Source organism: Pteronotus mesoamericanus, unplaced genomic scaffold, assembly GCF_021234165.1.
Source record: "Pteronotus mesoamericanus isolate MK-2021 breed Mesoamerican mustached bat unplaced genomic scaffold, CSHL_Meso_final scaffold_651, whole genome shotgun sequence".
Lineage (NCBI taxonomy): Eukaryota > Metazoa > Chordata > Mammalia > Chiroptera > Mormoopidae > Pteronotus > Pteronotus mesoamericanus.
This window is the reverse complement of record NW_026555325.1, coordinates 23681513-23825691: the sequence shown is the minus strand read 5'-3', so window position 1 is coordinate 23825691 and position 144179 is coordinate 23681513. Positions and strand designations below refer to the sequence as shown.

The following is a 144179-nucleotide window of genomic DNA, read 5'->3' as shown; positions in this document are numbered from 1 at the left end:
CCTCTCTGAGTCCAACTTGTTTGGGACTCTGTGCTCCCTGGACTTATACATCTATTTCTTTCACCAAATTGGGGAAGTTTCCTTTCATTATTTTTTTCAAATAAGTTTTCAATTTCTTGCTCTTCCTCTTCTCCATCTGCCATCCCTATGATTCAGATGTTGGCACATTTGGAGATGACCTTGAGTCTTCTTATTAGCTCCTCATTTTTTTAAATTATTGTTTCTTCATTCTGTACTAGTTGAGTGTTTATTTTTTCCTTATGTTCCAAATCATTGATTTGAACCCCAACTTTCTTCCCTTCACTTTTGGTTCCCTGTGGATATTTCTTTATTTCCCTTAGTGTAGCCTTCATTTCTTCCCTTAGGTATTTGCTGTAGTCCATGAGATCTCTAGCTATCCTTATCACCAGTGTTTTGAACTCTGCATCTGATAGGTGGACTATCTCCATTTTGCTCCATTCTTTTTATGGAGCTTTGATCTGTTCTTTCATTTGGGCCATATTTCCTTGTCTCCTCAATTTGGCAGGCTCCTTGTGTTTGCTTCTATGTATTGAGTAGAGCTGCTCTGACGCTCCTCGCACAGCCATCTGCGTGAATATTTCTTCTTTAAATCCTTGGTTGTTGGACTTCCATACAGTTATATTTCCTAGCAGTTCTGGTTATATTTTTTTCTTTGAGATTAGTTGTGATCCTTCTTATGGTTGTGCAAGGAAATGAAGCATGTCTACCTATGCCTCCATCTTGGCTGGAAGTCCTAGTATCTTATTTTTCAAGGAGGAAGGTTTTAAGCAAAAAAAAAAAAAAAACAAAACAAAATACCTTATAGACACAGACAACAGTATGGTGACTAAAAAAGAGAAAAGAGTTGGGAGGACAATAGACAAGGGTAAAGGGAGTATAAATGGTGATAGGAAGACACTTGACTTTGGGTGGGGAACACGCAATATAATATATAGATGAGGTATTATAGAATTGTACATTTGAAACCTACATAATGTAATTAACCAATGTTACCCCAATAAATTCAATATAAATTTTTAAAAGATCCTGACAAGTACTGTACAGTACCGTAATACAGGAAAAGTAGTAAAAAGCAAACGGTTTATAAAGGTAGAAGTAAAATGCATTTTTGCCACTACAATCATGTACATAGAAAATACTAAGTTATCTTTTTTAAAAAAGGGGGCCACTGGAGCTAATGAGTGAATTTAGAAAGACTGTAAAATACAAGGTTACTGATTGCAAGGTTCTATCTGCTAGGTATAAATGATCAGAAAATGAAATTGTAAAATCAATACCATTTGCAATAGAAACAAATACAGATAAATCCAGAAAAATATGTAGAAGATGTCCACTCTGAAAACTCAAAACACTTGTGATAGAAATTAAAGGAGGCTAATAAATATAGACATATACCATCATTGTGGATTAAAAGATTCAATATTGATATATAAATTTATATTGGTCCATAAACCATGGCAGGTATTTCTATAGAAAGTGACAAGCTGGAAATATAAATGACTTAGAAGAGCTAACAATCTTGAAAGAGAACAAATCTAGAGAACTATCACTCGTGATTTCAAGACTAAATAACAGCTACGTATCAAAAGATTGTGGAATTGATGTAAAAAGAGAAATTTTTAAGATAGAGAATAGAGAGGAGTTCTGGTCAAGATGGAGGCAAAGGTAGACACGTCTCGCCTCATTGCATAACCATAAGAAGGAACACAGCTAACTTAAAAACAAAAAACACCAAGAACTGTCAGAAAAATGCACAGAAAAACACCTAGAACCATATGGAAGTCTAACAACCAAGGATTTAAAGAAGCAACATTCATCCAGAAGAGTAGGAGGGGCTGAGATAGGGGTCAGGGTGGAGAGGACTCAGTGTGGCATCAGAGATCCAGGAGCAGAGAGGCAGAGAGGCAGTGAGGATGCGAGGCGGCAGCAGCAGCAGCTGTGGGAACAGCAGGCCCACATTCACATGTGGTGAATAAAAATCAGGGAAACACCTGTGAGCAAGCGAGCCCAATCACAGGCCAGACCGTGCAGTGCCTATAAAAAGAAAGCTTCATAACTTCTGGCTGTAAACCCAGTGGGGGTTGGGGCAGTGCAAGAAATTGCTGGTTTCTCAGGCAAGTGGGGATGCATGCAAACCCACCCACCCTGGGAACCTCACACAGGACAGCAGCGAGAGGGGTGCCAGTTGCACACGGGAAGTGGGTGAAGTGACTGGAAATGGGGCAAGGGCCAGAAGTCAACCAGCAGTCCCCCTCTTCAATCCATCCCCTACATACAGAGCCACAGTTGCCCCGCGCCAGGTGACTACCAAAAGCTCTGCCCCACACAACTTCATAGGTGTGCTAAAATGGAATCAAAGCAGCTGTACCTAGTACATAGACACACAGAGGTGGTCAAAATCAGGAGACAAAGAAATAAGGCCCAAATGAAGAAACCAAACCCAGGAAAAGAACTAAGCAACGCAGAGATAGCCAACCTATAAGATGCAGAGTTAAAAATGCTGGTGGTCAGGATATTCAAAGATCTCACTGAATATGGCAAAAGCATAGAGAAGAAATGAAGGCTCTACTATGGGAAATAAGAAAAACCACAGGAAACCAACAGTGAAGGGAAGGATGCCAGGAATCAAATCAATGATTTGGAACACAAGAAAGAAATAAACATTCAACCAGAACAAAATGAAGAAATAAGAATTTTAAAAAAAAAGAAAAGAAAAGTTTAAGACTCTGGGACATCTCCAAAAAGGCCAACATCCGAATCATAGGGGTGCCAGAAGGAGAAGAGGAAGATCAAGAAATTGAAAACTTATTTGAAAAAAATAATGAAAAACAACTTTCCCAATTTGGCACAGGAAATAGACATAGAAGTCCAGGAAGCACAGAGAGTCCCAAACAAGCTGGACCTAAAGAGGAACACACCAGGACACGTCATAATTAAAATCCAAGAGATTAAAGATAAAGAGAAATTCAAAAAGCAGCAAGAGAAAAGCAGAGAGGTATTGACAAAGGAGTTCCCACAAGACTGTCAGGTAAGTTCTCAAAAGAAACTTTGCAGGCTAGAAAGGATTGGCAACAAGTATTCAAAGTGATCAAAAGCAAGGACCTGAAACCTAGATTACTCTATCCAGCAAAGCTATCATATAGAATGGAAGGGCAGATAAAGTGCTTCCCAGACACTTCCCAGACAAGGTAAAGTTAAAGGAGTTCATCATCACCAAGCCATTATTACATGAAATGTTAAAGGGACTTATTTAAGTAAAAGAAGATCAAAACTATGAACATTAAAATCATAACAAAGTCACAGCTACCAACAACTTAATCTAAAAAAACAAAAACAAACTAAGCGAACAACTAGGACAAAAATAGAATCATAGATATGGAGACCATTTGGAGCATTATCAGCTTGGAGAGGAAGGGGAAGAATGGGGGAGAAGGTATAGGGATTTAGAAGCATAATTGGGTAGGTACAGAATAGACATGAGGATGTTAAAAACAGTATAGGCAATGGAGAAGCCAAAAAACTTACAAGCACAACCCATGGAAATGAACCAAAGCAGAGGGGATTGCTGGAGGGAAGGGAAGTACTGAGTGGAGGGGGGCAAAGGGGTATAAATTGGGACAACTGTATTACCATAATCAATAAAATATACTTAAAAATAGAGAATAGATTAATGAAACAAAATAGTGACTTCTGAAATAGACCCATGATGATATGATCAATTGATTTTTCAATAAAGTTGCCAAAGCAATTTCCAAAATGGTTGTACCATCTTATATTCCCATTAACTACTTTGGAAATTGGTCTGGCAGGTTTTCATATAGTTAAATATGTGCTTACCCTATGACTTAGCAATTCTACTTTTACATATTTAACCAGCAGAAATGAAAACATATGTATACATAGGGACAAAGAAAATATACCTAGGCATATCTTAGCAAAAGTCACAAATTTCAAGGATATAAAATAACTCTACAACGAGCATCACAGCTAAAGAAGTTATTCATAAAGGAAAAAAATCAAACTGGCATCATCAACATCAGGAAATAGAAAGAATACAACATCGACAGAATTCTGAAAGGAAATGCAATTCAAACATCCTATACCTAGCCAAGATATCATTCAAAAACAAATTATTTACAATGGAAGAAGATTCTATCTTTCACTTGTCAAGCATAATACAAATGCTTGCAGATACATAAGAATGCAGACATAAGCCATCCAAGGAAAAAAATACTCAAGATAGTGCTCTAAGAAAACGATATATGCATCAGAATAATGACCTTTAAACATAAGAAAGCAATCTCCAGTAGACAGGCAATGGCATTGTCCCCTCTCTAAACCCCTACACAGAGCCACAAAGTGATGAAACTGGTTACCCACCCTGACAACTACCTAAGGTGCCACCCCATACATTTTACAGGTGCCTTTTCTACAATACGCCACACTACTAAGGTAGGTAGTCAAAACAGCTCTACCTAATACACGGGGAAGGTGGGGGGGGGGGGGGGGGAACGGACACACAGGGAGGCTGCCAAATTGAGGAGACAAAGAAATATGGCCCAAATGAAAGAACAGAATAAAACCCCAGGAAAAGAACTAAATGAAATTGAGATAAGCAACCCATCAGATGCGGAATTCAAAACACTAGCAATCAGGATGCTCAAAGAAATCACTGCAACAGCATAAAAAAGACCCAGGCAAAAATGAAGGTTGCATTAAGTGAAATAGAGAAAAATATATAGGGAACCAACAGTGGAGGGGATGAAGCTGAGATTCAAATAAACCATTTGGAACATGAGGAAGAAAAAAAGAATTCAATCAGAATAACAAGAAGAAACAAGAATTCAAAAAAAAATGAGGATAGAATAAGGAGCCTCTGGGACATCTCCAAACACATCAACATCTGAATCATCGGTGTGCCAGAAGGAGAAGAAAAAGAGCAAGAAATTGAAAACTTATTTGAAAAAATAAAGAAAGAAAACATACCTAATTTGGTGAAGGGAACAGACAAACAAGCTGGACCTAAAGAGGAACACACCAGGACACGTCATAATTATAATGCCATAGGTTAAAGATAAAAAGAGAATCTTAAAAGTAGCAGGAGAAAAGCAAGAGAGTCACCTACAAAGGAGTTCCCATGAGAGTGTCAGCTGATTTCTCAAAAGAAACTTTGCAGGCTAGAAGGGAGTGGCAACAAGTATTCAAAGTGATGAAAAGCAAGGGCCTACAACCTAGATTACTCTGTCCAGCAAAGCTATCATTTAGAATGGAAGGGCAGATAAAGTGTTTGCCGGAAAAGGTAAAGCTAAAGGAGTTCATCATCACCAAGCCATTATTACATGAAATGTTAAAGGGATTTATTTAAGAAAAAGATTATGTTCAGAAAAAACTATGAACATTAAAGTGGCAACAAATTCACAACTATCAACAACTGAAAATAAACTAAGCCAACAAACAGAACAGGAACAGAATCACAGATATGGAGATCACATGGAGGGTTATCAGCTGGGAGGGGGAAGGAAGAGAATGGGGCAAAGGTGCAGGGATTAAGACGTACCGATTGGTAGGTACAAAATAGACATGAGGATGTTAAGAACAGTATAGGAAATGGAGAAGCCAAGGAACTCATATGCATGACCCATGGACATGAACTAAGGAAGGGGAATGCTGGAGGGAATGGAGGTACCAAGCAGACAAGGGCAAAGGGGAATTAATTGGGACAACTGTAATAGCATAATCAATAAAATATAGTTTAAGAAAGATAAAAGATTTTGGTGAAAATAGAAGAGTAGAATTAATAATGAAATGTGGTATAGCTTTTTATACCACATTTGAGAAGGAACATATACAAAAATCAGTAACTCCTCTTCATACTGCCATAACCATCAAGAAACAAAAATGTAAAACAGTTATTTACAATTATGACAATAAAACAAAATATTTAGAAGCACATTTAACAAGGACTACATAGGACCTGCATGAAGAAAATTTTAAGATCTTGCTAAAGGACAAAAGCAGATTTAATGTAAAACTAAGAAAAGCCTCCTAGTTTCAGGGCTCTGCACTTGCCCTGCGTTAGGCTGAATAATGGCCCCCAAAGCTGTTCGTGTCCAATCCCCAAAACTATGGATATGTTAACTACACTACCTTTCATAGTAAAAGAGACTTTTTCTATCTAATTAAAATAAGGATTTTGAGACGGTAAATTACCTTGGGGTGGGGTGTAATCACAAAGACCCTTATAAAAGGGAAGCAGGAGTATGAGAACCAAAAAGAAAGACTTGATGCTATTTCACTGACTTAGAAAACGGGAGCAGGAATCAAGCATGCAGACAGCCTCCAGACCCCAAAACGGCAAAGAAAGAGAGTCTCCCATTGAGCCTCCAGAAGAAATGCAATCCAGCTGACACCTTGATTCTAGCCCAGTGAAACGCATTTCAAAATTCCGACCTCCAGAGCTGTAAGAAAATAAATTTGTGCTTGTTTAAGCAATCAATTTTGTGGTAATTTGCTACTGCTGCAATAGGAAACATACAAACCTTTTCCAAATTTCTGGAAGAGGTTTTAGCAACAGGTTCGCATAATAATATGACTGTATAAAATTTGCAGAAGTAATACACTTCAACCACAATCGATTAAGACCACTGTCTGTTTTCACTCCAGTCTTCTCATGTGGGATAGTGCTAGAATGGCTGCAGGCATGTGGAGGGCCCTGCGAAGGGGAAGCTGCAACAAGGGCGCACCCTTTTGTTTCCGTCGCACACAGAGGTGGTCAGCTTTGTGAGCTGTTGCTAGCCATCCCACTAGGAGTGGGTTTCGGAAACACTTCTGCTCCCCACTGGTCTGACTCACCCTGTGAAGGCACAAAGGCAGAGGCCACATTGTATAATAAATGTGGCCTATAGCACGCACAGTGAAAACAGCTAGGAATATTGAAGGAGAGTGTCTGAAGCCATATATGGACCCCGATGCTAGTCCAATGAAAATCTGTAAAACTTCAAGGGGATAATTCAGTATCCACTGTTACTGTCAAAACTACCAATAATTTTTTTAATGTCCTATTAACCATACTAAAAATAAGAGTCAGATGACTTCTTCTGATAAACAATCCTCCCTTGTACCATTATAAGCATGCTTCATAGAAATTTTGCAAATGTATCATTACATGTCATTGCAACAGGCCTTTACTTACCAGACCAATGTATTCTAGTTATGGAAAAACAATACCATATATTGTCACTGGACCTTTCTTCCTTCAAAGCCAGTAAGAGTGTGTTGATTTCTTCTCATATTGTATCACTCCAACCTATTCCACTCCATGGGCTTTTAAGGGTCCTTGTGATTACACTGGACCCACCTGGATAATCCAGGAAAAGTCTCCCTATCTCAAGTCCTTAACTTAATCATATCTGCAAACTCTCTTTTGACATGTAAGGTAACATATTCGTAAGTCCCATAGTTTAGGACGTGGACATGTTAAGGAGGCCATTTTCCTCCCTACCGTGCCATTTGATAGTACAGCCACTAAGAAGGTACATCTACACAACTTCAAAACACAGTGATTTCACTGTACATCCTTAATGGGGTATATCCTAAGTAGGAAAAAAATTGTAAAAAAATTTTAAACTGTTTTCAGTGACCATATTGTTGGTAATACTATTGGTGTTTTTATTGTGAGACTCTTGTGAGTATATTATGCGGGGGAAGAAAATAATTACATTACTGAGGTAGGAAACAGATTTTCAGCATGAGAAGAAATAGATACTTTCAGCATAAGAGAAATCCATTATGAATTTAAGACTGAAGATGGTTAAATAAAAACTCTAGAGTCTTGCACTGGAATTGGAAATAATAGGACAAACCCGTGATGTATTTTACTTTATGATCTTATTACATGTACGTGTGTATAAAATTCCCAGCTGCAATGAGCACCTTTGGCATCCACACTGTGGTTTCTAATTTCCATTTCACACTAAAATGAACTAGAGCTCCTTGGAGAATTAATTGGTTCCATATAATGAATGGGAAATGGAAGTTAGATGAATCATTTAGAATTGAAGACGAGGCTAAAATATATTGTTATACAAAAAAGGAAAAGATGTTATCAAGGGCTACATATAGGAGTCCTGTCAAAAGGACTCAGGATTTATGCTGAATAGGCCATCATGAGCCAAATATAGAGCAAATTGATAACTACAAATGGATTATAACACATGAAATACGTTTATATCCATGCATTCTTAATGATAAAATAAATTAACTCATTGATCACCTATAGAAAATACTGGGAAGCCAACTTAATATTTTGAAAACTGGCAAATAAAGGAAAAGGATTAATTTATCTTATAACCAAATAGGGAAGGTAATACTTTACATAAGTATTCTAGGTAATGAAAGAAAGAATGATAGAATTTTTAAACCCCATTTTGCAAACACTAACGAGTTAATAGTTCTAGGTTAATCTCTTGGCTAATAAAGAGACACAAAAGTGACATTTTTTTGGCTGACAAAAAAGGAGACATGTTATAAAAGGATACAATATCACATTTCAAGTAATCTTACCATGAAACACACACTTAAATCTAACAAAGCCCCTAGATCTATCAATGGATGAGTAAATGGGAATTCATTATACTATTATAAAATATTGAAACTTTCTATAGTAAAAAGATTTTTTAATTTTTAGAATACTTTCTAAAAGGAGAGGGAAGAAGGCAAAAAGTAAAATATTTCATAATCAACTAATGTATTATTCTCTCTTTTTAGACCTTTTGGGGTTGTTTAAACTACTTTTTTTTTACCATATAAGAAAGGTTCCCATAAAATCTCTAAAATAAGATTTGCCACACAGTTTCAAACAGAACAACCATACTAGATAAAGTACTGGAGCAGCCTCCCTGTCTGCCAGAAAAATCACGAGTTCAAAGCAGGACCTTTGTTTTCAGTTTACCATTCTGATTCCCCTGCTGTATGGATCTTCAGGATTGGAAAAGAAAAACGTGTATTTCCGTAGGCAGAGGAGGAAGCAGACCTGACTGACTACAATTAATGAAGTAACAAAGTAAGCATGGGAGCATACTTAAAAATTTCTAGTTTCTAACACTTTGCCATAACTTACAAAAATGAAAACTAGAGTTATCTAGCTCTTCTGACACATTGTCTGGACAAAAGTTCTCTAGCACCCTTCACCCTTAGGTGTCTGCAGTGCTGCTCTAATTTTACAAAAAGGATAAGAAGGTATAACAGAAAAAGAATGAAATAATGATAAACTCTCTAGAGTTTCTTACATACATAAAAGGTAAGCAGCTAAGACGCAATGAAAGGATATGAGTGGGAAGTTTGTGACCCATGTAGTTGATACTGCTGGAAGCTTGAATGAAAAGTTGAAAGGCTTTATGATTAGCCCAGACTAGATAGATAGTGAGGCAATTAGAATCATTCATTGCTGCCAAGGCATCAGGCCAATGTGAATTACTACCCAAACTGATTGAAGCAGAATAGAAAATAGAAAAGCCTTTAATGAAAATGTTGGAGAACTCACAAGGGATGGGGAAAGTGCCAAATAACTGGAAGATGGCTACGTAAACTAAAAGGTCTATTCTCCCATCAATGCATAAGGGATTTACAAGTTTAACTCTCATTGCTGTTAATAGAAATTCCAAGTGTGATCCAAGGGTGTACTCATGGAGAAAATGCATCTATTAGTGTCTCGATTGGCCTCTCTTGAGCCAACACTGGCAAATGTTCCAAATTGTGTGGTAGTTTGGTGACAGGGACTAACAGGGGCTAGAATGAAAACCACCAGTTTAGCTTTACCTTGTAATCCTCTGATAGTACAAGATCCCTGATGAGCAACGAGTAAAATATATTCTACGCAATCTTTCATAATGTTTAATTTGGAAACATGTGGAAATTGACTTCCAGAAATTAAAGTAAAAGAAAAAGTGAAGGGCAGAAATTCCTATATGATTGAAAAGTCTGTCTTTGAAAAAGAAAAGCACATCTTTAAATCATTTTCTACCTGAAAAGAATCTTTTTTGCTAACTTATCTAATAATAACAGCTATCATATTCCCTAATATGTCCAGACATTGCATCAGATGCTTTACTAAGGATTCTACTCAATCATTACAACTGGTCTATGAAATAAGTAGCATTATCCCTATTTCACAGATAAGGACATTGAAACAGAGGCATTAAGAAATTTCCCCGGGATCACACATCTTGAAAGTGGCAGATTCAAATCCATACCCATCGTGCTCCGAAGCCCACCTCACTGTCTACCTACTGTAACAAGCAACTGCAGGGCTCCACTAGGTCACTCTGACAATGTAATTCACTTCCCAATCCAATGCAAATTTTCAAAAGCAGTGAATTGCCTCTTAAATTTACAATGCATCCTTTCAGAGGCAGTAAAATTATGTATTGCCCCCCTCCAAAAAAAGGTCATAGAAGTTTCAAGTATTCCTACCAAAAGAAAAAAAAAGGTGATATAATTTTAAAGTACAATAATAAACAGTTTTATACTATATACAAAAAAAATGCTCATTGAGCAAACATTTATTAAATCTATTGTGTGCCAAGGTTTATATTAGACTATAAAGACAAATACAGTCCTTGCTCTCAAGGTCAGTTTAGTCTAATAGAAGAAATAGACGTAAGTAACTCTTTAAAATACAGTCTGCCACATCATAGAGAAAAAGTGGTGCTGTGGGGGCACATTAAGCCATGTGTGGCTGCTGATTTGGTAATAATAGTAGCAATTTTTATTGCTCTAATTCACTATCTTTATAACACTTTTTATTAAAGGATAAAAAGGTGTAGTAGGCACCTGAAATACTGTATGAAAGGGCCTTGTGTGGTGTTCTCGTCTCCCTGCTGCAGGCTGGGCTCTGTTTTGCATGACCAGGAATGATGCTGGCAAGCTTTACTGAAGGCTTAACAATATCTTAATTTAATTATAGCAAAATCTTCCTCTCCAAATCCTTCTAAAATATGTACAGGGCAATCATCATTGTATCTAAATTCCTGGTGGAGAAATAGCGGCTCAACAAAATTAAACAACTGATAGAACTTGGAAGTAACTGCTAGTGTCACACTCTATTGCCCCCAATAGAAAATTAATTATTCTTCAAAAATCTTACTTAATCCAAAGTAATACAGAATTTAAAGACTCCTCAAATGAGCTTAATTTCTCAAGAACGAGTTTGAACAGGTTCTGTCAAGTAGTCTGAACAAACTTAGTTTAATTAAACAGCAAAACAATGTCCAAGACCACAGACAGATTCTGGATACTCTTTCCATTTCAGTTGATTAAAAGTATATGATCCACTATAGTATATCTCAATGCAAGATCTTTAAAGGAACTAAATCAATTAATCCATGCAAATTTCAGAAAATGCCTAATCTGAATGCCAGAGCTTGTGAGCAGATTCATTCACGATCTGGGCATTATTTATTAACCTATCAAAAAAAAAACGGTGTGTTTTTTAAAATTTTCTCCTACAATGGTACTTAAATAATGGATAAGCTATCAAAAACAGCATCAATTCCCATTATATAATGTGTTGAAATTTTTGTGAACACTAGGTAAGAATAGACTAAGTCAGAATAATTTATGTTACTCAAAGTGCCAAATATTAAGAGAATTAGCAATATGGGTTCTTGGGGAGGGGATAAATTTTACCCAACTTTCTTAATTCCAGCTACATAGGGATGATTAACACAAATGAAGGAAATTCTACAGGTTTTTATTACATACACAATTCCTCTCAGCTCTCCTCACTGCGTTACCAGCAATACCTTGGCTAGACTAATGAATAAACTGAATAATGAATAATGAATAAGAAGGCACTATCTACGTAATGGTAACTTAAGATACCAGGAAGTCTCCAGGACCAAAGTATCTTCTCCCCACCTTGTCAGCTGATTCCTAAAGCAAGCATTTCATCCTTTAACTCAATGGTCTCAACTCTGGATAATCATTAGAAGTATCAGACATTTCTTAAAACATGGACGCCCTAGCTTCAGTCCCAGATATTCTTATTTTAGCCCAGATATGCTTTTTGTTTGTCAGGTTTTTCTGGATGGACAGGTCATTCTAATATGTAGCCATGACTGAGGAGCACTGGTAAGATGTTCAAGCAAATATGAATAGATATGAGAGAAAGAAGGGAGATATGAGGTAACTGAGACAGGAGAGAAGCAACTCAGGGTGGGGCAAATGTAGGTTGACATTTGTTTGTATGGAAAATGACACCATAATTTATAAATTATAATATAAGAATAAACTGTACTCACAACTGTAAACCTACTTTTGCCCCACCCTGTACATAAAATAGAGATTCATAGAGACTAATGCAATCAAAAACAAGGGTTACGATTTTGCCTTTGGCCAACAAGATAAACCTAGGATTTGTTCAGAGGGGCACTGTTGGAGTGGGAGAAGAAACAATGCTAGTTGGGGGGAAAAATGCATAAAGATCAAGTTTCAGATCATTTTACCACTATGGACTTAGGAATAAGTCTTTTAGGGTTTGTCTTCACAAACAGGCTCAGTAAGTTTTTTCATAATAGGGTATGAACTGAAATTAAAAAAATAATTACTAATGCATAAGTATTCAATTGCTTTTATAGACTTCTTTCTTGAAAGTTTAGGCCACAAAATAAAAGGTCATTCATTAAAACACATAAATAAACATGTTTAAAGGATGAGAAAAATAAATCTCAATTTGCACATAGAATGAGTTTTTAAATTTTTATTTATTGATTTGAGAGAGAGAGAGAGAAACATCTATTTATTGTTTCACTTATTTACGCATTCATTGGTTGATTCTTGTATGTGCCCTGACTGGGGATTGAACTCACAACGCTGCCATGCCAGAACGACACTCTAACCAACTGATCTACCTGGCCAGGTACACACAGATATATTTAATTAAAACTCAAAATCGGCCACTTAAGTGAAAAAGAAACACTTCATTACAATTTTTCTTTTTAACATGTTTCATTTGTTTCCTTTTGTTGTAGAAATTGCTCCTTTAAAAAAAATAGATTTATATTCTGAAATAACAGTATAAAGCATATAAAATAGAGAATGTCCAACTTTAGAACAAAAACTGTTACCAAACTTGATCTCTAAGCTTAAATACCCAATGATGAGGCCTACCATGTGTTCTGTATAATTTTAGTAGATTACATTTTAGTAATTTACATCTACTACATTTTAGCAGATCTTGTGTTTCAGTGACACATCAAAAAAACTATTAAAACTTTTAATTTTACTATATTCATCTCCACCCTATTCAGCTCTGCCCTTCACAGCTCCTTCAAGATTCCCTGCTCTCGCCCCGGCTTGGGTGGTTCAGTTGGTTGGAGCATCATCCCATATACCAGATAGTTGTGAGTTTGATCCCCAGTCAGGACACATACCTAGGTTGTACGTTTGGTACCCGGTCAGGGTGCATACAGCAGGTTCCTGGTTGATGTTTCTCTCTCACATTGATGATTCTCTCTCTCTCTTTCTCTCTCTCTCTCTCTCTCTCTCTCTCTCTCACACACACACACACACACACACACACTCCCTCCTTCTTCTCTCTAAAATCAATAAAAACATATCCTCGGGTGAGGATGAAAATTTTTAATATTAGCAAACCCATTGAAAAGCTCTGACCAATATTATTGGCTAAATGAGAGACCAAATGATTCTGCATGCATTTAACAAGTTTCTGATTAATTACACAAACACTGTCTTTAAAAATGTGCAATTTTATTGGTAAAAAAATGCTTTTATCTAATTCAATATAGTAACTTTATTTTATTTCTGTTGGACAAAGAAAGTCATATAACAAAAATATCCCTGAGACACTGATAACTTTGAACAAAAGCTGAAACCCTTTCAGTACATGATCTATAACACAAGCTTCGCAGCAGAAACTGTTTTTCATTCTACTTCTTAGAAACTGTAAAGAATCATGACAGACCAATAAAGAGGAAAAGATTCACAGACGACATACTATCCTATTACTCCATTTGGAAGAAATAAATAATGAATATTGTATGAGTATACCTGAAATAAAATCCTAGTCCTTTTTTGGAAAGTGTAAATTGTCTATTTGTTTTGTTCATATTTACATCCTTAAATAAAGTTCTAAAGGATCCATTGCAGACTTACTTTCTTTCTTGAGTTGTTAAGTCCTATTTGATTCCATTTTTTTTTCTTCCAACTGCTTTTTGTAGTAGTCTTGAGAGAGATCAATTTCCATTTCATTTATCTTAATACTGCTGCTAGTAGTAATTACTCTGAAAGCAGATTGCCTGAGGTCAAATCCTGACTCAACTACTATTTACTGTTGCCTTAGGCAAGTTACTTAACCACTATCCTTCATCTTTAAAATGGGAATGATAACAGTATCTATCTTACAAGACTGTTACAAGAACTTATTTCATATCCATAAAAAAACACCTTAGAACATGTCATAAGTAAGCATTCAGTATTTGTTATTATAATACTTTTGAGAGTTCAAAAAAAAATCTGCTTTGTTCCAGAGTTGCCATGGTGTCTAGGATACTATTTTTACTTGCTTTTTTTTTTAACCTGAATACTACTTGATTCTTAAATACTTCATTTGAATTTCTATTGCATTTTATAACAAACTAAATCCAAGTGTGAGGTAAGGATTGAACGCACAATAATAATAATTTGACATACGGAGGGAATACAGTCAATAATATTGTAATAACTATGTATGGTATCAATTGGATACTGGGAATATCAGGGGGAACACTGTGTAAAGCATATGATTGTCTAACTGCTCTGCTGTATACCTGAAACCAGTATAAAATAATATTGAATGTAAACTGTAATTGAAATTTTTAATTTAAAATAAATTTAATAATAATAATAATTTGAACAGAGGCATAGTTTAGAACTATGCAATCAAAGTGCTGACAGGACTCTAAAAGGTCATCTCCATTTTCTCTCCTTTTTCCCAATTTCCACTTGTCACTGATTTATATATCAGGCAGCTTCATCCTCCCAAGATAAATGACACTACTTCAATAGAAGTAGATTCCATGTCCTCCTGATTAAAATTTTGATTAAAATCCTACAATAATGTTTAGAAGAAAGCATGGTTGAAGGCAAAGGCAAGTCTGGGGGTAAATTCTTGTTCTAACATTCACTAGCTGCAAACCCATGGGAAAGATACCAACTTTTTGTGCCTCGGTCTCTAACTGTAACATGAAGCTGATCCCATCTTGTGGAGCTGTTGTAGACAGTAGGTTATAAGCTTTATAAAGCATTAGGAATAACGTAGTTTAATACCATTGCTGTAGAAAAAGATATAGACAGACAATATATTTCAGAATGATGTTACATAATCATATGCACTCTATGCTGAAACAAATGATAAGGACAATTAATTTGAGATTTAAATGCTATTTAGAATAAATTGAAAAGCAATTGGTGACATGATTCATTTACAAAAATATCTTTAAGATACACCTGTACTTCGATTTCTACATCTAGTAGATAAAAACATGGTTTTGAGTTTTATTTTGACTCCAAATTAAAGATTTTTGTGATGAAGAATATATTTGTTAAAGCTGACATTTGCAATTTGCTTATTGAATCTCTTCATTACAGATGGTAATTAGTATGTAGAGGTAATCCATGAAATTTTACAAGGGTTCTTAAATTATTACCAGCTAAGAAAGAGTGCATTAAAAGAAAACTAAATAAAGAATTATCTATTTGCTTGTATTGTGTTAAGTTCCTGAGATTTATTCCAGTGAGACCAATAAGCAGGGAGAAGGAAATAAAAAAGGCAGAAGGCCAAGGCATCATAAATGCTGTTAAAGTATTCGATAAAAGCTATCCACTTGAGGTTTACTGCAACACATTGGGAAAAAAATGATCTTCCCATATTTAGACACAAGCAAGAGCAAGCCAAACACCCTGAAAAAGATGTGATACTGTTATACAACAACACACAGAACCATATTTATTTTATTATTGCTACCTACGTGGCCTACAGTGTTAGTAAGAAACCTGATTTGATGTACATGATATAATGTTTGGAAGCTGCTCTGATTATTCTATCCTAATTAGCAGGATGTCTGGTAAAAGTCAGCAAACAACATAATCCCTCAGTTTGGTACTAAAAACTAAGTCTTAAATCTCCATAATATTTTTAAAACAAACAAACTAGGACATGAATTTTTTTCCTGGATTCGTCTTTTTCAAAAATTTCCAAGATCGTTCCAGTCGATACATAAGATAGGGCACATATTGTCAAGGATAAGTTGTTAGAGTGAATATGAAATGTGCTTCTCAAAATATCGTTTACACATTTACCAGATGGTAAAATAAACATGTAAATTGTTATCAAGTATACACTAAGCCTGTATTAAAATTTTAGGCACTGTAGGAAGGGTGTAAAAATTATCACATATTGTATTACTTGTTCACTTAATAGTTTATTAGCATTTTATAAATATTTTCTTAAAGAAAAATCTTATTTAAATGGACAGGGGATTTCTATGGTACTGATCAGAACTAAAGAAGCTAGGAACTTCATTAGAAAATTTAGAATAACCATTTTTCTTGTATCCATTCATTTAGTCAAAAGTAAAAGGATTTTCTTAAAATTCCAATTAAACCTATAACTTAATACAGTTAACTTAATGCCTTTATGAGATGTGGCATTAAGGAAGAAAACTGACTTGATGCACATGTATGTACTCCTTTATACTGAGGATTTTCTAGAATATCCCAGTTCATGTAGAGTCCTCTGCTCATCATTGTGAATTAGCACAATAATTTAAAGTATTTGTTAAAGAATATTGACAGAAAAGAAAAAGAAAATTAGATCTCTGTGAAATTTCTATCTTTTCAATTCAGTCTGGCTTCACGTTTGATGGAGAGTTTTGAAGGTCAGTAGGAGCACTTTATGGCACCTCCAATCTCCTTTTGGATTTAATCACAAATTTTAATGCACAGCACTAGCATCAGTGGCTTTAGTCATCTGCCACATGTCATCACTCTCCTGCTATGTGGCCAGATCTATCTGCCCCATGTTGACTTTTTTAAAAAGTGGTATTATTATTATTTTTTTGGATGATTCAGAAGGCCACATAAAAAGTGGTATTATTATAATGTAATGTCTAAGGCAGAATTTCTGGAGTAAATCTACCTTTAGAATGAATCAATGCACTAATCATCAAAGCTTACTTTACATACCTTAGAGACACATGATTATTATAATGGAGAATATTATCATAAAATGTAATGAGTTACTTTTTTTTTAAGAGAGAAGGGGGAGAGAGAGAGAGAAACATTGATATGTGAGAGAAACTTCTATCAGTTGCCTCTCGTACGCCCCCAGTAGGGGACCTGGCCTGCAACCCAGGCGTGTGCCCTGACTGGGAATTGGACCAGCAACCTTCCCAGGCCAGCACTCCATCCACTGAGTCACACCAGCTAGGACTAACGAGTTGCTTTTTAACTTTTCCACCAGAATAACTATTTTGGTTTAGGAGATCCTAGAAGTCAGAAGCAGACCCCAAAGCATCTAACCTAAGTATAAAATTTCCCCAAAGACTCATGTTTTAAAAGATATCTATAGAGAAAGGATCAATGAATCACAATAGGAAACTTCTTTGAGGGCTCTAGGGGTAGCATAATTTTTTATTATGTTCACCTGGCTCATAGAAATTAATAAAAAATATTTTAAAATGAAGTTCAAAAATCTGTCCGCTTCAGCCAAGAAACTCAGATCTTGGGCCTTTAGAATTTCATGTATCAAATTAAGGACTTACTATCTTCCAAGGAAGAGTATTGAATAACCCATTGAGCAGTCTGGGAGTTTTCACCTGGTGTCTCCTAAAACGCAGGGGCACCAAAATTTCCTAGGACAGTATTGTTCCTGCACTGTGTTCCCAACAACATAGATATTGTTGGGGGCACCTCAGGTGTGACTGGAGGAACTGGGGGAGAGAGGGCTGGTGACCAGAAGTCCAGGGACCTCACCCTGCTTCAACAGAGCACCTCCACATTTACATGTTTTATATTCTGCATTTCATTGCATTTTGAAAAAGATGCATTTGTTAAAATATTTTAAATTATAAAGACACCATCCTCTTTGGGGACCTTAGAGAGACTGAAAAGCCATGACCTTTTGCTAATGCTTCTTTCTACTGAAGTCATTATCTTAAAAATGAATTAGCTTCTGTTCCCTTCAGTTCATCAACCAGTAAAAAGAGTAGGGTTGAATATGATGTGACTATAAATCTACCAGCCAGAACTATAATGCAGATTATGTGGTAACTATAAAAAAAAATTATTTGCCACAGCAAGTTAAAAAAGTGACCTTTTGGTGAAGAGAAGTACTAATTGCCAGTTATAAAAAGTCACATGGATGTAAAGTACAGCATGGGGAATACAGTCGATAACATTATAATAACTAAATATGGTGTCAGGTGGGTACTAGACTTATCGGGGTAATCACTTTTGAGTTATATAAATGTCTAATCACTATGTTGTAATCTGAAACTAATATAATGTTGTATATCAACTGTAACTGGAAAATGAAAAACTTGAGTGATCTTTTTAATTAAAAGCAATATAATAAAAAAACAATTAAAATTTATTTAAGGCAATGCTGTAGTTTGCTTACACCTGAAACCAAAAAAGGAAGAGAAGTAGGTGTTAACTAAATTCTACTCTATGATGTTTTTCAATAGGCATATGCAACAATTCTATCAGAACATTTGAATAAATGAACATTTTGCTATTCCTTTTTCTTATATATTGATGGCTTGGTTGAGCAATGGAGAGTTTACATCTTATGATAGGTGGTTGGTTAACACAGTAATAAAGTTCATATAACACTTCCTAGTAAGCAAAGTGCTATCATATACCTAATTTAATAATAAAATAGAATAAATATTTTTTACTAATAAAGTGTGTGAGTGTGTGTGTGTGTGTGTGTGTGTATTCTACATTCTACCTTCAAATTTTTTGGCTTGTTTTAAAATGAAATAAAATGTATTCCTCCCAAATATTTAAGTATCCCTGGCTGGTGTGGCTCAGTGGATTGAGTGCCAGCCTGTGAACCAAAGGATTGCTGGTTCAATTCCCAGTATAGAGCACATGCCTAAGTTGCAGGCCAGGCCCCCAGTAGAGTACGCATGAGAGGCGACCACACATTGATATTTCCCTCTCTTTCTCCCTCCCTTTCCCTCTGTAAAAATAAATAAATAAAATCTTTAAAAAATATATTTAAGTAAAACTAACAACCTAAAAGGGCATGTAATATTATTCCTATAAGTTTTCTATTACACTGTTGCACCATTTCTTACCCCAGAATTATACATCCTCCTAAGATATATGTTCTCTAGTTAATGAATACCTTCCTATTTTAGATGCCAATTTTTAATTTCATCAAGACTGACATAGTTGGAACTGGTGAGAGGGCAAGGAAACAAATTCGCGTACACTTACAGAGTAACTGTAAATTGAAACAGGCTTTAGCCCAGAAATTCCACTTTTTGGAACTTATCCCATAGCTATCTAACACAAATATACAGAGATAAACATACAATGTAGCATTTTTACAATAGCACAGATCTAATAACAGCTGCATGCACATCATCACTAAGGACAAGTTAAGTATAGTTTATTCATATGTAAATAGTAAAGATCTTTAAAAAGAATGAGATCAATATGTACAGTTAGAAATCCAGCCTAAATATATTGTTAAATGAAAAATATGTTGCACAATAGTACACATGGTCTCGTCTAATAAAACTCATAGTAAAAATCAGTTAAATCTAATCAGTTGAGTTATTTCCATTTAATCAGTGGCCCAGTTTGTCTTAACACACAGAGTGTTCTATTATATGGCACCCAACCTTCCTAAACTTACTTTCTTACTCCCTCCTCTACCCACTCCATTTCCCAAGCATCAAAACAATTACCTATTTCCTAATGCTCCCCTACCTCCTTGACTTCGTTGGGATTTTTTTGTTTGTTTTGTGTGTGGTGGGGGGGTTTCCTGTCTAGAACACTTTCCCAGTTCCCTGACTTCCAGAGTCTGGGCTCAGCAAATATCCCATCCACAAATCATTCCATGATTCCTGCCGCCAGGTGTGATCACACCCTCCCCTAGGGTCCCAAGGGGTTTTACCTGTGCTTCTCTTCTAGAACTCATCACAACACATTTTATCTTCTAGTACAGTCTTTTCACAAATCTCAGAGAATCCATATTTAATTCATCCTCCATCCTCCATGGTGACTTCTATAAGGCTCATCATAGTCAACAATCATCAAAGGCCTACTATATTAAAATAATCGGATTTAATAGAGAAAGTTCTTGTTATGTCAGTTTATTTCAGATAAAGAATCCCCATTCTGTAGAAAGGAGCTACTTTTCAATTCTCAAAGTTGTGAGTGCCAACAGCGGTAAAAGGAAAGAAAGGTAGTTCATCTAAACTACAATAACCCTAAATGGAAGCATGAAATGGGGATCCACCATTACTCTTCTCTCAACTGGGATCCACAGGAAAAAAAGAAAGAGGAAAGATCAATCTGTTTGGACATCTGTCAGGGAGGCTTTCAAAATAATGGCCGTGAAATCCTGAGCTTTGCTTCAGGTATTCCCTATCCTATAGAGTTTACCTGGTAAATACGTACTCACTAGCAGTTCTATGAAATGAACTATTAAAATGTTGCTTTCAGTTTGCAATAAAAATAAACTAAAGCCTTTCATTTAATTGTAGTCTAAGACTGCAAAAAGAGCAAGGATGAATAAAATTCATTAGTCTGAATATTTCATTTTAGAAATATTTGTATCCTCCTTCTTGCCAAATTGTATTCACTGATAAACAGATTTCATTTTTACCATAAACTTCCCTTTTTTGTTATCTAGTAAAAATAAGGAGTAAAAGTAATCAAAAGATTGGCAGATGGAAGCAAGCAAGAAGCAATGTACATAGATAATTCAGAAATAAGAAACGTCTGAATATTTTTCATTGACTATATATCATTTCTAGAAAGTATGTTAACTGGAAAAACAAAAGAAGTATAATTTAAACCAATATTGGAAATCTCAACAAATTCTAACGTAATCTTACCTAACTCTCTTAAAGGGTCAATTCAGTATGATTAGGACAATGAAATGTAATTTCAAAAGATAAATAAAATACAAAACAAGGAGTGAACTAAACACTGTGCATTTGTTCCCTATTCTCTTTACCAAGTTTCAATCTGAGAACACTTCTAAATTTAGGAATGAGCTATAATAAGCCATGGTCAGGTGACTGCCTAGTTTCTTGAACATTAATAAATACTTAATTCCCACACAGATGAAAGACTGCATTTAGGGAGTGGGGTAGTGTAAAAAATAAATAGAGTCAGTAACTTCAACCTTCCTTCTTGTTGATTCTCTTTTATTTTTAAATCCCAGTACCTGCAAATTTCTAAAGATTGGGCCAACCGATTTGTTTTTACGTAACAAAAACTGGGACTTTTCTGGTTCTTTAAGTTTAGCAAACCCCAAAGTATATTTAACCAAGCGTTCTCCTTTTAATCTTGAGTTTTAACCATTCTGAGTCCTAGAGCGGGTAAATTTTCATATTCTAAATGATATATTTCAGCAAGCACATCTCATTTCATCTTATCCTCTAGTTATTATAAAATGCTTCGACATACAAATATTATGCAAAAGATAAACAGACTAACTCATACTAATTTATTATTCCTGAGGATAACAATAAAAAAATAACTTCACACTGAGGTGGAATCTGAATCTGAATGAAACAAAAACACAGAGTTTCTATGATATTTCTATTGCAGTATACTGAATACGAAAACTTCTCAAATATGTAAATTAATTTGTGGCTCAGTTTGCTGGGTGATGTTCACATCATGACTCAAATGGATGCAACCATTTAAAAATGAATGGCTTGGGAGGTTGCCATGCACTACGAAGCTCTCTGAGCAAGTATGCTGCTTGTATCTGGCCTGTATTAAGAAGAAATTTTTCCATCTGACACATTTTGGAGGTAATCCCTCCATAACCGAAATTGAAATATGATATACTGTTGGCATTGCTGTTCTGACTTCCCACCATAGAATTCTGTATTTGTTCCATGGATTAGGACTATTCTGGATATTCTGGCATTTATTCTTTTGAGAATGACATCAGATGTCAAACATGCAATACTTCCAAGGACCTTCCAATTTCAGCCTATCCAGATAAAGGCTACCTTATGGATGACTGTACAGTTTCCAGAAACAGCACTAATTATCATGTTTTAATCATGATAAGCTGGAGGAGGAGTACAAACGCTCCTTTCACACAGAAAGTGAGAAGACAGTGTCCTTCAGGTTGCTTTAAGGGGATAAACTCTCTGTTCTAAAACATGACCACACTGTCACATCACAATGTTGAAAAAACAAAATAGAAAGTTACTTGAACAGTTATTTTTAAACCTATGTACTTACTTTTATTTTTTTAAGGAAGTTGCCATTACCAGAGTTAGTTTGCCACCATGGTTAATCGTGGCTAAACTGGAAGGAAAAAAGGAAAGGAGAGAGGGTAGGAGGGAGGGAGGGAGGGAAACACTTCTACATTTTATTACCAAAAAATAATAATAATAATAATAATCAAACACAAAAAAACCTGGAGAAGTGGTCCCCTGATTGTGTTGCACATTGTTGCAGATTACCTGGGAACCTTTAAAAAGTCCTGATACCTGGCTCTCACCACCAGACTTTCACATTCTGATTTGTTTGAGATGGGGTGTGAATCTGGGCAACAGAATTTTTAAAAGCTCCCTCAGTGGTTCTAATGTGAAGCCACTGATCTAAAGGATCTGAGCTGGAGCTTGAGGGGTCGCCCAGCTGGTGACAGCAGGCTCCTCCAGACACCACGCACGAAGGTTGCAGCTCCATCCTGGGCCAGGGCACGTTCGAGAGTGAATGCAGGAGAGAGTGGAACAGCCTCTCTCTCCCCCTGTCTCTCTCTCTCTCCCCACTTCCTCTATAAACAAACAAACAATCTGAGAAGTTGCTGCTATTCTCTTCCCTCCACTCAGCTGTGCCTTTGTGTCAGAAGAGGGAAAGAGGCGGTTCATGCAAAGAACCACACCAGCAAGTATGGGCCTGTTTATCCCCAAGACTAGAAGTGATCCCTATTTCAATAAATCAATATGCTTGGAGTAAGTATATGTATGTGCATGAGAGAGAGAAATGTCTGATATATCTGAAAAAAATAAATAGTATTAGTCTTAAGTAAAATAGAGCAATCTCAAAGGAAGAGAACGTAGGAATTTTTTTTTAATTGCAAATCATACCTGAAAGAACATTGTAAAGGAGAGACTCTCAATCTTTACACCAAACATCCTTCATGCCATACGTTCAAGTAGGGTATTAAATAAGTGATTAACTCAGCTATTCTAGGAAAGAAATATTAAAATGTAGAGCTAGAAGAGGAAACTAACAACATTCTAGGCTAGTCAAATTACCATTACCACTATGGCAATGTTTTTCAAACTCTGGGTCACTGTCCGTCAGAGAATCATGAAATAAACTCACTAGATCATAACCAGAATATTACTTTCAATAAAATTGAGTGTAAAAGAAAAATGATCAGAGTGTACCAAATGGGGAAAATATTTTGTGTCGGCCTGAATATGGAGGTTCCTATTGCAACCTCCATAGAACAGAACATTTGAATTCAAACTGCATAGAAAAGCAGAGGTCCACAAAAAATTTTGAAAACTGAAAGATACTTGAAAGATTTGATTATAATTTCATTCTACAAATGAGGATATTGAAAATCAGACATAAAGTGTCTTGTTTGTGTCCAGTGTTTCCTCCTATGCCTTAGGAGTCAGGCTCCTTTGAGACATATATTTTCAAAACAAATGTCATTCAGGAATGTTGCATACTTAATAGCCATTGCACCAACTACAAATTTTCATTTACATTACATGAACACTTCTTTGGCCTGGGGCATTTTCACCAACTTCTTACTCAAATGGAAATTATACTGTGTGTAAGTGATTAATTTAAAGACCCTTGATTCTAGTGCTCGAAAGTATAGAACCATTTTCATAGATAAGATTGTTAAAAGGCTACTTCTTCAGGCTCCACGAGGAGGTCCTCAAAAAAGCACTCAACATGGCAGTACCTAGGGCAGCAGAATCCAAGGATGTCAAAAATCCCTCACCTGCTTTTATTGATTTTATGTTCTTATTCTCCATCTCATCATGGTGTTATACACACACACACGTGCATATTTGTATTTTGAAATATTACTGTAGAGGAAAAAATTGAAAATCTATGTAACTTTAAATTCACGAAAAACGAGTTTCCCAAAGAACCAGTGATGCAAGTAGAACTGTTTCTCATGGTAGGTGAGGCCCAAATCTCTTAGGTTCCATACTTTGGTTTTTTGTGGGGGTATTTTTGTAGCTATATGGAGAAAGGGCTGAAAATGATATCATTAATAAGATATAATACGCACAATTATATAGCCATTTTTTAAAAAAAAGCCTTCCTTCTTAATAGTGTTGGCATGTATACTTCATACTGTAATCTCCTTTTGGCATTAAGTTAATATTAACTGAGAAAAATTAAATTTCTAAAACTTCATTTTAAGCTTCATCATGCTAAACTTAAGTAAAAGGCAAGGAGAACATGAATTGTATCAAATGGTTCAAGAAAGGACAAATAGAAAAACCCAGTATGTCAATTAAAATGTTTCAGGCTACAAGAAATTAAAAATCGTCAAGTAGGGGAAGGCTGTTCGGCAGAGTGGAAGGAACATATTAAGAAAACTAATACCAGATCCTTCTCCCACCCCATTCCTCCATTACACGTGTCTAGCAAGTTTTCTTAGGAAAAGTATATGAGAACACACCCTGTGAAAAGCAATCCTATAGAAAGCTATAAACTTCAGAAATAAACAAGCAGAGGAAGAAAAGCTGGAAGAAGGAAGGAAAAGTGAAGGAGATATGCAAAAGGCTAACTGTGATTTCAAGTAGCTGAAAGAATAAAGATTAGTCTGTAATAAGGCCATTACATTTGGTTAAGAGCACGCTGGTAAATGTAGTAAGAAAAATTTAGATGTCCGGGCAAATGAGGAAGCTGAATTGAAAAGGATCAAAGAACGCGTTGATAGATGGGTCCTATGTACAAAAGAGCAGGGATAAATTGACTGCCTCACACTCCATTGTGGGTATGAAAAAACCCAAAAATACCAATAAAAGATAAAATATTTAATAAGCTGTTCTTCCACAAATACAACAAAAAGATAAGAGAATAAAGTAAATATGGAGAGATGAAGTGATTAAAAAAGTAGAAGGAAAAAGGAACATAATTTTTTTAAAAAAAGGCAATGGTGGGAGAGGTTAAATAAAAACACACACTGCCTCTGAGATTTGTCCTGAAAACATTACATTTACAATTGTTATTGGAGGAAGCAATAAAAATTCTGACCTAATATAAACAAACTGATGAATCAGGGTAGGTTTTCTTAAGATTCAGGTTCAGGGAAGTTGCATGAGAAATGATTACGTTAAAAAAAGGTTGTTGGCTAGAGAGTCAACAAGGGCAAAACGAGCGTCAGGAAGACAGCAGAGTTGGAGGAGGAAAGAACAAATTTGTTGAGGAGGAAGTCAGTATGTTTCTTTGACTTTCTCCACAGGAACAAAGCAGAATGTGAGCATAAATTAAGAGGAAGAATCCCAAAGGTGAGTGAGCTCTAACGATTATTTAGAGCACAGTCAAGTTTTTAAAAGATATAGCAAACTAAGACAGGTAGGGGAAAAAAAGGTTTTATTTGAATAAAATATAAAGCATTCAATGGTAAGTAAACTGTGAAAGGATTTGATAAAATTATATCCATAATTATAAATTTCTAATTAAAAAACACAAGTTATAAAAGTACTAACCACCTTTGAAACATTTTTAATTAGAAGTAATTATTTGGTCTTTCATAAATTCCCAACTCAGCAAGCTACTCAATATAATAGAAATCTACATGACAAATGAAAAGTTACCAAGAAAGCGTCACTGTTGATTGCAGGTAGCCTAAGCTGAATCTGTACGGCGCATATGTACATTTTATTCATTGAAGTTCAAGAATGTTAAACTTAAAATATATATGTGATAGTTTAATATTATTAATACAACGGTTAAACTATTAAGAAAGTTATAATTCCACAAAGTAGCCTGTAATTTGACCAAGGGCGAGTGATGATTTTGCTAATTCGCGTGTTTAGATACAAAGAAAATATCACCTAATGCAGAAGGAGAACACACACATATCCTGGAACCTAAAAAGAATCACCTTTTGTTGACAGAAGGCAGCAAATGTTTGAATGTTCACGCGGGTGCATATCACTATTCGAAGAGGATATCTGAAACATGTATTCAGTTCAAACACGTATCTAAAACAGTAGTGCCTTCCATCAACTATCAACTTTCAAAGGCAGCCTTACTTGTGCCCACAAGTGGCGGCCCAGCAGGCAGTGACATCAGACCTAGAAATGTTGTGGCCTGTATAGTAAGCAGTGAAGTGCAGTGCTCTACTTGTTTGCGATGGTTTTATTTTTCGCTAGTTTTTATCACACTTGGCATGAACAAGGGAACATGTGCTTTGCTAAATTTGAACTTTTAAGATGAAACTGAATTAACTGAGAACCAAAAAATTGCTTCTGAATTATCCTAGGATTGAATAATGCCTTCCCTTTCATACAAGGAATGACAAAATAAAAGAACTTGGAAAAGTTGAAATGTGAGCTAGGAAAAACCTGTGGTTTGAGAACAATATTGTTGACTTTTTCCTATTTTTAGGAAGCTGAAATAAGATTGTAATAAAAAGGCTTTTTCAGAGACAGGATACTCCTGCTAACATGAAGATCTGTACTAAACCAATACCTAAATAAACCTATCATAAGCATGAAACCTAATATAAGCAGTATTTATTTTGCTATATTCTTCAGCCAGAAAGTTCAATTAACTTGTCATTCCTTAAAATTTAATATAACTATATATAAACAATATATCTAACATTTTATGTATATGTACACATATATGTTATATATAAACATATGTATACTGAGTAAGTATAACCCTTGCCCCCAAACTTAAAGTTGTTATATTCTTTTTTTTTTCCTGCTAGTATTGGAACAAAATAGCTATATTGGTGAAAATGATCAGAGGCACATCCCTATGGATGCTCTCCCCTCCTAAATTCCTTCTTCCTCTTCATAAAAGGTATGCCAAGACACCTAAGTAAAAATCCTTTGTATATAAAGGGAGTGCCATGTCATGCAGATATTTTTAAAGAGTTGCAAGCCAAAATAATGTTAATATGAAATTTAAGTTATAAATCACAGGATATGTTTATAAGGAATCTCGTGATAAGTAATAGGTCAAACAACCAGAAAGAATCAGCTTGTGGTACAAGCTTCATTGTATTAATAATGTCGCAGTTAGTGTTTATTAAATTAAATATTACCAGCAAGGGTCTTCTAAATGCCATGTTCCTAATACTAGATTACATATTTATTTCAGAGTTAGCATAGTAAGAGGGGGAGCTATCACTAGGTCTATTAAGCCATGGTTTTATTTTTTATTGCTTTAATGGAACCATTCAAATCAAATTTTTCACGCCATGCCTTGAACACCACTGCAAACCATACTGTGGGTGTAAAATGCATGCAAGGTGGATATAATCAGCTCAGATGAGACCAGCGACTTGTACACCATCAAGTTTACTTTATTGTGAAAGCATTGGGGTTTTCTTTCAAATGAATATATTTTTCAATATGTTGCAGCCTAATTTACAAGATGCAGACAGGACCCAGGAAGACACACAAATCTCAAAGCAACTGAATTAAACCAAGCACAATGCCTTAAATCTTGCCTCGTTTGTCCCTGTCTTCCCTGAGAGACTCTTATTGCATGTTGTTCTTCTAGCAAAAGAAGTCTGACTTCCAAAAGTAAACCTTGCCCTCAGAATGTAACTTCAGTAAATCATGTACATTTAATGTGCTTAAAAAATCTAAGCCAGCCCTTGCTGGCGTGGCTCAGTAGTCGGAGTGCCGGCCTGGGAACCAAGGTTAGATTCCCAGTCAGCGCACGCAAGTGGGTTGTAGGTCCCCAGTTGGGGTCTGGGCAGAGGCAACTGATCAATGTATCTCTCCCCCTTTTTCTCCCTCCCTTCCTCTCTTGCTAAAAATAAATTTTAAAAAATCTACAAAAAAAGTCTCAGCTACTGATATTAGGCCCAAAATGTTCTCTTTCAAATATTGAAATTCATTAAGCAATTGCCCACATACCAGAGTAAATTAAATATTTAAAAAATTAAATGAGTATCACTGGTATTTAAAGTTTCTAACTTCCTAAGTTTATCTAAAAAATAATAATTGCTGCTGTTTCCTCTGGGGAAATCTAGACTGGTTTATTTTCACACAAGGTCATACATTCTTTTTTTTCTCCTATCCCCATGACTAAAATGCCTACATGATAAAATAATATACACAAGAAAAAGAAGCTGCCCCTGAGGAAAGGCTGAGCATTGTATAAATCACCTATGAACCACAAACATTTTGCCCAGGAAGCGTTTTTAGTTCTCCTGTTAATATAAATGGCTGGTATTCAACGAGGCTTTTGCTCCTAGCTTGCTCCCTAAACAAAAAGCAGAACATCCTTGAACCCTTCAGTGCTCAAAACTTAAATGCTTAACATCACAAAAAGGTGGATCAGGACGAGTTTTAGCAGTAAGGTTTATAAGAAGATGTAACTGCAGGAGGTAAGAGGGTTCAGGAAGTTCTCCACAGATCTAAATCACTGCATTTCGAGAGCTCGAGTGATGCACTGATAAGTTACTGCTAAAAACACAGAAATAACCAGAATTTTGAAGCAAACAGTTCGGTAAGTATCTGCTAGGCCCAAAAAGGCTTTCACGCCCTAAATCCTAGTAGATTGCCCAGCGTGCCTGCCTGCGGGAAGGCAAGGGCGAGAAGGCCGCGCCCCCCGGCCAGACCTAAGGCCTCGGACCAGCTCGGCTGGACTCTGGGCCTGGACCTAGGCTTTGACTTGGGCCTGGACTCCTGGTCCAGACCCGCTGCCTGGATCTCTGCCTGGATTTCTTGTCTAGAACCCTAACCTGGACTCCCGGCCTGGAAAATGCGGCCCGAATTGCCTCGGCGCAGGCGCCCGCCCGCCCAACGCAAAGCCAGATTGCCTCGGCCCCGGCTCCGCGGCGGGCCCGGCTTGCGGAACGGCCCCGCTCCGGGCCAAGCTCCTGCAGACGCCCCTGCCCGCCGGCCTGCGCTCGGGCGCGCCCGGACGGCGCTAGGCCCGGGCCACGCTGCGGCCTCGCCAGCCAGGGCCGGGCGAGCCTGCCGCCCGGGCCGCAGCCCCGGACCACGGAGCGCTCGGTTCCGTCCTTCGTGTACACCGACCGACGGCGTCCTCTCGAAGGTTAAGCCCGGGGCTGAGGCAGCGCCTGCAAGCTCCGCATTCAGCCCCAAGCCGGTGATTGGAAGCGAATTAAAATGGCGCGGATTGTGAGTAGCGGGATGGCATGAGACAGAAAAGAGTGCTAGCCGCACGCTTCCCCCCCCCCTTTTTTTCCTTCCCTTTTCGAAAATGCGCTTTTAAAAACTGAGGAACTCTGCAGTTAACCGGGAGGAATCGTCGTCCCTCTGCGTCCTTACCCTGACCCCTACCCTCACGGAGATAAAAAGGCAATTCGAAATCTAAACCCGGACACGGACTCTGATTCTCCCCGGCCCTCCCAAATCCAAACTCTGAGTTCCTTGAACAGCAGCAGCTTCTCAGGTACATGCACAGTGTCACTTCACTAGACTCCGAGGACTTCTTGAAAGCGAAGAGAAATGATCATGCTTGAAAGGGACAGGAAAGCACACTGCCTCCGAAAGGAGGGTGTAGCTGCAAATTTACCTCGCGCTGACTCAGTCCACACAGCAGATGGTGGCAGAGCTGCAAGGGAAACGACCTCCCTAATTTTTTAAGTACTTCCTAATAGCAGCCAAAGTGCGTCGTTCGGTACAAGTCACTAGGTTCCTGTGAAATCTATCCTTGGTTTCTAAGATCTTCGCTTGCGCACTTGACACCTCTGCTCGCAGCGCCTGTGGCCCGAGGGCGCAGGGTCGGGCCGGGCCGCGCTCCCGATCCCCCTCGCCCCACGCGCTCTGGCCTCGGCCTCGGCCTCGGCCTCGGGCGCCCTCCCCCGCCCCACGTGCACGTCCAAGGCGGCCCAGAGCTGCGAGGTCGCAGGAGCCCAGCCCCAGGGGGGGGGAATCACAAGAATACATTGCTCGGCTTCACTCACAACCCAGGCACCATGTTTTGTACTTTTCATCCTCCTGTTAAGTTCTTAGGTGTGGGAAGGGAGAAAAACACAAAGGAAAATCAGTCATCGCTTTCCTAGGTGGCAGACAAAACTCCGCGGAACGCCGTCTAGTGGCGAAACTGTCCAGGGAAGGCAAATTGGTTTTGTTACTCCCTCTAATTTTCATTTCAGTTGGAACTTTGAAGCCTCTTTGAATCTGTCAAATTGCAAAGGTGAGACAGGGCAATCTCCCGGTGATGGTAAATTTAGTCCTGTAACCTGACACTGGCCAAGACCAGGCAAGAATGTTGAACAATTTTCCACCTCTTTCCTGTTATCTCCTTTCTCTGGAGACAAAGTACAAAACCCGCTTCTCCGCTCTTCCACGAGGGAAAGGCGGGGAGCTCTGCGGACTCCTGACTAATTCGCAGCGACCCCCCAAGCTGGACTATCCACATTTCCGCATTTGTTCTCCAGGGATGGGAATCTGGCCTGGGCAGGACTGGCACAGGGCCACTGTAGAAAGGATGGAGCAGTGCCCCCAAATACGTCCCAAATCAAGTTTTAAGTTCAGTGGTTAAAAACTGCCCTTTCACAAGTTGGTCACCCCTCGCCAACCCCGCTCAACACCCCCTCCCCCAATCCCCAAACCAACGGCTCGAGACACGTAGGCCATTCTGTGTTTGCATTTACAGATTCGCCACTCGCCTCTAAGGCCCCGTACTTAAAGACCGGAATTTTTGACTTCTGCCTAAAGCTGAGGTCAGCAGCCTAATTTGACATGCATTTAAATTACACCCTACTCTTGCTCAAAGCCTCAAGCCTTACTTTGTGGAATTTAAAGAAATTCTTAACTCCTTATTAAAGACCCTCCTTTGTCCTGTTCGAATTATTTCCAACTTCAGCGAGATCAGACAGATAGGATGAAGTGCGTAATTTTTCCTGAAAAAAAAAAAAATGAGTGCAACAAAATGAAATGACTCATAGGGAACTAGGTAACTGTAAATAAGAAGGAAAAAATGAATTACTGGCAGTGCTATAAAATAAATTTAAGGGGAAAATGGGAGATGGTTTCCATTCAACAGACTGCCCCATACTGGAGTGGGGACAGGTCATTCTTCCTTAACCCTTAAAACTAACCACCTATAATAATTATTCTCAAACTGTAAACTGCGTTCAAACACCATAGTGTTTTACCAGATTTATTTTACTTGTTATACACAGACGATACAAACAAGCAAAAAACAAAACGTTTCTCAATGGAGTGTGTACTTGTATAAATTATTCAGTTCACAGACAAAACGAAACAAATATAAAAATCACAACATTAGATTTACAGAAGAGCCCAAATATACACACGTTTAGACCCTGAATTCCTATTAGGAAAAAAAATCCCCCCTCCCATGGATTGGAATCTAGATTGAATATTGTGTATGATGCATATTTCACATTAATTTTAAAATACAAAAAGTATAGGTTTGCTACACAACATTAGAAATCCTACTTATCTATTTCCAGGGGGAGAAATGCTCCTTTTTAAATATAACAAGACTTAGAGAGGGGAAATCAGTCTTACTTGCAATAGTGCTAGTGTTTTCCCAAGGAATTCAGATTTCCGCTGTTTCTAGGTGGTGGGGAAATCATTTTTAAAACTAAAATGCAGTAAAATATACAACTCACACAATTCATCTTCACTAGACTACACTATAGTTACCAACAATTCAGTCATCTATATCATTAGTGGAATATTCATTACAAAGATTTACAGCATATAAAGGTGTAGGGAGGACTGAAAAGATATTCAGAAACAGTTTGTCAGCATATTTGGCACCTGCACAGACCAGTAATGAATTTGGCACTTTGGGGGAAAACAAATAAGGCAAAATAATATTGCTATGTTGAGCTATTCTGTTTAGAAGGAACGGGGGGAAAAACATACAACTCCAGTTAACTTGGCTTTGCAGGCATCATGCCACTTAATCAACTTGCCTATGAACAGACACCTATCTTTTGCAGGTGTTTGGTCGGATTCTCCTTAGCTGTTTGTGTGCATTAGGACACAGAGCAATTATTTCATGCAACGGATTGCGAAGTGAGAAACTCATCATTTATCAATCAAGTATTTCAGGTTTCCAGAGCCTCTTAGAATATTGTTAATTATCTCGCAAGAAAAAAATTAAAAGGGGAGAGGTGGGTGGAGAAAAAGGAAAAGAATGAAAAGGTTAAGCATGAACTGGTTTTGTGCCTTGAAGATGAGAATAAAAACTAGCCATTCAATACAGTAAATTAACACTATATACAATCATTTCACAGGCTTTGTTCCACTTGAAGTATTAACATCCCTACCATCCATCCATCCATCCATCCACTCGGGGATAAGAAAGGACGCGCTGGGTGGGTCCAGATTCTAGAGTCAACAACCTATGGTTAATGGGAAGGCCGAGACTGACGAGTCGGAATCGCTGCTGCCTGACAGGACTGCCGCAGGTCTCCTGAAGGTGCAGGGTTTCCTTACAAGAAATAGGAGGAAGGGGCAAGAAAAAGACGAGGGGAAGAGGAGTGTGAGGAGTGTAACTTCACAGATGGAGAGTAAGTAGGAAAACCAAACGGTTTACAGCCAAGTTGAAGGTCGGTGCGCTAACTGCAGTGCAAAAAAAGGTTAAAATCACACTTGGAGACCTGTACTTATTCGCTGCAGACGGTAATCGAGGGTCAAATAAAATGAGGGGGTGCGCAAGGTGGGGTCTGGGAGGAGGAGCTGGGAAGAACTGTGAGGGGCTGGCGGGTCCCGGGCGCGGCGGAGCGCGGGGCCGGTCCGGCAGGGCCGGCCTAGCTGTGCGAGTAGAAGCCATAGTAGCCGCCTAGGTCCTTGGCGCAGTTCTTCTCGCAGTCCCGTTGGGCCAGAACCTCGCTCTTGAGCGGCGAAGAGCTCTCGGACACGGGCGTGTCGGCGGGCGAGATCCGCCTCCGCTTGGCCTGCTCGTAAATCCCCGAGTCGCTCGAGTCGATGGACTTGATGGAGGAGGGCGTCTCGATCCAGCTGGAGTCGGACAGGTCCTTGGGCTTGGCGTCCTCAGCGGCGCCGGGAGGCAGCGGCGAGCGCTCTGCGGCCAGGCCCTCCGCCTCCTCGCCCAGGTAGGGGTTGGCGCCGGCCATGCGCGCCGCGGCGGCGGCGCTGTTGGGCCAGCAGGGCAGTACCGAGCCCGACTTGGCGCCGCAATACTGCGGAGGGCTGCGCGCGCCCCAGCCCGACGGGTCGGCGTAGTAGCCGAGCGGGCGGCCCGTGCAGCTGGCCGCCTGCAGGGGCAGAGCCTTCACACCCGCCGCCGCGTAGGACAGCAGCGTAGCCGCATTTCCCGCGAAGTCCGTGGCTGTGTCATAGGCCGAAGCGGCGAAGTCCAGACGGTTGTTGGCCGGCGTCACAAACCAGCGCTGCGGTGACGGCGCGCCCGGGTCCTCGGCCTGCTGAGGCGACAGCAGCCCGTTGGTGTGCGGCACGCTGCGGTCCGTGCCTGGTCCGGGGCCCGCGCCCGCTCCCGGGTGGAAGCGGGCCTTGGCGTAGTTGCTTACGAACTGGTCCTGCAGGAAAGAGCCGGCCATGGCGTAGCGAGCTCCGGGCACGATCTGCGAGCGCGGGGAGTCGTTGGGTGAGGGGGTCAGGCGGTCCATGTCGCAACCAGTGTAGATCCTGCGAGGGAAGGAGAGAGAGAACCGAGGGGTGGCGCAGAGGTCCCTTCGGGGAACACAAGGAAAGACCGCCCCTTCTTACCCACTTTCTATCTGTAACTCGCCATCCAGGATGGAAATAGACAAAAGGTCACAGACCCGCATCCTCCCCGAAATCGTAATTAAAATGGACCAATTACTCTACTCAGGGAACTAAAAGTGATAGCAAAATAAATAAATAAATAAATAAATAAAAGGCTTCCTTCGTCCCCTGTTCTCACTCGCCAAGTGTATAGGAGGACGGAGAGAGGTGCACAGCAGCGTTTTCCTATCCCACATCTCCCGTATATGTAGACAGTATGACAGAGCCACCCAGGGACGAAAGTATTATTTGCCCAGCGGGATTTCCCTCTGCGGTGGGAGTTTCTGAGCCAAATTTCTAAACAAGGTACCCAGTTCTCCACCCTTTTAAGACAACTTCCTTACTTTTGACACCTGCGGGCCGTCCAGGTAGTAATCAATAATAACTGGCCTTCACCAGCCTTCTGATAGCAAAGGATGGCTGCTGGAAGCCTCCACCGCACTGACTGTCTTGTTTCCCATGTGTGATCCTTCAACCCCTACCTCTACTAATACAAACAAGAATATCTACTTGGAAACAAAGTCCACAATCAATAAAATTTTTTTTTACCAAGAAAAAGCATTCCTTACTCTGGCCTTCTCTGCCCATCTTTTGATTCCCTCATTGGTTAAAAGGAGAGAGAGAGAAAGAAAAGAAAAGAAAAAGACCCACAAAACTTTGGGGCAAACTCTTACAGTGCAGTTACAAACTTCTTTCAAGCAATTTCCCACTAATAATAGCTAACTTTATACAATTTGACCATGTGCCAGGCACTGTTGTCTAGGACTATACAGGTAGTGATTTATTTAACCATCACAACAATCTTTGGTGTTAGGTACCATTGTTACTCCACTTTTACAGATGAAGAAACTGAGGCAAAGGGAAGTTAAATAACTTGCCCTATCAGTAATTGCCCAGACAGTAATTGTGTTACTGGGAATTACCTTAGATAAAATAATCAAAGATTAAGTCTAGGCCCTGGGCCTAGAAAATCCCATTAGAATTGAGAGGGAACCAGAGACTGGATCAAGATTGGTAGAAGTGTTTTCTCATACACACCCACATGCCTCTCTTTCTATTTAGCTCACACATAAATGTTTTAATCTTTAATCAACAGACTGTTTTGAAAGAACCCTCAATTCTTGTCAGACCTTAAGCCTTTGGGGAGGAGATTCCCTGGTGAGTGGCCAAGCAACCCTCTAGTTCCCTGAATTCTTAGTGCTCTCCCTGTTTTTCCAGAAGTTAGCTATGGCCAAATAACCAACCTAACAGTGGAAAGGGAGAGTGTTATAACCCATTCTACTCTTCCCTTATGCCTAAAAAGCTGAAATACCCATTAGCATAGGTAAAGAAGCTTTCAATGAAAAATACATGATTTAACAGCCAAAGGGAAGTAGCTTTTCCAACAGAAGTCAGCCAGAGAAGGGGCAGGTGAGGGTTACGCTGGGCTGCTCAGGTCCATTTTGCTTACTGCACAAGATTTCTCTCCTGAAATGTAATTCCAGTTTCAAATAACAGCGGTAGAGGGAGGCAGAAAGGGAACCTAACCAGCAAGGTGCAAATATCTTCTGTTTATCAGCACAGTATTTTAAAAAGAAAAAAAAAACCGTCTGCAAAAGATACAGTTCAGATGCCCATCCAAGTCCCAACCCACTTGGGATTACTGAATTGATTTGTGCAAAATAAAATGCTTTGGAACAGATGTTCACAACAGAATTAAAAGCTCAAAATCTACAAGATCTCCTAGTGGAGACCAATATCTCTGGTCTCCTGGGCCATACACTTTCCACTGTGCCGGGCCCACCTATTTAGATGGTGAAGACTAGAGTAGCCAAGTTTTTATTCTGGGGAATCATTGGTGAGGTTTGCTTCCTTAATTTTGAGGGATGCACAAGATGGTTATAGGGATTAATATCAATGACTCTCTTTTCAATTTGTTATAAAAATATCAGGAGGGGATGTTGGTATAGAAGCAGCCACTGTCTCTCTCTATAAATTTAATCTATTTCTAGTTAAAGACATCTTCAACTTTGTAGCTCTATCCCAGGCACTTAATGCAAGCCGTGATATTGAAATTTTTGAACCCTTCCCTTTTATGGTCAGAAAAAAGTGTGAAGATCCCCACAATCCAGATATAGATTTTGCTATATAACATTAACCGAACTCTTAGGCACTGTACCAGGACTCTGAGCAAGAATGGTAGGACAAGCACAGAAAGCACTGTTTACACCTACTGTTGTCCCAAGAGGACACAGCATGTTGACAGAAAAGAAGTGGAGAGAGGTAAGGGAGGCTTGGAGAAGATGGAACCAACACTTTTAACTAAAACACACGTTAAGAGGAAATATTATTCTCTTAAAGCTTATAAATAATACACAGCAACAGCACCTAGGTCCTTCCCCAGTGCCTGAAATGACTATGATAGTGGCTCTGCTCATGAATTTGTCTGTGTTGGGTGCACATTTTTATTCAGTCCATAGTAAACTTGCACAGGAAAAGCTATTACACAAAACTTGGAAATGGGTAAATAAGAGTCACATATGCCAAGGAGACTGTAACAACTGCCAGAGCCACATGCACTTTCAGGCAGAATCGGGAGGTTTCAGACACAGACAATCTGAGCTGAGCATCTGCAGCGCCACATACAACTCCCGCACCCGGGAACCAGGGCAGCTTCCCCTGCCAGCCAGTCAGCCTCAGAGGCCTGCCAACAACTCTGTAATTCATAAGAAAGCTAAAAATAGGTGGAGGAAACCTTTGACCAAAACTACTGAAGTGCTAAGCCATAAGGTCACCAGAAAGAAAGGGAGCCGACAAAAGGGAGAAGGAAAACCCGGGAAACAACCTTGTCTTCGCACATTGTAGCTTCTGAAAGCCTGGTACATAACAATCCACCTTTGACCTAAAGCTCAATTTCACAGCTATTTGAGAAGGAAGATACAAAATTACTTACGTGTCATAATTATCCCGAAATCCTTTTGCAAAGGGGTTGTGATCTATTTTCAGTTGTGTAATCTGAGAAAAATAAAAAAAAAATAAAAATAAATTACTATGATCTCACTTTCCGTACAGGAAGGGGGATTGAGTGTTTGAAAATATATGATCTTCCACTTTTTATAGGGGCTTAGGCCTATGATTTCATCAAATAGTAAGGTTTCCCTAACTGAAAAAGTAGAGGGAGTGGATGGAAAGACAGAAAGAAAAAAAAGGTTATCATGAAAGTTATGAGGAACGCCTTTAACTTAATGATGTGTAAAACTGAAGCATTATTTCATTAGCTCTCCTGTGTGTTCTAAATTGGTTCAAATGCACATTTTAAAAATGCTTGTTACACATAATACACATACTCAGACAACAGTCTCTAAGGGATACTTGAATTAACACCAGCATTGCCTGTTTTAAATGTTTCACCATATTTTTAAAAGTTGGTTGCTTCTGAGTCACGATTTGAAAACATACAAGTTGCATCTTAAAATTAGTTTTGGTTTTTGCAAACTTGCAAATACTGAAGAGGTTCGAGAGCTAGAAAACTCAGTCCATAGCCCACAGTAATTTAATTTTTTGTAGTGTTAACATATATGACTTAGTGTCCTCTTTTGATCACCCCAAAAGTGGTGTTTATTTCAGCCATCAGTTCTGAGACTTTAGAAAACATGTATATATATATATATATATTAGATAATGCCACAGATTGCCGGGAATGAAATGCAGCAAGGGGGGTATCTGCTTGTTTCTAAAGGGAAGCGGGATTTCTTTCTTAAGGCAGATTTAAATCTGTTCTAGTTTGAGAGCTAAATTGAAAATTCCAAAGAGAAGGGGCCCTAGGAATCCTGGGCGCCTCAAATACGGCCTCGATGACCCGCCACGGAAGACGCACAGGACGCGTTTTTCCACCGGCCTGATACTCAGGGAAGGTGCGCAGCAGGCCCCTGTCCCTTCGTCTGAAAGGCGCGGCAGAGCCAGCTGTTGCTGCTGTTACTGCCAGAGCCGGGACGCAGGGGGACGCCCGCTGGTGCCGGGGGAAGCGGGTGCCGCCCGCCGCCCGCCGCGCGCCCAGCCCCCAGCCCGGACTCCTTACATCTGTGTTCTGGTAGGCGGTGACCGCGATGAACTGAGTTTCGGGAAAAGTGAACGTCTGCACGCGGCCGGGCTGGCTGGTGTCCTCCGTGCCGTCCTCGTTGACTTCCACCACATGCAGGCGGGGCTGGTACTTGTGCAAGGACTGCAAAACCACCATCTGTCCCGCGGGGAGAAAGAGAAGCGCCGGGCGGCGTGTTAACGCGGTCGGCGTGCGCGCGGCTGCGCCCGAGCCCTCGCGGAGACCGGCAGGAGCCGGCCCGGGGCTCGGTGACCGCGGGGCGGGCCCGGCGGGGGACCCGCTCGCTGCCGCAGAGCAGCCCGCGCTCGTCTGGGAGCCAGGATCGCCCTAGCACCCGAGGAGAACGGAGCCCGAGCGCCCGAGAGCCAGGGCCCCTCTCCTAGTCCTCCTTTAGCGAGGAACAAAGATTTTTCACAACCTGCAGATCCCGCGGGTTTCCTTCTCGAAATCAACCCAGTATTTTGTCCTTGGTTAGGTCGTGGAGTCAGGAATCGGGCAGGGAGCGAGGAGAACAACTTTACAGATCACTTATATAATTTTGGAGGGTGGGAATAGAATTTTAAAGGTGTTTTGAATGAACCAAAGAAACATTTATCCAGGTTTTCATGCTGATATAAACTAGTGAACTGAATGTTGGGCGGTGGGAGGACGGGTGAGAGAGAGAGAGAGAGAGAGAGAGAGAGAGAGAGAGAAATAGCGCTTGAGCCACTGACCTGCCCATTGTTGTTTGAAGCTCCTTTGTTGTTTGTAAGTTTTAATTTCCCAAAAGAGATTTCTTGGCGCATCCAGTGAGCCCCCGTGTTGGGGGAATCCGGGTGCATATAGACCCGATTTCCTAGAGAAAGAAATACGTTGTTTACATACGTCCCGGGCACTGCCTAGTCCCCACTCCTCACTATGCAGGACACACACACACACACACACACACACACACGCACACACACCCGCACGCACGCACACACCTCTTATTCCACTGTGAGGCCCATTAGCTAGGGCTTTTTAGGCCGCCTTTTCTTCCTATTAACTGGGAATGATTAAAATGGCTTTTTGCATAATCCTCCCCCTTCTCACCGCTCAGTCTGTCTGTCCCCCTATCCCTCTCGCTTCCTTTTACAAGTCATTGGGCGATCGTTTTAAAAGTCGCTCGAGCCAGTCCACAAGGCTTTAATTAATCACTCTCACCTAAATAAGTGTCAGGAAAACGTGTTAATTGGAAGGACTTGCCTTGCACATTGGTGTCCGCTTTGCCGCAAGGAACCCATTTGCCTCCTTGAAACCTCCAGTGATTGGGATCCGCCAAAATCACATCCACAAAAATATTGTAATGAGCCGTGGGATCGAGACCAGAAATGTTAAAACTTAAAAAAGGAAACATGCGCCTATTTAAATTAAGGGAGGAGGGAGAAAACAAGGGGGGAAAACATAAATGTTAAAGATTAAATGCAAGAAGCGCGGCGCCAGATAGCAAAGCAAAACTTGTTCTCGCGGCGTCGGTAGCGACTCTTAGCTGGGTTAGACAAGGGGTGGTGGGGGAGGAAGGGAAGTGCGGCCAAAGTCGTCGAGCTGGGGTGGGGAGTCGGCAGGTATCACTGCCCAGGCGAAGAGCGAGGTTGGCGACCCGCATTTCCACCTGTCGTGCATCCGGGTGTCCCTCCCATCTCGCGGCGGCTGGCCCGGGCTCTCCCTCTCTCTCTCGCCTTCCTCCGGCCACTGACTGCCTCTCCGTCCACCTTTCTAGAGAGGGATCACCCCACCCCACCCCCAACATCACCACTGTGGTTCTACCTCTCACTTCCCCCCTTTCCAAATCCATCCAACTCTAGGGAGCACCAGAGCGCCTTCCACTCCGCTCCCGATCCCAAATTGTCGCTGCTGCCGCGGTCACAACTTGCCCCTGGGCCGCGCCTGGAGCAGCGGCAGCCGAGAACGTAGCATTACCTTCCCTGTTTGGTGATGATCATCTCCGTTTGGTGCCGGTGAAATTTCAGCCAAAGGGGCCTGTTGCACAGGTACACCTGCGCTTTGCCCGGCACGAGCCCGGGCTGTGTGGAAGAGAACTGGTAGAACGGAGCTCCTTGGTAGGAGTGGCTGTACTGCTGTGGGTAGGGGTAGCCGGCCGCGGGGTAGCCCTGCGGTGAGGAGTTAGACAGGAGGCTGTTGTAGGCTCCGTTGGTGATGACTGGGTGGTGGGCCATGTAGCGACTGGGGCTGCCGATGGAGAAGGCGGGGTGCGCGGGTCCGTGCTGGCCGGGGTACGGGAACATGGCACTGGGAGCAGTGGCCGCAGACTGTGGCTGGCTAGACTGAGAGAGGAGGTAGCGATCTGCAGCAGAGCCATCGAAACTGTGACGAAGCTCAGAGACCCCCTCCAAGACAGGAGAGAGTTTACTTCTCTGGACGTCCCCTGGTGAGTCCTTGGAGTCAGGAAAATTGTCTGTATCTGACTGATTCGTCATCCCCCTGGTAATTTTTTTCAAAGGTGAACTTCTCTCCAGGTTGTCAGTCGTCGAGATAATGGGATGATCGTGCAGGACAAGCTCAGATCCGCCTGAATGTGGGTAGCTGCTGCTCACATTGAGAAATTTCTTGGAGAGCATGATAGAAGGAGAAAGGCAGTGCTCCAGCTGCATAGCTCTAGAACCTGAACACTCGCCCTCCTGTCCCTGGTTTTTAAAGTCCTATTTATCATAAACTAGAAATCCACAGACCCCCTCACTAGACAGAAAGCACTTCATCCAGCAAATGCTTCTCAAAGGTTTGATTTACTTTTTTTTTTTCCCTGGGAGAAGAGATTGGCCAATTGACACTATGCAGCAATCAGAAAAGGCTCGCTCACTTTTGATCTTGCTGCTTGTGCAGCCGATGAAACGGCTCCTGCCATTGGTTAACTGCTGACAGTAATTTAATTAGATAGACATTAATTAGGATAATCACCTGGCTCCTGGTCGCGACGATCGTGGCAAATTGAAGGGGATGATTTTATTGTTGGCTGCGGGGGGGCGGGGGGAATGTGTGGTGGTTTTACGTGAGCACTGTTGTGTCACCTTTAAGCTTTGTGACCACTGCTTTAGGAAGATTCAAAGATGTGCAATTTACTAAACATTTTCCTACCCCCACCCCTTCTTTCGAGCTGAGGGGCGGCGGAGGAGGGAATTCGACGATGCTAGGAGACTTCGGATCTGAATGAGCCAAATATTCTGTTGAATGTAACAATTTCAAGTGCAAAGTATACAAAGCTCGAGCCGGTGGCCTCTTCTCGCCCTGTAAAAGTTCCAGAGTCTGTCTTTTCCAGTTAATACAGAAGCACCCAACACCTGAGCCAGTCTTTTGTGAGGAAGTCCTGCGTGTCCTCCCCGATCCCCACCCCAACATACCCCTTTTAAATACATTAAATAAATAAATAAATCACTGCTGCTGAGAGCCACGGCGTTGAAAGTGGGCGGGAAGAGGGAGAAGTGGGGGGTGAAAAGCAGCAACTCACCCACCCATCCACCCACCTCAGGAAGGTTCGGTTTCATGGGTGAGCACAGAAACAATGACAATCTATGATCTTCTCTTTAAGTTTTGAAATAATCATCGCTGTCGGGCTGAAGTGACTTAATGTATTTTCAGCGATGTTTATGAGGTCTTAACTAAATCTTTTATCAGCGAGCTTGGTTGCATATTATCTGAAGAGCATGTAACTGGGGGCAGGCGCCCTGCATCTCTCGCGTCTGACTGCACTTCCTTCTCTCTGAGTTACTGGCTTAGCGACAGGTTCAAAAGCCTCGCCAGGAAAAGAGAGGGCCGGGTCCTCTTGCAAATTGGTTCGCTAGAGGCACTGATCTGGGGAGACAGAGTGGAAGTGTTATCAACGCAGTGATCGTTTCTGAAGACTCGTGTGTGCGCGCGCGCGAGCGCGCCCGCGTAATGTTTATATAATCTGGAGGAGAGGAAAAGAATCCATGCCAGTGATTTTAAAATGCGGAAAAATTTGAGGAGAAATAGAGAAAAATAGCAATTTAAAAGGATGTTGGCATAAATAACAAGCATGAGGCCAAAGCGACCCCCAGATGTAGGATGAAATCTCCCAGTACTCGCTCTGCAGAACAGCCAGCCCCCGCCTGGAACCAGAGGGTCAAGAGCATCAGAGGCCCTAGGCGCCCAAAGCGGCTTCCCACGGCGCGGCACCCGCGGACCTGCCCTCCTGCGGCTTTCCCGGGACGCGGAGACGCGCGGAGTGCGGAGCGGCGGCTCCGCGAGGGGCCCTGCTGGGGTTGGCTGGCGGCGGGCGAAGCCGCCACTCCCACCCCACCCCTGCGCTCGGTCCCAGACCACCAGCTGCCCAGCCCTGGTTCATTGTCTAAGATTCCCCAGCGACCTGAGAGAAGGCCCCCCAGGACCCTGGCGATCCTGAGAGGGAGCCGCCGCCCGGGAGGCTGAGGAAGCGCGGGCGAGCGGCGTCTGGCGCAGACCTCGGGGCACGCACTCGTGCGGAGGCGCGGCTGAGCTCCTCCGCCCGGTGGCGTCTGTGCCTTCGGAAGAGCTTGTCTGTCCACCTCGGGCCCTAGCAGCTCTCTGAGGAAGAGGGGCGCTGGGAACTTTGCGTCGGGCCTGGGCAGGGGCAGAGAGGGGTTAACCAGACTCGACCAACGCCTAGGCGGGCGCATGTTTAGATCCGGGCCTCGGTGGGCCCAGCGGTCTGCGCAGAGCTCAGACTGCGCCCCTGAGGCGGCTGGCCACCTAGGCTGCAGAAGGCGCCAGCTGCGGCTCCAGCAGGGCGCAGGGCGCGGTGAGCGGTGCCCGGCGCGGGCGGCCCTGGGCTGGATAGGTTGAGGACCAGATGTCCCAGAATCATGCCGAGACGGTTTTCTGGGGAAAAAATACAGCCAGACCCATTTTTCCATTAGGAAGTATATCTCAGCTCCTTGATAGGAAGTTTCATAAACAAGCAGGGCCTTAGCTGTTGAGGCGTCGCGTGTGACTGACACCATTTGACAATTGTTTTATTCTGCCCTTTACCTTCCACTGCCATTTCTCATGAGAGGCTTTTGCTCTATTTTGGCTACTTTTCCCCCCCCTTTCTTTGGTCATTAAATTCTTTGTCCCTGCTTGTCTTCCCTCTTCATTGCTTCCAGTTACCCCCTCCTTCCTCAGTGGGACACAGAGCTTTAAATGTGTAGCAAAACGGTGAGACTCCACCTGGGCTCTTTTTGAGGCATTGTCATTCTTAGCATCCTAAATTGACTTTTTTTTTTTTTAAATGACAAATGCTAAAATGAAATGTTAAAGTACAGAAAAGGGTTAGAGTGCACTTCCCTCAGTTAAGGAATTGGATTAGGAGATAAATGTGCACTCACTTTAAAATATCAGTACTAAATCCAGTGATTTCTCATATATAGGCTATGCCTTTAATTTATATGTACTCAAAAAGAAAAACTAAGGCTTGCCCCCCGGATCGGCACACCTGATTTTGAACCATATTTATGCAGAGCAGGCTTCTCTAAGTGCATTTTGAACCATGCCAGGAATATTGATTTTGATTCATGGCTGGAGTAGGGCCTGAATTCTGTATATATAATAAGCACCTAGAAGACCCAGGTGTTCCTATTCCAGGCAAATCACAGTAAATAGTGAGGTTGGAATTTTCAATGCCTCTATGCTAGTTTAAGAGTAAAGCTGTGAGATCTTTGTACTTAGAGGTACGCAAGCCTTTTAGTTCTAGTGCTGCTTTAATGTTGTATATAGTACATGAGTAAAGATGCTCACATACACACACACACACACCTCAAGTGGCTCATCGAGCTTTTAATTCAGGAAGTCGTTTCAATGCCTTCTGAGCCTTGGCCATCAGGCTGCTGCTAAAATAGCGATACATTCTGACACAAAGGTGTATTCAATGAGCTTCTCCGGGAACCCTAATTCTGATAGACTCCGAATCTACAAAGAAAATGTAGGTTTTTGGTAGCAGGAGTTCCCATGTGGTTTTGAAACTGGGTATGTCTCCAACATGAACCAAGTGAGAGGAAGTGGTATGTGGCTGTGGGGAATCCAGGAAGGTGAGGTGATCACACAAGAGGGAAAAAAAAGGACAAGAATTGAGACCTCTCAGTCACTGTACTCATTCAGGAGATATTTTCAGGGGGGTAAAGTGGGAAAAAGTAGTATTTCCAAACAGAATGTTGAGACTAGCCCTTGTATTAATTACTGGGGCCTTCTTCTGAGCGCATATTGTACAAAAAAAAACAACAAAAAAACAAAAAACAAACAAACAAAAAAACACCCAAAAAGACTAGCTCTAATGAACACTGTGAAAATAAGCCATAGAACCTTCTTTATCTAAGGGAAAAAATCATGTATCTAAAAAAATGGGCCACACAGTTTAAATTAGGCAAAAGGAAAACTTACACTTACATTTTAATTATAAATGATTATTGTTGTAATCCCAATACATATTACATGTCCTACATAAAATACACTATCACTGTATTTATAAGACCAAACCTCAGGAAGAGCAAGAAATGCTCAGAATATCTATTTCATTAAAAAAAAGAGAAAAGACTGCAAAACACGGTGGGAATTTAAGACATTTCCAGTTTTAGTTTGTTAGCTTATTAGGCAGGCAATAAGAACCCAGAATTGTTCAAACAGGGTAGGATTTCAGGCTACCACTTCATTCATACCACCTCTAGTAGAGGCTAAAGTCTAACTTCTACGTCCCCAAGTAAAGCCCTCCTTTAATGAAGCCTTAGAAACACTGTTTGGCATAGTCTCACAAAGGGTATAGGTAGGAATTAAATCTTTGTCTCCAGCCCTGGCAGAGGAGCTCGCTTGGTTGGAGCATCCTCCCGATGCCCCAAGGCTGTGGTTCAACCTCTGGTCAGGGCACATATAAGAATCAACCAGTGAGTGCATAAATGAGTAGATATCAATGTTTCTCTCTCTCTAAAATCTGTAAATAAAAAATCGAAAAATATCTTTGTCTCCTTGTGTTTTGCCAGCACCCCTTGGTGTACACAGTACAGTGCTGCACCATGAGTGAATATTAATGGGGGCTGAACTTACCTACATCAGGTTCAAAGCAGGTTGTGGGATGAGGCTGTTTAACCAAAACTGCCATTAGTCACATTTTTGTCTTTATCAGAAAACTGAGTATTTCTAAGTTACTTTGAGAAAGATAAAATCACAACAAAATTATTGCTTATGTGCTCATTATATTAAACTCATATTATGGCTACTTTTTTCATTTTGTTTGAAGACGTTATATAGTATACCTTCTATGGCTGTCTCTACTGAAAGTCTGGGAGCTTGCAGCAGGCAATTCCCACATAATCTCAGTGCTACTAGTAGATTGTACTCTTTTAAAAACTGATAAAGTCTACATCAAAATTGTCCCCTTCTAAAATGCACTCTTCTGAAATCCTGAACATATGTTAACAAGATATATTGCATATACAATATTAACGTGTGACAAATACTTTAAATGAAATGTCAGCATTTTTTGTTACCCACTAATGAGGTAGCCACTCATTAATAGCAATCATTTTACATTTGTGAAGTTATCACATTGATGTTTTATGTGTTATAAAATCTTAAAATGCAAAAGGGAAACACATCTTAGTGTGAGATTTCTAAAGCACTGTCAAACGTTATTCTGTCAATTCCACCCAGTGCCAGAAAGACCTCGGGAGACATAGATTGTAAATGTATTTTATTTTGTAAGCAACAATCAAAATATATTTGTGTTACTGATTTCTTCAAATATTAAATGGGATCTTAACAAAATTTGTCCACTTTGATGTATTCTTATACAACTTTGGAATCTGCAAAGACCCTGACTAAAGAAACAGAAGTAATTGCACAACTGAGACTGAAGGTGTTACAGTGCTGCAAATGATGCCAGATGTCTTACATTTAACCAAATACACCTTCAGAGGTCCCTTGATTTGGAGCATTAGGAACAATTGAGTAATATACACTGAAAGTATCTCTCAAAGCTTTCTGTGTTGCTTTATTTAAATACAACAGTATCCAACATAGCTGCTAAACACTGGACAATATTTGACGTCATAAGTACATCCACATGTTCTTCCAAGTGACGTTTGGGGTCCTAAAAGAAAAAAAATAAAGAGAAAGAAAAAAGAACCATATTACTGGAAGACAAATTACTTAAGATTTTCTTTCAGTAGCTGATGAAATTAGTCAAAAAAGCCAAACCTAAATGATATATATTTTACAATTTAACTTTCCTAATTTATTGTTATATTTTTAGGATTTCTAAATCTGTTAAAAATTTAACTAATAGATTACACAATAAAAGACTGAGTTATACAGAGTACCTTTAGACTCTGTACCAAAAAAAAAATGTATCAGAGAAAAGTGTATAGGTACAACCCTTTAGGTTAAACCTGATCAAATCTATGTTTGAAATGTCTGAGGTAAAAAAAAAAAAAAAAAGCAAGCTTAAGATTGCATTGTGTTAAAGGATGTTAAATCAAAATCTTAGTTTATACTTAGGTTTAATGCTGAGGCGAATGAAGTATTTCAGCTAAATTTGAAAGCTTTGAAATAAAGGATATATATTGCACACAATAAAAAACTTTCAATTAAAACATATTTTCTTATGAGCATTGCTAAAATACCTAAGACTCCTAACTTTAAACAAATGTTCATTACTGGAATTATTTCCTGGCTGTTCTCTTCTAAGCTACAATTTCAATAAACTTGATTTCTTTAAACAACCCAGAGATACAACATGCTACAAATAACTCCAAGTAACTAAACCACGAAATTAAATTTTCTTTATTTCAGAAATAAGAGCTAGGGCATTTTAGGTGAAAGAGACTGCAAACGACTGGCAGGAATAAATGATTATTGGTCTAGTTCCATTATAGACAGTTTTGCTTTTGCTGTGAATAGGCCAAACCAGTGAAGTACTATATATTTAAAACGATTCTGATATTTGTTATACTTTGCCAATTATACATGGTCACTTTCATGTTTGTTTTAATTTTGTCCTTTTATTTACTGCTAATTGTTATATAAAACCTATACACCAAGAAACTATAGCTTTAGGGAGTCATTTAGTCAAAAAATAGTTACTGGATTTTACAGTCCAAGGCTCCAAGTTGGTGATCTAAGATTACACATTGTATGAAAATAAGTAGTGGGTAAAAGACAACAGGAGTGACTACGTCCCATAGATGAGAGAGTAAGATGAACTATATTTTATTTTGATTTTGGAGGGTTCTTGTTGTTTTTAAATTATGATACTCAGAATGTAGTGAGATTTGATTTCACCAATTGTGGTATTTTTAAGTTAGACTTTTGCCCCTACTGCTCTATTGGAATAACTGGTTTTGTAGTGAAATGGTAACACACTTCCCTCAGTTATCTACATTACTTCTTGTAGCAGCTGGGTGATTCTTAGAGATTTACCATCCAAGAATGGTCCTGGCCCAAACCTACATAGCTTGTGAGATGTGATGGGATCAGAGCATATGGTAGGATGGCTGAAAGCAAAGACAGCTTAGTGTCTTGCATCTGAAATATCAAGATTCTGCCAACATCAGCAATATGATAACCATGTTCCATGAAATGAAAAAAATGTAATCAACATTCTTTAAAAAACAGTCTAATTAATCTGTAGATTCTTTTAATTGGCTGGTGTGTTCCCCCCAACCCTCGGAAAATAGGAACTAAAATATATATTTCACTTTGGAAAATGAAAGAGCAAATACTTAAACCACTTTCTCTTAACTCAGTATAATCCACTAGGGCTCTAAACCTTCTCAGGAACATTACCTACATACTGAAGACTACATACTGATAAATTATATCATTTACAAACTGTTACATATGAAATAAATCTACCATTCTATTACCTTCACTAATGCTATTATTTCAAGTAAAAGTAATACTTAAAAATTAACTCAGGACACAAGTTTCCTAATTTATTTTAGTAAGTTATTTTCACTAAAGACCTCAGAGGCATATTTGTGATCTACTTCTCTTTAAGTGGCAAACTGAATATGACATCAAATAATTCAGTGATCTTTAAAATTAGCATCACAACAAAGGAAAAAGGACTCACGGACATGGGCAACAATGTGGTGATTGTAGGGGGCAGGGCGTGTATAAGGGAGATAAATGGTAATGGAAAAATACAATAAAAATAAATTTAAAAGAAGAAAAGTAAAATTAGCATCACATTTACATGACAGAAGAAACATGTAGAATGAAAATGCAGGGGGAAAAATATCATACAGGCCCTAAAACAGTTTTAACTCGGCAAGAGCATGTTATTGTGCGACTGCATAACCTATTACAGTACACCTCACCTGCTTGCCAACATTCTTTATTGCCAGCTGTTCAGGTGTCATCTTATCTTCTTCTTCTACTGCCTGTGAATGAAACACAAAGGACAGAGTTTCAAATTCTAAATTTACTTTTCCCACTGTAGAATAATCACCAAAGATAATAGCTATCATAATTTTTATTCATATAACCTTTTAATACAGTAATTTATGGAACAAAAAAGCAATTTTACCAATCGTTAGAAAATCCTTCAGAATAATGAAAACTGTTAGCACCATCATTGTGAGAACAGACTTTAAGAAATATGTAAAAGGTACTGAAAACATCAAATTGGACTATGAGTTAACCATTTGGAAACTTCTGGAATTCTCTGAGGGACGGCTAAACTGCAGGATAAAAGACGGCCTGAGGTAGCTGATGCTGACCCTGTGGTACTAACTGTCTTATTGTCTTCTTTTCCTTTTCCTAATTCACTATAGCTCTGCCACAATTTCCCATTTCTTTGTTTCCTTTTTCTTGTCAACTGAGCCTGCTTATACTCAGAATCAATCAATTTAACTATCACTAGCACCTGGGTTCAAAGGTGCTGCTGAAAGGAGGACTTTTTTTAAAAATTCTCACCTGAGGATTGTTTTTATTGACTTTAGAGAGTGAGGAAGGAAGGGAGAAAAAGAGAGAAAGAGAAACGTTGATCAGTTGCCTCTTGAACAGGCCTTGACCTGGGATCAAACTCACAACCCAAGCATGTGCCTTGACCGGGAATTGAACCCACCATCTTTTGAATGCTTGGGTTCATACTTCAATCAACTGAGCCACCTTGGCCAGGGCAGAGCTGATGACTTTTGATCCATTTCACAGATCATACAGTTTTCTCCCTTAATAACGTCACATATTTAAATCTCTGAAGGTAATACATGTATTCAGGAAAAAAACCTCACTTTTCCATATAAGTGATTTTTAGTAATCATGAAGAAATACAGAATAATTTGAAGTTTTCAACATCAAAAAAATACTTTAATTTAAAGCCAAATCAAATAAAAATCAAATCAACCAAAACAACAAAATACACAAACCATTTTCTACTATTTCCAGAGTTAGCTACAAACTTTTTATGTGTATGATCATAAATTTTCTATCAGAGTAATTCTGAGATAATTACAGCATTTAGATTAGCCACCACCACTGTCCTCTCACAATACTGGCACCACCCCAACACCTCCTTACTGGGAAGGCTAAGCTTAAGGAACCTCCTTCTTAACAGTGTGGGTATGTCACTGCCTGAAGCTAGGACTCTACTACATCAGGTGAACTCCTGGTCTATGGTTTATTCATAGCACCTGAAAATGGGTTGGGAGGGTGGGGTGGAGAAAATTTAAGATCACCAACCTTAAGAAAGAACCCCACAGCACTTACCACAAATATGGTTAAAGAGGATGAGGTACTGGCAGCAGAAAGCAGGAAACCAAAAATCCCAGTGAGGGTTAGATTTGGATACTCTAACTTAATAATCTTGCAGCTGCCAAATATCTTCATGTGTGAACAATGAACATGTAGGAAATGCAATCATCAGACATTTCCCATAAACCGGGAAGTTTGGCTGCATTTCACACCTTCTTAATAGTTTTGTAAACAGAGAACTTGAAAATGAGCAAAGATGGCAAGTGTCTAATTTTATAAATGGACAAACTATCTAGAGAATTTCCCCAGTAGAACCTGCCTAAAAGGCAAGATGGTGAATAAGTATTGTATGTACTGATTATTAGAATATACAACACATCTTTAAGAAATACACTTATGACTCATAAAACTGCAAAAAGGAAAAATAAAGTTAATAACATTCCAAATCCAGAATTCCCTAGACAGAGAATATGTTCATTTTCAGAGTCAGGTGTCACTCATATTATTCTCAGCTAGTTAAAAAAGTATTTCCTAGCTGGGAAATTGCTTCTCTCACTGTTTCAATGTTTTACATATATGGATACAATGAAACACATCAAAAGTTTGTCCTTCTAAATTACTTTTACAAATTTTGACACTATACCTTACCTACTGACTTGAAAACATATTAGATGAATGGAACAGTTCACATGAGTTTGTACTCTATATCCATTCAGTGTTAGCAGTTCTTTGTACTGTTAGCAGTTCTAAGTACTGTTTTGAGCCAACGACAGTACTTTACAGTATTGGAAGGAGGTAAGAGTTTTGGAATTTGGCTCATAATACCAATTCATGTACAAAATAGTTATGGAGTATTTTGGAGTACTGCAAATATCAAAGATGGCAGATACGCAAAGAAAAGTCAAAAGGCATTTAAAGCATTGACCTTATATGAAAGCTTAAAATGTAAAAACTCAATTTTTAAAATCTTTTATATCATATAACAACTTTACCAATTAGTTTTTCCATTTCCAATAATTAAAATAGAGAGTTCACAAACTCTTTGAGTAGTGCAGATGGTAAAAAGTACTCCCAGCCATAGATGCCATCTGGAAAATGAGGAGCAGCTGTAGATTTAGGCATATACTAAGGTTGCAAACCCCCATGACAAAAGAGTAAACACATTTCTTACATTCTAAGATAGGCCAGATCAGACCAGACCAGACCAGATCACATCGACCTCCGAAAATATTTTCTCCATCTACCTAAGTTACCTATATCTCATCTGACATTTGGGCAAGACCAGTCTGTCTTCATTGGTAATTCTAATCTGGCGAGTCACCAGGAAAAACTAAGAAATGGTAGCAGCAGAAACAAATGAAATTCAGGCACAGGCAGTGTCCTTACTAGGGGAACTTCTGTGTTTATGGCAACTTCTGTGATTTGGCATCAAATTTTGCTTTTGCATTCGTGCTCTTCGGTTTACTCAACCAACAAAAAAAGCACTGAAAATGTTTGTGGCTATTCACACCAGAAACGTTTTTAACAGTTTATCAACAAAGACCCCCCAGATGGCTATTCCATCATGCACGGTCTGCACAGTTCTAAGAAATTCCTGGAATTTGGTCTGTTATGTAATCATAATGCCCTTAGATGCACCCCCTATCCTAAAGAGGGTTTTACTAAACGCATAACCTCATTCTCTTTCTTTTTTTCGGTAATGGTCACACTCTCAAGTGAAAAATTTGTATCTCAAATTCTACGATTTGTTTACCCTTTAACAAACATGGATAACATCCTTGCTACTTCATTCACAGTCTTTAAGAATCTCCAACAGGTGAATTCCAATGGATTCAGTTTTCTTGAACTTTCTGAACACCTCAGAGCTATTCCAATACTTGTTTTCTCTCCTACTCCTTTCTGTAACCTCTGTTTTTTGGATATCATGTCTCTTATTCCAATTTCTATTTCTCTATTTTGGGGGCTTCTTTTTTCTCTTTGAAATGTTAAGTTTGTTTACTCTATAACATGCCATAATCCCTTTAAAGTACATGCTATCTAAAATCATTTATATGCTATTTTTCATTATTAAACAATCTCTGCAAAATTGCCAATGCATTTCAAGATAGCATATTTTCCTTTTTCTTGATTTTTGTATCAAATCAATATACTGGGTATTAACTGAAAGTCACACTGTGAGTTTGGTGGCAGAGAATAAATTTAAAAATGGTTTTTATAAAACATACTTGGGAAAGTAAAAATTAACAAACATAAATCAATTTAAAACTATCTGAGAAAGTATAAGAGGTATGAGTATGAAAAACAGTAAAACTGATTTTCCTACAACCATCAGAAATTAAAAATTAACATACACATGCTCGACAAATATTAATTTACTGAATCCTTAAAACATCACAGTGTAGTAGTTAATCTGTATTTTATATGTGAAGATATTAGGCACTATCTTATTGGGAGAATCACATGTTAACTCTGGTAATACTTTATTATAATTTTTCCCCCAACTTTTTGGAATAACTTATAACACTCCAGTACATTTTATGCATGTCCTCAACAGTAGAATTTTTATCATTTTACACATTTAATAATCACTATTAATCACTCTGAGTAATAGAGTTCTTGCTTTTAGTATGCACAAAGAATGACAGGGACACATATTACCACACAGGCAATAAGCAATGAAATTGTGACTTAAACTCAAGCCTATCTGTCTCCAAAGACTGAAGCAAAATTCATAGCAATTCAGGAAATTATTACTTTTTAAAGACACATCCTGAATAAGAAAAAAGCCAAATCCACGATTTAATAAGCGGTTTTGACCAGCATAAATTCTTTCTAAAAATCATATAGGCAATTCAATTTTAAAATGTAATCACATGAAGTAGGGATATAAAATAAAGATCATATGTGTATGTGTGTGTATGCACAAGTGTGTGTAGTATGTATGATTGTAGTTCCACTTGTTAAAAAAATTTATGTCAGAACCTACTAGTTGCCTACCCAATATACATCTTCTCTTTATTTTATAATAAAACTCTGATTTTATTGAAGGCAGAATTGCTCCCAGGTAAAGATTACGTTATATAGCCTTTCTCAAAGCAGAGTGTGTTCACTTGACTAAGTTCTGTCAAGTGCTGTGGGGGGGCTTAATGGAAAAGGTTCTGAAAGGGAACTGGTTTAGGTGGGAGATATCCCTCTTTGCCCTTCTTTTTTTTCCCCTTGCCTGAACTCAGATGGGATGGCCAAAGCCATACCAATCACCATAAAATCATGAGATCTAAAAGATGGAAGCCAATATAAGTAAAGTGGAGCAAAAGAGAGGAGGGTTCTGTGTCTGTGATCACTTCAAAGTTTCACACTGGATTTGAATTATAGAAGACATACATTTCTATTTTGTTTAAGCCATTGTTACTTTGAACTAACACAATCTTAGATATAAGTAACACTTGGTGTAAAAACTGAAAATAATTCAGGATTTACATAAAGTATATAATTCCCCTACCATGCACCTAAGAGATGACACTGTTAACAACCTACTATGTTGAGATACATGTGAAAGAGAGGTGTCTTTGAAAAAGGGAGGTAACATAGTAGGTTTTTAATATTGCTATACAATTTAATTTTTTACATATAACTGCAGGTTGCAAGTACTTCTCTCAGTTGGTATTTGTAGCTCTTTATTCTTTATTATAAGCTCTTAAAAGAGAACCAAAAGAGATTGTGTTGTTTTCAAGAGCACTATGTATTTAAAATTGGAACGGGGCCTTCAAAAATGTTGAAGCACATCACTTTGCTTTCCCACTAGGGGTGCATTTTCCCAAACAATTTTTTTTAACTTGAAAATAAAAGAAATTTTCTACTTCTAATTTTAATATTTTTCTGTGACTACCTAATAAGATTGAACTTTTTTTCATGTATATAGGCCATTTGTCTTCAGTTTTCCAGCTCTTTTGTCTAATTTATTACTGTTTTTAAAAACTATTTTATAAGAATTCTTTACATACAGTGCATTTTTTGGATACCAGCATTTGTATGGTTACCAGCTACATAATTCTCAATTATATTAATTCTAACAGTTCTCTAGTTTAGTCTCTTGGGTTTCTATGTTTGATTGCAAACATATCTTAACATACTTAAATAATGATAATTTGACCTGATTTTCCCAATACTTATTTTTGTTTTTCTAATCTTAAACTAGCACAAAAAAAGTACTATTTAATATAGCAATTATAGTAAACCAAATATAATCATAGTTACATATTTTATATGTAATCACATAAAAGATATATCCAAAGTTTCTTTCAGATTCTAAGTAGGCAATATTTCTACCTGAAAAGTAAACTGTCAGAACTCAGAATTTAAATGACTACATGTTTAAAAACATGGCAAATTTTATGTGTCTACATTCTTCTTAAAATGCTTTTATAATTCATTTTCACTTGCATATTCAATTATAAATACCCAATGAAAATATTATCAATATTTTTAAAACTGATGCATCTGGCATGAAAAAATTAGGAAATTTGGAATAACAGTGGTGGGTGAAGTTCAGTAATTAGAGAAATCAATGACTAGTAATCAAGCAGGCTCTGTGTGGAATTCAGACTTTGATCAAAAAGTTGGAACAAAGGAATTTAATTATTTTCTAACCTTCTTTTACTTTAGGAGCTAACTGGCCCCTAACAATAATTACCTTAATTTAAAACACCAACCAATTAAAAAGAATACTAAAAAAAAAATATGATAGCATGGGCCTTTCTTTTTATATTTTAAGTGTTACTAAAAACTCTACCACATTCTCTTTCAATCACAGAGGGAATTACATTTCCAAATTTGGAATCCTTCATATCACAGCTTACACATTGTTTTCATTTTATAACCAAACCTTACAACTTTTTGAGTACTACAGAGATTTTTTAAAACTTTAAATAAGCAAAAACTTCTGCAGATGGGCAGCAGTAACCAAAAATAGGTTATTTCCTGGCAGTGGTAACGATATGAATTTACTTAAACTTGTAACATTACTAAGAAATGAAAACCATTCCTAGAGTTTGCTGAATAATAACTTGTCATAACTTTTTAGTTTATAAGAGGTTAACTGTTTCAAGTATGATAACTATTCTTTCTCTTTACTCTTCACAGATAAAAGATATTTTCCTTGTAATCTAGAACCAAAGGGGATTTCCAGCTTGAACACAACATGTAAATCAGGGCATGCTCTTCAAAGGCAAACCACACTCTGTGGTTATTTAGTTTGTATGGGCCCAGCAACTTATTTCAAAGCTCAATTCTCTCAAAAGATGTTGCTATACTTGGCCAATCTGGTACACTGTCTCTTGGTTAATATTTACATTTATTTTGGTAAAATGTGTTTAATTTAAAAAGAGAAATACTACTTTTTGGTGTGATAACCAGTATCAATTTTAATTGTCTCCAAAATCAAACTCTCGCCCCTACCATTTTTTTGGAGTCCCACATTTCTAACTGCTTGTTTAAAAACGGAACTCTTTCTCTCCTTTTGCAATCCTTTCCACTTCTTCCGAAACTGGAAATGTTAATGATACCACTATACTTCTAGTCACCTAGGCAGGAAACTTTGAATTCACCTTTGGGGCCTCCTTTTTCTTTTGCTTCATCTATCCAACAGGTGCCATGTTTATTTATTTGTCTATTGACACCTCCTTTCCCACTGCCACTACAATAATCCAGAGACTCACTACCTTTTGTCTGGATAATAGCAAGCTCCTTCTAAATCTCCATTTACAGCACTCCTTCTTCAAAACCATTGCTAAATTATGCTTCTAAAATCTGGTTCTTATGTTTCTAAAATCAAGTTCTGGGTATATCACACTCCTGATAAAAAAATAACTATCCTGATATTCTAAACCCTGTTAATTGACTTCAATAACCTTTTAAAAACCTTATTCCCCATTATCACCCTCATCCTTTATGTTCTGTGGCCAAACAATTTCTATAACATATCCTTGACTTTTCCACAGCCTTTGCCTGTGATGTTCATTTTGTCTAGCGTAACATTTCTCTGTATTTCTAAATCCTGTTGTATTTATGCTTTAACATCTAACTAAAATGTTGTTATTCTCCAAGACACTCTCCAGGGTCTTCCACAGCTGAAAGCACAAACCTCTGAACTTCTAAAGTACTTCACACGGACTCCTCTATGGCAGTGTTCTCGAACTTGAATGAGTATACATATCTAGATATATTGGTAAAATGTAGATTGTGATTCAGTAGGTCTGGGAGTCTACAGAAAAGCCCAGGTGATACTGAGGCAGCTGACTGTGGACAATTTTAAGACTAAGGCATTATGGAACACACAAATTTTGATCTAGTAGTCTGTAGTACTCTGGTTATCAGCTTTACTTATTGACCTATTTTCCTATATATGAAGGAAGGATCCTTGTTTTCCACTGCAACTTGTAGCGGGATATTCAATAAATATTTGTAAAAATAACATTGTATAATATCTCTATATATATTTTATAGATTCTAGATTTTCAACCCATTAATAGGCTGTAAACTGTATGTATCTGAGTTTTGTCCAGAAAAAGCCCAGCCATTGTTAATATAAAAAGAACGGTTTGCATGACATCGATGTAACCCGGCAGCCAAGGAGACTGGACTGGAATGCGCAGGCATGAACAATGATGACTTCCCTGTACTAGTCACTAGGGGAGGTAGACACCACTGAGTAAGCATGTGTACTGTGTGGAAAGACTGGATGAGTAGAGCAACAAATCTGCACCAAATTTTGTGATAAGCTTGAACATTATTCCTCTGTGCAAACTATTGCATGATTCAGAAGGCCGCAGCTATGGGCAACTGGTGATTGGAAGCTTCATCACGACAACATTCCTGCTCGTGCACTGTGTCTCATGCTGAGTTTTTTGGCGAAACATCAAATCACTGAGGTGGCCCAGCCCCACTACAGCCCAGAGCTGGCATGCTGTGACTTCTGGCTTTTCCCAAAACTAAAATCACCTTTGAAAGGGAACAGATTTCAGACCATCGATGAGATTCAGGAAAGTATGATGGGGCAGCTGATGGGAGAACTGTGTGAGGTCTCAAGGTGCCTACTTAGAAAGGGACTGAGGCATCACCGTGCTATGTACAATGTTTCCTGTATCTTGTATCTTCTTCAGTAAGTGTCTCTATTTTTAATATTACATGACGGGATCGCTCTGGACAGACTTTGTATAATGCTTATGTATATAATTAAAACAGAATGAAACTGAATCAAAAAGAAAATAAGAGTATATCATAAAATGAGGATAAATATTGTTTCATAAAACTTTTGTTGCAATTATATACACATATGCACATCTGCATTGTACTGGGTCAAAATGTAAAACCTATTCTACATGTGGCTCTGATCAAAAGTAAGAAATACATGTTCTAGATTGAATCACATCCTCCAAAAAGATATGCTGAAATCCTAACCCTAATTAGAGATTAAAGTAATGCTTCCACAAGCCAAAGACCAGGACTAGCGGAGGCTGGAAAAAGAAAGGCAGGATCTTCCTTTAGGGGCTTCGGAGGGACCATGGCCCTGCCAAGACCTTGACTTTGGACTTCTAGCCTCCAGGACTTTTGAGAGAATGAATGAATGATTTTAAGACACCTAGTTTATGGCAGTTTGTTATGATAGTATTAGGAAACTAATACAGCACAAAACATACATTTTAGTTATAGGTTAATTGCATAGCATATTTTCTTAATTTCAAAATTATAAAAGAACATAAAACTATGAACAAAAACATTATCATGGCCATATACATCCAGCATACAAACATTTTCAGGAGATTCTGCAAAATACAACTTTTTTAATGTCCTCATATAAAGTTGTCTCCCCTAGGTTACTCTTCTTTACATCACCCTGTTTATTTTCTTCGTAACACTAATCACAAAGTGTTATGCTTTATTTATTTACTTTCTCTTTCCCGACAGACGTTTCTTCTTACCATACCCCAATGCCTCCATAGTAGGTTTTCAATAAATATTTTTTAAAAATAAAAACAGAAAACTTCATAAAATAAATCTTAATGTAGTAAGTATTAAAATGTAACATCTCCTTGTTCCCCTTCCCTTCCAAGAAAAAGCCCCCTGAATAACGAAGAGACTTCAAATGTAAAATTATTTTAACTGGTCTAAAGCAGGGCCTGGCAAACTATAACCCATGGGACAAATGTAGCAGGTTGCCTGTTCTGGTATATAAAATTTTACTAGAACACAGCCTCACTCATTCCTTTTATACTACAACAGCAGAGATAAGCAGTTGCAATATACGGGATGGCTGCAAGGCCTAAAATATTTACTACCTGATCTACAAATTAGGCCACTCCATTTTAACTAATTGTATTTATACAATACTTGACATCTAATGATATATATTCCAAAGAATATAAGAAATAAATGTTGGAAGTAACTTTTACCTTATTGTAATTTTTGGCTAATTCCAACATCTCTTTTACCACTGATTCGTTATGTTTACAGTGTTCACTGTAGTCCTGAAGTGTCAAACCTTCCATCCAACTCTTCTTATGCAAATTTAGCAACATCTAAAAAATATAAAGAAAGAGTAATTATTTTCCTGTATGGAGAATATTTCCTTCACTTGTCTTGAGAACAACTTCTGGAATTAATGAATTTAATTTTGTTAACTTGAACTGTAATCAGAATTCCCCTAAATTTATATAAAATAAGGAGTACTCTTAACTCCATGGCCTTTATATTTCCTCTTCAGCCTCAAAAGCTCTTTTTCTTATCTTTTGATGGCCTACCTTCCCCACTTCCTTAGAGATAGATGCCTTCACTCACCATAGTATATAAAAAAGCCGCCCCGCACTATCTTAAACATCTTTCTTCCCTTATCCTGCTTTATCATTTTTTTAACATCATCAACAGCTGACTTTTTTTATTTTTATTAAATTTACTGGGGTTACATTGGTTAATTATATAGGTTTCAAGCACAGTTCTACAATACATCATCTGTATATTGTACTGTGTGTTCACCATAACATTGTTTTTTAATGTAATGTGTTTCCTTCTCACTAAAGACAAATCAACAGGGCAAGGATTTTGCTCTGTTTATTTCAAGATCACCAGGGTCTAGATTCTAGAACAGTATCAAATCACAGCAGACCCTCAATAGATATGTTGAATGAATGAATGAATGAAACTGTGTTATATACAAGATCTGGCTTTTTCCCTGATTAATTTAATGTCCTGGATCACCAAGTTAGAATTTTAAAACCTTATTATATCAACATTCTGGGCTTATGGTTACAGATTACATTTCTCTTAAATATATTCTTGTTTATGGTATTATAGTTGTCCCAATTTTTCCTCTTTGCCCCCCACAAGCCTGCCCCCTTTTTCCACAGTCAACCCTCAACCCCCACACCGCTGTTCATGTCCATGGGTCATGCATATATGTTCTTTGACTAATCCCCTCACCTTCTTCCAACCAATCCCCACCTGCCCCCTCCCCTCTTATAGCTATCAGTCTGCTCATGCTTCTGTATCTGATTCTAGTTTGCTTATTAGTTTATTTTGTTCATTAGATTCCACTTATAAGGAAGATCATATGGTATTTATTCATGGACTGGCTTATTTTACTTAGCATAACAGTCTCCAGTTCCATCCACTGTGCTGCAAAAGGTAAGAATTCCTTTTTTACTGCTGTGTAGTATTCCATTGACACACAAGATCTTTAACAGTTCACATAACTCGGATTTCAAATGCTAAGAAGATAAATGCCCCAGTTACTGAATGACTTTATGTCAAACTTCTGAGCTTCTGTTTATAAAATCTATTAATTTAGAGCTTATATTAGGTAACCACTAAGTTTCTTTCAAATTCTAACATTCCATCTATAATTAAAAATATTAAAACTTCTTTACCATCATAATGAAAAGCCATGAAACTGGGAAGGAAATAAATTCATCCAGTGAGCAATCACATTAGCAAATTGGCATCAGACCCTACGAGTAATCATGAAACTAAACACCATAGTTCATTGTTTTGCAAATTGGACTCCTAGTTCCGAGTATATGCCTATATTCTTAGAAGTCCATAAATTTTCAAGTTTAGAGTCTTATGATAGTTTACTTAGTGTCGCATTCTAAAAATATTCTTCAGTTGCAGACTGTTACTGAATAAGAGTTTTTAAAAAATGATTAATACAATTGTCCAATGTGGAAAAAAAAATGTGACTACAGAATGATTGTTGTTGAACCAGTACACTATGAGATTCCTGAGCCATAAGGATGTAAGGATATAGTTGGAAATGTTTGAATTTAGCTTAGGAAAATTACTCTACTGTTTAAAGGCCTGCAACTAGACATAGTACAAAGTTCTTCTCATGCTAGAGAAGAAGCTACATGTCAAAATCATCTATGAGACTTTTTAATAAACAAAATCTTTGAATTCCCTCATGTCCCCCCTACAGCCCACAGGGGAAGAGTGATTTGGGAGAAAAAAACTGGAAAAATCCCACACAAGTACCTCTGATTTCTTTGATTGCTTCCCATCTTTGCCATTGACAGTGAACTAGAAGACACATCCTTGGGAAATTTCAGTGCAGCAGCTACATGTGCAATAAAGCTACCTGTAATTAAGTGTTGGGAATTGGATTTTCCTACCACTTCAATAGCAAACCAAACTTCCACAGAGCAGCAGGATATCCCTACCATGACTGGACAAGAATTCCACTGGGACCCTCAGGGAAAGTTTGGGGTATGTATAAAGGTTGGTGGGATTTTGGTAAAGATTTTGGTAACGAGAAAGTACCTGAACTGAGCTAACAGAAACATAACTATAACATTAGTTAATTTATGTAATTGTATGTGTGTTTTTTATGCAAAAGATGGAGGCCTAGTTTATGTGGAACCAAAAAAGAAGAAAAAAAAAAAGGAATAAAGTTGAAAAAAAAATGATGCAATTAGCTGAATACTTCCAAGTAGTGCTCATTTTCAACTGGTACCTATTCTATGTAAAATTAAAAATAAGTGATGGACTTGCATATGTAGCCTCAGTCTAAGGCTTGTCATACTGGGATGTATTTTGGGATCAGTGACTATATGGCCTGTTAAACTGTTTTCTCACTGAATTAATCCTTTCTGTGTGCAATACTGGTAAAGTTTAATATGAGGTCTAATTTTGGTCTGTTAAGTCTTAGGGAAATATATATGAAGGAAAATGTTGAATGCAACAAATTTAAAAATATTTAATTTTTATTTTTTAAAGATTTTATTTACTTATTTTTAGAGAGAGGGGAAGGGAGGGAGAAAGAGAAGGAGACAAACACCCATTGGATGTCTCCTGCATGCCCCCAAACTGGGGACCTGGTCTGCAACCCAGGCATGTGCCCTAACCAGGAATTAAACCAGTGATTTCTTGGATTGCAGGCCGATGCTCAAGTCCTGGCTAAAAACTTTCTACTTTTAATAATCCAAATGTTTTGTATTTCTCTATTTTCTAAAGTATGATAAAGTTTTTAAAAGTAAAAAAATTAAAATAAATGATGAAAATATACTTCAAGCTATCAATTAAACCTACTACAGCAGATATGAACTTTGGAACACAAGCAAGCAACAGCAAGAGAACTTAATGATTCTGTGTCTCCCCTTAGGCTAAGGGATAACTGGTTTCCTGCAGCCTCTAGGACATTAAAGTGAGTTTATTGGTGGCTTTGGCCTTTTAAAACAGTAGTTTATCAAACTTGAGATTAAAAATGGAAGTTCTCTGGTTGAAAGAGGAGGTAGTATGGAGAGCTCAATTTACTCCCTCTCCCACTCATCACATGCACTAGAATTCCCTTCAAGGGTACCTTTGTGAGGAACAGTTTCAACTGGTAAGAAAGGTCTTGTTTACTACTGATTACTTACCATGTTTTGACTCAAGAGTGTATGAAGGAACAAAAAATTACAGGCTGTCAATAGTACTGAGTGTTCTTGAAATTTTTTGTCTTTCTCAGAGAGAAGCACAAGAAGCCAAGTTGAAGGATGAGTAATTTTAATAGTAAAGGAAAAAAAAAAACCAGTTCAGATTGAAATTTCAAAAAGCAATAGGCAGATTTAAACCTTTGACATGAGCGGAGAGGACAACCATACCTGAAATAATTCCAAAATAGTAGAAACAAAAGAATGCTAATCCACCAAGATGCTACGTCATTTTAAAAGTAATTATTGGGCAGAGGAGGGCAAAGAAAGAAAAGCTGGGACAACTGTAATAGAACAATAAAATATTTAAAATAAAAAAATAAAAATATTGGAGAAAAAAGTAATTAAGTTTGAAAGTTGCCTGGTATAAATAGGGATAAAGAATCTAGCTCTAGCCCTGACCAGGTAGCTCTGCTGGTTAGAGCAGTGTCTCGATATGCCAAGGTTGTGGGTTTGATCCCTGGTCAGAGCACATACAAGAATCAACAAATGAATGCATTAATAAGGGAAACAAGTAGATGTTTCTCTCTCTCTCTCTCCCTCCCTCCTCTCTCTAAAATCAATAAATAAAAAAATTTGAAAAAAAAAAATCTATATCTAAGCTTGACCACAAAGTGTTATCCCACAAAGGAAAAGGCTGCCTGTTCAAGTCCTGGTCAGGGCACATGCCTGGGTTACAGGTTTGTCCCCAGTCAGGGCATGTGTGCCAGGCAACTGACTGATGTTTCTCTCTGGCATCAAAGTTGCTCTGCCTCTCTTCTTCCCTCCCATTCCCTTTATCTAAAAATACATAGATTCTTTAAAAAAATTATACTGAAAAAAAAAAAAAATCTAGCACTAAATATCTGAGAACCCCTAATTGCATTTCCCTTTTAACTCACCTTTAGTTTACCCTAGGTAAACAGAGTATTTTTTAAAAAGCAGTACAAAATTATAATCTAATATATTCCTTTCAAATGTGGAAAACTATTTAGTAATTTAGTTAAAAAAGGTGATTTTACTGGGAAGTAAATTAATCAGGAAAATCACATAACTAGGAGAAAGACTTTTATAATTTGTCATAAAACCAAATTGGAATGTTTATTTCCTACTTTCTCACCTACCAAGAAGTAAAATGTCTTCCGATATATCCAATAAAATATTCCTTTCTTTTATGCTGCAATTCATCAGTAATAAAAAAATATTTAGAACACATCCATGAAATAGGCCAACAATTCAAATTCAAACATACCGAGTCATAATTTAAATGGTATAAAATTTTTTTTTCCTCTTTCTAACATAAAAATTTAAACTTACCTTTTGTTCCAGTTCATTTTTCCGATAGTTAATAGTGATAGAGTAATAATGTCTGTTTAGTCCATGAATTAATGCCTATATAGACAAATAATTTGAAAAAGGACAAATTAATATTTTTCATTTATTAAAATAAATACTGGCTGAAATTGTTAACATAACCTGTAGACAATTCCTTTATTTTCTTAAAAAGTTGTTTTATCTTAAAGATTAAATTAATTTTTTTCTCTCAGCTACAAGTTTAGAATGAGGTTTAAAAGTATAGTTTATAGATTCTTCAAAGAATGATATAGAGCAGCACAAACTCACAGTTTCAGTAGCCTTGCTCAGTCAGAGAGAGAGTGTGACCTCATCATAGTCCAAATTATAAATGAAATATTCATAATTTTAAGTACATAATTTAGTAAGTCTGCTTTATACATTAAGTCTTCTAATCTTCCCAACAACCCAGTAAGTGGGCTACTTCCATTTGTATTTTAACAGATGAAAAAAAGACACAAATCTGAATTCGTCCAGGTTTACAGCTAGTAAAAGGTAAAGCTGGGATTTGAATCCAAGTCCTTCTGACTCCAAAGCCCATGTTTTTTTAACCATACTATGCTATAATGTATCTTAAGACATTATTGGATAAGTCTTTGAATTTTAAGGATCAGGATAAAAATAAAGCATATCTTACTTTGCTAGCAAAAATCACTCCAATAAAACACTTTAATACATACTGTAATAATCCACTTCTATTCCTAACATCCGCTATAATAAAATGATTGATATACAAAATTAAAGTACTAAGAGTATCTATTGATTCCCGATCCAACTTGATAATCACCAGGAACAGTGAATTCAATTTTAGTATATAGAAATATTATACTATACAGATCAAAAAGTGGAACTAATTAGGACCTTAATCTGTACTCATCTTTATGCAAATTAGGAAATGTAGCCGCTGGGTGAAAGAATTAGAAAAAGGTGCCCAGTCCTCCAAACAGACACAGCCTGGCTGGAGAGAGGAGCTTAGATTAGATTTCAGGTGCAAAATGCTCCCTCATCCAAGTACCTCTGTGCAGTGTCCTAGCTACATAGTTCTACATAGTGGCCATATAGTTAATAACAGTTATGGCCAATGATTACAGAAGTTAGCCAATGTGCCCCAGACAGATCCACATTTTGGTGTTAACTACATCGCTGAAATATATAGTTTGGTATTTGAAGGCACCACCTACTTCATTTTCAATTACATTATTTAGATAAAAATAGTAAAACACAGGCAGCATGAAAGATTAGAAGGTATAATAACAAAACAAATATAAGTTTAAATCAAATGATAGCCTCAAGCAGGCTTCCAACTTCACTTCCTCACCTGCTGCGTATCCCTAATGCATTTATCACAAATCGTAAGTAAATTAGCTACGTGTGGTCCCCTCCTTCTAAAAAAGCCCAAAATCCACATCCTCATTTAGCTCAATAGATTCAATAATTCTCTCAAATTAAACAATCTAGTTGACACTGAATTACAAGTTGTGGCAGCATATGCCAAATATATGATTAGTTTTGTCAAGGAAGAGACTAAGCTTTTGAAAGGGTCAAATGGAAAATTAAAGACAATATACTAGCAAATGCCACGGATGTCAGGCAGATAAAGGAGAAAGTTGTATAGCCAGAAAATTCTTAAAACCACTACTTAACTTTTTAAGTTACATCTAATAAAGACACAATGGATTTAGGAAAACTTAGGCAATTCTTCATTAAAATAGGATATGTTCCAGAAGCTCTTTCATTTATTGGCCATTTGAAATCTGCAACAGTTTCTCACAGAAGTAGTATTTTAAAGCATAGTTCTAATTTTATAGTAAGTACGTACTATGAGCTTTCGGTGGCTGACCTGGGAAGCTAGCCACCTTTTATATAGCACTGTTTGTAGGACAATATATTTTAGATTTACTTACAGTGCTTAGCTTCCTTGGTTCTTGGATATCTCAACTCTTGTTTCCTTTGTTCAAAGCCTGCCACCCTTTCAAGAAGAAAGTTCTGTCTAGGTTGGTACTCACGACCAGTTCTAAGATGCTATCTATTCTAGACAAAGAATGGTTTAGAGGAGGAGCTAGACAAAGGGGAGTTTTGAGGTCCTGTTGATTAACTTTCAGATTATTTCAATGCCTCTAGTTAGTCTTTAGAGTAGAGCTTTATAATTTTATTGGTATGACAAATTTAAAACAAGTATATAAATGATCATCACAGTAAAATAAATGTCAAAATCAATCACCATTGAATTATTTATATTTCTGTATTCACAAAATAATATGAAGTCTCATACATTAACAAAATGTCTATAGTATAGGTACTATACTTTCCCCTCTTTACCTGGATTAATAATGGCTTCTCTTATTTAAAATATTAAAGTTTTATATTAAAAAATCCTTCCAACCAAATGTAAGTAATACAAACATTTTGGTGTAAATATGTAGGCACAGTCTATAAAATATATGTTTGCAATTTGTATATCTTATTTTATAATCTTTTTCTTACTTAACATAATAGGAACTTTCCTCAAATTATCAAATACTAGTGTCCAATGAAATAATAATTTTTCAGCATTACTATAAGAATAATAGGAAAAAAAACAGTTTTAGAAAAGTATAGTGACCACCAGCGTGAGTGGCTGCTGTCAGGTTTCTATCTCCACTACTTGAAAGTTGGTTTAGGAACAAGACCCATCACAACACAAGCTAGTTTTTCCTTTAAAATAAAAAGCATGGGCTTTCTGTATAGCTTCTGATTCCCGGGTTAAAAATGCCATTCACTTCATGGTCTTCTGGGTTGCTTTCTTTGTAGCTTGTCTTAGAAAACTAAGAAATTGTTTTAAGGTATAGCTTTGCCGTCACTTTTTGGCTTGATCCCATTTGAGTGTTTTAGTATTAAAATTGTCTTAATACTGTAAAGCACCCAGATAGATGTCACTCTGATGGGCGCTATATAAACTGTGAAATAAATATATTTGCAGATTTTAATTGGAAGGCAAAACAAACTAAAATAAGAAAACCCAGTGACGCTATAGCTCTTATATACTATATACACAGGTCCTTTTAACTTGGGTTTGGAACCTGCTTTATAAGGTCCACATTATATTACAGACTATAAGGTAGGACCAAAAAGTACAAAGTGGACAGTGTAGAACAAAACAGATTTTAAAATACTAATTATACTCAATTTTTAAGGTTAAAAAGCACTGTTTAAATTTGAAAGAGGAAATATGCAACAGGTGGCTGCTGACTTGCAATTAGTAAAAACTTCTGGCAGAGACATACCATGCAGTAATCACAATGATCTTGGATTGTGAGATGCTACTTAACCTTTTGCAAAAATAATAATAATAATAATAATAATAATAATACTAATAATGAAGTAGTATGACGCTATGGGGGGTTTATAAGAAAGGTCATTATCACAGGCTAAACAGGTCCAATAATATATTCTCTTGGAACATGCAAGCATGGGCTTGTCTGTACCCAATCAAAAACACTGGTAGCTTATTTCATACTCATTATACTTTGCAGTTTTCCCTGACTTCTTTTTTTCCCCAAAAACAACACATCCCAAATCCTTTGAAACAAAGCACTTCATTCTGATGAAGATATCAGATGAGTGAATGCTGCAAAAGTAAATATCTAAAAGTACAATTGTTAAAGTATAACAAAGGCTTACCATGGTTAACTATTAAAACCACAAGTCCCCAAAGACAACGGTATGACAGAGCAAGGTTTCAGAGGGGAAATGGCAATAGCTGCTATAAAGTCTTTGTCCTATGTGTTTTGTTTAACCAAACATGTATTTCTGTCCTTTTAATTAATCTTAAGAGAAGCAATTAACTATATAGACACAGGTAGGGGTGCATTTAAAAACACATTTAAAATAATTTTTGCACACTACAAAGATTTGTGTAAAAACAATGAGGCATGTGAATGATACAAAGAAAACATTAATCACTGAGGGGGATATTAAGTGTCTGAAAACTGTAACAAAGGTGGTTGACATCACTTCAAACAAGATATAATCTCTTATCAAAGGTAATATATAGATGTATTTTGTAGGATTTGTTTTAAAGACAATGATTAAACAGAAAAAGTAGAAAATTTTAAATACTATTTGGGAATTGTTTCTAGGGACCTCTTAAAGTTTACATCAATTTTCCCATTATTTACTGCTATGAGAAATGTCTACTTACCAACTAAGAATGATACTTAATGTACTCCATCTGAAACTCCCATTGATCCTTTATAACCACTTTTAACCATGCAAGGCTCTACAATGCTCCCCAAGAGGGTATCCCCAAATTATGAGGAAAGCTTGAAGACTATGATAAAACTGACCCATATATGAGCAAATCTAAAATTTTCAACAATATTTCCATAATCTTTTAAAGCACAAGAAAAATTAACTATAAACAAATTAAAATGCTAAATATTAGGTCTTAGAATGGCCATTTATACCAGCTTTTAAAATGTAAAACACAGTTTTTTAACACATTATCAAATACAGGCATTACCTGGATAGATGGCTTATTTAAGTGACCCAGATTTGAGGTGGTTTGTCTTGGTTCATGTCCTAGGACCATCATATTAGCATTGATCAATCTGAAGGCATCAATAACAACCTGTAAAAACAAGGTGTCAGGTCAATTCTTTTTAAAAAAGCAAGTGATGATGCCAAGCAACAGTGGACAAGGCATGATCAACTTGCATCTGTTTCTGGCCTATTTCCAGAAAATCATTTAATTATAATATTAATAAAAAAGAACCTCCTGCTGACTGTGCCATCAGCACACCACCCTCGATCTTGTAATGTAAGGTGACACCAATTATTGCAATTTTCATGAAGTAGTAAAGAAAAATATTAACTTTGCATCTTTATTATTGAAATACTTCATTACTAAACTTACACCAAACAGGCTTCATCAGTGTGCGTATGTTTGTCACCTAAATTTTACCTAATCAAAATGAATGACAAAGAGAAACTAAAACTGTAAGTGAGCACAAGCTAAGGGACCACATCTAAAGCCCAGTCCTGTCACATCAATTATACCACCACAGTACTTGAAATGACAACAAAATTACAACCAGCAAGGTACTTGCTCCACGTATTCTCTTCTAGTCATATACCTTTCATTTCTTGTGACTATAAAAGACTTTATACCTTGTCTGATGGCCTTAAGTGTCCCAGCCCATGGCAAGAACAGGAGGCACAACACAAGAAAACCAAGGTCATCTGTGCTTTAAGCCAGGAACATGGTATATAGAATGACATGGCCCTACAATCACAGTAAAGAAATAACAATAGGTATCCTCTTTGTGTTAAGAGTATTCAATGTTTCTGTACAGAAAGACTTCGAGTTCTTACGTGATAAAATGTCATCTGTTAGCTCTTATATATTAAGGGATTTAACAAGAATCACATACTATCTTATAGCTTTTTTCTGTTCACTGCCATCAATTTCAAAGAACTCACTAAAGCCTTTAAATGTTGCAAAGTTTTAAGTAAAGCACTGGGACTTTACAACAGATGCCTCTTTCAGGAAATTGAAATCAATTACTGAGAGAATAAACTCACTACATTTATCACATAAAAAAACTTAAAGCAGGATAATACGGTATTTTTAAATTTGTTTTTAATGGTGTTAAACAACTGGGATTTACCAATGTTTTAAAAGCTATTGCTAACTAGACCAGTTCTCATTTATGTAATTATTACTTGAGGATACCAAGAGATTAAAATAAAATCTATATTCAAGGTAAGGAAATGAAATCCAATGAAGTCTGAAAAACAATGTTTGTAATAAATATTACGTTGTATGCTAAAGAACAAGAAAGAAAAGAAAAAAATGAAAGAGAAGGAAAGAAAGCAAGCAAACAAAAACCACCCCTTCTAAAGGCTGCCACAAAGGGTCAAGTTTCAAAGAGTACAAACTTAAACCAAATCATTATGACAAGTTGAATCCCACTCTGGTTGGAAAAAATATTTTTTTAAATCAACTTTGAATGCTGTCTTTATTTCTAACAGTTTGAATTTCCCCAAAGATTCCTCTTGCCTCAAAATAAAAACAAGTATCCTCAGAACATGCATGATTTAACAGTTTGTAAAAACTGTTTTTTCTTGTTATACAATAACTACAATCCAGACTTAACTTTTGAATTTATATATAAATAATTATGGCCTAGGTTTAGACCTCTTCCTTATACTTAAAAAATTTTCTAATCATGTTTTTCCATAAAGCATTAAAAAAATAAGTGCTAATGTCAGACATTATAATACTTTAAAACAGCTGTTTAAAATTTTCTAAGGTTTTCTACTAAGAAGCACATAAAATAAGGTAAAATTAAAATGTAGGCAAAAGAAAAGATGGCACAATTTGAATAAATACAGAATTAAGAATTGCCACCCTTACTATTAATGGTGAATATTTAAGAGGAAAGCATCATTGTGGTCCAACTGTTTATTTAGAATACTGATTCTATTTTAAAATTTCAGTAAAATCACTTCTAGGGGAAAAAAAAACACACTCTACAAAACCATGTAAATTCCATTACGTATCACAACAAAATGCCTATATACTTTTTTTTATATTGAACACTTTCAAACTAAAACAGAAGACAGCTACTTTACATGCATAAATTTCTGTAATACTCCTCTGGAATGTTATAAGCAGGTGTGAAACTTCATGAAAAGGAAATAAAAATACCAGCTAAGTAGATATCATGAGCAGCTGAAAACAAATCTGAATAAAATTTTAAAATTCTATTTAAAAATTAAGAGAAAAATTCAAGAATTTAATATACCACTCAATTAATAAATGACAGCTTAGATGAAATGACATGTCTAGATGGACCATTCCTGAGTAGCAATATGATAGCCAACAGAAAATGAATACTTTACACTCGGATTAAAGGAATTTGCTGCCATCACTATAGCAACTGTCTTAAGGAAACTAACATGTTCAACAACCTGCAGACCAAAATTAGATTTAGTAAGCAATAAAAATATAAATGTGGCAATAGAGTCTACATTTTCATTTCTGTATAATTTTATAATTGTTTTTTGCACTATGAGAATAAGTGGGTTTCCCCTTTAGAGCAACCTATCAAATTAGACTCATTAATGTCCAGTGCACTAATGAGCAATGGGTAAAGAAGGTGTTAATTATGCCATGGTAAGATTCAAGAAAAAGCCCTAGTGAGCACTTGGAGGTGTGTACAAGCTGAAGGCGTTTCTCCATGTTTATGTATTTACAACATGATGCAATAGAAAGACAGCAAAGTGATCACTCCATGGTTAAGAATGGAAATCTTAGATTCAGTATACTGAACAAAGAACCCCCAAGGGTTAATTAAGGTATGAGGGGGACAGGGGAAATAATCCATTTTTGGAGCTACATGAATTTTCTAAAGAGTTTATTTTAAAGTATATATAAATTAAAGCAGTTCAGTTTATGTCTTATAAATCCAAATAGTAACTTAGCCAAAAACTTACACAAAAATTACTTCCTTAATATGTACTAAAAACCTGCAAGCTAAAGTATGAATAATATTTTCATGAATATGATGCTTTTATAATTCCCTTCCATGCTGAAGTCCTACACACTACATTGAATCTCTATTCACCAGCCTGATCATTTAATTTTTTCTGGTACAAGTGCCTTGAGACTTTTCAGAGGTCACTGCAACAGTAGACAGCTTATAACACAACCATTAGCAGTTTGGCTAGCTTAGGGAAACCTCTTACTTTCCTTTTTTGTTTATTATCACTGCATGAATCTGCAGCATATGATAGTTTATAATTTCTCAGGCTTGTTAAATTCATGTTAAAGGTCTGTTTTCTTGTTGAATAAATTTTGTTCATATAATGCTGCCTATTTCATACACTCAGTCTTTAATAGCACCTTTGGTCTATGCGCAACTCACAGATCAAAACAGAGGACTAAAATAGGGGTTGATGATGCTATTTACATGTGTGATTCCTGCTGTCTTCTTGTTAGTAGCTTTAATATAATAGAAGACCTTGTCTGTTTTGTAATTAACACATCTTTACTGGAGAGATATTTGGAAGTGATTGCTGTGAATATACTGGTTAGTAAAATAAACACAATCACACACCACTTTCTGTTATCAGACAAATTTGTGAATTGTACACATTATATTCCAGATCAACAAACTGTGATATAACAGCCAAGTAGAAGACACATATTTATATAACCCTTTATTTTTCTGAAAATATGTATTCACTCTGACCTTGCAAATATAATTAGCTTGTGGGATGTGCAGATTTCAGTACCATGGTTGCTTTACTAATTGCAACTCTTGGAAATAGATACTAAATATTTGGAAGCTGCCAATACAAAATAAAAACTACATCTTTTTTGTACATCTGTCTTAGCTTATAAAAGCAAAATAGTTTTAAAAACAATACTGTGTTCCACGTTTATTCCAAGCATACCCAGGGTCAAGGACCTAGCATTGCAATTTAATAACGAATATGGTTTAGGACTCAAAACTAATTATTATTGAATTCAGCTTAATCCATGTTTTTTGGCTTCTTTCATGAGTATAGTACAGTTTATCCAATATGCTATTTATTTTTAAGTTCATGTTTTCATATCAACTGTTAGGTCACTGAAAGACTAAACTATTTTCTAAAGCACCAATCTATACTTCCCAATTTTTACATAAAAAGGAAGCAAAGCTCTTAAAATTAGTTTAATAAAAGGTGTTTGAAAGAAAAATGCATAAGCACTTCTGGCAATAGTTAGTATAATTCATAATACTCCCCTCTCTTTTTTAATAGCAGCTGCTGCTTTTGGCACTTCCAATTATACTTATATTGAAGTCAATGACTATGGGAAGTGTTTACATGTAAAATGAACTAGATAATTTTTTTTAAAGCTTGAAAAAAAAGTTTTAAGACTTCAAAATCAATGTCAAATGTCAAAAAGGGAAAGACTTACAATTCAGTTACCAGTTAAGTTACATATTCAAAATCATATAAACCCACCACCATATAAAGTCAGTCTCTGAATGATTCTGAAAATGCTAGGTGTGGAAAGAAAAGCAATACCCCCTATCAAATATCCTTTATCACCTAGAAATGACCTGTTATCAACTGCTTAGGCTGTTTCCAGATTCTTTAAAAATTAAGGGTGCACGTGACCTGGGAAGTACTGGAGTTTGTGACCACGTTGTTACTTCTGCTGCCATGCACTGTCAGCCATCTATAAGAGAAAAGCATCCTATGTCTCTTTTAAGTCCACCGCATAAAAAATTCAAAGAAATCTTACTTTTTATGCCATTTCCAATGAAAAGCACTAAGAACTAAAACTGACTCATGCCAAATGCATATCACTGAATCGCTGTGATTTCCTAGTCTCAAGTTTGCAACACAGAAATTATTTATAAAATGTCAATTTTAGCTCTGGAAAAGAAATTCCTCTGTGTATGTACATTTTCTCTCTTCTTCCTTGGAGAATTGCGTACTGTAGCTAGAGATCTGTAGTACAACTTCAATATATTGGGAAAAAGGGGGGATGGGGTGTAACTGGCATAATTTTTTTTTTTGACAAGTGAAGACATGCATCAAAATTCAAACAGAAAAGCCACAAGTTTTGAACATATATACCTTAAAACAAATTGATCTTTAGAAACTAGTATGGCAAAAGGTAATTAGACATTATTAGATTCATGAAACTCTGTTAAAAAACATATAGCTAAGTCTGAAAGTTTTGGCATGATTTTTTTAGTGTATGCATGTAGTCACCTTAGCATAGGTGTTTCAGTGCTTGAGACACTCTGGTGTCGGAATCCTGCCTAAGTTAGAATTCTAAATCTATCACTTGCTAGTAAGTGATGTTATTTAATCTCTCAATGTCTCCATTTGTGCATGAGTGACATCTCACAGAGTCGGTGATATGATTAAATAAAACAATACATGTGTACCTGCCCCACTGTTCCTAGTGTTAGTAACTGGCCGTCATGGAGTTGCCTACCTCAGGTTTCCTTTTAACAGAACCTGCTGTAGAGAGCACAGTTGACTCACAACCTCCTTATGCTACACCTTTGGTTCCTCTGGGGAGCAACCCTTGGGCTGCTCCCAGCCAATGACTGAGCATAACAAGCGGTACTAGAACCTAGCCATTCCTGCCTATTAAGGGATTCCCCTATAGGGAAACTGCCTCAAGGACTCCCCATCAGCCTGGCTGAAACTTTCTTCGAAATGTGCTGCAGTCTGATGCTCTTCCTACCCAATCCTACCTTTCCTTTCTCTTCCTGTACTCTTGTCTGAAGGGTCTACCTTTTATCCATCACAGGTGTTTCCCTAATAATCTTTCACATATCTAATCCTGTTTTGGCATCTGCTTCTTGGGGCACCCAAACTAATCCAGTAAAGAAAGCAGAGTGCTACTACTGTAATAGTGTTAAAGTTAGGAAAAAAGTTACCCGCAAAATCAAATCAGAACTATAGATTTGGCATCCACAAACACTTGGCATATGAAAACATCAAAAAGAAATTAAGGAGAGACATTTAAAAGTATACATTTCCTTAGGAAAATTCCTAATTAAAATAAAAATAGCATACAGTTACACTGAATATTATCAGCCTTAAAAAATAACAATATGCCTAGAATCTTGATGCTCCTGCAAGATAGGTATTTCTAGACTTATATGTGAGAAATGAACAGTGACTTTAAAAACTGAACTCCTCAGGAGACTATTAATGAGCCAGAAGAGACTGTCATTTCAGGGTCATTGGTCTGACATCAACACAGAGTACCAATTCTATCTGGTGGCTACTCAGTCAGCCTACATAAAATGAACGGATGTCACATTCCTTTCTAGTAGACAAAGTAAAGCAAGACAGTTGGTATGCTTATTCACAATTCCATATAAAGTTAAGGAATAAAAGGCTATGTTAGTAAGGCAGTAGGGAGGGTGGATGAGAGGACTAAAGGACTTACGTTTGTTGTGCTTTAAAATCTCCTTCAAAGAAAAATGCAAATATACCCTTCAAACTGCCATCTCTCAATAGGCAAGGTCACTTTCATAGGAAAAATATGCAAAGGTCAATTACTTTTCTATGCATCACTTTCCCTATTCTTATTGGGTTTATTAATTAAATGATTATATAGAAATTATCTAATCCTCTTAACTACTAAGAGGTAGATATTAATAGTCTCAATTTATGGATGAGGAAACTGAAAATCAGAGGACTTGAATTAATTAAATGAGATGACACAACTAGCAAGTGATACCACTGTGATTTGTGACATCCACAGCACGCCAAAGCCAGTTCTCTTCATCACCAAGCTATGTGAAGTAACAGTTATCCTAACACAAAAGCAAGAAGAAGCTACTATTAGATTCAGTTACTTGAAAGGAAGGTTTGAGTCTTATTCACCACTGAACGTACATTTCTCAGCAGAGTACCTGGCACAAACAATATGGTGCAATAAATGTCTATTGAAATGAAACGCTCCAAAAATGTTTTTGGGTATTATTTTATATATATAGTTTCACTATTTCATGTTTATTTGCAGCTTCCAAAAAAGGAGACATTCATTATCTATAAAAATCTAATCACTCGGCTTAACAAAATGTACACTTCCCATTTCCTCAGTTTTGAATTCATGAAAAACTCTTCCATGGCATGCTGAACTGAAAAGCTCAAACATCACAAAAGACTAATTTGTGTTTAATTTGGAATAAAAACTGCATACAATAAAGGCATATGAAATGTAAAAAGTGGCAGTAGGCAACTATTAATCAGGTTACTAGCAGTCCAAGAATAACCAATGAGGAATCGAATATGACTTCAAAGAAAATTTACCGCCATAATCAATCCTACTCTCTTCAGGAAATTACAATGACAATAACATATTAAAACCACCAAAACTAAGTCCCAGGTCCAGAAATATCCTCACAGTTAATAGGAACTAATGTCAAATTATTTAAATATGGTTGTAAACAAGTAATATACATGGGCTATGTGATGGCCTCTTGTACAAAGTCTTGTTTCCATTTGTTGGTATAACATTGGTGTCAAGGACAGGGAGTAAATGTTACTCTCCTCTATGTCTTCAGTGTGTAAGTGGCATACAGCAGTGGTCAAAAGTGTCTGTTGAATGAATGACCAGGAATTAGGCTGGGGAAAGAAACGCATTAAAGAAGCAAAAGGGGTTAATAAATAATATTCTTATAGATAATGGGACATTGTTTTAAAGGTTTTCCTTTATCTTTACTTAAAACAGCTGAAATCAAACTAATTTGAAGCACATCTGTATCACCCGAAATGTATAGCAAGTACTAAACAATAGTGTATTAGCTCAGATATTGTATTATTAATATAGAAGCTCTAAATTAAAAGAACCACACTAAAAACTGTTACTTTATATAAGATTTAGCCTTCTCCGACTATGACATAAAATTGCTTTAAGGTTCCCAGCTGACAATTTCTGATTATACTAGCAAATGTTAAACTATTAAATTTGTCAGGGATACTATAGATACATTAGCACCTACAGTATTTCCTTAGGTATACTCCCAGATTAAGTCTAACAGTATCATAAAACTTCAGAGTGATAACGAAAGTGAAAAACAGAAAGCAAACAAAAGATAATATAGTACCTAAACTTGTTCCAAGAATTGGGTGAATATGCTCACAAAGCTATATTAAAAGTGAAAATAGAATTTTTATGTGTGTTATTTTCTACTTTTCTCTTTCAATAAATAAAACGAGATGAAGAAAAGGTGTGTGTGTGTATACAATTTGAGATTAGGACAATTTAGCCCTACTTGACCCTTATGGGATAATGATCAAAAGAAAATCCTGTGAGTAAGAGCTTTGCTAAATACCTTGTACTACCTTTAGAAGACAAATGACACATTAAACCTGAACTCTAGTTCTGATTACACACAGTTCAAATTCAAGGCTGATGTCTATGAACAAGCTGACTCACTGACCTCATCAATTTCATGCATTAAATAAATGACTCTGACTGCTAATGTATAAAAATTACTTACTAAGCCTCACAAAAGTTAAACTCTGTCTTTTTTATATTCTGAAAGCCAAACTGGTAACAGCTTACCACTGACACATTCATTCCTTATTTTATTTTATAAACATTGTTAAAAAAACTTTTGCCAGACAATATATAAATTGCAAGATATAAAAGCGTTTCACCCCAAAAGAGGCCCCAATCTTGTGGGGGAGACAACACATGGACAGATGAATAAGACACAAATGGTTTTAAGCGTAATACATTTAATCACTTCAAAGGCCAGAATTTTAATGTAATATATTCATTTTCCTCTTCAACAGCATGCCCAGAGAAATATGCTGGAAAACATTAATTGTTCAGCAAAAATTACCTGAGCCACAAGAGCATTTCTAAATTCATCAGGATGTACAAAATTCACGAAGGGAAGAGTTTTCATTTCTTTTATGGTCATTACCTTCATCCTCTTTACCTTACTGAGCAAGTTAGTAAGTAATTTATAGACTTATATTTAACAAAGTTTTTAGAGTTATTCACATTTTTAAAATATGCTAGTTGTTAATTCTTTTAAGTATCAGTTACTTTAATCTTCAGAATAATAAAAATGTCATTTATTGCACTCATCCTATTATGGCATGTGCATGTTAATCATTACATAAATCATTTCATAATATTCACAATATTATGATAGTTACTAAAATCCATTGTATAGCTGACAAATCTGAAGCCCAAGAATATTAGGTAACTTGCCCAAGGTCATGCTGTAAAGAAGATACAAAAATGAGATTCTAATACAGTCCTGACCCCAGAGCCTGTGTTCTTCATTATTCTATGTCCTCCTTGCCTTTATGATTTTTTAAATAAATTATTTCTTTTTAAAAATATTTTATTTATTTGTTTTTAGAGAGAGGGGAAGGGAGGGAAAAAGAGAGGCAGCAATACATTGATGTGTGGGAGACACATAGATCGGTTGCCTCTCACACCCCCTTACCCAGGGACCAGCCCACAACCCAGGCATGTGCCCTGACTAGGAATTGAACTAGCAACCTTTTGGTTTTCAGGCTGGCACTCAATCCACTGAGCCACAACAACCAGGTCTGATTTTTTTTTAATAAAAAGGTAAAACAAAACTATTAGTTGAGTAATTTTAAATTTCTACCATCTTAAAACTGTCCAGTACAAAATTTCTTGGTAAACACAGTATTTGCCCACTTGCCTCAAAAACACATAACCTTCAAGATATTTGATGTTATAACATTCATTCCCTAATCCTTTTTTCTCATACTGGTATTTACTCAGAGCCCTATCTTTTTTTGTAAAATGTTGATTAAAAAAAATAACAAAACCGACTTACTTTACATTCTGATATATCTATGAAAGAATGAAGAAAGAATTAAGTACCGCCTGGAATGGTATTAATAGTTCCTACATTCTTCCCCACCAGGTACAAGCTCTAGTTTTCTGAGTGATGTCCTGCCTATCCCTCAAAGCATAGTCCATGCTTCATCTACTTCGCGCAGCCTATATCCATTTCTTCCTTCTTCTAATTTAATTTTCAATTACTGTATTTGCTATAAAAGCAGTACTTTATTGCATATTGGGACCTGGAAGTTTCCAAATAAGTATTTGTTGAATTACATCTGTCTCTAGCAACCAATTTAATACTGAGTTTACAGAAACAAAGCTATATCAGTGTAATTTGTATTCTGTCAGTATGCAATGTAGGATTATTGGCATATAATTGGCATAATGTTTTCTGGCTCACAAGTAATACCAAATGTGTATGACTCATTTTCTCAAAGAGACAAAGACCATTTTTTCTTTATGTTGCACCCTAGAATCATTAGCATACAGGTACATTAGGTATATATACCTAAATACCTACTGATGCAATGATCTGAAGATAAACATCACATTTTTAAAAGTCCACTGAGTATTTCTCATTAAATAACACATTTTCAAGAAAATCAAGATTTATTTGGACTAAAGGGTTATTAGTGTTTTTGTGGGGTTTTTTTTGTTTGTTTTTAATGCTTTTAGAATAGAGAACACAGAGATTGTTAGGAGTTAGCAGGTAACATCTGAACATTTTACTGACAGGAATCTTGACAAGAAAATGAGTTCTCAAAAGTAGTAATCACTACATGCTAGTTTTATGACTTTGCACAAAGTGGTAATTTTTTATGCCCTAAGGAAGAAGTATAGTCATATTACAAGTTGAATTAACTTCTAAATTCGCTGCTGGATCAAGTCCAAGTTGTGGGTTGAATATACAAGATAAAAAACATTAAGCAAAGGGGGTGCCACCATGCCACTTGAGAACTGAGGTTTAAATATTTGAATATGTGTGTTTTACAAATAAACTAAAACAGAATCATAAAAACTACTTCACTGGTAGGTTTAGAGTATAGCTCGCTGGCAATTTCTCTGTGCTAACTCTCCATTTAAATTATGAGTATTATTATAATTGATTTTCACCAATATCATTTTTAAACATTTATAAGATCATATAATATATGGAGTGATACAGATTCTTTATCATAGTGTATATTTTATTATTTATGTTGGTCTCAATGTTTTTCTCAGTATGTCACAAAAGCTGACAGGGATGAGTCTAAACTGTTTTTTAAAATTAACAGAACAAATACTACATGAGAAAAGATTAATATATAATTCTTACCATAAGTACTACAGAGAACTATTGAAAACATATGAGAAAATGTGTAGCTTCTTCCCTTGACATATGCAGAAGGGAGTGATACCTATCCATGTAAGTTAAGAAAGGCCCTGCAATGACCTCTACATCTTCCATTCCTGAGTTACTCCAATGATATCATTCATAACTGCCTAATTTTAAAGAGCCAATAAAACAGCTTGAGCTCTCAAATTTTATAAATTTAGATTTGCATCCTTTTCCTGCTGCTTAAAAATGGTATGATTTGGGCAAAGTAATCTCTTTCACTCTAACTGTTGTACCTTTTCATTGATAAAATGGAAAAAGAATAGTGTCTATCTGCAGAATTACTGAAAAGAATAAATGAGACAACTTAAAATAACTATCACTGTAATACCTGGTACATAGCAACAATTCCATAAAGATACAGTCAAGTCACATAAAAGGAAATAACACATTATGAATTAATTGTGATTATAAAGAAAGAATGCATGCTTATTTTATTACCCTATTTTATTACCCAAAAACAGAGAGATAATATTGGGATTTATAAAAATGGAAATACAAAAATATACAGGAAAGAGCTATGTAGTAAACAGAAACCCAACTTAAATCATTTACATATAGACTGCCATTTTTAATTTTTGACCCACCCATTGCCTTACTAAATATTTTGACAGCTTTGAGAAAGCACTGCAAGGAAGAAGAAGGCATAGTCTTATGTTATTCAGTTTTTACAAGTTTATATTCTTAAGTTTAATGAATTAACTGGCCATGGATTTACAAACATTTAATTTGGTTCATTGTTCTGAGAGGTCTTGAGACTGAAAATCTTAAGTTAGAACCATACTTGGAACCTTATAGATGAGGTCATATAATTAACAAAGAATTAGATACTATTTCAGGTAACAGAATTGTAAAAATCTGTATGTTAGATACAAGTTATGTGAATTATCAATGATACATATTTATACTAAAATTTTTAAAAATATTTTATGACAAAAATTAGACAGTAATACATGTGATTTCATAATTTTAGGTATATTTTTTTAAATAATACATTTTACCACATGAGAGCAGTCATATGATACAAGGGCATTTTTAAATGCAACACATTCTTTTAATATGAATTATATTTAATTATAAACAAACAATGAAAATCCCAATGTTGTATAATACTTAAACTAGGCTTGAAAACTAAAACTGCCATTTAGAAAACTATAAACAAGATAACCAAAAATAAAATACATATTCATTATTTACATTCTATTTTAAGGATGCTTTATTTTATTGTATGTAAGTTTATATATTTTTTTCAAAGTGGTCACCCTCACAAGAGCCAAGTATCATAAAAAATCTGTCACACTAACACAAAATAAAACTCTATATGTAAAATGAGGTGTCAATTATTACTTGTAAATATTGTGGTAGGGAAACTTAATCAGGTATTTCTTACACTTCTAAAATAAGAAATGTTACTAATTAGATAAGTAACTAAGAAGGTACAGTAATTATCAGAGAATTAAACTTAAGAAGTTTTATTCTGTCCTTTAATTCAGAAAACTCAAAACAAAAACAAAGGATTTTCAAATCTTTTTATCCATCATTTAAATAATACACTTAGTAAAAAAAAAAAAAAAAGTAAATAAATTGAAATACAAGCATATAGCAAGCATCAGAAGCTATCCATTCTGAATTGCCTAGTGTATCAGCTATTATTGTTTTGGTGGTTAGTTTCTGCCTCTAAAAAGCTAAATCACATCTAATAGGATCATGATTTAGAGAAGACCTCAATTTTTATTCATCATAATAATGTGATGTCAGAAAGTGTTTAACTTCAAATTCATGGCAGATAAAAACTCCACATTTTAACGGCCAGATTAGTTTGTTTGAGCTGGTGAGCAGATGTTAATGTAATCTGCAATACTATCAAACTCCAGGTCTGATAGATAGCAAGCTAATATTTACTTTTAAGTGCTCTAAAAATAATTTGTAAAAGCTGCATAAAAAGGATTCCATAAATGTATTGTGATTTTATTTTAACAATTATTCTACACTACAATGGAAATACATGCTCAAACAAGACACCTCAGCAGTATTTTAAAGCAGTAACCACCTAGCCAATTTCTGTATGTTCTGTAGTTTTTCTAATCCACTCTCCCTGTGGTTGAGCAAAATCGAATTGCCTCTCACATTTGCAGACAGCTCTGTGAAGGTGATAATAGAGCTGCTCCCTGCTGTCATGAGGCAGGAAATAGGAAAATGGCATATGGGGCTAGAAAGAAAGAAATAAAAAAAAGAAAGAACGAACAAACAAAAAAGAAAAAAAAAAGAACTAAACAAGAACAAAAGATTTCAACAAAGAACAACTATAACCCAATATGCTTTGCAAGTTAATCTCTTTTCAAAATCATTTAGCATATTTAATCATTCATGTGTCCTCACTCCAAAAAAGCGAATGATTTATACCAAGTCTTTGGGGCAAGTTTTCATTGTCTAAAATATTTGGAATATACAGCTACAGAATATGTCCTGCACAATGTCTGCAAAACAGAGCTCTTTAACTAGATTTTTAAAATGTGCCAATCCCAAATTCTCCATTTTAAAATAAAGGAAGGTAGAGTAATGCTTATTAAAATATTAATGAAATGTACATGGCAGGCTTTTATTATGGTTTAACATTCCTAAATCTATGAAATGAAAAATTTAAAGATAAACATTTATGATCAGACAATAGCTGATAAAAGTAGAAACAAATCTCTAATAATACCAATAATATATTTATCGACTTATAGAGTCTTTTTTAAAAAAGTAAACGGGTTTTTGTGTAGTTAAGAATTCTGCTTTAAAGATAATAGATTTTTTATTTAATGCTGCAAACAGAATGTGGCAGTAGATGCTAATAAAGATAGAATCTACTCTACCTTTCCTTTGACACTCTGAATGGGATCCACAACCACTGCCACAGCTCTCTCCGACAAGGCTTCAAAGCTCTGCTGAGTGTTGATATCCACACCAGAAAGCCAACAACCAAAGCCAGGGTGACTGTGATACCAACCAACAACCATCTCAGGCCTGAAACAAAGAGGGCATTCCGCTATTCAGAACAGAACAAGTAATACATTTATGATAAGAAAAGAACCAACACACTAACAGGGTATAAATTAAGAAGAGATGATAAACACACAGGTGTGAAAAAGCACCATTAGAAACACTGAAATCATACACCATTTTACCCACAAAACATGGAAACGAGTAAGTGTGACAAAGAAGTGCTATCATTAAGAGACGCACATTAGCAGTGGTAGATAAGGCTTTCAGTTTTTCACCTTGTTACCACACTTTCTCAGAGCCAGTTTTTACCCTTTCAGCATTCAAGTAAATATCTACTCTTTAACTCCTTAGCTCTGGGAGTTGGATTTTCCAGGCAGAGTATATTTTTAACAATGGACACCAGGATCCACTGTTGTGAAAGGATTAAATATCAATTAAACCAGCAGTAGAACTAGGAACTCAGTCAAAAACCAATTTGCACTGTTCTGCTCAGCTGCTGAGCTTTTTGCTAACATTAATTTTGAAGTTTTTTCCACAGTAGAAGAATTTGAGCAAGAGAATGACAACTATTGAGAGGTCTAATCTGGGGAGAAAAACTTAAAGAATATGTGACGTCTATTTGCCCTGTCTTTAAAACTCTTAAGCCTATAAATGTAATTAAATATTCAGAATCTTATTCGTTTACAACTCTGAAATACACAGAATATACATTCTCTTTCAAGTACAAGTGAGTAGAGAGTAACTCCATATGCTAAACAGAGGGAAGCTATAGCACAAGCTTACTATGTGATAGTTGAGAATTTTAACATGAAGCAGTTTTCTGATTGGCACATTTCTTTGATTCTAGATGGAAGAGAGACTAGATAGGTGGTATGTAGCACCGACAGTGATACTTTTACATTAACTACATGGCTTTTTTTCCCCTAGGAATGATACCCAAAAACATCCAAAATTTTTGAGATACGCTTCTGAAAATATTTCCCATTGTTCCCTTATATGATCATTTAAAATTCTTACCTTCCTGTCTGCTTCAGCATATCTAACATTTTGGCTTGGAATACTGGATCAACTGCCTCCACACTGACACCCTGGTTTAAAAAGAAAGAGAAATAATTAGCTTTTATAACTACAAAAAAACCCCTTCATATTACAATGTATATTAAAAAAAGCTACCCAAAATAACCTAGGTATATTATTCTGTGCTATCAAAATAATTTTATAAGTTTTGATACTCGCTCTTGTTATTCAATTATAATCCATACATTAATAAAGCTTCTAAAATTGCCACCTACAAACTGCAGTTAGCTAATGAGTTAAGACAAATTTCAAGACCATTTAAGAGTTTATTTGGCCATGATAAAATAAAATTAAAAGAAAAAAAGAGTTTATGGTCATGACTATGTATATATGTACATTTATGTGTGTGCTGTGTGCGTAAATATCAGAAATACCAAATAACTGAATTAATTCTTTTTGGGTTGGACCTATCTAGGAAGTGTGCTTCCTAATACCCAAAGCATCTCACCCAAAGCTCTACTATTCAGCTATTATAATAAACAACAGTTTCAACTTTTTTTCTCAGTAACATAAACACTTAAATTAATTTATTAGTTTCCCAGAGCTGTTTTGCAGGTAGGTGGGTGGGTGGGTTGGAAGGGGAAGAAGTTTAGTGCTGCAGTTAGAATGACATGGTAGATTAGGTAGTTGGAGGGAAGTATATACTGTTGAATATTATCTCAAATATAAATGCATTCACAAAATAATTCTCCACTTGAGACACTCTATAGCCAATTCTTTTAAATGTATTATTTTTCTAGTTCAATCAAAAGATTTTAGGATATATAACTATCAAAGGCATTCTAATCATCTCTTCAGTGACAGATCACTGACATTATGACTCCCACAAGGCTTTCTTCTGACATCAGAAATTTAAGTCTAATCTACTTAAACCAGGTAACACAAACACTGTCTTCCCACCAAAACAAACAGCATTTTGAATTCTAATTGAGAGTGCACCCTCAAGAACAGGGGTATGCAATCTGCTGCCTACAGGCTAAGAAAGGTTTATTTATTTATTTATTTTTACATCTTCAAAGGATTGTTTAAAGAAAAAAAAGAATATGAGACAGAGACATATGTCTTTACAGAAAAAGTCTGCTAACTCTTGGGCCAGAAGAAAAACTTTAAATTCTACACACAGTAAATATGGGGGTGAAAATCTATTTTATATTGTCAAACAAGTTTTTACACATAAGTAATATTAAAGCTTAAGATCCCTTTGTTATAATGAATAAGCATATAAGAATCACATGTAACAGAAATAATAGTTAATTTTATGTGTTTTATATATTCTGACATGAAAAGATATAATAGTTTAAGATTCAAATCTAAATCTTTAGTTAATATGTAGTGCATTTCTCTATGTCCAATGTACAAAATAAATACAATGGAAATTCAGGACAAAAATCAGCAGATCCAAATTAGTTTACCTCAACAAACTGGACTAGAGAAAATGGCATATTTTTCTATATTATGCATTATTTACAAATAAACCACATTCTATAGCAACTACATGTTGCATTGCTGAAAAACAAAATTTTTTTTCTTTAGCATCTACTTATCAAAACATACTTACAGTAAAGAGCCTCAAACAGGAAGTTTTATGAAAACAATTTCTTTAACTCAGATATTTTACAAGGTCCAATAAGAAAAAGATTGCATAGTAGAGAAAAAAATCCATCATAAAGATATACATATTATATTTTTCTAGGTAAACAGATGAGAAGTATATTTGCTGTTTTATGGAAGGCAGATAGAATGGTTACTGTGTTTTGGCCATTTTCTTTAAATTGAAATACATATTTATGTATACAAGTCCAATGCATTACACAAAATCACTGTGTAATAAAAACAAAACAAAAAACCTCACTGTTCCAGAAAGAACAATAATTCTAAACAGACAGAGTAGATGACTTTCAAAATCCATATGAGTATGTTTCTTCTATAAACAAATTACCATACCTGGGCAAAAGCACTAAAGTTTGCCATAGTGTTTTCTCTCTTTTTTTAAAAGGTAACATTTTGAATAGAAGCTTAATTAAGAATCATTTATCACCATATATGGCACATTTAAAAAAGAGGCCATATTTCAAAAACAATGGAACCAAAACATGAGTACTAGACAATGTAAATTAAAATCTAATTAAGAGTCTAAAACCTTTTGAACCTGAAGTGTTCAAACTAATCAAGCTAATATCCTACTATTTTAGGGTAACTAACTTTATAAACCAAGTACACTATGCTAGTTTAAGCTGAAGGTTTGAGTAAAGGTATTTCATGTTAGCACCGTTCAGTATGTGCACCTACAGGGAATGAGGCACTTAAAGCATAAATGATTTAATTCAATACAATCTAGAAATCTCTATCATTAATCTTATGATGAATTTTCCCTGTCAGAAATAGAAAATGTAATATAATGAAAGTTATTTTGCAAAGAAAAAGAAAAGAGAAAAGAAACACATTTACTTGCAGCAGGCAACCATAAAAGTACTCACTGTCCCTGACTGTGGCATAGCAAACACATCAATCACTCTGACGGTGTAATCGTCAACAAATTCTCCAAGCATCAGGCCCATGACTTCCATTGGAACTCCAGCACGGCCATGTTTTAACATCTGCAAGAGGAAGATACATGGACACAAAGCTTTGAGATCTTTGTCTTTTTTTTTTTTTTCCCAATTGAGAACTGAATTTTGTTTCAGTGAAAACAAAACACTCTGTTTTATTGATGTACCTAAAACAACAGCTTATGCCCAAGAGGGTAAAGATGACAAATATTCCAAAGTAAAAGATACAGTAAAAGCAGCAAAGCTCTCTTAAAGTAAATTACTCCATTTAATACTTACTTTTAACAGTGCCAGAGAAGAAATATAAACTTGTTCTGCTGTGTCCACTGCAGGAGCATCTGTAGGTGGCCCCTATAAACAAGCATATCAATTATTATAAGCATACAAAGTTTATGAGTTTAAAATTAAAGTTATATATTATATAAACTTCATTGTTTTACAAGTTTTCAGAAAATATGTCAAGGATTCCTTTATTCATGTACAACACATATAATCAAAACAAATTTGGAATATCAAACCTGTAGGAAACAGATCAAACTTAGTACTAAGGCAAGTGTCCAATGGACATAAACTTAAATCTTTCAGCAATGCTAATCTATAATACTTTCATTCTGAAATAACTAGAATGCACCAATTAGCCATGTTTCTTACCGCAATGTGATGTAAAATGCTGTCAGACTAGCATGATAACTGAAGGATCAATACAAACAGCAAATTCTCTGAGCTTGATTTTCAGATAAAGACAGCATGTAAATGAGGGTTATGGGATCTCTTTGCAGATAGTAGGTATAGTGAGGGGAGAGAGACAGAAGACAATCCCTATGTGAAAGAGCTGTGAACAACTACGCTATACCTGAAGAAGTTGTTCTCCCATAGACAACAACAAATTTAACACAATAAACCCCAGGTGTGAACAAACTGGCTGCGACTGGTATAGCTAACATGAAAATACTTCCAAATCCTGACCACTACCTTTAAAACAAATTTAATCTTATTACAGGCTAAGAAAGATACTATGTTTCTCCCTAAGGATTCTATCTTCATCAAAAGCAACAAAACTTTTTTTTAAAAGATTTTATTTATTTACTTTTAGAGAAGGGAAGGGAGGAAGAAAAAGAGGGAGAAGAAACATTAATGTGTGGTTGCCTCTCACACCCCAACCTGGGGACCCAGGCAGCAACCAAGGTACGTACCCTAGGCTGCGAACCCACGAGGTACGTACCCTCGACTGGAAACTGAACCAGCAACCCTTTGGTTTGCAGGCCGGCACTCAATCCACTGGGCCACATCAGTTTGGGTAAACCTTTTTAACTATAACATTCTGTGGCACAAAGTAATTTACATCTATCTTTACCCTTAGGATAACTACAATCTTATAAATGTAATTCTGCCCAAACCATAGAAAACTTTTTTCTCTCTTAATAATAAGCAGTCTAGGAAATTAAAATGAGATATGACTTATAATTGCTAGGTCCAGTTACAGATTATATAATAAACATGTTAGCTCTCCAAATTATGTCACTATTCTATCTTGCTCTTACAGTTTACTCACTAGAATTAAAAAACTGCTTTACTCATTACATTTCACACTTATAGGTCTATGTGTATTTTGTGCTTCCTCTTGTCTATGCACTAAATTTGTGATTTTTTTTTGTTTTGTTTAAAAACTCATTAACATTTACTGGAAGCATTAATAAGCATAAAACACTCTATAATAAATTTTCTCTAAAAACAAGAACCATAAAAAAATTACCTGTTTCCTTATATACAAGGTGGTAAGAAAAATCCCTTAAATTTTATTTTTAATAATAAACATCAGATAATAATTTGAAAAAGGACCAAATTCTTCATCTATTCTCACTTAATGTAGCTTTATCACTTAAGTTTCAAATAGATATAAAGAAAACCCTAAGGTAAGCTAAAATGCTATCATGCCATCATATAAAACATGATAATTTCATTGGTATAACTGTACTCATCTAAGAAAGTTAAGAAAATTTAAGGTAAGGACAGTAGTGAATTGTGATGAGAGGTTTTGGGGAAGTAATAACTTCAAGGTCAGGATAGTAATGACTACTTATAAATATTATTTCCTGGATCCCAAGCAACTTAAAAAATGGACACGGAGAAAGGATTTCAACTGTTATCTATACTACAGTTATTAATACATGCTGTATCAACTTACATTTTTAAGAAAAAAAACAGGAAAATAAAATATCATACTGTATTACTGACAAAGTCCAGAAACCATATCTGCCATCAATAAAAGAAGTAACATTGTTTTTTTCAACATTATATGTAAACAATACCTAGCAAAGTGCCTGGCACATAATAAAAAGGCTCAGTAAGTACTCGTTGAAAAGAATGAATGAATAAATAAATTGAGGTACTGCAAGCCAATGGGACAGAAATAAAAAATACCCACCAGTTGCCCTGTGAGAGAGAACAAGCCATATGCAAGCAGATATGAAGATCTTCGCTGCTCTCTCACTATTTTCTTCTCAGAAACATACTACTAGAAAACCATGCAGCTGTTTCTTTACTGTATTGGTGCTGTTTTTAGAGACAGCAGACAGTGATATATTCTGTTGCCCCTTTCACTCCATCACCACTTTGTTTCTTGATATAGTTAAATTTCCCAGAAAAGAACTTGGCAAGAAGTGGCAGTGAACTACATCATGGAAAGGGGGTGGCGGAGGGGGAGTGGAGGGAAGGAAAGAATAAGAAGAGGGGGAGGGGGAGATGGAGAAAGGAAGGACAAGAGGAAGGAAGAAGGGAGGGGGAGGGACAGAGGGAGGAAGGAAGGAATGAAAGGAAAAAAGGGTAATCCCATGTAAAACAATTTCTATGGGACAGATGGTAGGGACTTATGTTAGAAGTGAGTATCTGAGTCTGAAGCTATCATTTTTCAAATGCTCACCTGTTCAGAATAGCATACAACCAAGCAATAAGGAGCAGAAAACCCCATTAAAAACTCTGGAAATTGAGCTAAGAAAGATATGTAAGAAATTGTACAGCTGTAGATCAAAGATGACTCGAGCTGAAAAAACGTAGGGCCATGGACAATTTACATTTATTGTTTTTGGGCCAACATTCCTGGGGAACAGCATTCTGATGATTCAGAGAGGAAAGTCACTTAAAAATAAAATCATAAACAAAATTTTAGAAAACTATTTGGCATCAGTAGAATATATGAAGGCCTCCTATTGTTAAATAAAAAGTCAGAGGACAGACCAAGACGAAAAAAAATTAAAAATTAAAAACACACTGGAGGCAACAAGAGTAAAAATAACAGTAGTATAGAATACCACTTTAATTCTTTTTAATCCTCACCCGAGGGCACTTTTTTATTGCTTTTAGAGAGAGGAAGGCGGGGGGGGGGGGGGTAGTGCAGAGAGAGAGGGAAATATCAATGTGAGAATGAGAAACATCGAGGGTTGCCTACTTGTACACCCCCCTATAGGGGATCACATGGACCCATGACCTTTAGGTCTATGGGACAAAGCTCCAACCACCAGAGCCACACCACCCAGGGCTAGAATACAAACTTTAGAAGATGTCCAGAATATAGAGTAAAAGATAGAAATAAAAACTGTTAGAAATATGATACTATAGGACAGAAAAATGCCGCTGTTCTTAAGGATAAAAAAAGAAATGGAAAGAATAAGTAAAGATGAAGCTGAAGAAAACTTTCTTGAATGAAAAGTCAACTTTTGGATCACAAAATGTCAGGCAATATCAATGAAGAAAGTATTATAGCTTGAAAAATCTTAGATAAATCTTAATTACATGGATAGAGCACAATTTCTAAAATCATTCAAGGAGGAAAACTAAATAACCTAAAGACAAAAATGCAACTTTGGATTTCTTTGCAATATTAAATGTTCAGAGTTTTAAGAGAGAAATCATTAATAAAATACCCTCAATTTTTTTAAAAGTCTGAAGGCCCACAAATATATCATTATAATATATAAGAGCTCAGAAAAAGTGATTCTGTGTATCCTCCCTCACAGAACTTCTTGAATTAATGATCCAACTGAACTCCATTAATCAAAATAAGAACCTTAAAAAATGGAAAAACCATCATAAAATAAAATCTGTTAAAACCACTAAAAGCAGTTAAAATTAGAAATAGATCTAAATAATATAAATAGCCAGTGTCCAAAACCACAGATATGATTCAAGTAACTATACATAAAGCAATGAAGAGATATGAAGTATAGAACATTCTTCATTTTATATATAGGAGGGGGGAAATGAGATTTGTTTAAGTATTGATATGCTAGAAATATGGATTAAAAAGTTTTTTTAATAACTGAAAAATAACCATGAAAAGCATTAAAACTGAATATACACCTTAGCAAATCAATGGAGAAGAAAAAGCAAACACTTTGACATTAAAAAAAAACAAAACAAAACCTCCCCCCGCCCCCCACCCCAAAGAAACAGCAGGGAACCAAACAGGAGGAAAGAAAAACAGTAAGGTAAGATTAATTATACTGGTAGTGCCCTGGTTGGTGTGCCTCAGTGGACTGAGCAAAAACCTGTGAACTAAAGGGTTGCTGGCCATGTCCCCAGGAGGGGGAGCTCGAGAGCCAACCATACACTGATGTTTCTCTCCCTCTCTTTCTCCCTCATTCCCCTCTCTATAAAGAAATAAAATCTTAAAAAAAAAAAGTACGGAAAACATTTAAGAAAATCATACAGTGAAAAAATATAAATAAATTGAAGTCGCTTGTTAAAAGTCACAATGGGTTTAAGACAGCTATTCATGTATATACTGCTTACAAAAACAAAACAAAAAGATTGGTGAGATCTGTCAATGACATACTTATACTTCTTTTTGTAAAAGAAACCACAATGACCACTATTTTTTTACTCACTCTACCCTTCTTCAGTGATGCATTACATTAATAGATTTCCCAGTATTAAATGACCTTTGTACTTCTGGGATAAGTTGTTCAAGTGTTGTTTTATTTATTTTATCTTTGTTTTTTTTACTTTTTTTACTTAAGGTTTTTGTTTCCCTATTTATAAGTGAGATTGGTCTGGTATTTTCTTTTTCTTGTTAAATTTCTCAGGTTTTGATCTCATTACACTATTGTAGATTTATAAAATTGAAAGTTTTATAATTTCCCATTTTCTATGTTCTAATAATATTTATAAATTATCCATGTCTTTAGAAAATTTGGAAGACTTCATTCGTAAAACATCTGTCTCTGCAGCTGACTTTGGAGCTAATTGTTATAACCTTTTCAGTGGCATTAATAAATTCAGGTTTCCTATGTCTTGAGACTATATGGACTATTGTTTCAGAGAATTCATCTCATTTAGATTTCAAACTTATCACCATAGAATTGAACATAATCTATTTCAATTTTTCATTTTTGTATAATACCAAAACTATATAAAAATAAATGTTTCCTCACTTCACATTATAATACCTCCCTAAAGATTAATGATTCACATTTTTAAAAAATCAAATCATAACAAAAACTATGCTAAAAATATTGAAGGGAACACTTCTCAATTCATTCCATGAGCCAACATTATCCTGATATCCAAGTCAGACAAAGACAGTACAAGAAATCTATAGTCCAATATCTCCTATTAACATTGGTGCAAAAATCCTCAACAAAATACTAGCAATCAGAACACAGCAACATATTAAAAGGATTATACATATGACAAAGTAGAATTTATGCCTGCAATGCAAGGACAGTTTAACATACAAAAACTGACCAATGTACTATATACCCTTATCAACAGAATGAAGGACAAAACACACTTGATCATCTCAACCGATGCACAAAAAGTATTTGACAAAATTCAACAACATTTCAAAATAAATATGCTTAACAAGCAGAAGGACACTATTTCAATAGAACAAAAACCATAATGAAAAACACAGTATTCTATAGTGAAATACTGCGTTTCCTCTAAGACCAGAAACAAAAAAACAAAAACAAAAAAAAGAATCTCTTCTTTTACCACTTTCATTAAACATAGTACTCAAAGCTCCATCTAGAGCAATTAAGCAAGAAAATGAAATAAAAGGCATCCAAATTGGAAAGAAATATAATTGTTTGCAGATGATGATCTTATATATAGAAAACTCTAAAAAATCCCATAAGAACAATAAAAAACCCTGTTAGAATAAATGGCTTCAGCAAAATAACTGGCTACAAAATCAACACACAAAAAACAGTTGCCTTTCTATACACAAACAACAACCTGGAAAGAAGTTACAAAAGCAATTCCATTTACAACAATATCAAAAGGAATAAAATACTTAAGACATTAACTTAACCAAGGACATAAAAGACTTGTACAATGAAAACTACAAAATATTTCTGCAAAAAGAAAAAAAAATAAGACACCTCATGTTCATAAATTCAAAGACTAAATATTGTTAAAATATCAATATTACCCAATGATCTATAGTTTCAATGCAATCCCTACCAAAATCCCAGTAATATTTTTTGCAGAAATAGAAAAACTCATCTTAAAATTCATATGGCCTCTCAAGTGACCCTGAATAGCAAAAATAATCCTGAAAAAGAACAACAAAAATAAAGGACTCAAACTCCCTGATTTCAAAACTTACTACAAAGCTACAATAATCAAAATAGTCCCATAATGGAATAAACACAGGCATACAGAACAATGGAATAGAATCCAGAATCCAGAAATAAATCTTCACATATACAATAAAATGACTTTTAACAAAGGTGCCAATACCATTCAATGGGGCAAGTATGGTCTTTTCAACAAATGGTGCTGGGAAAATGGGACATCCACATATGAAAGAATGAAGCTAGGATCGTATCTAATACCATAAAAAAATCAATTCAAAATGGGCCAAGGACATGAATGTAAGACCTAAAACAATAACAGAAGAAAACACAGGGCAAAACCTTTATAATATTGATTTGGCACTGATTTTTTAGATATGACATCAAAGGCATAGGTAACATAAGAAATTGTACATTGGGCTTCATGAAAATTTCAAAATTTTGTGCATGAAAAGACAGTATTGCCCTGGCCAGATGGCTCAGTTGGTTGGAACATCACCCCATGCACCAAAAAGGCTGTGGGTCCGATCCCTGGTCAGGGTACGTGTGAGAGGTAACCAATCAATGTTTCTCACATTGATGTTTCTCTCTCTCTTTCTCCCCCTCCATCCCTCCCTCTCTCTGTCTAAAATCAATAAGCATATCCTCAGGTGAGGATTAGAAGAATAAATGAAATCTTTCTCCTTAAAAAATAAAAAAAAGACACTATCAACAGAGTAAAAAGGCAACCCACAGAATGCCTTTTACAAATTATACATCTGACAAAGTATTAACATCCAGGATATACTATAGAAAACTCTAAAAACTCAAAAAAATATATAAAAACAAAATAATTTGATTAAAAATGATTAAAGAACATGAACAGACATTTCTCCAAAGAAGATACGTAACTGGTCAATAAGGAGATGAAAAGATGCTAAACATCACTAATCGTAAGAGAAATGCTAATCAAAACTACAATAAGATTACACCCATTAGGATGGCTTCCATCAAAAACAAACACACAAACAAATAAACAAACAAAAAAAACAGAAAATAAGGACGTGAAAAAGCTGGAAACCCTGTGTACCATTCTGGGAATATAAAATAGGATCGCCACTGTAGAAAACACTATGGTAGCTCCTCAAAGAATTAAAAAGAGAAAACCGTTTAAGATCCAGTAATTCTACTTCTGGATACATACCCAAAAGAATGGAAAGCAAGATCTTAATGAGATATTTGTACACTGATGTTCACAGCAACATTATTCACAATAGGTAAAACACAGAAGCAATTCAAGTGTCCACTGATGGATGAATGGATAAGCAAAATGTGATTTAAACACACAAGGGAATATTATTCAGGCTTAAAAATAAATTCTGCAATATGCTGACAACATAATCTAAAATTTCTTAATACTAAAAAACTAAAAAGAAAAAAACCTACAAAAATGGTTGCCCTGTTTATGACAAAAAGTCAACACACAAGTTAACAAAATACTAAAACCTTAATGAAAACATGGACAAAGATTATAAGGCAATTCATTACATAACGAAGACATGATGAAATAAATATGAAAAATGTCCAACTTCACTACTTGACCGTCCTTAATTAAGAAATGTCAATTAACACATTAAGACATTGTTGTTTTCTTTTTCTATTAAACAAGCTTTAAAATGCCCAATTTTGGAGAGGATATAGTAAGAGATACTCTCAACACTGTTGGTGGGAATGTGAATTGGTATAATCAATCAGAAAAGCAATTAAGCAACATATATCAAGAGTCTTACAAGTGTACAAACTTTTTGACCAATTTTTTCAATCCTAGAAATTATTACAGTAAATAAGCAGAAATTTTTGCATGGTAGTTCTTTTAAAATAATGCAAATAAACTTAGGAACAAAATAACAACCAATAATTACAAAATATTGTTGAAAGCTCCTTACTCTGAGATCTCTCCTGTCTGTGGTCATCTTAATCAGCAATATTACCTTAAGTTAAAAGTATGCCAGCCTGCAGCTACATTGAATATTTTAAACTTATAATCTTGAAGATATCCTCTCCTAACTTAAAAAGAAAATTAAGACAATGGAGCATGGTTGCTAAGTATATTCACGTGGAGACAGATTTCTTTCCTTTCTTGGGTGAAATGATAGCAAGAGAGGTAAATTAGGAATTAACCCTAAGACAACCATATAGACCTCCATGTTTGCCAAAGCTGAGTATTTTGTAATACCTAAGGCTACAGCCTTTTTTGGCCAGTTATTTCCTGACTGTATGTAAAGGATTCCGCTTCAGAAATTTCTTCACTCTCAAAATCTGAGTTCCCAATGTGGGTAAGTGACGTAAAATCATGATGTACAGCAAAGGTTCAAAAGAACTTGAGGTAGCTTGAAAAACGTTCAAGATACAAAAGAGCTACCTTCAAATATATGAAAAGTTATCAGACAAAGTTCAGGCTAATAGTTCTCAAAGGGCAGTCCTTGAACCAGACACAGCATCAGCATCATCTGAGAATTTGTTAGAAATATACTTTGTGGGGGGGCGGGGCAGGTAAAACAGGGCAGGGGGTGGAGGGATAGAGAGAAAAAAAGAACTCACGGAGAAGGACAACAGTGTGGTGATTGTGGGAGGGGAAAAGTGGGAGGAGGTGGAAGAGGGTACAAAGGATATAAAAGGTAATGAAACAAAATAAATTGAATTAGAAAAAGGAAGGAGGACTTACAGTCCAGATGGCTTGCCTCCTCACAGAACCACATCAAAATTACAACTAAACCACAGAACACCATCATTCAAAACTGTCAGAAACTGAGGTGAACAGAAGTCTGACTACAACAGAATTAAATCAGAAACTACATGGACACTGGCAGGAGGGGTGGTGACACAGAACTAGCTGGTCCCACACCCACATGTGGCAGATAAAAATTTGGAAAAATATCTCAGAAGCAAGAGGCCCCAGCCCCACACCAGGCCCTGCTGCCCATGGTTCCAAGGGCAGGAAGATAAGTCTCCGTAACTTCTGGCTGTAAAAATCAGCCAGGACTGAGGCTGTGGAAGGCAGAAAATGCTGGAATACCAGGCTTCCTCTTAAAAAGCCCATGCACAGACTTAATCAAACTCAATCCCTTTAAACTCCAGTGCCAGGGCAGCAGATTGAAAAGCATCAGAGACAAACAGGTAGGAAATAAATCGTCTGGCCTGGGGGACAGCTTGCTTCCAAACAGAAGTGCTGACAGAGGCCATTCTTCCTTTTGTGAGTCCTCTCCCTACAGAGGTCAGTAGGTAGGCACCATATCTGAGACTCCATCAACCTGGCTCACACTGTATGACCCACTCTCGTGATACCTGGAAGCCCTGCACCACCCAACTTTCAGGCCCACCCAGGCTGTTTCCAGTGGCTTTTCCATATGAATAGCTTGTCTTGGACCATGGTTTAGAGTTTTCTAATTTTTCTGAAACATGCAGCACCTGGCTACAGGGAGCCCCATACCTATCCCTAACTTGCCCCAGGCCTGGCACTAGCAGCAACCGGCCTTGGTTTACAGATTGGCTTCACCTGGGCTTCTCTAAGCCCGGCACAAGTAGCAGCCATCTTCAGATGGCTTTACAGCTAATGCTGTGTGACCCAGACAGAACACAGGCAATGGATGACCCTGGACATATTAACAGCAATCAAGGCTCAGCCATAAGAGGAGGGTGTGCACAGCTCGCACAGTGGGTGCACCTTGAGTACCTAGCTTGAGTGACAGGGTAGGCTGTGCCACTGGACCCTACAGGACACCTACTACATTAAGCCACTCTATAAAGCCTGGGTTACATAGTAGCTCTACCTAATATATAAAAACAAACATGGGGAGGCTGCAAAAAGGAGGAGACAAAGAAACAGGGCCCAAATGAAAGAACAGACCAAAACTCCAGAAAAAGAACTGAACAAAATGGAGAAAAGCAATATATCAGATGCAGAGTTCAAAATCCTGGTTATAAGGATGCTCAAGGAACTTAGTACCTCAACAGCACAAAAAAGATACAGTCAGAAACAAAGGATACACTAATTGAAATAAAGAAATCAACAGGAAAGGAGATGAAGCCAGGAATCAAATCAGTGATTTGGAACATAAAGAAACAAAAAACAACCAATCAGAACAGCAAGCAAAAAATAGAATCCAAAAAAAAAAGAGTAAGGAGCCTCTGGGACAGCTTCAAGTGATGAAAAGGAAGAGCCTACAACCAAGATTACTCTACCCAGCAAAGCTAACACCTAGAATCAAAAGGCAGATAAAGAGCTTCCCAGACAAGAAAAAGCTAAAGGAGTCCATCATCAAACAAGTATTATATGAAATATTAAAGGATCTTCTTGAAGAAGAAGAGGAGGAAGGAGAGGAAAATACGAACAATAAAATGGTAATAAATACCTATCTACCAACAACTGAATCTCAAAAACAAGATAAACAAGCAGAACTGAAACAAAATCATAGATTCATAGAATGTTTTGATGGTTGCTGGATTGGGAGCAAGAGTTGGTTAGGCAGATGGGTGAAAACAGTAAAGGGATTAAGAAGCACAAATTGGTAGTTACAGAATAGTCATGGGGATGGTAAAGTACAGCATAGGGAATAGAGTAGTCAAAGAACATATATGCAGGACCCATGGACATGGACAATGGTGTGGGGATTGCTTGAGGGACTGGGACAAAGAGGGAAATTTTGGGACAACCGTAATAGTATAAACAATAAAATATAATTTAAAAAAACAAAAATACAGTGTTCACTTTAACTGTTAAAAAAATTGAAAACAAAAAGAAACACACCATCTTAAGGAATCAGAAATTTTGGCAGCAAATCTCACAATTCTAGATTTTGAAAAAGCACTCTAGGTGATTCTAATGCTTGCTAAACTGGAGACCACTAATTTTAGACTACATAGCCTGTAGAACTATGGCTAATGGAATAAATTTGAGTTCAATGTAAGAATAACCTTATACTGGTCTAAGCTGTCTAAAGAAGAATTGAACTTAATGAGTTTGTCATTGGAGTTATTAAAACAGAAGTGTTCAAATTTATGAAATGTTATAGAAATGGCTCAAACAATAAATAACAGATTAAGGCAGATGATGTTTTTAGGTTCCCTCCTAACTTACCATTTATCCTATTGCCTCCCAAGGACACATCTCAAATTCAACGTCTTCGAACATGAAACCACGTTTCTCTACAAACTAAATTAACCAACTTATAATTCTAATTATCTAGAGCCTCAAACTAGAAACCTGCACTAAACCTTGTTGAGTTTCCTTCAGTCCTTACATTGAATATAGCATCAAGTTTTATCAATGTGACAGATTTTAAAAAAATATTCTTTATGTAAGAGAGTTTTGAGAAAATACCATCCAGAGAATTCACTCCTAATCAAGTAAGTTTAGAATACACTGCATATGTGCCCTACCTACCAAATACAGGGTCTGGCACAAGTAACACCCCTTTTTTAAATCAAATAATCTTTTTTTACAAAATCATAACCATGTAATTCTGCAACATAACAATATCACACCCAAGGATACCATATGACATTTTAGGTGAAATGTTCAAACTAAAACTATAAATTATTACATTCGTATTATTAGCCTACCAACCGCACTCAAGCAGGTGTTACTTCTGCCTGTATATATTGTATATTAGAATATTAGAGGCTTTAAGAAAAATCCTGGAGTGGAAAAAAAAATCTGTTTATCTCTGTTTTACCTAAAGGTCTGCAAATCATTCCATGGTCTACATGGTATTCTCAGAGAAAATCTGGAATGTCTTTTTGAGACTCTGAAAAATTTATCATTTTTCAAATGCGAAGGCAGAGATTAATCCCAGGCTCCAAAGAATACTTAAGTATTTACAATGTGCCTAGTACGTTAGCTATATGGTTAAATGAAGGTTTCAAGAAGCTTATGATGTAGTTGAAAGGCAGACAAACACAGTAGCATAAATCATCAGGACTAACATGCAATTTCTGACTTCCAGCAATGTGCTCTTTCCACTACACCATCCCATCCCATCCCATTTTCAGATTCCTAAATCTACTTTTATTCTAAAAGTTTAGTTCCCTTCCTTTCTTTACAATTTTAGAATTCCTCTGCCACCAAGAACCATTTAGTATTAAAGAAAATGGAAATAAGACTTGGGATGTTGTTTCACCTACTAAAATACCTACCTACTAGTATGTTTCACATACTAAAAGCAGTTAGTATGCTCACTAAGAACAGAGAACACTTAAAGGGCCTCCCTATATTTTCGGAAATCTAGATGGGCACATGGGGCTTTGCAGAGTAAAACACACTATTGTATTTATTTATAAGACAGTACATACCCTACTATGAATACAAAGATATGCCTTTTAATTAAAATATATTGTAGGAAATCTAAGTTGCACAAATCATGTGGGGCTATTTGTTTAAATCACATGTAATGACAAATTCTACATGTCTCAAGCACAGAATGAAAAAAACCCTAAATAAATGTAGAGAATTTGAATGATTTCAATCGTTTTTCATTTACTGAGAACTTATGCTAAGAGCTTATGCTTAAATGCTGGGTAAACTAAGGTGAAAACTGTACAATATGAATCAAAAGAAAACCTAGGTCCAAATATTTTTGAATTTTAAAAATTGGCTTAAGTTATTACTATTACAAAAAATAAATAATAGAGAAATGTTTTCTTTCTGGTGCTTAATCAACAGTATAGTTCTAAAATTATCAGTTTATACAGTGTGTGAACTATTCAAGTTAACTCTGCTGACCTTAAAACAATTACTTTACCATCATAATAAACAAGTACACAAAATCATTTTTTGGAGCTTAAACATGATGTAACAAACTTTAAGGTCTTTTAATAACTTTAAGAATAACTAAAGGCACTGGTATAACTAAAGTGGTATTAAGCAAAAAAAAAAAAAAAAAAGTAAAACAATTGAGGAAAATTGGTATTCCATACAATGCCACTATAAAATAGAAATGCACATATCACTGAAAACAGATAAATAAACCTCTTAATGTTCTGCATCTTTATAGTCTAGTGCTGCAGAAACTTAAATTAAAATAACTACTTTTGCTATATGTTTCTTAATACTTAGTCCCATAGGCAACTTTGAAATTACTTAAGTAAGTCTGACTCTTTATTAATTCATTTAAAACATTTTAGTTATTTATTTTTAGAGAGGGGGAAGGGAAGGAGAGAAACATCAATGTGTGGTTGCCTCTTGCATGCCCTGTACTGGGGACTTGGCCCGCAACCCGGGCATGTGCCCAGACCGGGAATTGAACAGGCAGCCCTTTGGTTTGCAGACCGGCACTTAACCCAGTGATCCACAACAGCCAGGATGTAAGTCTGATTCTTTAAAATAAGTTTGGGGGAGAATCAAGATGGCAGAGGAGTGAGTGGAAGTCACACTGACCTCCTCCCAGGACCAACCTGGAATTACAACTAAATGGTGGAGAAATCACCTGGAACAAACAACTGCACAATAGTGAAAAAGAAGCCTTGTAACTTCGGAGACAGAAGAATCAGCTTTAGCGCAATCTAACCGCTAAGAAGTGCGGTAGAGACTCAAGAAGGCAGGTGGGGCGCCCATGGGCAGCAGAACCAGAAGGACATTGAAATGGCCAAGTTGGATGCCCCTGAGAAGAGTGGGGTCTAAACCAAAAGCGGGGATCTCTAGCCCACAGCACCAGAGCCCAAAAAGTACACAGAAAACAGCCAGCTGCAAAAAGCAGCAGAGTTGCTCTCTGACAGAGATAGGCGGCTGCAGATGCAAAGAACTGTTTAAAGAGCCAATGCATTTTTGTTTGCAGCCACTTACCCTGGTCTCTGGCAAAGGCAGGGGCAGAGTGGGCTAGAGACACCTGAGGAGAGACTGGGGAAGGAGGCTTTGGGGAAAGAACTGAGGGAATAGCTGGCAGGATCTCGGTGCTGACTCATCCCCCATGCGGCAGTAGCCATTTTGGTCAGGCAGAAACGACTCCCCCCTGAGCATCACCAGCATCAAAGGACCCAATAGACTCACCCCCAGGTGGGATTCCACCCTGCCCTGTGCTGTCTAAGCTGCCTGCTGAGTGCAGAGTGGCAGCCACAGACAGCAGATCCCTGGCTAAAGGGGATGTAGAGAGGTCTGGCAACACTTGGGCAGAGACTGGGGATGGAGGCTTTGGGGGGAGAATGGAGAGAGTAGGCGGCAGGATCCCAGTGCGGACTCCTCCCCCATATGGCAGCAGTGTGAGAGGACGCAATAGTCCAGCCCCCAGGAGGGACTCCGCCCTGCCCTGAGCTGTCTAAGGCGGCCTGCTGAGTGCAGAGTGACTAGATTAACAGCAGAAGGAGAAAGCCACAGATGGTAGATTACTGGAAGTCTAGAACAGACTGTCTAAGGTCAGGCAGGGACGACATGTGACATCACCAGAGACAGATCCAGAAAGTAAATACAGTGGTCTCCTACCATAGAAGTTCACACCACTGAAGTCAGAAAATGAGGACAGATCAATTTAAGAAACAGAAGCAAAAGAGAAGAGTCTCACAAATAACGGGAAGACAAAGAAATATGCCCCACTTGAAGGGAAAGGAGGAATCCCCAGAAAGAGAACTAAATGATATAAAGGCAAGTAAACTCTCAGGTATTGAGTTCCAAACAACGGTTCTAAGGAAGCTCAATGCGCTCAGTGAGCTCAGAGAGAATTAAAAAAACTACAGGGGAACTACAAGGAACTTACTGCAAACTATATCAGCATGAAAAAGGACATAGAAACTATCAATAAGAGACAAGAGGAAATGAAGAATACAATTTCTGAATTGAAGAACACAGTAGAAGGAATCAAAAGCAGGCTAGATGAAGCTGAGGACCGAATCAGCGAGTTTGAGGACAAGGTAGAAAAAAGTTCTCAGAAAGAGCAAGAAAATGAAAAAAGACTCAAGAATGAAGAGGCATTTAGGGAAATGCAGAACAACCTGAAACATAATAATATCCATACAGTAGGTATACCAGAAGGAGAAGAGGATGAGGAAGAGATAGAGAACGTGCTTAAAAAAGTAATGATAGAAAACTTCCCTAATTTGAGGAAAGAAAAAGTCACACAAGTCCAGGAAGCACAGAGGGTCCCATTCAAGAGGAACCTACTCAGGCCCACTCCAAGACACACCATCATTAAAATGGCAAATATCAAAGACAAACAGAGAATCCTAAAGGAAGCAAGGGAAAAAGAGGTTGTAATATATAAGGGAGCCCCAATACGGGTAGCATCTGACTTCTCAACAGAAACACTGCAAGCCAGAAGGGAATGGCAAGAAATATTCCAAGTTACGAAAAGCAAAGGCCTGCAACCAAGACTGCTCTACCCAGCAAGGCTCTCAATGAAAATAGAAGGTGAAATAAGGAGTTTCCCAGACAAAAGAAAGCTAAAAGAATACTCCTCCACCAAACCAGCACTGCAAAATATGCTAAAGCGATTGCTTTAAGATGAAGAAAGAGAGTCTGTGAATACCCAGTTCCTTCCACAGTTGCCAATACTTGATATTACCAATATTTTTAATACTCATTAATCTGATTGTAACAATGATATTATTTTAATTGTTCCTTTACAATTTGTTAAAACTAAACCTGTGTTAGTATATTTCTTGCCTATTTCTATTTTTTTAAAAGCTTTTAATGATCTTTTTGGTATTCTTTATCCATTTATTGATGAAAGGTTTGTAGAACTTTTTTCCCTAAAAAAACAAAAAACCTATTAACCATGTTTTAGATGTGTTGCAAATACTTTTTCTATTCTATTCCTTGTCTTTTAACTTTTTTATATGTATATTACTATATAGTTAAATGTTTAATATAGTCATATTGTCAGTATTTATAGCTTCCGGGTTTGAATATTTTACTTCCAGTCATGAAAAATATTAGTTCTATTTTTTTCTAAAACTCCTTAGATTCTAATACTGATTTTTAACTACTTGACTATTTCTTGTATAATGTGTGAAATAGGGTTCTATATTTGTTTTATTTCAACTAATAGTGGTCCATGCACCTTATTTGTTGAATAAGCCTTATTTTACCCATTGATTTGAAATATCAACTTAATCATATATTATATTGTTAGACAGATATATATGTTTGTCTCCAATGCTCATTATATTTCATTTATCTAATTGATTATTTCTGTGCAGGTGTCATCTTGGTTTAATTGCTGAGACTTCACAATGGTTTTAAATTTTTAAAATATTTTATAATTAACTTTGACATTTAAAAAAATAAATAAAATTAATCTGCATTTAAGAAAGAAAGAATGAGAAAGAGATGGAACTCCTACCTTTTGCAACAACATGGATGGAACTGGAGAATATTAAGCTAAGTGAAATAAGCCAGTTGATGAAAGACAAATACCATATGATCTCACCTATAAGTGGACTCTATTCAACAAAATAAACTAACGAACAAAATAAACCACAGGCACGGAGACATGGAGCAGACTGAAAGTGACCGGAGGGGATGGGGAAAGAGGACAATGGTGGAAAGAAGAAGGGATCAGACAAAGAACATGTATGAGTGACCCATGGACATGGACAACAGAGTGGGAACTGACTGTGGGAGTGGGGGATGGGGGTGGGATGGGCGGAGGGGGGTAAAGGGGTAAAAACTGAGACAACTGTAATAGAATAAACATGATTTATACATTAAAAAAAGAAATGTTATATGTTAAGAAATGGAAGTTTCACATTAATGTCAATTAGCTCTGCATACTTTTGAAATGGAGTAAAATGGAATATATTGGTTAAGAACAAACAAAAAAACAAAGAAATAAGTAAAATCAGTTCGTATTAAAAGGGGGGAAAGCCCATTCCTTTCAACTGACTAAGATTCTAAGTCAGGTATCTAACAGAATAGAACCGGGGGGGGGTAAAGAGGTAAGCCATAGGCACAAGGAGTGAGACCGATCTTTATACATACATGAAAATCTAGAGAACCAGTGAGATATAATGCCTATAATGGACTCCACAGAGGCATCAAACTTATCTCAGTACAATGAGTTTTGATCTGCCACATTTAGTAAAACGAAATTATCCAGGTCCACAATTTTTAAGTGTGGTTAAATTAAATGAGACATGGGGTGGTTCCCCCTACCCCAACCCTTATTTAAGAAGGTTAAAATCTGATCCAGAATAAAAAGGTGTGACTTTTACTTGGGTAGCCCTTGTTGACTAAGTGTTAAAAAAAAAAAAAAAGAAAAGAAAGAAAGAAAGAAAAGGAATTTGCCATTATAACAGGATAAAAACTAAAGCCTCAAAGTGTTACCTACTCAGGCCTTTTAACAAATTTGTTAACACTATTAGTTATATTACTCCACCTTTCTCTTAGTGTGAACTGGTATCAATTACTTAGCCAATTTTACTATGTTATTAAAATACCTGATTAAACATGAACCAAAGTGTCAGTTGAAAGAAATGTAAAATAAAGGGTATCACTGAACTTCAACACTCCAAAAATAACTGAAATTATAAAGTTATCTTGAGAAATGACACTGAACATTTCAAAATTTGGAAAAAAGTTGTTACAGGAGTAAATATTACATAGGACTTATTTTTACTTATATTTGGTCCTGCATTACAGAATTATGTTTAAAGATCTATTGAAATATACATTTTTCAACAGAGAAAATAAATTTTATTAATAAAAGGTGACTATTTTAAAAAACAAAATAAAATTTAAACATATAATATAGAGTAGTTAACAAAATAATTCTTAATTTATGATATCCAATATAACTCAACAAATTCTGTCAAAAATTAAAAATTTTAATGCACCTAGAACCTTCAGTTTACTCAATTAAAAAAAAACCCCTAATAAAACCCCACACACAAAATAAGCAAATTCAAACATATACAAAGAACTACCTACTCTATTGTTTATTTCTTACTCAGAAAGGTAAGAAACAACCTTTTAATACTTTAATTTTGTGAGTATTAAACAACCAGTGTGAAAAACAAGCTGCATGTAAACTATTTCTACTGCCTGAGCTTCAATGACTAGCTGAGGCAACCTGTTATAGGAGGTGTTAATTGGCAATAGGAGTACAAGTCAGAAGCATGTTCCCTATAGTCCTAACCCAGCAAGGCTAGGTCATTAAAGTGGAAATGAATTCTTTCATGTCGACTTAACCCTTTCAATGCATGATTTCAGCTGCTTCCTCTCAATTAATTTTAAAAACTTCTTACTTTTTAGAGTTAAAAAAAGTTCCAAAAAAAGAGTCCTTTGGCTGACAGTTCCAATGGCTCCATTATTCAGAAGAGAAGAACAGAACAAGTTAATTGCAATGTATTTTTGCAACTCTCCTCTCTGAAAAACATATAAACAAACTGTATTTGCTTATTTTAACACTGAAGATGTAGGATATATAGTGTTTAGAAATAGCTCGGAATCATTTAGTCACATAGTTGTGGTTTACATTTCTGTTTAAGGACCCAACAATTATCCCATGATGATAACTTAATCACCTTAATCTTGGGATAATGCAGTAGTAATTTTTTTATTCCCATAATGTTCATACAAAAACCCCCCATATAAAAATGTTTTGAAACATTTATGTTAAACACCTTTCTAACCATGTTTCATTATTCTGGTAAGGTGCAGAGTCACAGCATATCCTGATGACTGGTAGCCAAAAAGCCAAAATTCCTTTTATGGCATGATCTCAGAGGCTTCCAGATGGCACATTAATTCTTAAAAAAAAAAAAAAAAAAAAGACAAAAAGAAGGAAAGAAAAATAAGAATGGAAATGTCAAAATAATGATGTTGCTTTAAAATGCTATATTTATAATGCTAATATTCCCATATTTTTAAACACTATAGATATTTAATGTAAGGCTCGATTCTATAAATAATATTCTGAATAGTGTGGATAAGAAATCAACATACATATGCTGCATCTTTCATCTGCGTAACCTTGGAAATATTTCTTTAATAAAAATATCACACTAAGAACCAAACATTAAAAACCCTCTAATACCTAACACTGTGTAGCTTGTGATAAATCAATTAAAAAATACCAACATAACAACAGACATATTTTCACCCACTGTTGTAATATAGCTGGGCTCTTGAGTAAATATAATCAATGATGTGCTTATTAGAAATTTGACCAGCAAGGCCTTAGATAATAATGTGCAATATACTGGTTTGAGGATGTAAAAAAATGAGAATTATACTATATTTCTACATCCTATTCTATATTCCTTTTCCTATCTCACCCATCTTTCAAGTCTTTATTTTACAAGCTCAGTTGTTGCTTCATTGAAAACTTTCTTTCCCTAGACCTACTGAGCTCCTTCAATACAGCAAACCTAACTGACTGCTGTGGAGCCAGTATTTTAAGAATATAAAAATTTCAGTGGGCAGAAGGCAGTGAGGTGAGGCAATGTAACAGTAATAGGAGGGAAAGGGGAAGATGGCACCATTTCCTGGTTATAAAGACAACTGATCAAAGTGACATAGGGGCTGATAACCTAGTGCACAATGACCAATTGTGACATTTCTTTTTCTCTAAGACCACTGCAGACATTCACTTTGAAACAATTCTCACCTACTTAAAAATATGTGTGTGAAATATGCCATAAGGACCAATCACTTTAGACATCTTTGAAATCTGTCTCACCAGAATAGGGACTATGTCCCACACTGGGTGACTTTCAATCTGCCCCCTAGCAATGAGAAAGGAGCAAGCACAATGTTTGGCTACCTTTTCTATAAAGCATCCTAATTTTCGAGGATCAGTTAATCAAATTCAGAAAACATAAGGTAACTACAAATGTTCAGGAGTGGCTTAAATGCACTCTCTTTTATAACTGGAAATAGGGTCCCAGAAGGAAGCAGGACTTGAATGTCTTGCAATAGAACATTAAGATATCAGATCTGTTCCATAATAGGCCCTATAAATAGCTTTGGCTTTACAGTTCTTATAGTCCTAGGTGGTCCCTTCTTTTCTTTTATTCAACTACAATAACATTTATTTATGTATTTAAATTACAAAACATGTGAAATACAGTCAACCACAAATGAACTGGTTATTCTGGGAAGCATGCATAATTCATTAATTAGCCCATCTTCTAAATTATTCTACGCAAAACTAAGCGTGGCATGTTACACACACACACAGAGTGAGTGTTTTTATTTATTCATTCAACAATCAAAGACTCAAGAGCCCATTTGCCGTTGTACTGGCTATGCAAAGGTAGACAGGCTCCTGACCTTAAAAGGTTCACAAACTAGAAGATAGACAAGAAAGAGAACCATAAATATAACAAAATAGATTTGAGTGCAAAAACAGAGACATGTGTACAGGGCACAAAAGTCAGAGCAATCTATTTGATGAAATGTTCCATTATGCTAAGGATCGAAGACTATGTAGACCTTTTCCAAGAGGGGGCGGGGGGGAAAATGGGTAGATACATTCCAAGAAAAAAATGACACATTTAAATGCAGAGACACAAAACAATCATCCTGCATATAACCATTCAAAGCTTTTTAAATAAAATGGGTTGACTAAAGCATGGATTCTTAAAAAGTCAAACATGAGTCAATACTGTTTCAATTTCAATGGGGGTTTTTCTGAGGATGTAACTCTTTTTAAAAAAAGGTCATCTTTAAAAGAAGTGTTTTTCTTACCCACTTTTGCTTTATGAAAAATATTCAGCACTTTAGAATATAAATCAGTTTGAAATTCTAGCATGCTTTAAAAAATACAGCTACAAGACAATAAAGGAGATGATGTGTGTTTTTCCATACAAAATGTTTTCTTAAAGTAATATGTAATGCCTCTATGGTTTACAGAATTTATACAAATATTGTATCTGATTCAGTCTTGAGGCCAGGGGCTATTTCTCTTTAACACAGAGTTCTCAGAACAAAATATTCTTTCAGTAAATAACATTATAAAAACCTGATTAACTGACATCCAAGTAATGGGTACCAATGGAAGAGAAGACCATTCAAAGCTGGGATTACCTAGATTATTGATCAAGGATTTGAAGATTAAGTGGAAGCTACTGTGATCAGCTGTTAAAGCCCCTAAACAGCCATAAAGCCAGGCTGTATCGGTGTTAACAAACAATACTAATACTTGCCTGTTTAGGTGTACCTTGGTTTTTATTTTTCAAGTACATTATATTTGCATCTTGCTTTGTATTTTTCAAATATGTGGTTTATCAAACCTAATGAAAGACCAAGGGGCAATACAGAAGAAAGAGAACACCAGGCAGAGGAGAGGGAATCCTAAAAAAATAAATGTGTGAATATGGGCATGGCTAGGAAAAAGAGAAAAAGACTTGGGAAAGTTCTGTGTGCCACACAGAATGACATACATAAGGTATATGATGAATGAATTAGATGTGGTGCTAGTCCTTAAAATGTAGAAGACAGATAATATAACTAGATATAAAAGTGAATATAAAAGGACTGTCCAGAAAGTATCCAACCATGTATTAGGAAAAAGAGAGACATTTATTGAAGAAGATACAAGAAACAGTGTACATAGGACAAGGACACCTCGGTCCTCTTCAAAGTAGGTACCCTGGGACCTCACACAGTTCTCCCAACTGCAGCACGATGTTCCTTCTGCTCTGATAGCAGAAGCTGCAGAATGAATTTTGCCACAACATATTTCATGCCAAGATACTGCATCAAAATCTCGGACACAGTAGTTTTTGGAATCCCCAGATCGGCTTCTAGTTTTCACACTGTCAATCACCAATCTTTGCTGAATGCAGTGCGTACATATTCAACATTCTCAGACATTCTGCTTGTTGCAGGCCTTCCAGAACGTGGATCACTTTTAATAGATTCTCGACCATCTTTGAAGCATTTGTGCAACACTGTTATTTGCATTGTCCCTGAAAGCCTTATGAATCATCTGAATAGTTTCCGCAGAGGAATGTTCCAGCTTAATGTAAAATTTGACGCAGATTCAACGCTGTACTCGCTCATTTTAAATGCAATGGCCACATGGTACACATGCTCACTCAATAGCATCTACCACCCCCGGTGACCAGTACAGTGAAGTCGTCATTGTTTGCACGTGTGCATTCCAGTCCAGTCTCCCTGGCTGCCGGGTTACATTGATGTCGCATAAGCTGTTCTCATTATATTAACAATGGCTGGCTCTTCTCTGGACAGACCTCATATAATTGTAACTTGGGTTTGGTACCAAAATAATAAAAGAATAAATAAGCCTTGGGGACATAATAAAAAACAAGGTCTTATTTTCCAAGAGCTTTCCCAGAAAGCAAATAAGCAATGAAGATGCAAGCCAGTGGTTCTTAACTCTGTTTATTGTCCAGAATCACTTGGAGAGATTAAAAAATTGTGATGGCTGGGTCTATCCTCGGAGATGCTGATTTAAACTGCTCTGGGGTAAGACCCAAAATCTTTTTTATTTTTTAGTACCCCAACTGATTTGTTGTTCTGATTCTTACTTTTAAGACTAAAGCATCCTTGCCAAATGGTCACTCAATTCCCTGTTACAAAGAGCACAAATGAAATTTATACCTTAATGATATACACATATTTTAATTTTTGTTGGAAATCAGAATCTACTTTGAAATATCTTCTCTCCAAATGCTCAACTAATCATTCATTAACCAACAAAAGACCTTTACTTCAGGCAGGAACACATTCACAGATCAGAGAACATGTGCGTAAGACCCTGCTAGTCTCCTCCAACCTCTGCCCCTAGTACGACTAACAGTGCCCTGAGTAGTGCTCTTTAGATGCACTGGATTGCCTCTGCTGCACATTGCTCTCTTCATCATATTAAAGTCTCCATTAAGTACAGTTCTCTGAAAGGGCTCAGCATTCACTTGTTTGTAACTTCACATACCATTTGGGTCAGTGCTCTGCATACTTCTACTGCTCCCTGATAGAATTTTTAAATTTTTTTAAAAGTTTCATTTATTTATTTGTTTTTTAGAGAGAGGAGAAGGGAGAGAGAGAGAGAAACATTGACTTTTAAGAGGAACATGAGTCAGCTGCCTCGATGGGCTGCCTCTCACACATCCCCAACTGGGGACCTGGCCTGCAACACAGGGGCAGGTGCCCTGACTGAGAATCAAATTAGTGACCTTTTGGATTGCAGGCCAGCACTCAGTCCACTGCGTCACACCAGCCAGAGTGTATATCTTATTAGAAAAGTAGAAAAGTTAAGAGAGGGCTACTGACATAATAGAAAGAATTCCACACTAGAGAAAGATTATCTAACACACACAAGAAAGATGTTCAATAAATAACTCTTCAGTCTCTTTATACATAAATGCAGTTTTAGCTTTTATTTTTGATCACTATCTCACACTAAAACATGCCAGGCAGGCATTCTGATGCCTCTGTGAGCCAAGCACACATGAAAATGCCAAAGGCAATCCTTTGCTTGTGTGGTCTCCATTAAGAACTTTAGATCCTTTCTCCCAGGAGGATAAGTATATTCTAAGGGGAGAATAAATGAGAGGCTAGAGAAAAAGAAACTAATATGCTTGAAGTATACTTAGAATGGAACAAGAGATAGAGACAGTAAATCAATTAGGTACCAGGCGGGATACAGGGGTTGCCCCAGCTGGTACCCGAGGTGATCAGTCTTAGGCCTAAGAGTAGAAAGCTGCCTTCCTGGGAGGAGAAAGGCCAATGAGGCAGGTATTATGAGTAGGTGAGTAAAAGCGAGAGCCAAGTGAAAACAGAGTGAACAATTAATGTTTTTTCTAACTAACCAATATTACTTTGTTTCTTTTAAACTTACAAAGTATTTAAGAGATACAAAGAGATCTAATAACCAATAAATACATGACCAAGCTTATGAAATAAAACAACACTAAAACAGCTGGGCTGAAGCTCCTGTGTCGTCCTTCTTCTTCTTTTTAAGATTGTATTGATCTATTTTTAGAGAGAGGGGAAGTAAGGGAGAAAGAAAAGGAGAGAAACACCAACATGTGAGGAAAAACATCAATTGGCTGCCTCACACACATTAACTGGCTGCCTCACATGCCCCAACTGGGGACCTGGCCCACAACCCAGGCATGTGCCCTGACCAGGAATCGAACCAGTGATCTTTTGGTCTGAGGGACACCACAGACCACTGAGCCACACCAGTCAGAGCCTGTGTCATCCTCTTGACTGACTGCATCTTCCTCTACCCTCAGTTGTATCCACTAGTCTAATTCGTGTAATTGTGATGCATTTCTTTATATTTTCAGGTATATGTATACATAAAGTATACATAGGCAATATATAATATAGTAATTGCATGTTTTAAAATTATATATAAAAACTTCATATAGATTGCATTATTCTTCTACTTGTTTTTTTTCCTTCATTATGTTAGCATGGATTAATGATGTTGATATGTAAACATCACCTACTTTAAAAAATTCCATTGTTAAATGAAATTATGTACACATTTTCCTACTAATGGACAGTTAGGTTGTTTTCAATTTATATATATCTGGTGATCAGCAAACTATAACCTGTGGGCAAGCCAGCTGATTGTTTTTGCAAACAAAGTTTTATTAGAGCACAGCCAGCCCCATTCATTTTTATATTATATATGGCTTGTTTAACACTATAATTGCAGAATGAAATTGAGTAGTTGCAACAGAGACCTTATGGTCCACAAGCCTAAAATATTTACTATTTGGCCCTTTATGAAAAGAGTACCAACTCCTGTTATAAGCAATGCTATCATGAATGTTCTTGTATCTATGTGGGAAACTTTCCCTAGGGAACACAGTTGAAAAAAGATGTTAAATTATACGGTAGGCCAGTATTTATTGTTACAGGATTTTACCAAAATGTTTTCGAAAAGACTGTATGCTACACCAATAGCTTCCACGTGTTTATAGACCATTCATGTTTCTTCCAATGTTCGTATATTTTGTCCCTTTAAAGACAATGTCTTTTTTTCTTACTGATTTGTAGAAGCTAAATACCTAATGTTTTGTCTTTTATTTATTAGATATAGCTTTCCCCATCTGTGGCTCACTGTTTTCTTATTTACATTTCTGTATGCCCAGGTGCATCTGAAAAATGAGGATTATAACAACTTCAATTCACACAATCAATGCAAAGAATGTAAGTTAATACATTCAAAATACTTAGAACAATGTGTAGCACATGTGAGCGCTCCACCAATGTAAACATTTTATTTTGTAATGGAGTTTTTTAAAGGAAAATGAATGTTAAATTTCAGTGTAAATTAATTTATCAATGTGTCTCTTTCATATTTGAGTTATCTTGTTTAAGAAATACTGCCTTAAGTATTCAATTTTCTGTGTCCATAAAGCAATATTCGTCTCAACCTATCTTATTTATTAGTACCTCAGAATGCTAAGAATAGCATTTTCTTTAATTTTATTTCAATTAACTACTCAATTTCAGCATATTTTCTTAAAAACCTAAGTACAATTTTAATACTGATCTCTCTAATGTTCAAGCAGAGAGGAGAACCCTATCTAGAATATACAATTGAACACAAAATTTTCCCATTAAAAAGTAAAAAAAAGAGGTATTTGCTTATGTCCAAGGTGGAGTAACAGGAACTAAACTTATACTATAGTTTGTGAGATACTGTTGATTGGCAAGAAAGGACAATGATTTCTGAAAACCAGAAAACAAGGGAGGTGAGCCCTCCTACTACCTAGCTTACAGCCTTGAGACAGTTTCCAGGCTATAGTTCAGGGAAAAAGAAACAGGCAGGGCTTAGTGATTCTCTGAGTTGAGGTGATGGAGCTGAGATTAGAGATCAAAGCAGCTACAGTTATCAGGACAGAGTACCAGAGAGAAAATAGCTGCACAGAGAGAAAACCCTAGAGGTCTTCTGAGGGCCCTCCTTGAGTATTCAGCTAAGTATCAATCAGTGCATGTGTGTGACTACCAGAGACTATGGTAAAGAACCACCTGAAAGGATTAAAGAACAGAACAAGCACGTACCTCTTACATAGCACTGGAAATATTGCCTATTCAGCATCAGCCAAACTGAAAAACTTCAAAATTCACAGAGCACTGATTAGAGCAGACAGAAGAGTCTTGGCTCAATAGTGGAAAATAATGAGACATAGACTAAACACTGCTGCAAATAACACATATGAAGAATATTAATAAGAATAAAGAAGTCAACATAAAACAAGGTAAAATTCACAAATGTCAGGCAGTAGTAAAAAATTGCCAAGCAAGCAAAAAAGCAACAAAATATACCCACAATGAGAAAATAAACCAATCAATTGAAACCAAACTGAAACTAACACAGATGCTAAAATTAGCAGACAAAAATATTAAAATGTTATTATAACTGTCAAAAAGTTAAGTGGAAACTTGAAAGATATAAAAATGACCAAAATCGAACTTCTTGAGATAAAAACTATAATACATCAATAGCAACAGGAAAAAGTAGGGTGTTATTTAGAGAGGCTTGGTGGAGTGTTATCTCTATTGTGTCCACAGATGACCAAAACGTGAAAAATACATTAAGTGGGATTAATGGAAGATTAAATGTTGTACAAAAAAAACCCAAAACCCAAAACAAAACAAAACAAAACAAAAAAACATGACCTCAAAGACATAGCAATAGAAAATAAAAGAGACCAAAAAGATTGAAAAAAATTTAACAGAGAAATCAGTGAACTATGGTAGAACAATAATATATGTCTTTGAGATCCCTGAAAGGGTGGAGGGGTGGTAGAACAGAAAAAATATTTAAAGAAATAATGTCAAAATTTATTGAAACTTAGATGAAAATAATATACCTACAGATAAGGAAGCTCAACAAACCACAAGCAAAAGAAACATAAAGAAAACTACATCAATGCATGTAATTAAAAACCAATGATAGCCTTAGCCAGTGTGACTTAATAGGTTGGCTGTTGTCCACAGCCTAAAAGGTCTCAGGTTCAGTTCCCTGTCAGGGCGTGTGCAAAGGGCAACCTATTGATGTTTCTCTTGTTTTCTTTCTTCCCTTCCCCTCTCTCTAAAACCAGTAGGCGTGTCTTCAGGTGAGGATTAAAAAAAAAAAAAATCCAATAACCATTCCAAATTTAGATTTAAAATTAAACCCAATGATAAAGAGAAAAATGTTAAAAATTCACAGATAAGGATACAGAGATCAATGAAACAACTGAAAGTTCAGAAATAAATCCTAACATCAATAGATTTTTAACAAAGGGGAAGATAATTCAACGAGGAACGTAGAGAGTCTTTTCAAAACACAGTGCTGGGACAACTAGATTCTATGAGTATATGCAAAAGCATGAGCCCTACCTCACACCATGAACAAAGTGGATCGCAGAACTAAGCACAACAGCCAAAATAGCACAAATCTTTGAAGACAATAGGAGTTAGTCTTCATGAACTTGGTTAGACAATGATCACTTACTGCAACATCAAAAGCACAAATCATAAAAAAGAAGTCTGCCCTGCCTGGCTGGCTCAGTTGGTTGGAGCGTTGTCCCATAAACCAAAGAATTGGAAGTTTGATCCCTGGTCAGGGAACATACTGAGGTTGTGGGTTTGATCCCCAGCCAGGGCATCAACTGGAGGCAACTGATCAATGTTTCTCTCTCACATGGATGTTTCTCCCTCTCTTTCTCTCCTTTCTATCTCCTTACTCTCTCTTTCTCTCTCTCAAAGTAATGAAAAAAATATCGTCAGATGAATATTAAAAAAAAATAGGCTGACACATTTGACTTACATAAAAACAAAAAACTTTTGTGCTTCAAAGGTCACCAAGAAAATGAAAAGATAGCCTACACACTGCAAGAAAATATTTGCTTATCATATAAGGGGGCTTGTACCCACAATACAGTATAAAAAACTTTTACAACTAAACATTAAAAAGAAAAATAGCTGTTGAGGGTGAGAGGTGGGGGTGGGTGGGAGAGGGAAAAGTGGTGGTGGGAAAGTGGAGACAAATGTATTTGAACAATAAAAATTTAAAATTTTAAAAAATAAATAAATAAAAGAGACATCTTCCTCCCAAAGGTTTAAAAAAAAAAAAAGAGGAAGAAAAATTGCCCATTGTTTAAATGGGCAGTAGAACTTCATTACAAAAATGTTATGGCTTTGTATGTTAGAAGCAGAAGGATAATAACACCACATTAATTATAAATAGAGGTCTATCTACAAAATGGAAAGAACACAGAAAATGATAACTTTTTTCTTATTTAAATCAATTGAAAATACAATAGACTGCTGTGGATAACAATATGGTAGTTCCTCAAAAACTTAAAAATAGAATCAACATATGATCTGGCAATTCCTCTTCTGAGTATACCAAAAGAATTGGACACAGAGAATAAACCAGATATTTGTACACCAATTGTTCACAGCAACATAATTCATAATAGCCAAAAAGTAGAAACAACCCAAATGCCCACCAATGGGTGAACAAACACAAAATGTGATGTTATCATAACAAGACTATTATTCAGCCTTAAAAAGAAACTTTAAAAATATATGTTGTTGTTTATGCTATTACAGTTGTCCCAGTATTTCCCCTTTTACTCTCCGCTCCCCTTAGTTTATGTCCATAGGTCATGCATATAAGTTCTTTGGCTACTCCATTTCTTATACTGTTCTTAACATCCTCCTGCTTATTCTGTTACTATCAATTTTTGCTTCTTAATCCTTGTACCTTTTCCCCCGTTCTTCCCCTTACCCTTCCCAACTGGTAACCATGCAAACGATCTCCATATCCATGATTCTGTTTTTGTTCTCCTTTTTGCTCAGTAGCTTTTAAAATTTAACTGTTGACAGTTGTGAGTTAATTACCATCTTAATATTCATAGTTCTGATCTTCTTTTTCTTAAATCCCTTTAACAATTCATATAAAAATAGCTTGGTGATGAACTTCTTTAGCTTTACCTTGTAAAGCACTTTATCTGCCCTTCAATTCTAAATGATAGTTTTGCTGGATGGAGTAACCTAGGTTGTAGGTCCTTGCTTTTCATCACTTTGAATATTTCTTGCCAATCCCTTCTAGCATGCATAGTTTCTTTTGAGAAATCAGCTGAGAGTCTTATGGGAACGCCTTTGTAGGTAACTATCTGTTTTTCTCTTGCTGCTTTTAAGATTCTCTCTTCGTCTTTAATCTTTGGCATTTCATGTGTTTTGGTGTGTTCCTCTTTGGGTTGATGTTGTTCGGGAGTCTCTGTGCTTCCTGGACTTATATGTCTATTTCCTTCACCAAATTAGGGAAGATTTCTTTCATTATTTTTTGAAATAAGTTTTCAATTTCTTGCCATTTCTCTTTTCCTTCCAGTATCCCTATGATTCAAATGTTGGTATGTCTAAAGTTGTCTCAGAGGCTCCTTACCCTATCCTTGTTTTATTTTTATTCTTTTTTTTCCCCTTTATGTAGGCTATCTACTTGCTTAGTTTGAATCTGTGTCCCCCATGATTCCTATATGTTGTCACCTTTCCTGTCTTCATTTTTGGGTCTTTTAACTCTTTCTGGTACAGGCTTTTATATTTGTCTTTCACAGCATGGATGTTATTTTCCAAGTGTGGTTCTGTTCTTTATTGCCTCTACTTTTCCATTTACATTTTAGGCATCCTTATTTTCATTTTTCATTTATGTCCTTGTCTCTGTTTTCTCTTCCTTGTTGGCAGCATGTTCAAGCTTGAAGGAGGCTGTCTCCACCCCTTCTATTCATCTGAATGAATGTGACAACTTTAACTCCTTGGTTGTCAGACTTCCATACAGCTCAATTTTCTGACAATTCTGGGTGACAGATGTTTTGTAGGTCAGTTGTAATTCTTGCTCTGGTTGTGCAAGGAGGCAAGATTATCAAACTAGTGTGGAGCTTCCTCAAAAAAATTTAAAATGGAACTGCCTTACAACCCAGCAATTGTACTTCTGGGAATATATCCAAACATACTCAAAACACCAATTCAAAATACTTATATAACCCCATGTTCACTGCAGCATTATTTACAATACCCAAGGTATGGAAGCAACCTAAATGTCCATCAATAGACGAGTGGATAAAAAAGCTGTGGTACATGCACATGATGAAATACTACTTGGCCATTAAAAAAAAAAAGTAGAAATCTCACCTTTTGTGACAGCATGGATGGACCTAGAGGGTATTATGCTAAGTTAAATAAGTCAGACTGACAAAGACAAATACAAGATGGTTTCACTCATTATGTGGAATCTAAAGAACAAAATAAATGAAATAGAAACAGACTCACAGATACAGAGAACAGACTGATGGTTGATGGAGTTTTTGGCTGGGGAGGGAGTGGATTGAGCGGCTGGGTGGAAAAGGTAAAGGGATTAAGAAGAACAAACCGGTAGTTACAGAATAGTCAGAAATCTACATTACAGCACAAGAAATACAGTCAATAATACCTCAATAACTATGTATGGGGCCAGATGGGTACCTGAAATATTGGGCCACCGCTCTGTAAAGCACACTATTGTCTAACCACTATGCTGTACATCTGAAACTAATATAAAGTAATTTGAAAAGTTTTTCCTAAAGTCAAGATTATCAAAAACAAACAAACAAACAAGACCTACCCATACGCTGCCTATTAGAAAGGTACTTCCAATAGGTTAAATAAAGATGTAAATAGGTTAAAAGGAATAGTACAGGCAAAGATATACCACATTAACACTAATCAAAAGAAAGCATCAAACAATTTCCGAACAAAGAATATTACAAGGGGTAAAGGTAATTCTATAATGATAAAGAGTCAATGTGATCATCTCAGTAGATGCAGAAAAAGGATACAACACAACCCAACATCCAATCTTGATTTAAACTCTGAACAGAGGGAACTTCTATAAGCTGATAAAGGACATCTATTTTAAAACCTACTTCTAATATCGTGCTTGATGATGAAAAGAATGCTTTGCCCGCTAAGCTCAGGAACAAGATAGAATGTCCATGTTTACGACTTCTATTCAACATTTACTTAAGTTTCCAGTCAGTTCAGTAAGGCAAAAAATAAAGGCATCCAGGTTGGAGAGGAAGTAAATTCGGTATATAAAAAAGATGATAACGCCCATCGACAATCTCATAACAACTGCCCCCCCCCCACTAAAATATTGGTGGGGGGGGCATATATATTTTGGAATTAGAAAGCCTAAATATGAGGTTGAATCCTCACTTAACTGCTTAAAGTTAAGACTCAATTTCCCTTGTGAAATAGGGGTAATCATAACCCACAGTATGGTTACCATGGGAATTAAATGACATATGTATTGCATTTAGTATAGTGCCTGGCACACAGCTGCGACTACTCTACCTACTACTTTTAATGATAAAGATTGCCGGTTCAATTCCCAGTCGGGGCACATGCCTGGGCTGTGGGTTCAGTCCCCAGTCAGGGAGTGTACAAGAGGCAACTGATTCATGTTTCTCACTTCAATGTTTCTCTCCCCTCTGTTCTCCCTCCCTTCCCCTCTCTCTAGAAATCAGAAGGAAAAAAATGTTTTTAAACAACCAAAAGAAAGAAACAAACAAATAAAACCAAGCACATTACATTTATAGTATATACACAGAGCATGTCTAAAGCTGGTTCTTAATCTGTATACATGTGAAAATTTTGGTTACTGAATTTTAAATTTTAATTTTTCTTTAACTGTGAATAAGTAAAACATTCACATGACAGTGCAAAGTGTTGACAATAGACCTTAAAGAAAAATGGAAGTCAAGGAAAACTTAAAATGAACTTATTTGTCAGTGTACTAAGAATGTAAAAATCACATGTGTTAAAGGAATCGAGTTGCAAGTTTTTACTTCTTTGATATAATTCTAAGGGTTTTGTTCCAAATAAGCAACATTGAGTGAAAATACTAAAGAAAAAATATATCCAAATTCAAAATATGCTTCCATAATCCATATAATTTTTGGACCTATGGCTGCTTCAAAATACTATCAGTATTTTTATTTTCCTGTTTTCCACCAATACTCCAATGCACCACAAACTACTCAAATATAAGCAATGTTGTATTAAGCCAGTGGCCCTGCTAAAATTTAACACTTAGCTGACAGGCACGGTACTATGTAAAAGCTTGAAATGTATAATTGTGGCAGCTCATATATAAAAGTCCTAAGTTAGCAAATGAAAAATAATCTACAGATGGCTATGTACAATTCACAGAAGTCAAGTGAATAAAAGGTAGAGAGTGTCTGTACTTAACAACCTAAAATGGGCTAAGCAAAGCCTTCAGATATTCTTCCACAATTCAACATTAGACATAGGCCTCTAGGCTTGTTATTAAGTAAGTGATAGTAAGGCTATCATTATCTACCCCTCTTAACTTGAGCTCCTAGTACCATTACAGAGGTCCATTATATACATTACTTCTAATAATCATATAATCCTATAAAGTGGATACTGTAGTGCCTATTGTACAAATAAGGAAGCTGAGGCTCAAAGAGGTTTAACCAATGTGTCCAAGGTGATCAAGGTAAGCGGCGAAGTCTCAATTCAAAGCTGTCAGTGTTGCACTAAATATCCTTTTGAAAACACTGAGATAGAAACAATCTAAGTGTACAAGGTCTGTCCAGAAGGTATCCAGCCATGTAATATCAAAAATAGAGACATTAATTGAAGAAGGTACAAGATACAAGAAATATTGTACACAGGACAACGACACCTTAGTCCACTTCAAAGTAGGTACCTTGAGATCTCACACAGTTCTCTCAATTGCCATCGGCTGCCCTGTCATATTTTCCTGAATCTCATTGATGGTCTGAAATCTCTTCCCTTTCAAAGGTGATTTTAGTTTTGGGAAAAGCCTAAGTCGCAGGGTGCCAAATTTGGGATTTAGGGACACTGAGTCACCTGGGTGATTAGATGTTTCACTAAAGAACTCTGTATGAGATGTGATGCATGAGCAGACACATTGTTGTGATGAAGCTGCCAGTCACCAGTTGCCCATAGCTGCGGCCTTCTGAATTATCTGAACAGTTTCCACAGAGGAATGTTTAAGCTTAACGCAAAATCTGATGCAGATTTGTTGCTCTAGTCACTCAGTCATTTTGAATGTGACAGTCACACAGTACACATGGTTACTCAACAGCATCTACTGCCCCCACTGGCTAACACGATGAAGTCACTGCTGTTCATGCATGTGCATTCCAGTCCTCTCTCCTTGGCTGCCAGGTTACATCGATGTAGTGCGAATCGTTCCTGTTACCTTAACAATGGCTGGACTTTTCCCAAACAGATCTCATCGTTTATCAGTAAAGAACTAGTTTATTTAATCATGATTCATTTACAAAGTGGGACAGCAAACAATCATTTAAAGCAAATGTGGCAGAGCTTTATATGTATGGATATGAGGTTGGACAACTCTCGCATATACTATAAAATATGTATACTGCACTGTCCAATATAGTAGACCCTGGCCACATACAGGTATTTAAAACTTAAATAACTTAAAATTCAATTTAAACATTTAGTTCTTCAGTCATACCAGCCCACAAGAACTTGATGCCACATGTGGCTTGTGCCTATCATACTCGCTAGCTGGATATAATACATTTCTACCCTCACAACAGTTCTAGTGGACAGCACTGATAGAGAATATCTTTGGAAGGACAGAAAGAAACTGGTAACTGTCACTGTTTCTAGGGAAGGGTACATAAACAGCCAGGACACTCATTTAACATATACAGTTATAATTTCTGAACTCTGTAACACGTCATAAATTACTAATTTAAAAATACCTATTTGCCTATTTTTAAAATCTTGTATAGTTCTATAAAAACTCCTTGATTTATGCTAATTAGAAGTAAAAAAAAAAAAAGAAACTTAGAAGTTCTGAGGTAAAACGGAGAATTAAGGGTAGAAGTCACCTCTTCATAACTTCCTAGAAATACTGCTGACCATTATCCTAACTTTATTAAGCATTCACCTATTCACAATACTATTTGGGATACCATGCAAAATATTAGAGTTGCTGTTTCTGAGGAATTAAAAGAGGAACAGGAAAAAAATGCCAGAAGAAAAAATTCTTACAAAGCACTGAAAGAGCAACTGTGGTTAAAAGGTACAGGGGAAAGTTCTATTCTTTTGGGAAGGAAGCCATCGGTCATATTCACACCTATTTCTCTTCTTATGTTTCCATTCAATGCTCTACAAAAGAGTACTTAAAAGCAATAGTCTTTCAGTCTGCTCTGAAGTCACATTTTTTTTCCGAATGTCATATTTCTTCAAATATCATAAGACACTGAACAAGTTACTTAATTGCTATGTGCCTTAATTTCCTCACCTGTAAAATGGAAACCTGTTGCTTAACCAATGGTATTTACTAACTTCTGGGCATTTTTGCCTTAGGAGAAGGAACGACCAAACCTCTGAGAACAAAAAAGGCACAGTGGCCAGGTACTACAAAATAATAAACAGCAAAACATTTTAATAGATACTTTTCTCTCATTAGGAAATGGTTGGCTCCAGGAGGGTAAAGAGCCTGGGGATGATGCTAATATCTAAAATCTACCCTGGAAGAAAAATGAAGAGAAACAGGATCCCAAACTCACTCTCCTCTTTCCTCTTTCCTGTACATAAACATGGCGTTTTCATTCTCTCTCCCTGCTCCACGGATCTCAGCCATGTTTGAATCTAGTCTAGCACCAGAGCATTGCCTTTCATTGTTCCCAATACATACTGCCTCTCACAGTGAGTTTGGGCAGGTCAGAGATCTGTGCCAGGACAGACAGAAGGCAAACTGGTGTCCACAAAGTAACAAGAGCACACAGACTGGTGACCAGGAAACCTGCCCAAATTTCCAGAATCTGGATTTGTGAGAACACAAAAGCATAGTATAGTCTTATCAAATAAAAATGTCACTCAAGTACTCCAATTATCTAATCATATCCACAATCATTCAAAGAAGCCAACTTACTACAGAAAATGTCCTACAAAATATAAGACCAAATAAGGAAGAAGTGGCACAGTGATGAGTATTTCCAGAAATTTATATTTTCAAGTTACTAAACAAATTTTAAAATAAAATATTTATCAATAAATAACTTAAATCCTTAAAAATCTATGGGGCCGATGTTAAGTTCATTTCACACAAATGCTACACGTAGAAATCTCAACATTTATGCAGCCTTAGGCTACTATACATTTATTTAAAGGAGTGAGACATTTGAAAGTGAGTTTATATTCATGGGAAAATACAAAGGAACTTGCCCATGTGTGCCAGCTCCATGGCCCACAAGCAATGAGCATCACCTGCCTGTGCCAGTCAGATCACCAAACAACATGACTGTGAAGGCTGCAAAAGAAGCTGTTAACACTCTAGTTTAATCTCAGCACAGGCCAGAGCAGCAGATTAAGCAGAACTCTACATTAGTGGGAGGTCTCCCAAGTTCTCTTGATACCACAGAATTCATAAGTGGGATCAGTACGTTCTAAAAAAACATGGTACTGAAAAAAGGAAATAAAGGTTCCACAGCGTCAAGCAGTGTATACTTGAAACCTCATCATGAAAGTGACAGTTTTCAAGTGCCATTTATGATGCCCTAGTCTGGAAACATCCCAGCTAACCCATCTGATCAACAATTTCACAGATGGAAGCACTTGATGGCTAATTGGCAAGTCTATTCAAATAAAACGGCTCTCTGTACCTCTTCCTTCATTATTACAAGTCAAGGTACAACAAGACCGGTCATTCAAATTAGCTTAACAAGAGAAGCCTCTTTCCCAGAATGATTTTTTTTTAAATGAAATAACATATTTTGGCAATTAGCTTAGAGCACTAATCAGTTTCTGAATAGTAAGGAAATTGTTTTATAAATTAAAAGGAGTAAAAAATATAAGCCTTAATTAAAAAGTTGTACTATTTGTATCCTCTACCTTTCTCTATATCAAAACATACATTATCATAGGGAATAAAATGAAATATTCATTCATTACTTAACTATTCTCAAAACATAGACCACGTATTACATATCAGAATAATGAAAAACCCCTCAAATATTTTAAGTTTCCTAATATTTAAAAAGTAAGCACCTTACTCTTCATCTACATGCAATAAAAATTTCCAGGCTATTTAAGGTTTTTTACTTGGTGAGGCAAATAGCCAGTAACAACACTACAGCTATTATCTATGTGAGGAAATGGTGTTGATGTAGAGTAGGCTTTGGCATCCAAAAGACTTGTGTTCCAATTCTAGCTCCACTTGTTAGTTCTGTGACTCAACCCTATAACATGGAAATAATTATCCCTACCCACATGATTGTTGTGACGATGAAATGAGAAGATTAAACACATAAAACACCTTACATCAAAACATAGGAGGCACTCAGCATTAGTCCATTTGGCTCTCATTCCTGACTAACTACTGGGAAGTCCCTTCCCTCCCCACTTCTATAAATTTTAGAAAGGAATCCTGATACAACTGTCAAAATGTGTGGGGTTTCTTTACGGACCCATACATTTGTTCCAGATCCCACTAACAAATAAATTCCCTATTCAGAGTATCTGGTTATCTCCCTGTATTGCTACAATTCTCATATCCCCAAGGAGACTGCCAACGAAGGGACTTAAAACAACAACAAAAACAACAACAACAAAACATAAGCTATAAAATATCTGAAGATCTCATTTAGTCTCATTAACCTGCAAATGGGAAGAAAACAGTAGCCAGAAACTGTGCAACCAGGTGCAAACTAAAATAAAATAAAAATTATCTCCCCATGACATAGCTAGATAATGGTAACATGTGTATTCTACTAGGTAATGAAATAAGTATTTCCTATGAGATTAAAAAAAAAAAACAAACAACACCTTTTCTATAAAACAGAAAGGGGCGCTTTTCCAAAACTAGCTTTTGTCAGTTTACTACATACTTGGTAAGCATTTTGTTTCCAATTACACAGGCTCCGGTGTTTACAGCACCAGGGAATAAAAAACTAATTCACACAGAGCTATCACAGACAGGTAAGGATGTAATCAAGTAAAAAGAAGAGAAATGTAGCTCTAACAGGTGTGGCTCAGTTGGTTGGGCACCCCCCTGCAAAGCAAAAGGTCACTGATTTGACTCCCAGTCGGGCACCTATGAAAAGCAACCCATTGACGTTTATCTCCCTCTCTTTCTTCTTCCCTTCACTTCTCTCTAAAAGGAAATAAATAAAATCTTAAAAAATATACAGTGAGGTAAAATAGAACTATATAATTATTAACTTACTCTTTATTGTCCCTAAGCCTACCCACTGTTCCCAACACATTTATGTGGCATTCAGTATCCTGGAGGAAAGAGCCCGTGAAATCGCTGGGAACAGCTGGAGCAGCAGCACTGGGGGCCTGCCCAGCGGAGACCACTGCCCTGCTCTGCCGGCATGCGTCCAGGACGCTCACCCCAGGTAGCGTCCTGCAATGAACCACCATGAATGTGTGTTGTGGGAGAGACCACTGGCCACGTCTGCTCAGATTTTAAATGAGTGTATCTAGAGAACTGTCCAGATGATAATATGAACTGAAAAATTAGAAGTTATGTTACACAAGCTTAGGATAGGAAACCAAAAATCAATGTACCAAATGAGCAATGTAACCAGTAAATCAAACATGTAAAATAATGTTGAAGATAGGGAAGGAAAAGATATGGATTAAATTTTTATGATCATAATATCCCCATACAGTTGGAATATTGAGATTATACCACAATATCTTAGTTTCCTATATTAGGGGTATCTTATCATTTCTTATCCTATATACCTTTCCAATCAAAAATGGTATCTGATGTCATACTTCCATCATATCCTTGATTTCAAATTTAAAATTGTAACATTTCATTTTCCCTCATAATTTTGATTTTCTATTTCATCAGAATGTGATTAATTTGGGAAGAAAGTCTTACTGTACTTGAAAGATATATCACTGCTCCCCTTATGTGCTAAAGGACTCAAAATCATTTAGGGCAATTTCATGTCAAAATAGTAATTTAACATTCACAATGTCAAAGATCTTTCCCCTTGAAAGACCAGTCACAACTAGAATGCTCAAACAAAATAGCACAGATTAACTAGAATGCACCCAACATGGATTTGTTTCCCTTTTACTTATTGGAGAACTCTCAAGAGTTGTTTTGAGACCTCTCAAAAGTACCACATTTTTCATGGGGTTTATAATGCTACAACGATAACTAGAAAGAGTATGCTCTAATTAACTTGCTTTTGACCTGACCTCTTTCTCAATTTTCTGCAGTAGAAACATCAGCTCAATTCCATGAAGAGCATGATTAGGGACTATACTTTTTAAAATAATAAAATTATCATATAACCAGAGCAACAAATGAAAAAAATTAAAATTGACTTGTATTTTTACAGCAAAATCACAATTTGTAGTTAAGCAAAGAAATAAAACAACTAAAATTTCTTGATCCTTCCCTACTTCTTAATAGGAAGAAAAATGACCAAATCAATCCACCAATGTTTAGAAAGATCTTTGTAAATGTTCACAGGATCACATCAGGATAGCCAAAGAATCAAAGGGAAAAAAGATAACCAGAAGCATCCATCAGTATATATAAAACTGTCAATACAGATAGGCTAAAGAGCTCAAGGAACATAAAGGGACCTCATGAAAAGCCTTTTGTAAAAGCCTGCTAATTTCCACACTACTGTGCCAGTAGTAAATAAATAATTTTACTTCAAATGTGACAGGTATAAAGACTAATTGTACACATTAAACCACACCAGAATCTATCAAATAAATATACAATAAAAATAAACATCATAATCTGTATTTTTTTTTAAAACAGTATTGCAGTAGCTTCTTGTCTATGCCTCCATTCTTGCCTTCTTACGTCTCTCCTCCAGAGCGTCCAGGTTCTTTAAAAATGTAAGTCTGATAAGCATAACCCCTTTGTTCAAAAACCTCTAAAGACACCCCAACTCACTCAGAAGAGAACCTTCTATAAGGCCATGGATGATCTAGTTTCTGGCAACCTCTCTAGAGTTATCCTCTTCAAATCCCAGACTAATGGAGAATATGGAATGCCTAAGTAAGGCACAAGAAAAAGTAATAAACAATAGAAGGAATTTCTGATTTTGTTTTATTTGGTGGCTTTTTTAAAAAAAGTACTAAAGGAAAATGTTATTTGGCATCATTTAAATTTACTCATAATGTAATTTTTTTTTAAATTAAAAATAGAGAACACTATTATGAAGTAGAAATTCCTTTGGCTTTCCTTCCTCTTCATGAATTTGGTACAGGTTATCTAGGCCTGTGCTGTACAATATGGCAGCCTCAGATATATGTGACTACATAAATTTAAATAAAACTAAATATTCAGTTATTTGGTCACACTAAGCACATCACGTGGTTATTAAATTTAATTAAAATTAAATAAAATTTAGTTTTCAATTGCTGCAGTCACATTTCAAGTGCAGATATAGAGCATTCCCACCATTGTATAAAGTTCTACTGGATAGTGCTGCCATAAACTTTGTAAGCCATATATTCGAGTATGTACACTTAAAAAAGGTGTTATTTTATGTTTTTTAAATTGCTGTTAATGCTTTCATATTGTATATATAGCTCTACAACATAAATTTTTCTCTTAATATGTTTACAAGTCCTATTATACATACTGATATCTAGAACCTAGTTCATTTTAATGCTGCATAATATTCCATCATAACACATTTTGCCACAGAGAGATGTTTAAGTATTTTGCAATTTTTCAATAACCCAAACAATGTCATAAAGAATATCCTTAAACGAGTCTCTAAACATGTAAGTTTCTCTAAAGTGAATAAATAGAATTGTTGAGTCACAGGAGTTAGGGCATTTTCATCATTACTAGATACTGCCAAATTGCTTTCCAGAGTGACTTCCACCATTTATAAGGTTGAAGTGCACATAAGTGTGTTCATTCAACATATATCTATAATCTTCTATTTACCAGGTAAAGTTCTAAGCACTGACATACAATTTTCAACCAACACCCTCACCCTACACCAACCCACCCTAAGGAAAAAAAGCTTATAAGAGAATTTTTGTATCCCCAAATCTTCATTAACACTTAATACAGCAGACTTTTGTTTTAAAAAAAAATCTAATTACTTGTTTTAATTTTCATTTCCCTGATATACAGTGAGGTTGAGTATCCTTTCATATGTTTGCTAGCAATTCTTGCTCTACAAACTACTATTTCATGTTCTTTTTTTCTATGAGGTTTTTTTAAATTGTCTTACTGACTTCTGGTTCTGCTAAATGTTTTGTAGATAAATGTGTTGCAAATAACTTCTCTCCCTTTATTGCTTGTCTTTAAAGTTTCTACTTACTGTCTTTGCTGGGACAATAGTAATGTATTGAGGTAGTCAAATCTCTAATCTTCTCTCTTGGGTTATGCTTTCCTATTTTCAGGTCATAGGGACATAAAATTTTCTTCCAAAAATATTATTTTGTGGCCATTTACTGTGTGTCTGACATGTTCACATCTGAGTTTATTTTATCCTTGTAAAAACCATCTAAGAAAGCTATTAATAATATTTTAAATATATGGTCACTGAATTTGTATTGTTGTAAAATATACATACAATTTACCATTTTAGCCATTTTTAAGTGTACAGTTCAGTGGCATTAAGTACATTAACATTGTTATGTAGCCATAACCATTATCTGTCTCCAGGAACTTTTCATTTCTCAAAATGAAACTCTGTACTCATTAAACACTGACTCCTCACTCCACTAAGGGCCCCACCCCCTGGCAACCACCATTTTACTTTTTGTCTCTCTAAATATGACTACTCGAGTATCTCATGTAAGTGGAATCATTCAATAGCTTGTCCTACTCATTAAATACTAACTCCTTACTCCACTTAGCCTAATATCTCAAGGTTTACCCATGTTATTTCATGTGTCAGAATTTCCTTCCTTTTTAAAGTTGAATAATCTTCCGTTGTACATACATATCACATTTTGTTTTATTCACTTATCCATCAATAGACACAAGCTGTTTCCACATTTTCGCTATTGTGAATAATGCCAAACTGGTGTACGTATATCTATTTGAGTCCCTGGGGCATATACCCAGTAATGGAATTGCTAGATCATATGGTAACTGTCTGTTTTTCAGAGGTCACAAAATTTTACATTCCTACTAGGAATACACAAGGGTTCTATCCTCACCAACAGCTAGCTGTTTTGCTTTATCTGTGGATAACAGCCATCCTAATGGGTATGTCTTCCAAAATTATAACGTATGATTTTCACAATTAGGTCTTCATTTGGTATACATTTTTGTATAAAGAATAAAGTAGGAATCTCATGTTAATTTTCCTCCAGTATAGAAAGCCCCTTGCTTCAGCATCATTTAATGAGCAGGCTTCTTCTTCCCCACCAATTTTTAATACCATCCCATACATGCATAAATCTATTTCTGGGCTTTCTATTTGATTACACTGATCTACCTGGCTATCACTATACTAGTATAACACTCCTTGAGTCATACAGCACTAACATATCTTTTGGTATTTGGTAAACCAAAGAATTTCTTTGCTATTCTTGGATTACTTTCTCCTATATGAATTTTAGAATCAGTTTTGTAATTCCAAGAAAATTCTGGTTGGTATTTTTATTAGAACTACATTGAATTTAAGATTAATTAGAGTGAACTGGAATGTGATTTTAAGACTCCTTATCCATGAAAACAATATTATTTCTTAATTTATTCCAGTCATTTCCCCATTGCTATGTTAAATTAATCCTTTCTAAAAAACATTAGACCAAACTCTAAAAGGCAAATAACTGAAAGAATATTCCTCATCGAAGATCCATAATAGGAAACCAAAAAAAAAGGTTATTGGTTATTATACAAAATCCACATACTGTATGGATTTGTAACTTATAACAAATAAAACAGATCATATCCAATTCATGAAGTTATTTTTTAAAATCTAGCCATCTGAAATAATCCTTCAAAATGTAGCTTACACCTCACCACTTTCAGGAAGCCTTCTCTGATCACTTAGCTACAGTATTTTCTCTTATTTTTGCACCTGGAAATTACTGAGGTATATATCAAAGAGATACAAACCAATCACTTATAGGCAACATGGGCCTAAATATATTGAGTTATACCAATTTGCTTAAAACGAAAACTGGGAACCAAAAGAAATTAGGGCATTTCACACAAAAATCACAGGATTTCTGTCTTGCATTTTATATGTCATGCTCTCTGAGGGACTTACCTATGAATTTCCATCTGCATACTTCCTTGATTACCAGTGTAGGCAGGTCTCACACTAATTCTTAAAGCTTTCACCTAAAAGTGGCCTGTTAATTTCCAACTCACATCGCATTTTCAAAGTAAAATCATGGCCAGCCTAACTTCAAAAATGATGGAAAAGTATAACCCTATCACGTGTATGGAAGGTAAAAAGTCAGAAATATTTCCTATAATTGATGATTTTGTGTTCAATCTCTTCCCTTCTACCTATTCTCCAAACTGGAGTTATTCTTCAAAAACAGAGAATGAATTCTCTGCTTAAAAAAAAAATCATGAAACTACGATGTTTATGAGATAAAAAGTAAAACTCACTAAGAATGGCATTCAGTACCTTTCATAATCTTCTCCAAACTCTTTACCACCGTCTCATTATTTCCCTTCACATCACCTATTTGCTGGCCTTTCTAATATGTCTTGGCATGTATTCTAAAATTTAGCTCAAACATCATCTCCTCAAATCTGGCCTATTTTTCTCTTTTTGTGGAAAAAATTAATTCCTACATCCCTTACACTTACAACTCACATTATTTTTAACAAGCACTAGTATTCACCTATTCAAAGTAGTTAGTATGTGCCAGGCACTTAAAACATAATTGCCATATATCTACTAGAATCTAAGGGCCTAGATTAAGTAACGATGTTCTTATTTACCCATGAATTCCCTATAGCATAACACCCAACAACATATTCTCAAAATACTGGCCTAAAAATTCAAATACAAGATAATAAATGCCCCTGACATTTTACTTAAGTCTCATTTACATTTAAGCTTACTTTGACTGTTTCTAAACTAAAGTGGACCCAGATTTACACTAACACTTTTAGAGACTGGAGACTATGCTTTGGCTATGCACATTTCTTGGGTTTTGTCACTGCTTTTGAAACAGTTCACTTGCCAAAATCTAAGTTGGGATGGTTATAAAAACAATCAGGTAACCAAATTACAGCACTACATGTTGTTAATACAATCATCTCACATCTCTTAGTAATTTTTACCTTGTAAGCACTTTAGCAAAGTAAATTTAAAAACACATTTGAAATTTAAAGCAATTAGTTTACAAAATCTAATATTTCTAGTAAGACATCATCTGTTGGTTTCTACTTCAAACTACATTATATTGAGGTAGGAGACTGTGGACAGATTTAATTATTTTAGCCTATCCCTGTCCAAATATTAATATTGTAAACTGTAATATTAAAAAACAAGACTTTAAATGAAGTTCTTTTATAGGTACAGACACCATAATGAAGAACAAAGAAAAAAGTGGCATGGTAAAGGTAATGGAAAAGAAAATTTTAAGAAAGACACTGTGAACAGTGTGGAATATTGAAATCTAGTTAAGAGAACTAGAAGTAAATAGACTTGGCAACTGAAGCAATTCCAGTACAGTAACAGAGGAGGCCAGAATATTAATCTCAGGGGAGTCAATGGAGGTAAGGAAGTAGAATATGTGAGTAAAAGCTATTACTTCGGAAATCCTATAAATAAATGGAAGGAAAGGCTTAATGTCAGGGCACAGTGAAGTTGTGCTGATTTTAGGATACAGGAGACTTAAAACACTTTTGCAGGCAGAGAAGGGGGGTGGTCAATGGAGCAAGGTTTCAAGAGAGGATGGGATCAGAGAATAAGCTGACAGATTAGCCATGGAAAAGAGAAAGGTAACTTCTGTTTAAGGAAAGGTAAGAGTACTTAGAATGGATAAAGAACCCTATTCTACTCTTATTCTCATGTTTTAAAAGGGCCATCCACAAACTTACCAGCATGTTTGGTGGAAAAATATGAGAAAAATTCTGCTTTTTCCATTAAATGCTAAGATAGTCACATTCTCTACTGATTTTTGGAGGATAAAACAACTTATGTCTCCTTTTCTACTTTTATTGGCTGCTATGCATTAGCTAACAGCAAGAGGGACTATTATTAATCCAAAGATAATGACTTCTTATTAAAAATAAACAATATACAGCACTTTATTCCTGTTTATTAAAAGACAATAGACTTAACATTTCATGTTGCAAAAGTAACATTGTAAGTATGTGACAAATTAGTCTAGAACAAGAGTAAAATAAATTTTAGGAAAAAATTGTAATCCTTTAATACCTAGTTATTGATAAAGGAGATATCACAGAAATAAGAAAGAACACAAATCATTCCCTTGAGAGTTTGCCATCTGATTAGGGAGATGAAACACACACATGAAATGGCAGATTCTTAAGCAATGTATTTTTAAGTTCAAATAGAAAAAAAAAAAAAATGAGGACTCAAGGACTGATTAAATTATCACAAACCAAAGTAAAGTTATGGAACCAAAACTTAGTTTTCTACAAATGCAAAGGTTTGCAGTGGTCATTGAGATATGATGTAGCTCCATTTGCAGCCAGTAACACATTATATCATGTCCAGCAATTTCCCAGTGTGGATTCCAATATGGGTATATAATTTATTGCATCTAATGCTTATGGAAAGTTAGTTCGGTATTTAAATTTGATGCAACTTCCATTAAATTTCTGCTGGCAACATCCTTACCTATACTTTGCAAGTAAATTTGCAGTACCTACATATCACCTCAGCTCACTTCTGACACTTTTTTATGTCTTAACATTTTTATTGTTAATTTCAGAATAAGTTAGCGAAATTCCAGAAGCTATCTAGAATATTTACAAAAGAACAGAAGCGGCTTTGGAAGCATCAAGTTCAGAGATGCTTAGGCCTCTTAAGAGAATGGATTACATTTTACAAAACTGACTAATCATGAAGAAACAGGCTGACAATAGAGAAACATGAGAATATTTAAAACTAACAAAAATAAACAAAAAATAACTGAAATCTATGCAAGGATATATTATACAGAATCACAAAATGGATTTGACTTTCTAAAAAATATATTAGTCATAAACCATGACTAATATATTAATATTAGTCAAAGATCTTAGATCTAATCAAAGAATTATTGAAAAATTGCCTCTAAAACACTAAAAATTTCATGAAATCTCAAAGAAAATGGTTTCTTACACAACCATTTGTTTCAAAATATAGACTATTTTGAATGAAGACGAAGTCTTGACAGCAATAAGGAAATGAGGTAAAGTTGGTAACTAAAAGGGTTCTAAAGGTGGGTTATAAAAACAATCCCAAAATTTGGTAATAAAACAATTCATTTCATAAAAGAAAGGAACAACACATAGTCATCTCTCATATTGACAGAGGAGTAAATGGTGATTAGTGTAGAACTCAAAAGAGGCATAAATTTCTTTAACTGAAAGTAGATAGAATACCCTGAGAGAGAAGTCTATGTAGAGGTCATTTGCTCAACAGCATGGAACAAGATAAATTACAACAGTAAAACAACTAAAAACTCATTTAATTTTAATAAAAATGTAAAAGAAAAGTACCAAATTTAAAGAAAAGGGAGATTACTTATTAATTCATCCAGGTATCATAATTACTAACAGGAATTTATCAGTCTTAAGATTGTCACACAAACATACTATGGGTCAGTTTTCTGGATCTTACCAAGAATATGCCATGTTTACGTTTTCATGTGTTACTTTTCAAGTCTACATTGTAAACCCCCAAATAAGATATTTTGAGTCTTTTTTTTTTACTAAAATGCAAGTTTGATATTCTCACATATTCCAAAATTTTAAATCAAAGCAACCAGAGAAATTCCTATTCCTAGGTGAAAATTAAGTTAGTAGAAAATGTTCTCCATGTTACTTAGTGTTGAAATACACTAAAGTAAGCTTCTTACCATAAGGTTATCTATGAGGGGATTTTCTTGGGAGTAATTTCTTTCTCTTTGGGTAACTAGAAGAAGGCTTGCAGTTTACACACAAAGAAATACTGAGCATCTATATACTAACCTGGCCCAGTCCAGGCATACCTCCTCCAAGTCTAAGAAGTCTGTCCATGTTTCTAGAAAACAGAAACAAAAGAAAACGTTTCTAAGCACAAAAGTGTTTACTCAATTGCTATCTATATAATTCACCTTCAGTCACTCAGTATGTCAAAAATATTGGTGGTAATTACAACACAACATCAGACTTCCTGTTAATTAACACCACATATTAATTCAAGAAGCTGTCTTCCATGCTAATTAACAGACCTTATTTTACTGCTTTGGTTTTGGGTTATCCCCAGTTTAAAGACAAGCAATCTTAGCATAATTTCAAAACTTTGCTATCATTAAGTTAATTATATTTTCTTATTGTTATCTAATAAGTACCTGAATAATGAAAAAGTGCCTGAAATGCTTATCATATGTATGATTGAATTTCCTTCAATTTGTCCAGAGTGTACAAATAAAAATCCTCACTTTTAAATTAAATTTTAACATCCTCATTAGTAAGTTCTGTGCTAATTAACTTACAGCTTGTCAGTTATCATCAAAACTACATGTGAAAGACATTGTGAGCAGATTATGGATCTCTGAATTAGCATCAAAGGCTTTTTAAAAATGAACTCATTATATTAAAAGAAATATTAAAAGTAAACAATAAATGCATTAAGATAGTGTTTTAGAACCTACACAGATGTTGTGTGTTATTTCAGATATTGTGGAGATATGTACCTTTTTTGCTAAGGAAATTCAGCTGCTTTTCTCAATTATAATCTTAGAGTTAATCAATACAGAGAGCATTAACTTTGAAACATCAATCTAATTTGTTTTTTATGTCTGCAATAACCACAGAAGACATTCGTGTAAGCCTAAATATTTCACAAAAAACTCAAAGGAAAAAACAGCAAGAGTACTAATATGGCCTCAAATACACAAAAAAGGAGTAATTAAATTACAAAAATTAATATCCAGTACAACTAAATATTTAAACATGAGAATAAAATATTTTTCCTACTTGTTAGTATGTCTTAAAATTCCTCTTTTTCCTAAGTGTATGCTTTAGAAAATGGTATCACTACAAATATAGTCTAACTTAAATGCTAACAGATGTTTAGTCATTTGTCCATACTGTTTAACAAGTTAAACTGCTATACAAACTGAAGCTCAATAATGTACTTATGATTATTAGTTTAGTGTCTTTATGATGATTGTTGAGTCCTGCTAATAATTTAATCCTGAGAATATTTAACAATGTTAACATTGCAAACTTTATTCAAGTCCCCATAAAGAAGAGCACACAAATGACAGCCATGGAACTTTCACAAAGTGAACACACCTCCACAATCACCACATTAGGGACAGAACATTGTTAGCACCTAAGAACACCCCATGCCCCTCCCCAGTCTCTACAATCCCGCAAAGGTAGAATTTGAACTTCTAACAGCAGAGGTTAGTTCTGGTATTTTTGAATTCTATAGAAATGAAGTCATATACTTTGCTAACTGTCTTTCACTCCACAAGTTTGTGAGGTTCACAACAAATAAACTCATTTTAAAATGTGAAAAGGCACAGAAGAAAACTGGACAGTCCAGACAAATTTCCACTTTATAACTCATACTCCTAACAGCAACATTTCCAAATAAAATCTCCATCAAATTCTCATTAAAATTCTTCAACTAAAATATGGAATTCAGTACATAGCACTCTTTAAAGGCTGTAGATAGGGGGGGAAAAAAGAAACCTGTAAAACCTGTATAATTTAAAATATTAAAGACATTTCTCTAGATTATATTGTATCGCCAAAGAAAAAAATTTTCTTTTAGACCATTTCAAGCTTACAAACTTAAAAATAAATGAAAAAAAAACTAACAGTATACAGTATACTTTTAGACAGTATATATATTCCAGGCCAAAGTCGATTCCCAGCTGTGTTCAGCTTATCTATTCCCCCTGTGATGTTTCTGATGACTTTACACAGACTCCAGATGCTGTGAATATACATGAGCAATGTGGGGAGCAGAGGGAAAGAAAATCTGGCAGGTCAAACTTGTGTTTTTAGCAAAATTATGTGTCTCAGCAAACAGGAAAAAATATTTAACAAACTAAAACATTTTAAGATAAAATAATCAGATCTAATAAAAATACTAAGATTTGGAAATGAAATACACTGATAACTGTTCTAAATCACACTACTTTTTATAAGTTTACAGAAAGCAAACAAAAATAAATAACTTTGATGAGTCCTTAAATCTGGTTATCTAATTAATAATTTGACATGTGTTAAAAATGATATATTTTCATAAGATCCTTATATCACCTCCTGAAAGAATAGTTAAGAGTAAAATATATTCTTAATTCTCACCTGGTCAGTAACTACAACTCCAGTAATGTAAAGCTTCAATTTGTTGACTTTGATAAGTTTCTTCTAAGTCAAGTTCTTGTTAATACTGGCAGGTATGATTTTATCCAAGTATTTTTTTTCTCTCTCTCCTAAAAAAATAAATAAATTAGAAAAATATAAGTACACTGAGAACTAAAAAGGATAATATAACACGAGCTTTATGAGAAGCAAAATTCCTAAAAACAAAACAGAAATCAAAATTGATTTTTTAATTGCCAGAGGGTATAATATGAAATACCATCCTGGGAGCTCTAGAACATAGTAATTAGTCCTATATCAAAATTTTGTTTCTCATTTTTTGAGCAGTTCTAATTATATGTAAAAATTGACATTTTATGACTTTTAGTCTTTCTAAAGGTGTTTCAATGAGCAATGAGAAAATTTACTTGTGTTTTTAAATAGAACAAAATTCACTCAGTTGTGCAATTACCATATTAGGTCCACTGCAACATTATTACAATACATGACACATTACGGAATCATTGTAATGTCATCTGTCCTATATCTTGAGATTTGCTATTTTCATTATCTTAGAAATTAGTTCATCATTTCTTAATCCATTATTTCCTACTATGCAAAAAAGACTAAAATCACAAGGAAATCAAAGAATGATAAAAATCACACAAATTGAAGCAACAGTAAAATACATTACAGCTACTTCATGATTCTTTCGTTTTTACTGTGCCGCCCAAATCATTGCTTCACCTTTCAAAACGATACAGAAGACTAGAGACATTATCTTTGTAGTCTTTTTTTTTGCTTTCACTGAACACAGTTGAGAATTCAGAATTTTCCATATCCCACCCATAATAACAAAGAGAGAATTGACAAACCAAAAAAGTTTCACAATTATTAGAGAATCACAAGATAAATGTGTAAAGAAGTAACAGCACTCTATTCCCTAATAATGACAGTAAAGCTGATGGTATAGGCCAGGGTTTTGGGGGCACTACTGACATTCCAAGAACCAAAAAAAATTTTGTTGTAGGGGGCTGTCTTGTGTATTATAGGATGTTTAGCAGCATCCCTGGCCTCTACCCACTAGATGCCAGTTGCACTTACTCAGCAGTGATAATCAAAAATGTCTCCAGGCATTGCCAAATGTCCTCTGAAAGGGCAAAATCACTCCCAATTAACAACCACTGATATAAACATCTCAGATTATGCGTCTTCAGATGACCATATCTTAGATTCATTTTCTCAAACTCAAGAACCAATGAGTGCTGCAAAGAGTTTGGGACTCTCCAGAAAGTTCAACATAGAATTACCATATGAGCCAGCAATTCCACTCCTAGGTATACATCCAAAAGACATGGAAACAGGTATTCAAAACAAGTACATGTTCATGCATGTTCATAGCATCACTATGCACAATAGCCAAATGGTGGAAACAGCCCAAATGTCGATCAAAGAAAAAAATAAACAAATTCTAGCACTGCCTGTATAAACAATGAAACATGGAATAGTATTCAGCTATAAAAAGGAATGAAGTATTGATACATGTTACAATGTTGATGAACCTCGAAACATTATGCTATCTGAAAGTCTGCACAAAAGGTCACATATTCTATGATTTCATTTATATGAAATATCCAAAATACACAAATCCTGAGAAACATATGGAGATCCACTGATTGCCAGGGGCTGGGTGGAGAGAGTAAAATGGAGACACTGCCAAACAGTTTAAAGTAACAGATTTTACTTTAGAAAGATGGAAATGCTTTGAAACTAGATAGAGGTGTTAGCTGTACAGCACTGTGAAAGTACTGAATGATACTGAACTGTTAACTTTAAAATGGTTAATTTTATATTACATAAATTTCATCTCAATAAATTTTTTCTTTAAGGGGTCAATGAACAAACAACAATATTTCTAAGACCAAAAATGACAGATGACATTCTCATCCAGTTAGGTATTTAGTAAGGACTTCATCGCACACTATTTTACAACAAAAACCTGTTTTGCTAAAGAGATGTGTAACATAGACTTTTATCTTTTAAAATGTTGATACAGTTTATATGTAAATAAATGCTGAAGTGTAACACAGAGGTGATTAAAAGAAAATAATGTAGAAATGGGGGGAAAAAACCATTGGACTAACTCTAATTGGTGTTTATGAAGCTAAAAATAAAATGTTTTGCAAGCAAAGATGATGACCATCCTCTCTTCAACAAAATTATGAACTGTCAATGTCTTATTAAAAAAGTTCTGGAGATGGATGGTGGTGATGGTTGCACGACAAAGTGAATGTACTTAATGCCAGTGAACTGTACACCTACATGTGGTTAAAATGGTATATTTTACGTTATGTATATTTTCACATATATCAAGAATTCCAAGTGCAAGGAGAACCAGAAGAAGTAATGAGTTAGAGGGCCTACTTAGAGACATTTTTTAAAATGTGAAACTTATCTTTACAAGGTGTATATGGACCAGGTTTACGCATGATGGATGAAGAGCAGTTAGATACATTAGAAGGATGTTGTCCATTTCAGGTACATGTACCACGGTACCACTTTTATGAATCTTTCCTACAGACATAATTATATTAGATATACAGAAGGATATTCACTGTAGCATTATCTGTAATAGCAAAAAGAAATCTGTATTTTCTATGTTAAAACTTATTAATATTTCTAACATAGAACTCAGCAGGCAAATGGTGATGACAATTTTTCTTGGTATATGAGAGTTAAGAGCTATGATTCTGTAGCCCAAGCGCCAGGATTCAAATCCCAGCTCTAATACTTATCACTTATTAGCTCTGTGTTCTTGGGCCAGTCACCTCTCCCAGCCTCAGTTTCCTCATCTGGAAAATGGAGATAATGATAACATCTATCTCAAAGAGTTGTTTGGAGATTAAAGAAGACAATGGACATAAACAATATTTAACACAATGTTTGGCACACAGTAAGTAAACAATGTATACTAGCTGCTGTCATCAGCCCTACTATCCCATGAGCACAGCTACAGTTCATCCAACACAGATTCTTCTTCACACACAGTTTGCCACTTATGGAGTTTCAATGCCCTGGACATATTTCACAGTACTAAATGAACCGTAATGGAGAGACGGGACCTACATTTTGCAGAATTTACCAAAAGGATTTATAAAATTGAAGTGTTATACTATAAAAAGGGAATAATTCCAATTCTTAGGGAAAAAAAAAAAAAGCAATACAAAAAGTCCTTGAATCTAAACCAAGTTTTTACACCTATCAAAGAGTGAAAAACTCAAGAGCCCATTCGTGATATGATTAACTTTATTTAAAACACTGAAGATAACACGAATCAAGTATTTAACTACATGTAACAGGCCATACATACAGTAATATATTCTAATTGATTAAAACAGTACAAAGTACCAGTACTTTCAAAAGGTTAATGATTTTCCATTGTTTCATCTCCTGAGTTATTATCTGATTAGAACCTGATATAGTTAGATCATGTTCATGTTGTAATTAAAACGTATCATTCTCAAATATTTATAGGAAACTTATGGAAACATGAATAACCTTAAAAAAATAAATCTTTCAAAATTATCTTAATCTGGATTAATGGGACTCTTTTTTTTAACTTTTCAACCTTTCCACAAGGGACACGATAGCCCAATAATTCATAAAATTCAAACAAAATCACAAAGCCCTTAGCTGTTTGAGTTTACCATTATGTTTCTTATTTCCCCTTTTTACTCTCCAACCAATGCTGCAGTTAAATACTATTATTTCTCAGACTGATGCTAAATTCTTTGTGATCTCACTGTATTTCTAATTCCTATACGCTCTGATTTGTAGAAAGTAATTAGGAACTTCTTTCACATTCTTAAGGGTTTTCTTCAGTGGAAGGAACACAAAGAGTCGACATTAAACTTAATTATATAAGCAAGATTTTGAAAGCAAGATTTTCTCCAATTTAGAACAGTGAGGATAGAATTATCATTAGTATCTCTTGTGGGGTCGTCTAATTACATCATTCAAATAAAAGTTATTAAATACTACCATGTGTACAAGGTAATAAGAAAACAGAGGCACTAGGAAACTCAGTGGCTTGTACTGAAAGAATTTACAATCTACCTGGAGAGGCATGATATAAACCCATGAAAAAATACATAAAATGAAAGCATAGCAGAGTACCCCTTGAAAGGCTCTGGGTCCAATCAGACCTAAATTTGAATCCTGGTTTCAACATCTACTTGATATAGGATCTAGAACAAGATAACTTCCTCTACCTCATCTATAAAATGGGGCCAATACCTACCTTGCAATTTCAAGTCTGTTGCAAGAACAAATACAAGCACCAAATATGGTGCCTGGAATATTCACACATAACTCAATAACTGTTGTTGCTGTTGTTGTTACTATCATTATTATCTTTGAGCTGGAAGAGATGATTGAATCAAATTCTCGTTTTACACAGGGGGACATGAAAATATCAAAAAACAGAATGTGAATGTCAAATGAGTATAAAAAAACAGGATATATATGACAAGTTCTTGAGTAAGAAATCACACGAGTATTCAAGTGAGGCTTCCATATGTGGTCAGTGATTTATGAAATGAATATTGCTTTTTATTGAAATTGAAAAAAACAAAAGCACAATTGCTTCTCATTACTGACTTGCAAACATGGGTTCTGAACTCAGATACTAAACACACAGTTAAATGACAAGTATAAAACCAAACACAAAGAATTCATGTCAGGAAGGTTACAATCCAGCTTTTCAATTAGAACAGTGACATACTATTTTCTAAGTACAGGGCTTGGGGAAAATCTCCTAAATTCAACAGGTGAGGCTTCACTGAAAGATCATAACTTTAAAACTTTCTTCTGTTGGCCTGATGTAATTTTGTTCTGGGACAAATTTAAGACTATAGTCAGGCTTTTCATAAAATACCCCTTCACTAAACACATTGTAACTCAGTTAATTCTGAGCCATTACATGTCTTAATCTCTCTAAATGCACAAAAACCCATACCATTTGTTTGAACCACATAATTTAAACTTTGAAGGATGGTAGGCTTACATGACAGGGCAAGGTTACCATTTTGTTAATCATCTCCACTAAAATTGTATTCAGTTCTTTTTTGGTTATTTCAACAATACTAGTGACTGTCTTTGTTGCTTTATTCACAAACACTAAGTCATCAGCACTAAAAACATACTTTTGTGGGCAGTGAAAAAATTACTTTCACTCTAGAACTATATTTCTATATTAATTTTTAAAGCCTCTTTCCTGCCACTTCCATGAAACCTTTATCAACTTTTGGTACCATTTTAATTTCAAGATTTTTTCATTCAGTCACCAGATTTATATTCAGACTCTTTCAAAAAGTTTGTATTTTTCTTCTTTTGACTGAAACTAAGTAACGTCCCCAACAAAATTAGAAGGTAACACAACAGTAGCAGATTTCTACTTTACAGAAAACAGTAAATGTAATCAATTCACCAAAACAACTCAGATACGACACACTGAAAGTTAGTTAAGGCACAGCAGGAATAACCACATTTTGTTTTGAAGATCTTCAAGGTGAGAAATCAGTGAATCTCTGGGGGGTTGGTTTGTTTTATGAAGGGAGTTGAAAACCTAACACTAAGAAGAGTCAAGGCCTACGGGAAGGGCAAGTGATAAGGCAAACGTGCACTCACAATTAAAAGTTAATTTTATTCTTCCTCCCTTTTTCCTTCTGTCTAATTTGGAGTTTTGCAAAATAGGGGTAACTATCAATAGAGCACACATTGAGGCCATAAACACGGGTTCTCCCTCTATAGGGACGCTAGGTTCCCAGAATGTGAATTCAGCGAAGCCGAAACGCCAGGAGGAAGGAGATCACATCCAGACCCAACTCTGCCAGACACCCGGGTGGCCCACGAGGAAGACGAAGAAGCCCGGGCCCCTCCGTCAGGGCCCGGGCCTCCAGTGGCAACTCCACAGGGCAACGTGACTCAGGAAAGCACCGAGCTGGCCGCGGCCTAGCGCGGCTGTCTCCGCGGACCTCCGGGGCCTGATTTCCCGTCTTACCTGAAGGCGGGCAGGAATCCGGGGTCTGGACCCTTGTCTTTCAGCTGCGGTGACGCGGCGGCGGTGGCGGCTGCAGCAAGGGGTCAGACTCGGCTGGGCTCTGGCTCCGCGAACCGGCGATGAATCAGCCCGATTCCATTCAAAAAGAGTCGCCCGGGCCTCCGCCGCGAAGCACTTCCGGGTTCACTGCTCTGCTTCGGCTTCCGTTCCCTCGACGGCCAATTGGAGACGTCTCTGGAGTCCGTCGGCGTCCCGGGAGGAGCGCCCGGGACAGACTGCTGAGACTGCCCTGCACCTCCCGGCTAGGCAGGGAGGGCGGGGCGCAATAGTGCCGCCTGCTGCGCCGCCGCTCCTACACCCTTACTTTTCTTTCTCCACCTCCTCGCGTCGTGTTTCTGGCACGCCGGCCTACCCAGCCCCGGAGGTGACTGGCTAGGATATAGAACCGCAGGATCGCGGAGATTAGAACGCTTTTCGCTTTGGTGTTCACCGCGGTCCTATTCGAACACTAAAAGGTTTACTTTGTCACCTAAAAAAACAAAGAAAAAAAGGAGGGATGTGAAAAGGGGAATCGGTCAGATGCTTTTTCCTGTAGCGCGATCTGCCGACCTCCTTGTCTTTACCTCTTTGCAAGGATTGGATTTCAAGTAGAACCAACGTTACCAAATGTTAAAATCATCTACTTTAAGCTCAAATTTATTTGCAGGGCTTAAAGAATCGTTTGCTGATGTTTCTTCATGTAATTTGCATTAATAACAAACGTTTTATCCATTGTCTGCTCTCTGCTAGATTTTAAGAGAGCAAAACCGCCCAAAAATGACTATTGAAAGTTTATATCACACTTAGGTACACGTTCTGTTTAAGGCAGCATGTTTATCAAGCCCCACTCACTTGGTCAAATACACTGCAAATAATAAGCATCCTTAAAACATTCATAAACCAAGAATGATGATGAAGTCTACTGGGTGAATGGGAAGGAGGGATTACCGCATCTGAACCCAAAGCTATCTGAGCAGCACAATTACACAGAATTGCCTTCTTAAAGATACTCCATCTCTATCTAAAAAATACATAATTATTTAAGAATAGGTAATATTAATTATATTTGGATCTTCATCTTTATGTTTTCCCCAAAACCTATGCCTCCTTTGTTTACATTTTTGGTGAATGAACTCATCCTTCAATCAGTTTTCCCAGTCTGACCTGAGAGTAGACACTTCCTCTTATATCCCTGTTCCCACTGGCCACCCACCTAATGAAGTGTCTAATCTGTAAAATAGCTTTCCCAACCCACCACTCCCTTTTCTCCATTCTCTCTTAACTCAGGCCTGCATCACTTTTTCCGTAGAATGCTGCAATAGTCTCCTTGATCTCCCTTCCTCCAGTCTGTCCCCCTTCAATCCATTCTCCATTGGAAATTTTTTTTTCCTGCTATGCCTTTACAAGCATGCCCCTTCTTTCCTTAAAATTTCACCAGTGGCTCCCCATAGCATCCAATAAAAGATTAAGAATTGTTCAAATTTCTTTGGAAGACCATTGCTCCACCAATACTAAAGTATTTAGCTGGAGAATGAGATGTCCATAAGGGAGTCTTAAAAACTCTGACATATTCCTGGGAATCTAGAAGGAAATATGCATTAGAATTGTGTGCATGCCTAGGGCCACGTGGTTGCTCAGGAAAGACCTGAGAAGGCCTTAAGCTTTCACTTCTGGCTGACCTTGAGGCTCTTATACAAGTAAGAAGTAAAAACTAAGCTACAGTTGTAAATTCTTTGAGTGTGAAAGGTATGCCCCAACACACATACTAAGACCCTCAGCAAAGAGTGGGAGACTATTAGTTGAAGATGTTTAAGGAAATCTCTATCTGGTCATCAGATGACCACTAAGCTAACTAAACAAGGACTTCAGTTCTCAAACACAACAATGAGCACAGACTAAGAAATTAATTCAGAAAAGTCACTAAACCAACAACTACTTGAATAAGCAGTAAGAACGAAAACCCTGGGGAGAGGACAGAATCTGATTTTCTGAATTGCCATATTTTATTATTTAAAATAAAAACTTTTAAAAGTATGATACTTGCAAAGAAACAAAAATGTAATGACCATACACAGGAGTAAAAGAATCAGTTGAAACTATCCTTGAGGAAGCTCATGCATTGGACTTACTAGATAAAAACTTTAGAAGAGATATTTTAAATCTGTTCACAAAGCTAAAGGAAACCATGTCTAAAAAACTAGAGGAAAATGTTAGAAGCATGTTTTACCTAATAGATAATATTAATAAAAAGGCAGAAATTATTTTTAAAAATATAAATAAAAATTCTGGAGTTGAAAAGTATAATAGCTGAAGTAGAAAATTCATTAGAGGAACTCAACAGAGATTTCATCAATGGAAGAAAGAATTTGCAAATTTGGATATAAGTCAGTTTTGTTTATTGCGCTTTGTAGATATTTTTTTCAAATTGAAAAAATTTGAAAAAAACCATATGTTGAATGAGTCTATCACTATCATTTTTTTCCAACAACATTTGCTTCTTTAATGTCTCTGTGTCACATTTTGCTAATTCTCACAACATTTCAACCTTTTTCATTATTATAGTATTTGTTATAGTGCTCTATAATCAGTGATCTTTGATGTTACTCTTGTAATTGTTTGGGGGCACCATGAATATTAACATATCAACGGTAACAGGAGTTTGGAGGTTAATGCCAACCCTTACAGACAATTTGAGGGATCCAAGACTTCAGTGGAAGAAGCTACAGCAGAGGTCGTGAATATAGCAAGAGGACCAGAACAAGAAATGGAGCCTTAAGATATGACTGAACTGCTGCAATTTCATGATAAAACTTTAATGGATGAGGAGTTGCCTCTTATGGATGAGCAGAAAAAAGTGATTTCTTAAGATGGAATCTAATCCTGGTGAAAATATTACAAATATTGTTGAAATGACAACAAAGAATTTAGAATATTATATACACCTAGTTGATAAAGTTGCAGCGTTTGAAAGGATTGACTCTAATTTTGAAAGTAGTTATACTGTGGGTAAAATGCTATCAAACAGCATCATACACTGTGGAGAAGCAATTTTCAATCTTTTTCATCTCGTGGCACACAAAAACTAATTACTAAAATTCTGTGGCGCACAGAAAAATATATTTTTTGCTGATCTGACAAAAAGAAATAGGTATAATCTGATTCATTCACACCGGATGACAATTGTTGTTGGCTGTTGTCATTTTTTTATTTGACAATTTAAGAGCAAATTTAGTTAGGTCAGTGCCCCTAACTAAATAGTCAGTTATCATGTTTTAAAAATTCTTGTGGCACACTGTTTGAAAATTGCTGCTATAGAGAAATTGTTTGTGAAAGGAAGAGTCCGTTCATGCAACCTTCATTGTTGTCTTATTAAAAGAAATTGCTACAGCAAACTCACCTTTCAGCAACCACCATCCTGATCAGTTAGCAGCCATCAAAGTCAAGGACCCTCTAACCAACAAAAGCATTATGACT

General features: G+C 36.3%; 2 protein-coding genes across 2 annotated transcripts; both read right to left on the bottom strand.

Moving 5' to 3' along the window:
- Positions 1 to 33226: 33226 nt before the first annotated feature.
- Positions 33227 to 40913, bottom strand: TBR1 (T-box brain transcription factor 1). Its single transcript, XM_054562360.1, has 6 exons — positions 40222 to 40913; positions 39508 to 39662; positions 38997 to 39118; positions 38263 to 38421; positions 37138 to 37199; positions 33227 to 34085 (listed from the first exon to the last, which is right to left on the bottom strand). Exons 1-6 carry the CDS (start codon positions 40911 to 40913, stop codon positions 33227 to 33229), a joined length of 2049 nt encoding a protein of 682 aa, XP_054418335.1.
- Positions 40914 to 45964: 5051 nt separating this feature from the next.
- PSMD14 (proteasome 26S subunit, non-ATPase 14) lies at positions 45965 to 140930 on the bottom strand. Its single transcript, XM_054562600.1, has 12 exons — positions 140667 to 140930; positions 134609 to 134736; positions 132272 to 132323; positions 85891 to 85962; positions 85540 to 85659; positions 83003 to 83073; positions 81856 to 82006; positions 67768 to 67875; positions 63231 to 63305; positions 58425 to 58550; positions 48603 to 48665; positions 45965 to 46372 (listed from the first exon to the last, which is right to left on the bottom strand). The coding sequence occupies exons 3-12, from the start codon at positions 132317 to 132319 to the stop codon at positions 46274 to 46276; spliced, it is 933 nt and encodes a 310-aa protein (XP_054418575.1). The 5' UTR covers positions 132320 to 132323; positions 134609 to 134736; positions 140667 to 140930; the 3' UTR covers positions 45965 to 46273.
- Between the last annotated feature and the right edge of the window lie 3249 nt (positions 140931 to 144179).

Bases quoted from the DNA above. Each gene is read 5' to 3' on its own strand.
- TBR1 (XM_054562360.1), bottom strand. From the start codon at position 40,913: ATGCAGCTGGAGCACTGCCTTTCTCCTTCTATCATGCTCTCCAAGAAA. The intron at 39,119-39,507 runs GCAAGTCCTTCC...TTCTTTCTCTAG, and splicing joins AGCGGACACCAATGTGCAAG to GAAATCGGGTCTATATGCAC. The intron at 37,200-38,262 runs GTAAGGAGTCCG...TATTTTTCTCAG, and splicing joins CCGCCTACCAGAACACAGAT to ATTACACAACTGAAAATAGA.
- PSMD14 (XM_054562600.1), bottom strand. From the start codon at position 132,319: ATGGACAGACTTCTTAGACTTGGAGGAGGTATGCCTGGACTGGGCCAG. The intron at 67,876-81,855 runs GTAGAGTAGATT...TTGTTTTTACAG, and splicing joins TTCAGAGTGTCAAAGGAAAG to GTTGTTATTGATGCCTTCAG. The intron at 63,306-67,767 runs GTAATGCCTGTA...TTGTCTATATAG, and splicing joins TAAATAAGCCATCTATCCAG to GCATTAATTCATGGACTAAA.